Source organism: Ruditapes philippinarum, unplaced genomic scaffold (assembly GCF_026571515.1).
Source record: "Ruditapes philippinarum isolate M1 unplaced genomic scaffold, ASM2657151v2 ctg1786_1_1_1_1, whole genome shotgun sequence".
NCBI classification, from domain to species: domain Eukaryota; kingdom Metazoa; phylum Mollusca; class Bivalvia; order Venerida; family Veneridae; genus Ruditapes; species Ruditapes philippinarum.
In genome coordinates, this window is record NW_026858083.1 from 128,405 (window position 1) to 239,172 (window position 110,768).

At 33.9% G+C, this 110,768-nt stretch overlaps 1 protein-coding gene across 1 annotated transcript; it reads right to left on the reverse strand.

The window, feature by feature from the left end:
- Window positions 1-14,538: 14,538 nt before the first annotated feature.
- On the reverse strand, window positions 14,539-92,192 carry LOC132752025 (uncharacterized). The gene is made up of 6 exons (XM_060742284.1): window positions 92,002-92,192; window positions 68,534-69,517; window positions 55,051-55,147; window positions 51,508-51,627; window positions 23,556-23,669; window positions 14,539-14,702 (listed from the first exon to the last, which is right to left on the reverse strand). The coding sequence occupies exons 1-6, from the start codon at window positions 92,063-92,065 to the stop codon at window positions 14,621-14,623; spliced, it is 1,461 nt and encodes a 486-aa protein (XP_060598267.1). The 5' UTR covers window positions 92,066-92,192; the 3' UTR covers window positions 14,539-14,620.
- Between the last annotated feature and the right edge of the window lie 18,576 nt (window positions 92,193-110,768).

Here is a 110,768-nt window from a genome sequence, read left to right on the forward strand (position 1 = left end):
GATTAGTTATGCAGTATCCATATAGCAAAATATTTGTTTCCTCGCTACTAAAGTCTCTGCTACTACTGGCCGGAATTCAATGAAACTTTATGGGATACTAAGAGGAGATGTGCATATAGTCGCCTTGTTCCAGTCAGATACTTATAACTCAGATTTATGGCCCTTGATTAGTTATGTAGTATGCATACATCTCATTGGCATTTCCAGATTTTGCTATTTAACACAAAGTTATGGCTCTGTTATTGCCCTGAATATTTATCAAGTTCAAAGAATATTACTGTTTATGCCATGATTAATATATAAATAAAGCCTTATGTCTTCAGTTGTTGTGTTAATAATAACCAGTACTCGGCAGGGGATATAAATTCAACGAATTTGCTTGTTTTAATAGGTCTGTCTTGTCACACTAGTTTTGTCAAAGCATAAATAAATGACAATAGAAAGAAAGTATCAAAATTCAGAAAAAAAAATTTACCTTCAATGTCAAGGTCATTGATGTGTGAAGGTCAAGGTCTGTCTGTTGATTTAAAGGGCTGTCCTGAGATAATATTATGTTCAAGTTATATATAGCCACTTACAGCAAAACACAAGCAAAATTTAAACATTTAACCCTGAGATCAAGGTCATTTATGAATGGAGGTGTCAATGTTAGTGTGGTGTACTGAAAAGGTCTTGTCCCAAGGGTTGTTGTGGCCAAGTATGAAGACAAGACACAGAGAACTTAAAAAGTTAGGATAAAAGTTTGCGGATGGCCGACATGACTGTACTTTTTTAGCTAACCAGGGCCGAATGTTCAGGGTGAGCTATCAGTATCAAAGGGGGATACTCCGGTGTTCATCGTCATGCGTCAACAATCATCTCTGAAACTGATGGGCAGATTTACCTCAAAATTGATCCCCTTGTTTTGTGCTGTCATTTTTACTATTATTTGCTTCCAAATAATAATTTTACTTGTTCAGTGTGTGAAATATATCAAACCCTAGACGGATTTTGTTTTATTATTTTCAAGCAATGCAGCAAAAATCATGCTCTTCTTTTAATATTCCGATTACCGATGATCTAGGAGTTGTAATTCCATTTTTGTTAATCAAATTCAATATTAATTTAATGTTACTAGGCAAAAAAAAAACGGACTTTAAGAATTTCACAAACAGTATAAATAAAATTTATAACTAAATTAAAGACAAATCATGACTTTTGATCAACATGTAATACATTTACGTCTCTGATACAAGTATTTAGGAGAAAAAAAATATTTCATTAATTTAAACAATTATTTTAGCTTGATTGCGAAACAAGTTCTTGCACCTTATATTAATCACTTTCCTGGAACCAGTACTGGTGTCATATGAGGAGTCATAATCGTGACCCGAGTCAGGCTCGAATCCATGATTCTTGGCTTGAGAGGCAGATACCTTAACCACTAGATCACCACTCCCCTTAAATTGAAGTTTTGCAATAGATGTTTAATATATTTCATCTACATTAATTTGTTTAAAAAGTAAACGGTTCATTATTAAAAAGAAAAAGAAAAATGTCTTCAAAAAGTGTGGTCAACAAAATAATTCATCCTTTTATCCCGACAATGCATCCAATCATAGACATGGTGCAAACTTGCCGTTTTAAAATATTTTCAGGATAAACATTTGAACTAAATATGACACTGAAAAACATAAGTAATAACTTAAATCATGCCAACAACTTAGATATTAAAGTATATTTATATAAAGTAATCACATTTTGCAATTGGGATTAGAGAAATTATTAATCAACAATGAAAATGACCAACAGTTATCTGTATAATACATTGATCATATAAAATACCTGCATAGTTTGATTCTTGGTGCCGTATGTGTGGGTAGTCTATAATCCTCAAATTAGCAAGGAGCATCACCTGTGAATTCATGTTGTGCTCTGATGGGATAATAAAATTTCATAATTAGCTTTTAGATAATACCAATTGCATCTCTAATGACATGGATTTTCATCGATTTTTTGATTGCCAACTACATTAAATTTAGATTAAAATCCAAGCACTTGTATGATATATCTGAACAATGTTCGTGTGTATTAGAGAAACCTACAATCTTTTCAGCAATAAAATATAAATATTTTTATTAATTTTGCCCCTTTCAAATCATTCCGAGCTTTCTCATTGCATCTTAGCCCTTGAAATTAAACTTCTGCTTTTCTCATATTTGTCTTATAAATATCCAACTTATAAATTCTTGCAGGATATTTCTGTGAAATATTTGAAGGGTGCATTACCCCTAAAATGAATGTAATGATTATAATATCATATAAACATACCTCTTCAATCTCTGGTAATCTTTACTGACTCATCATATCCAATTCCTTGACCATGCTCATGTCTACAAATAGTAACCTTTTTTTAGCTCTGATGAAGTGTTAATAAAGCATCCCAGATTGTAAGTGCGCACAGCTTTTATAACCGCTTCTTAAAAATGATTTAACCCTCAGCTTGATAATACCTTAAAAGAATTAAAGTTTGATTTTTTCAATCCTCACTAAACCTAAATTGACCAATTACTTTTGTCAAAAAATCTTTTCAATCAAATTACAATTTGTTAGTGGTTTTATTTATTTATATTTTATCACAATTCAACACAAAAAATCATACATACCAGTATGCAGGCTGTCGATTTTTTTCCTGTCATCAACAAAAAATTACTAATTCGTTTCTGTCATCAAGTCACATCTCCAACTCCTTAAATGAACAAGAGGGCGATGATGGCCCTGAAGTTGCTCACCTGTATATAGGCCCCTGGAGCGGGGCCAGTTTAAACCTCAGGGCTTTTATTTGAACAAACTTGGTAGACACCCATTAGAAGATGTTTCATGCTAAACATCTAAGGTCTAGCTGGTCAAGTTTTTTCTACACATATAGTAAAAAACAATGACACACCTGAGGCAGGGCCAGGTTTGACCCCAGGGATTTTATTTGAACAATCTTTGTAGACTCTTACTTGAAAATGTTTCGGGCTTAATATCTAAACTCTAGCTATTCGGGTTTTTTCAAAGAAGATTTTTAAGTTTTTGCTATACACATATAAGGAAAATCAATGTCCCCCGGGGCGGGGCCAATTTTGACCCCAGGGCTTTTATTTAAACAAACTTGGTAGACACTCACTAGAAGATGCTTCGTGCTTAATATCTTAACACTAGCTATTTGAGTTTTTTCAAAAAAGATTTTTTGAAGTTTTTGTTATACACATAAGGAAAATGAATAACCCCTGGGGCGGGGCCAATTTTGACCCCAGGGCTTTTATTTGAACAAACTTGGTAGACACTCACTAGAAAATGTTTCATGCTTAGTATCTAAACTTTAGCTATTTGGTTTTTTTCAAAGAAGATTTTTTAAGTTTTTGCTATACACATATAAGGAAAATCAATGACCCCAGGGCTCTTATTTGAACAAACTTGGTAGACATCCATTAGAATATGTTTCATGCTAAATATCTTAGCTCTAGCTCTTTGGGTTCATTAAAAGAAGATTTTTTAAGTTTTTACAATATGCATATAGGGAAAATCAATGACCCCCTGGGGCGGGGCCAATTTTGACCCCAGGGCTTTTATTTGAACAAACTTGGTAGACACTCACTAGAAGATGTTTCATGCCAAATATCTAAGCTCTAGCTCTTTGGGTTTTATAGAAGAAGATATTTAAAATTGTTTTTTTTTGGTTGCAATTGCAACCAGCGTTCTGCATGGAATTAAATTCTTTGAACAATTTTCAAAGGTGACCACCAAAGAAACATTCCTGTGAAGTTTGGATGAAATTGGCTTGGTGGTTTATGAGGAGATGTCATTTAAAGTAAAAGTTTACGGACGTTCGACGGACAGACCCGGGACGAAAAGCGATCACAAAAGCTCACCCTGTCACTTTTCAAGGGATAATAAAATTTCATAATTAGCTTTTAGATAATACCAATTGCATCTCTAATGACATGGATTTTCATCGATTTTTTGATTGCCAACTACATTAAATTTAGGTTAAAATCCAAGCACTTGTATGATATATCTGAACAATGTTCGTGTGTATTAGAGAAACCTACAATCTTTTCAGCAATAAAATATAAATATTTTTATTAATTTTGCCCCTTTCAAATCATTCCGAGCTTTCTCATTGCATCTTAGCCCTTGAAATTAAACTTCTGCTTTTCTCATGTTTGTCTTACAAATATCCAACTTATAAATTCTTGCAGGATATTTCTGTGAAATATTTGAAGGGTGCATTACCCTCAAATGAATGTAATGATTATAATATCATATAAACTTACCTCTTCAATCTCATGTAATCTTTACTGACTCATCATATCCAATTCCTTGACCATGCTCATGTCTACAAATAGTAACCTTTTTTTAGCTCAGATGAAGTGTTAATAAAGCATCCCAGATTGTAAGTGCGCACAGCTTTTATAACCGCTTCTTAAAAGAACAAAAATGATTTAACCCTCAGCTTGATAATACCTTAAAAGAATTATAGTTTGATTTTTTCAATCCTCACTAAACCTAAATTGACCAATTACTTTTGTCGAAAAATCTTTTCAATCAAATTACAATTTTGTTAGTGGTTTTATTTATTTATATTTAATCACAATTCAACACAAAAAATCATACATACCAGTATGCAGGCTGTCGATTTTTTTCCTGTCATCAACAAAAAATTACTAATTCGTTTCTGTCATCAAGTCACATCTCCAACTCCTAAATGAACAAGAGGGCGATGATGGCCCTGAAGTTGCTCACCTGTATATAGGCCCCTGGAGCGGGGCCAGTTTAAACCTCAGGGCTTTTATTTGAACAAACTTGGTAGACACCCATTAGAAGATGTTTTCATGCTAAACATCTAAGGTCTAGCTGGTCAAGTTTTTTTCTACACATATAGTAAAAAACAATGACACACCTGAGGCAGGGCCAGTTTTGACCCCAGGATTTTATTTGAACAATCTTTGTAGACACTTACTTGAAAATGTGTTCAGGCTTAATATCTAAACTCTAGCTATTCGGGTTTTCAAAGAAGAGTTTTTAAGTTTTTGCTATACACATATAAGGAAAATCAATTGGTCCCCCGGGGCGGGCCAATTTTGACCCCAGGGCTTTTATTTAAACAAACTTGGTAGACACTCACTAGAAGATGCTTCGTGCTTAATATCTTAACACTAGCTATTTGAGTTTTTTTCAAAAAAGATTTTTGAAGTTTTTGTTTATACACATAAGGAAAATGAATAACCCCTGGGGCGGGGCCAATTTTGACCCCAGGGCTTTTATTTGAACAAACTTGGTAGACACTCACTAGAAAATGTTTCATGCTTAGTATCTAAACTTTAGCTATTTGGTTTTTTTTCAAAGAAGATTTTTTAAGTTTTTGCTATACACATATAAGGAAAATCAATGACCCCAGGGCTCTTATTTGAACAAACTTGGTAGACATCCATTAGAATATGTTTCATGCTAAATATCTTAGCTCTAGCTCTTTGGGTTCATTAAAAGAAGATTTTTTAAGTTTTTACAATATGCATATAGGGAAAATCAATGACCCCCTGGGGTGGGGCCAATTTTGACCCCAGGGCTTTTATTTGAACAAACTTGGTAGACACTCACTAGAAGATGTTTCATGCCAAATATCTAAGCTCTAGCTCTTTGGGTTTTATAGAAGAAGATATTTAAAATTGTTTTTTTTTTGTTGCCATTGCAACCAGAGTTCTGCATGGAATTAAATTCTTTGAACAATTTTCAAAGGTGACCACCAAAGAAACATTCCTGTGAAGTTTGGATGAAATTGGCTTGGTGGTTTATGAGGAGATGTCATTTAAAGTAAAAGTTTACGGACGTTCGACGGACAGACCCCGACGACAAAAGCGATCACAAAAGCTCACCCTGTCACTTTGTGACAGGTGAGCTAAAAAAGGTTTAAAAAATATATATATATCTTAAAAGAGAATAAATCTTTATTTCTTAAAAATGTCGATTCTACAAGTTTTGACATAGGTTAATAAAGGCAATCATGAAGTAATTAGAAATACTGTTTACCATAGACCAATTCATTTTAAATATTTTCATGAATCATTTTCTTGATTTAAACTACATGTAATACCTGAAGATTAAAGTGGACATATTTCTAACAAAACACCATATCCATCTCTCTTCAACAATGAAACAACTTCCAGTCTTACAAAATCTTGCCAGTACAAAGGGTGTAGAAAGCTGCCACAAACACGAAACCTTTTTGCGAGTGAATAAGTGCTGGTCCTCTCGAAAGGATCGTGACCAGTCTTGATCAACTTTGTGTCTGCCAATAAAAATGATAAATACAGAATCCCTAAAGAAAGCCCAGCACGACAAAATTGAAAATGTTGCAGGCTTGGTTTGATTGAGCCTGTTCATTGACGGTACTGGAAAGTGCAAGTTACCGTTCACGCCCTCTAGCACCGGCTTAAGCAGAATTCAACATTTAAACATGAAAAGGCCAGTGCATCGCGGCAGAATATATTATGACATAGGTTGGACAATTTGAAACCAGAATTGTAATAGAATTAATGACACATACAGTAATTTATTGGATGGAATAATTGTAATTAAAATATGCACGTTAGTAACATGGAAATACTTTTTTAAAACAAAAATTAGACAACAGATTTTAATTACAACACAATATATTTTATTTTATTATGTTTTGCACTAATAAAGGCATATAGTGACTACATACATTTGGAGTCACATATTCTGTAGGAATAATTCTGTAAAGTCTTTCACCCAAATCATTGTTGGCGATGGATGTAAAGAAACATAATATTTGAAGTGGATACATTAAAAAAAAAAAATTAAGGGAAGTTGCAGTTTAAAAAAAAAATATTTTTCATGAAAAATTCTTTAATCCAGAGGGAGATAATTACGGAAATAAGTTTTGCCAGAGTTTCAAAAACCTTGGTGCACATAAAGATATGTGGTTATGATAAAGGACATTATGATTTGAAATTTGAAGAAGGTTTCAGGGCTTTTAAAGAAAAAAATGTAATGTAAAAAATTATTTTAACTGTTTAAAATTACTTGCACAAAAATCTTGAACCTTGAAAATCAGGACACAGACCTGGGTGAGGAACAAGTTCTCAATATATATGTCATAAATGTGAAATATAAAAAATAAGTTCTTTTTATCTGATTTAATTTAATAACATATGATTTATGATGTTAACTAGTCTGGAAAAAAAACTGGATACTTACGTACATGAAGCTTGTAACAGTATTTAACTGCTGCAGCTGTTTATACTGTATAAAATCCTTTTTTGGCATGGACTGCATAATTCAGTTGTAATATTAACATAAATCATTTAAACTTTATATTATTTATTTATTTATTTGGTCTACAAACTAAAATTTTGTAAAAATATTTTATATAACAGGTTGTATAACTTTGAGGCGGTCCCTTCCTATAAAATTGCATGATCCGCTTTTGGACAATTCGGTGCAATTCATTTGAATAGCGCTATCAAAATAATTCCTCAAGTATTTTTTTAACGGTTGGTGTTGCAGGTAGTTAACATATTGGGCATCAAATATCTACCAGCTTTGATCCAATATCTTTCGAGTTTTTATTATAAATAAGGCAACAATTTCAAATATGCGTTGTCAACGGCGCTAATTTTCATGAGAAACGGAAACGCTTAGTTAAGCATCTGAGTGAATCTGATATGAATTACACAGATGTTCACATTTTTTTTCCACTGTCAAGTAGCTAACATCCTAATACACATGCCTGTTAGGTAAAAACATTTTTAAGCTCAAAACTGTGTGAAGAATATTTCGTTAAATTTCTGACTGATCCGTTATTGGCTATGATCCGCTATTGGCTAACTCACTGTACCTTCTAACTCTTCTTATGAGCCTAAGAACCTTCAAACTATTAGAGTGACCTTGACCTTGGAGCTAGGAACACAGGTCTTACACGCAACACGTCATCTTGATGTGGTAGACATTTGTGCCAAGTTATTTTAAAATCCTTCCATGCATGACAAAGTTTGATCCGGACACGAGTGTGTGTATCTATAATCTCTAATTGTGATAGCATGAACCTTCAGAATATAAGTGTGACTTTGACCTTTGAAAAAGTACAATCTGTTTTTGGACTCCGACATGACCAATAAGGTACGTCGGTTCTTAGGACCCGACACAACATTGTTCATGTGATAGACATTTGTGCCAAGTTATTTTAAAAAATCCTTCCATGTATTGACAAATTACAGTCCGACATGAATGTGGTATCTTCAAACTCTTCTCGAGAGAATGAGTACCTTCAAACTATAAGTGTGACCTTGACCTTGAAGGTCAGGACAGGGGCCTTGAACGCGAGTTGTCGACTTAATGTGGTTGACAAAGTGTCACGTTCTACCTTAAGTAAGACATTTATGCAGTTTATGTAAACTTGTTTCAAAGACAAATGTCAATTCTTTTAAGATATACTCCTCTTTGATTCTGTTTATTAATATTCCAATACAACGTCTCTGTCTGATCTCTTCTAAATTTAGTTAAAGATTAAACTATAATGCAACTTTTTTATTAACAAGAGGTGTCAGAGGACAGGGACGCTCAAAAGAATTGTCACAAGAAGAGTGTTTCATTAAGGATGATAATGATTACCTATTTGAATAGATAAAATTGTTCCTAAAAGGTAAAAAGGCTTGTTTGATGTTTTATCGAGTAAATCACTGCTTGATTATTATGAATACAAAATATTGTCACAAGGTACAAATCCTTCAGTAGTTATGGCCAGATACCAGTTTAGATGCAAAAACTTTACCATTAATAATGCAAAAATCAAATCAGAGTTATGGGACTTGTGCCAATCATATTAGATTATCACAGAAAACAAGTGTGTGAAGTTTCAATCCATTCCTTAAGTATTTATGGAGATACCAGCTTACACGCAAAAACTTAACAAAGAATTTTTAAGTTAATAAAGGGGCATAGATATGAAAAAAAGCAAATCAGAGTTATGAGACTTGTGCCAATCATGTTAGATAATCAAAGAGAACAAGTGTGTGAATTTTCAATCCATTCCCTTCAGTAGTTATGGAGATACTAGCTTACACATCAAAACTTAACCACAGGGATGCTCTGCATTCTACGAATAAACAACCACAGGGATGCTCTGCATTCTACGAATAAACAACCACAGGGATGCTCTGCATTCTACGAATAAACAACCACAGGGATGCTCTGCATTCTACGAATAAACAACCACAGGGATGCTCTGCATTCTACGAATAAACAAGCTATATCACTTATAAAAGTGAATCTTTTGAAAAGCTGCATCTACAGAAACTTGATCCTTTTATAGATAAGGATAGTGGTGACAAGACTCTATACTCGATGGACGTGTTTATGTGATATATACAGTTAATAGTGATTTACTAGCTGATAAGCCCTTACTGAAGTTCGGCAGGTCTCTGGGGTAAATGCGTAGAAAACTACTTGAGTGAATCACCTAAACACTGACTTATTCTTTTTTCAAATCTGCAAAAAAATGACTATTCAAGTTTAATTTTTTAAGATAAGCTGAATTAGAGATTATGAACAACTGGCGAAATAAAAATAAATAAATAAAATTAATCAATAAATAAAAGAAATGAAAAAATAGGGGGGAAAAACCTTTATTGGCATGAAATATTACCACACTGCACAAATATTTTTGTTTGATACTGCTTGAGAATTATTACATTTAATAAGGGGTCGAATGGGGTTTTAAACTTGAACTATCACTAAATGTGATTAATACCCCCACAAGACTGCTTCGGAAATGAGGATGTTACTAGTAACAGAATACCTTGTAAAAGAATTGAAATATAGAGTTATGGTTGTGGGCAATTAAAGATAGTTGTGGTTCTTGTATATTGCATTTCCTTTCAATGTGGTTGGCCAGTGATGAAGTTTTATTGAATTACTTCTGTAATAAGTCCAGAAAGACAAAGAAAAGGAACAAAGGGCAATAACTCTATAAATACTGAAGATGTAGTTTATAGTTCTTGTGCACTGCACTTCCTCTTTTTGTGCTTGACCATTTGTATAAGTTGTTTTGAATTTCAACCAGTATGTTTTAAGTTATGCTCCGGACAAGGAAAAGTATCAAAAGGGCAGTAACTCTGTATTTTGTCAAAATGGAGTTATGGCTCTTATTCACTGCACTTTCCTTTTAATGTCCTTGACAACTGTATGAAGTTGTATTGAATTCCAAACAGTAGTTTTCAAAGTTATGCTCTGGACAAGGAAAAGTAACAAAGCGGCAATAACTCTGTAATTTGTCAAAAGATGGAGTTATGGTTCTTGTGCACTGCCACTTCCTCTCAATGTGCTTGACCATTGTATAGCAAATTATATTTGAATTCCAATCATAAGTCTTCAAGTTATGCTCCGGACAAAAGAAGCAATGGAAAAGCTAAACAAAGCCGGCAGTAACTTTGTAATTAGTCAAGATGGAGTTATGGTTCTTGTGGCACTTCCTCTCAGATGTGCGGTGCACCATTGCCTGATGAAGTTAATAATGAATTCCAACAATTAGTCTTCAAGTTATACTCCGGACAAAAGAAATCCAATGGAAAAGTAACAAAGAGGCAATTACTCTGTAATTACTTTAGATTAGAGTTATGGTTCTTATGCCACATGCACTTCCCCCTTACTATGTTTGACAATTGTAGCGAAGTTCTTTGAATTCCATCCAGTAATTTCCAAGTTATGCCCCGGACAAGGAAAATAGCTAAAAAAAGTAACAAAGGCTCATAACTCTGTAATTAGCTCAAGATAGAGTTATGGTTCTTGCTGCACTGCCCACTTCCTCTCAATGTGCTTGACCATTGTATGTAGTAATATTGAATTCCAACCATTAGTCTTCAAGTTATGATTCGGACAAAAGAAAGCAATGGAAAAAGAAACAAAGGGCAATAACTCTGTAATTACTTTAGATAGAGTTTATGGTTCTTGTGCACCTGCACTTCCCCTTATTGTGCTTTGACAATTGTATGAAGTTGTTTTGAATTCCAACCAGTAGTTTTCAAGTTATGCCCATGGACAAGGCAAAAGTAACAAAGGGCAATAACTCTGTAATTAGTTCAAGATAGAGTTATGCGTTTTCTTGTGCACTGCACTTCCCTCTCAATGTGCTTGACCATTGTATGTAGTTATATTGAATTCCAACCATTAGTCTTCAAGTTATGGTCCGGACAAGGAAAATGCAACGGATGTCTGGACCGACCGACCGACCGACCAACCGACCACCGGGTGACTCCTATATACCCCCCCAAACTTCGCTTTTGGGGGTATAATAATCAGCTATTATTGGTAATTACACTAGAGACAGCCTCTGACAGTGGTGTCAAATTAACTCACTAATTTTCAGTGAGTCAAATGTTAAATTTGCTCATCTAATGCTATCCAATGAGTGCGTTTCACTGGCCATGTAGCTTTCGCAGAAGCGTCGGGTCAATGCTGAAATAAATATGTATCTGTCAGTTTTGATATAAAGACAGAGACTCAGAAAACCCGTCAAATTTAGTTTTTAGCTCGACTATTCGCAGAATAATCGAGCTAATGCAGTCACCCATTTGTCGGCGTCGGCGTCCCTGTGGTTAAGTTTTTGTATGTAAGCTGGTATCTCCATAACTACTGAAGGGAATGGATTGAAACTTCACACACTTGTTCTCTGTGATTATCTAAGATGATTGGCACAAGTCCCATAACTCTGATTTGCTTTTTTCATAATTATGCCCCTTTTTCGACTTAGAAATTCTTGGTTAAGTTTTTGTATGTAAGCTGGTATCTCCATAACTACTGAAGGGAATAGATTGAAACTTCACACACTTGTTCTCTGTGATTATCTAAGATGATTGGCATAAGTCCCATAACTCTGATTTGCTTTTTTACATAATTATGCCCCTTTTTCGACTTAGAAATTCTTGGTTAAGTTTTTGTATGTAAGCTGGTATCTCCATAACTACTGAAGGGAATGGATTGAAACTTCACACACTTGCTTCTCTGTGATTATCTAAGATGATTGGTACAAGTCCCATAACTCTGATTTGCTTTTTTTTCATAATTATGCACCCTTTTTCTACTTAAAAATTCTTGGTTAAGTTTTTGCTTGTAAGCTGGTATCTCCATAACTACTGAAGGGAATGGATTGAAACTTCACACACTTGTTCTCTGTGATTATCTAAGATGATTGGCATAAGTCCCATAACTCTGATTTGCTTTTTTACATAATTATGCCCCTTTTTCGACTTAGAAATTCTTGGTTAAGTTTTTGTATGTAAGCTGGTATCTCCATAACTACTGAAGGGAATGGATTGAAAACTTCACACACTTGTTCTCTGTGATTATCTAAGATGATTGGTACAAGTCCCATAACTCTGATTTGCTTTTTTTTCATAATTATGCCCCTTTTCTACTTTAAAAATTCTTGGTTAAGTTTTTGCGTGTAAGCTGGTATCTCCATAACTACTGATGGGAATGGATTGAAAACTTCACACACTTGCTCTCTGTGATTATCTAAGATGATTGGCACAAGTCCCATAACTCTGATTTGCCTTTTTACATAATTATGCCCCTTTTTCGACTTAGAAATTCTTGGTTAAGTTTTGCGTGTAAGCTGGTATCTCCATAACTACTGAAGGGAATGGATTGAAACTTCACACACTTGTTCTCTGTGATTATCTAAGATGATTGCGCACAAGTCCCATAACTCTGATTTGCTTTTTTACATAATAATGCCCCCTTTTCGACTTAGAAATTCTGGCGTTAAGTTTTTGCGTGTTAAAGCTGGTATCTTCATAACTACTGAACGGAATGGATTGAAAACTTCACACACTTGTTTTCTGTGATTATCTTAGATGATTAGCACAAGTCTCCAAACTCTTGATTTGCTTTTTTACATAATAATGCCCCTTTTTTTCGACTTAGAAATTCTGGGTTAAGTTTTTTGTGTGTAAGCTGTGTATCTCCATAACTACTGAAGGGAATGTATTGAAACTTGAAGGGTTTGTACCTTTTCGGACAATTTTATGTATTCATATAGGTAAGCATTATTATACTCAATGAAACACCCTTGTGACAAATTTTCGAATAGTCGAGCGTTACTGTCCTCCGACAGTTCTTGTTAATCATTTTGACAGCGTAATATATCTTCAATAATTAATTCAAATCAACAGGGAAAAGTGGCGTTTGATTTGAATAAGAGATCTTCAAAGTATGTATACATAAACTGCCTATATGTCTTTAATTAAATACTTTATAGAAGAATGAACGAAAAATCTGACCATACAAAAAAGGAGAAAAGGGTACAATAATAATTATAAAATGTTCCCCTTGTTCACTGCCGCAGCGTTTTGACCCCCCATCACATCTGCGAAAGCAATGGCCAGTGTGATATTAACATTTTTTTCAAGATGAAACAACCATTTTCATTGGATAAAATAAGTTGTGGCCTCAATATAATAACTGGTGGCCATGAGATAATAACTCTTGGCCACAAGATAGTAAGTCTTGGCCACGAGATAATAAGTCGTGGCCACAAGGTAATATAATATCTTGAGGCCGCAAGGTAATAAAGCTTGGCCACAACTGCAGATGTCACCTCTATGCCACTGTACAATCCATTAAAAAAAAAAACAAAGTTATTAGCCACTACTAGCAAAATTCAAGCAAAATTTTGACATTCAACCTTGAAGGTCAATGTCATTCTATGAATGAAGGTCAAGTTTAGTCTAGTCTTCTTAAAGAGTTTGTCCCAAGGGTTGTTTTGAGCCAAGTGTATGAAGACAATACACTAAGAACTTAAAAAGTTGCGGAGGGAAACAGCAATGGAAACGGTTCCATGACTGTAACAATACCTCTTTTTTCAAAAAGAAAGTTGAGTTAAACAATGTTATCCATACTGACCTCATCCTTTTAGGGGATAGGGCATCACTTTGCAATGTGTCATAATAGTGATCATATAGACATGTACGGCAGTATAGGGAGTGCCTATCAGTATTTTACAATGGTTCTGAAAAATAACCCCTATTGATGACCTGTTAACGTAAGAGTCATGTGGTTAGCAGCAGGGGCAGCAGACAGGCCTGTAAAACTCATTTTTATATACTACTGAAATTTGAAGTTGATACCCTAAGAAATGAAAAGGTTATAGAAAAAAAATATTTTACTACACCAAAATTCTAATCTGAAATCTGAACGCGGACGTTGTGATTGAATCCAAACAGATCTCCATATACATCGTATAGTCGAACTTAAAATTAAATAGCATTGAGAATTGTGATTAGTCATTCAATTTTTCAGGCTTTAAATTTATAATTATGTGAATGCTTTGTTGTGATTTTCTGGCACGAAGATAGAATTTCAATCTATATTTTTGTCACTTGCTTAAATATAGGGCACACAACTGTATTTTGAAAAGGTTGTAAACATTTATTAATGCATCTGAAGAAACAAATTATAGAAGAAGCAAATAATGTAAAAGTAAAAAGATACAATTAAATCACATTCGTTATGATATCACAGTCTTAGATGAACATTGTCATTATTTTTGATCACATTGTTCTAGCTTGACTACATCTCAATGATTCATCATTGTAAAAGCGGCTTCCTTACTTTCATTTTTGTTGGCGCTTGAAATCGGTGTCGATGAAGGAGAGTTTCTGAAAAAAATATGATATTTTGATTAGGACGATAAGCCAGTTTTGTTGCAGACAGAAATGATTTAACTTTTAAGTGACAATATGCTCATCTTCCTCTGTCATATAACAATATGCTCATCTTCCTCTGTCATATAAAATGTCCTAAAAAACTTCAACTAATTGTCTTTCGATATGAACAGTGGCAAGAACAAACAAGAGTATTTGTGACCCTAGTGAATGCTCTCACACATTCACATTGCTAAACTATTTGCAAAAGTAGAAATACAACTTTTGATACAGTATTGTGGCCCCTACAATTTCAAACACTGCAAAAGTAGATTTCTTTCCATGCAACGTAACTTGAAGAAGCACGTTGGTAAATAATACTATATATATTGGCAAAGAACGAAATATTTATTTGGAGTAATAGAAACTTCATTCAAGTGTAACCTTTAACATTTTATGGTTTATAAATGTCAAATATTCAATTTTCCAGAAAATGAGGATGTACTCTAACACGACCTGCAGTTATCCCTATTGAACATAGAAGAACCGAAAGTGTGTGTTATTATGCTATAAGGGCATTTTTCAAAAAATGTGCAAATTCTTGTCCCACAGCTATTTTCATAATTATTTTACATAATTTATTATAAATATGCATTTTTCTTTTACTGTGTATTCATCTAATATATCATTAATAATTTACACAGATTCTTCTGATATAACAGATAATGCCTGTCCGGATATATTGATTAAAAATATTTCTTGTATAGTAAAATTAAAGGTGTCACAATTTAAAAAAATAACATTGTACTGAAACTGTTAGCACTTAAATATATAAAAATAGAAGAACATTTATATTTTCTAAGTAATTCATAGACAAAACAAGATTTCTTTTAAATAAAAGACAACCCTTATTTGTATATTATCATATTTTTTTTTAAATTCCAAATTTGTCCCATATTTGATTTCCATCCTGTCACAACACAGAATTGTTTTTTCCATAAACAATTATTAGTCCCTCTAACTTCCTGATTTATGTGTACAGAAGTAGTCTCCCTTTTCAAAAACAAAATGGTGCATCAAGAACAGTCATTGTTGGCGCATAGATGCTTTTTCCATGAAAATAATTGCTGACGGACAAGGTGAGTACATCTTAAATCTTTCCTTCCTGTCACTGTCTTTTTGGAGGCATAACTAGTCATAAAACCTTTCTTCTATTTACCATGTTTTGGTACATGATGTGCATTTTAAAATTTTCCTCCACATGAACTTGAAAAGGGACCAGTTATTATTTTTATTGTTTTTAATCATTTATTTTCCATACTGTCCCATTTCCATTCTGTCACATTGAAATTTTGTGACAGGAAAGAATGTTTCTGTGACAGGAAAGAAAAATTGAAATAAAATTATGTTTATATATTGTTAAATAATGTTTTATTTTAAAATATATCTAAAGCCCAGTGATTTTGTAACAAAAACATAACATATTACCAGTAACACAAACCCAGAGCAACACCATTCGCCTGCTTTTTGAACTGACTACAATGTTTTTGTTTTATTAAATATATATGTAATTGCCCCCATTTATGATTAAAGTACTACATTATCTTAAAAAAAATTAACATAATAGATTCTTATTGATTAACCCAGAGTTGCTATGGTTTTTCCAATATTGTTATCGCTAACATTTTATTATGCCCTGATGGAGTATTTGGAGAATTATTGTTTTTTGTCCCATCCTGGGTCCTGTAGGTCTGTCTGTCTGTCTCAAAAGTTTCAACTTAGTTTATTTATTTTCTCCATTACTTGACATATTTATTTTCATATAATATGTTTTTTACAAAAAGAACTGCAAAAAAAAACCATTACATATCACCTTGACCCTCCAAATGAGCTTTTTTTGGATAGCATAAATTTGCAAAAAAAATCCTAAAAAAAAATAGCATTGTTAAATTTCTAAGACATGACCTCAGTAAAACTTCAGTACATATTGACCTTCACCTACTAAGGACCTTAACCTTTAAAGTAAAGAATGTTTCAAAAGGTCACCCAAAAACTTTAACATTGTTTTAATTCCCTTATTAGCTGACAGATTCTTTTCATATTCACACACATTATTCCTTGTTTTAGGTATAAAATGGCATTGGCTGCAGAGCATGCACATTGATACAGACAGAGAAGGGACGCTGATTCACAGAAAAGGGCATCTTCCCTTATACTCTGTTTGTCCAGAACTGGGAAACCCCATTGTAAGGCAGCATCTACATCGTACCATACAGCCTAGACTTCAATCTTTACAGACCACAGTTCATATCATGTGGACTAGTACAAGGAGTGATATGCTTGACAAGAACTGGGTACCGAATCATTTTGCACCCTCGATACCCATTGCTCCACCTGATTCTGATGATGCAGTAGAGCCCTCTATTCCAACCTGTTCAGACACGAACTCAAGCAAAACAGTTTTTTTACAGAAAATACTTTGTTATTGCTCAACACATTTGTTGCTGTTAGGTATCATGGAAAACCCTACCCTGGGCAAGTAATTGATGTGAGCGAAAGTGAAGTTTTTGTTTGGTGCCTCCATCAAGTGGGCAAAACAAAGAATGAGTTTTATTGGCCAAAGTTAGTTAAAGATGAATGCTGGTACAAGTTGGGAAATATTATTTTGTACTACAGTAGATGAGCCGCAGGTGAAAGCTTCCACGTCTGTATACAAACATCTCATTTTCAAAGAGTTATTAATAATAAAATGAACCTACATTTATTGGCTCTTTATGTGCTAGTATTATGACTATAGAAGATTGTCATTTATAGCAATGCCGGCAAAGTATTTGTTAATAAAAGTTGAATTACATTTTAAAATGTTATAATTAAATATTATAGCGCATTAAAGATCCTGTACATTGATTTTTGGATGGCAAATTTAGATTCAGTTAAATAGAATTGAGTAAAAGTTTGTGCATTTGGTAAACCTACTGTTTTGAAATGGATCCCTCTTTGCATTATAAACAAGTATACCAAGTTTTAAGTGGATATCATGATATTGTTTTGTGAAATGAACACAAACCACAGTTTTGAAAGTTAAATAAGAGCAATAATTTTAGTAAAGTATTTTAAGGTTACACACCTCTTCAAAATAGATTCATTTTTTGATAATGAGCTATTACTCCAATTAAGTTAAACAACTTTGTAGAAAGAATATTTTGGTTACCTGCCTTTTTGAAATGGATCCTCCTTTTGATATTGAACAAGAGTTTTAAGTTCAAAGTGAATACCTTTAAAAGGTTTTTAAGACAGTAAAACCAATTAAATACAAGGCAGTCTGAAGGACAGCTAAATTCTCTTCCACAGTGAACATGAATGTGTTTCTTCTTGACCTTTTACCAGCCATTACCTTGATGTTATGCCATGCATATCATAAGCACATAGTCTCATGATGGTGATTTTTTGTGCCATGTTATTTAAAATCTTCCATAAAGTAAAAAAAAAAAGTTATGGAGAGCATACAACCTTGACCTTGGGGTAGCAACCTGGATGTTGAACTCTGCAGATTGTGTCATGGTTGTGATCATTTGTGCCAAGTAATTTTACAACCCTTGAATTGTCTATAAGTTTATAGAGCGGACATGAAAAATAGATGCTTTTTACATTGGACCTTTGATTGTGACCCTGACCTTCAGGGTTGTGACTTGATTATTGTGCTCTGCCAATGGTGTCATAATGGTAATCATTTCTGCCAAGTTATCTTAAAAACATTGCAGCAGTTTAAATGTTATGTACAGACACAAAATGTAGACTTTTCTAAAATTTGACTTGTAAATGTGACCTTGGGTGTAGCAATTCAATTATTATTGCGCTCTGCACATCGTCTCAAAATGGTGATCACTCATGCCAAGTTATTTAAAAAAAACTTTTCAGCGGTTTTAAGGTTATGGAGCGGATACAATTGTACGTCTTTTAACACTTGACCTTTAAATGTGACCTTGACCTTGGGAAAGCAACCAAATTATTGCGCTCTGCACATTGTCTCATAATGGTAATCACTTGTGCCAAGCTATTAAAAAAAACAGAGGTTTAAAAGTTGTGGAGGGGGGATATGAAATGTAGACTTTTATAAATTTGACCTTTAAGTGTGACCTTGACCTTTTGGGTAGCAAGCCATTATTGCGCTCTGCATGTTGTCTTATAATTGGGATCAGTTGTGACAAGTTATGTTAAGTATATGGAGCGGATAACGAAATGTAGATTTGTTATTATGAAATGAAGACTTTTTAACATTTGACCTTTAAGTGTGACCTTGACCTTGGGGGTAGCAACCCAATCATTGCATAATGCACATCGTCTCAAGTTGTTTTAAAGAATTAAAGCAGTTAAAAAGTTATGGAGCGGACACGAAATGTAGATTTTTATTATGAAATGAAGACATTTTAACATTTGACCTTTAAGTGTGACCTTGACCTTGGGGGTAGCAACTTAATTTTTGCGCTCTCCATATCGTCTCTTTATGGTTGTTACTACTTGTGCCAGGTTATTTCAAGAAATTTTCAGTGGCTTAAAAGTTATGGTGCTGACACGAAAGTGTTACGGACAGACAGACTGACAGACAGAGGCTATTCCTATAATCCCCTTTCTGCTACGTGGAAGGGGATTAATAATTAAAGGCGTAGCTGAAATAATATTTTTTCCTTCAAAGTAGTTTGTAAAGCCAAGCTAATAAAATATGCAAGTTTAAAGAATGTTTTCTTACAGTCATGCCACCAAAATAATGTACAGTTTCTGACACACTTATTAAAGAGTGTGTTGCTATACACTATACTGTCACTAGCATGTCCATTGGGTTATATTTACAGCTGCAGAACTTTTCATTCTGCGTAAGAGTAATGCTTTGTTCATGTATGCCTTTTGAACAGACATTTAAAATGTCACAGTACTGTTAGAAGATGTATGAGGTGTAAGCCATCAATGCTAGAGTTTTGTTCAAGTTAATTGGTTTAATAAAAGTTGTTATTTCATTCTACAATAAAAAGAAATAAAAATGCTGTCAATCATTATTTCATCTTTCCTTCCTGTCACGTGACGTTCCTTCCTGTAACAGTACAGTCCTTCCTGTCACATGACAGTTTTATCTAGTTTTCTCAATACTTGTTCAATAATGGAAATAAAATTATTTATATAATTCTAGGTTATTTTATATTTTATTATGTAAATGAAAAATTCAGTTCGACAAATGAAGTAAGTGAACATAAAATTAAAAAATCAGGACAATATAATATACATTTATTGGAATTCTTATTTTAGAAGTTCCAAATTTATTTCTTTTAATGAAATTTAAAAAAAAACTACTCTGTATAATATATACTAATGAATAATAAATATACAAATAAAACAAGTAAAAAATAAACATTTTTTACCAAAATAGAGCACAAAAACTGTCTGTGACAGGAAGGAATTACACGTTTCACATCCCTGTATTTAAGTCACCGGTCCTATAAATGAACATATCTGGGAGGTCCCCCTAGTACTTTGAATTATCATTGAAAGTCAGTACATGATTTTAAACATGAAAAAGTAAAAGAAGAATGCCTGTGACAGTCTTATAAAAAATCAGTAAAAAATTGCACATTTTTTGAAAAATTCCCATAAATTACTGATGATGTTCTATATTTCTATATTTAGACATGTGACGTAATCATTATACATGTGACATAACCACAAATAAATGTGATGCGCTTAAAATAAGTACGGAAACAAATCAGGCACAAATGCACTATTCCATCAAAAGCATTCATAATTTTTTAGGGAAAATTTCAAATGATGTCAATAGAATCAAAATAATATATTGGTGATTTAATCGCTTGGTAAATCACTGTTTGCGGTTCAGATGCGCATCACTATATCACTTTGGGCTATGCCCTGTGATATAATTCCTCGCATCCAAACTCCAAACAGTGATTTTACTTGAGCAATAAAGTCACTTTGTGGGATGTATTATTTCTTAAATAAAAACAGTAAGCAATGAAAGTGTGTAAAAGGACGTACTTAAAGACCACTGTATATATGGCCCCATCTATAGTTATTTCTTATTTTAATATGAGGGACAATCCCATATAACATAGACTTTGCTGTTAAATATCATCTAATTCAAGTGTTAATATCATCTAATTCAAGTGAACGTAAAACAAGATATGTTTGTAAAACATGTATGCCCCCTATGGGAAGCCAATTAGTCATGTGATCAGGTTGCATGACTTCTGACCCAGTGAACAAAAAATTAATAAGGGTTTTCCACTGGTCATATAAAGTTTGAAGTTCCTAGGCCTAAGCATTGTTTAGTTATTGATTGGAAACCGTTTTAACTTACAAGGTCAATGTGACCTTGACCTTTGACCCCAAAATCAATAGGGGTCAACTATTGGTAATGACCAATCATCATATAAAGTTTGAAGTTCCTAGACCTAAGCGTTCTTTAGTTATTGATCGGAAACCGTTTTTACTTACAAGGTCAATGTGACCTTGACCTTTGACCCCAAAATCAATAGGGGTCATCTACTGGTCATGACCAATCATCATACCAAGTTTGAAGTTCCTTGGCCTTAGGGTCCTTAAGGTAGAGTGGAAACCGTTTTTAACTTCAAGTAAATGTGACCTTGACCTTTGACCCCTTGACTCCAAAATCAATAGGGGTCATCTACTGGTCATGACCAATCACCATACCAAGTTTGAAGTTCCTAGGCCTAAGCGTTCTTTAGTTATTGATCAGAAACCGTTTTTACCTACAAGGTCAATGTGACCTTGACCTTTGACCCCTTGACCTCAAAATCAATAGGGGTCATCAACTGGTCATGACCAATCACCATACAAAGTTTGAAGTTCCTAGGCCTAAGCGTTCTTAAGTTATTGATCGGAAACCGTTTTTATTTACAAGGTCAATGTGACCTTGACCCCTTGACCCCAAAATCAATAGGGGTCATTTACTGATCATGACCAATCATCATACAAAGTTTGAAGTTCCTAGGCCTAAGTGTTCTTTAGTTATTGATCGGAAACTGTTTTTACTTACAAGGTCAATGTGACCTTGACCTTTGACCCCTTGACCCCAAAATCAATAGGGGTCATCTACTGGTCATGACCAATCACCATACCAAGTTTGAAGTTCCTAGGCCTAAGGGTTCTTTAGTTATCACTCGGAAACCATTTGGTCTACAGACCGACGGACCAACGGACCGACAAATGCAAAGCAATATACCCCCTCTTCTTTGAAGTGGGGGCATAATAAGAAACATCAATATGACTGGTAATATTTCCAGTGCATTCTTACAAAATATTGAAATGAAATAAATTTAATTTCATAGCATGACATGACAACTTTTTTGAACAAATATGCTCCATGTGGGATAGACGACTGTTAACATGTTTTCAAACTACCTTGAAAATTCAAGTTGGCAATGAATATGGAGGGAAATATCCGCCAAAAGTATATGTATCTTAATAAGGACATGTTTATGATTTGCGTAAGAATTACGTTGATATGTGTGATAATTTTGTCGTTGATATGCACTATGATACGAGGAGTAACTATTGGACGTCTTATGGACTTAGGAAATGGAAGGTGCCGGGCTGGAATCAAGAATTCAACTAGAAATGTGTCGTCACGCCACAGATGCTGCATACAGCCAAAGCAGATGTTATAATATTTAGTTCCAAATTTGTTTGCACAAATTATTTTTCCATTTTAAGTTCAAAGCCCTTAAAACTATTCAATGTTAACACAAACCAGGCACTGAAACTATTCAGTGTTGACCTTTTGTAAACTGCATATTGCATATTTGTAGCGAAAATTATGGCTACATACACTTCCACAAAATTATGAGTGCAGAAACTGAAAATTCAAAATTTTTCCAAACTTGAACTGCTTATTCCTAAAATGTATCTACGTTGAATGTGTATAACCATTGGGAAGATAATGAAAAAACTAAAACTTTCTGATTTTTTTCAAAGTTCAAGAGGGATCAACTATCATCAAACCATGTCCAAATTGGAACTTGACCAGTGTTTTCTTATGACATGTCTATATTTTAAATTTGAGTTGAACATGTACAACTGATGGGATGATGATGAACGGAAACTGAAAATTTCCGTTTTTTTTCAAAGTAAAAGGGGCATTACTCTGTCAAAGATCATCAAACTATGACCAAATTCAAATTCGGTCATGCACATCGTCTCAGTATACAGACCTGACACGAAAACTCCTATATAAGTCTATATAAAACAATAAATCCCCGGGGCGGAGCCAATTTTGATCTTAGCTAGGAAGTCCGAACTTGTGTTCTGGACACCGTGTCAATATGAGTTATATTTCTGCTAAAAGTTTTAATTTCTTTCTATCAGTTCAAAAGATACAGTGTGGAAACAAAATTTTGATATTGATACAAAATGGCTAAGGGTGACCTTGGCCTGATAAAGGTCAAAACTGCACATGATGGTTTACATTTCTGCCAAGTAGTTTTAATTTCTTTCCACCGTTCAAAAGGTACAGACTTGACACGAAAACCTGTTTACAGACAGACGGACAGACAGACAGACAACCAGGTGCATAATAATATATGCCGAAATTCTTTCGGGCGTATTCAAAAGGATCCTTTGGAAGTAGTGAAAACAGCAAGATATATTAAAGTTGCAGACTTGGTTTGTTTGAGGGCAAGATCTGACGCTTCCTAGCACTGTCATTCAATCATTGAAATGATCATTTTCTATTTTTACTATTACAGAAAAAGAATTGCATTGTATAAAGAATATACACTATGTAAATCTAACCAAACAGAAATCTATTGGAATATGTATCAGATTATGAAAGCTCATCATGCTTACCCATAACTGTTATTGTTATTGTCAATGATAGATCTGTTGAAGACCTCTTCCTCTTCTGAACTTGAGTCTAGTTCAATGTCCTTCTTACCAAGTCTTGGAAACTTCTTACCAAATCTTTGAAATAGAAAAAAAATAAAGGAAATTTTTTTACAGTACGATGAACTTTATCCCATATAGTATGGTCACAATTGGTGCTGAATCTATGTGAAATTTTCATTACAGTAGAACAAATTGTGTTTTATACCAAAGATGATCGCATAATTATTATGTCTTTTATATCACAAAATTGTGGCATAATTTTTTTGTGTGTGGTGCTGGCTTAGAAATCCAAGATGGCGCCCAAAATGGCTGCACAATTTTTTATTGAAGAAATTTTATAAGTCACATGTAATTTTCTTATTATAATAGCAACATAATAAATGTCATCCCATAGCAAGGTAAGAGTTCTTATGTATGTGCATTTTGTGTAGGAAATGCAAGATTAATGTGCAAGTGGTAGAGGAGTTAGAGAAAAAGGAATACCATTCTTATCAAATTTATAGGATCATATATTAAAAGTTTAGGAACTATATTTAAACTAGAAATGTAGCGTCACGCCACAGATGCCCCGCATGCAGCCAAAATTTCATATGTTCTAATATTTAGTTCCAAATTTGTTTTGCACAAATTATTTTTTTTATTTCAAGTTAAAGCCCTTAAAACTATTTATATTAACACAAACCAACTATTCAGTGTTAACCTTTTGTAAATTGCATATTGCATATTTGTAGCGAAAATAATGGCTACATACATTTCCACAAAAGTATGAGTGCTGAAACTGAAAATTCAAAATTTTTCCAACATTCAAGAGAGATAACTTTCAAATTTTGAGTTGAATGTGTACAACCATTGGGAGATAATGAATAGAAACTTAACATTTCTGATATTTTTTCCAAAGTTCAAGAGGGATAACTCTGTCAGCTATCATCAAACCATGACCAAATTCGAAAATGACCAATGCATGCTTATGACATATCTATATCTTTAATTTTGAGTTGAATATGTACAACTGTTGGGGAGATAATGAATGGGAACTGACAATTTCCTTTTTTTCAAAGTTAAAGGGCATAAACTCTGCCAAAAATCATCGAACCATGACAAAATGCAAACGTTTGACCTGCCCATTTCTTTGACGTATCCATATGTCAAATTTGAGTTGAATTTTGTAATAACCTAGAGGAGATAATGAACGGAAACTGAAAATTTCATATTATTTTCAAAGTGAAAGGGACATAACTCTGCCAAAAATCATCGAACCATGACCAAATTCGAACTTGACCTGTATTTTCTCATGATATATCCATATATGAAATTTGAGTTGAATGTGTGCAACCGTTACTAAGATAGTGAACGGAAACTGATGATGACGGAATGACAGATTGACGGAACAGGGTAACACTATATGCTCCAGCCATTATATGGCGGGGGCATAAAAAATAAGCCATGCACAGGTGAGAAGTAAAATTTCTTAAAGCTTCGTCTATGTATTTCATTCTGACATCCTGACATAGGAACTTTTATCTAAAAATGATAAGCGTGTTTCTCATAAAAATACACGGTGAAGTTGCTGGCATATAAAGAACCGAATTCTTAATTAAGAGGTCGTGAATATGAGCGATATAGATAAATCCTTTCTCTGACCTTTTTATTTGAATAATAATAGAATTGTGCCGGAAATGTACCTTATACTTCACTTGATTACCTCCCTTTTTATAAATTCGCCATTTGCATTAAAATATATAGCAATTCATGTATAAATTTATCATGATATAAAGAGTAGGTATTTTAATCATTCTTACTTTCAAATCTGTATAACTTTAGAATATCCTTCAAAGTGTTTATATTTGAAAATTTGTTAATCTATTCACAGTAGTTCATAAGAAAATAACTTTAAGAAACAGACGCTTATAACATTTTGTTAGAATCAGTATCAAGAAAGGTTTTATTTTTATTAGCCAATCAAAATCATTGTTTTTATTCACTGCCGAGATGGTGCAATCACTAGTATAAGGGGGGGGGGACCTAAAATGAACAATTTTGTATTTCAGTGTGACCAGAAACACAATTCCAAATATTCAAATCTGTTTCACAGGCAGATAACCAGTTTGCACAGCATTATTCAATGATATATGACATACATTGAAGAAAATGATAGTTTGCATGCATTGCTCCTTGAAAAAATGACTGACAGCAATTTATATTTACCCCCCAACCAAGCCAAAATCACACCTAAAAATATACCAATATGGGCAATCTTCATGAAGGTACAGCATATTCCAGAAACCCGTCTGATTCCTTTAAAAATATCACTAACACGCAGTGCAACCTATGGCATTTTCAAAAATGACCAATAAAGTGTCTCTCATATGTTTAGATTTTTCATAAAATTTATCCGAAATTTCTTACTTGTTTGGCGCCAACTGTCAAGGCTTGATTTTTAATTTTTTCACCTCCATAATCGGAGAGTCACAAACACATACAAAGCTACCAAAATGCTTAGTTTCGGGCAAAACCCCAAAAATACTTCTCATTTCCTACACACAAACAAGAAAGAATTACAATGCCAGAGAAATATCAGAAGTTTCAAGTACCTTCAAAACACCATGTCTAAGTTATTAAAAAATTTGACCGGGGCCATAATTCGAATATGTCCCCTGCCCCCTAAATAGAGAGAGCGCAGCGCAAAAGAGTCAGCTTGGTTTTGTCCGTGAGGCAGATCATAGCAGTATTATATTTACTGGTACACAGAAATCTTAGATATCTGGTGCTGAAAATATCATGCTGTTTCTGTGAAACCTCATGGACAAACGTTTGATTGAGGAAAGTTTGAGAAATAGGTATCTACGTTAGTCTGAAAACTTATGTCCCTGTATAGAAGTATATTATGTATAGGAGGAAACGACATAGTAAATACATTATAGTGTACATGAATCGCTTATATCTGGCACTATAAGGACGCTTTACTTATTCTGTCAAATCTCTGAGTAAATGTTTAGTATTTTTGGGAAAAAGATATTTGAAATATGTTTGGTTATGTCCTTGTAAGAGTCAGATCGTAGCATTTTCTTGTACACAGAAATCTCAGACATCTGGTACTGAAGTGTTGTATTGTTACAGTAACACCACTCAGGCCAACGGTTGATGTTAAAACTTATATATATATAGTTACTAGTACACAGAAATCTCTGGTACTAAGGATGCTATATGTATAAGACAAATGTTCAATGAAGAACTATTTTTTATGAATGTTTGAAGTAATGTATTTTAGGAAAGAAATGTAGGATAAAAGTTTGTTGAAATGTAAAAACATGTAGGAGAATGAAGGATAGGTTTAGCTTTGAATTGATATTTGAATGAAAAGTAGCTTTCAACTGGTATTTGGTTGAGAATTGTTTTTAAGAAAATAGATTGTTTCTTGGATAATATACGAGGGGTGATCCAGAAATAACCGGACTAACTCTCTAAAATATTTATTCTTTATGATTTTTGCATGAAGTCTGTACGGTACCAAATGTAATATAGATTAAACTGATTCTGTTGGATTGTGTTTGTTTGGATTTTTACGGCACGTCAACACATAACTGGCCATATCGTGCCAAATGCTATAATAGGCTTAAAATGTTATGTTAAACTTTGTAAATGACAATAAAAATGAGCCAATTAGATCCTAGAATACAAGTTTATCTCTTTCAAATAGTTAATGATGTTTTTTGATGGAATTGTATTAAAGAGTTCTTTGAGTGAATTTACACAATAAAATCTATTACAGGCCTGTGAAAAATCATGACATTCAAGAAGAAAATGCTACAAGCTACACATTAAGGGGCATTGTCATTCGTGAGGAGATAAGAGTGGGTAATTTTAGTGTGTCCAATTCGGCATCGAAGAAGAACTGTTTGATCATGGCGGTTAATTCTGTTGGAAATAAAAATATTATTTACAGATGTATTCCGTTCTTTTATGCGTAGTCATGGAAACACACTAGCGCAAGAGTGGGGAAAGTAATTTTCATTCATAAATTGCTATTTTAAAGCTGGTTTTGAACATAATTCGGATTTTGCATTTTCTAGACCCCAAGCCACATAGTAATGATGAGTCATGGTTCATGGTTATGGTTATTTGATCCGGAGACGGAGGAACAATCCTGTCAATGGAAATCGCCGGACTCACCAAATCCAAGGAAAGCTAAAGTGTGTAAAACAATAGGCAAACAAATGTACATATTTTTTGCAAATCATCGGGGGATGATTTTGCAACACGGTATCCCGCTCGGACAGACAATTACAGAAAGGTAGGTTTGTAGACATATAAATGATTATAAGACTGGTATCTTAATATGTTCAACGAATGGTTATGACGACATCAGAAGTGTGTGGATGTAAACTGTGATTACATAGAAAATTAACTGTCAGAATAACTTTGGGTGACTTCAACGTCAACGTTTGTGGGATGACTGTCCCGCACACACGGAACAGTGTTTGTATGTATTAGTGTTGTTTTTTGCCATAATGCATTGAAATTTTTAGGAGTCATGCATTGAAACTTATGTCAGATATTTTTTCGGGATTTTCTCTTTGTGTCTTTGTTAACCCAAGTTATGCGCCCAGTCCAGTTATTTCTAGATCATCCCTCGTATTTTTGAATGATTCGTTTCATATGAAGAATTGTTATACAAGAAATTTAAAATTGAGAAGCAGACTCACATTAGACTATTCTCTGTAATTGGTAGTGCAGCTTTCATTATGTGGAGACCTCTTTTCTCAAAGTATGCCAAAATCACTCATATTTTCCCCAAGAAAAAGGCTGAGGCCCCTTCCCCAACAAGAACCCGTTTAACCGTGTGATGCTCCCCTCGAAGGTTTTGGACACAGGAAAGTATAAAAAAATGAACAAAGGACAAAAACTCCAAAATAAGGCAAGGCAGAGTTATGGGGTTTTTGCACTGCACTTCTATTCAATGAGATCTATCTATCTATAAAGTTTCGTAGTAATGTTCCGGGTAAAATTTAAAGTGTAAAAATGAACAAAGGGCAATAACTCCAAAATTAGACAAGGTTGTGTTTAGGTTCTTTAGCATTGCAGTTCTATCCAATGAGATCTATCTACGTACAAAGTTTCATGTTGTTATCTCTAATAGTTTTGTCCCAGACAAAAGTCAAAAAGTAAAAATAAACAAAGGGCAATAACTTCATAATAAGGCAAGGCAGAGTTATGGTTCTTTAGCACTGCACTTCTACCCAATGAGACCTACAAAGTTTTATGTTGATATTTCTTATAATTTCAGAGTAATGTCCCGGACAAAGTTCAAAGTGTCAAAATGAACAAAGGGCAATAACTCCAAAATTAGGCAAGACAGAGTTATGGTTCTTTAACAATGCACTTTTACTCAATGAGATCTATCTACCTACAAAGTTTCATGTTGATATCTCTTATAGTTTTAGAGTTATGTCCCGGACAAAGTTCAAAGTGTAAAAATAAACAAAGGGCAATAATTCAAAAATTAGGCAAGGCAGAGTTACGGTTCATGTGCACTGCACATCTACTCAATGAGATCTATCTACCTACAAAGTTTCATGTTGATACCTCTTGTTGTTTCAAAGTTATGTCCCGGACAAGGAAAGCCGACGGATGTACAGACAGACGGACAAAGCGGAGACTACATACTCACCCTTTGGGGAGCATAAAATGGTGTTTTGGCCCTGATAGGTTCCCCACTTTTCTGAAACAATATGGGCCAAGATGGCCCTAGATCGCTCACCTGACCCATCAAACTCATCCGAACAGTTACCTAGACAAGCATTCTGACCAAGTTTCATGACAGGTGAGTCAAAAATGTGACCACTAGAGTCTTAACAAGGATAATCCATATTTGAGCAGTGTGACCTAGTTTTTGACCCAAGGTTACCCATATTTGAACTTGACCTAGAAATCATCAAAACAAACTTTTAGACCAATTTCCAAGATACTTGGATAAAAACAGTAGCCTCTAGAGTGTTAACAAGATTTTTCTATTTTTAGCTCCTGTGACCTAGTTTTTCATCAGAGATGACCAATGTTCGAACTCCTCCGAGCAATTACCTAGACAAGCATACTGGAGCCAAAAATGTTACCAATAGAGTGTTAAAAAGGTATTTCCATATTTGGGCGGCGTGACTTAGTTTTTTATTAGAGATGACCCATGTTCGAACTTGACCTAGAAATCATCAAAACAAATTTTCAGACCAATTTACAGGATATTTGGATCAAAACAGTCACCACTAGAGTGTTAACAAGATTTTTCTATTTTTAGCTCCTGTGACCTAGTTTTTCATCCAAGAAGACCAATGTTCAAACTAATCCAAGCAATTACCTAGACAAGCATCCTGACCAAGTTTGATGACAATTGAGTCAAAAATGTGACCACTAGAGTGTTAACAAGGTTTTTCTATTTTTAGCTTCTGTGACCTAGTTTTTCATTTGAGATGACCCATGTTCAAACTCATCCAAGCTATCACTTAGAGAAGCATCCTGACAAAGTTTGATGATGATTGAGACAAAAATGTGACCTCTAGAGTGTTAACAAGGTTTTTCTATATTTAGCTCTGGTGACCTAGTTTTTCATCCTAGATGACCCATGTTCAAACTCATCCGAGCTATCAACTAGATAAGCATCCTGACAAAGTTTGATGATGATTGAGGCAAAAATGTGACCGCTAGAATGTTAACAACGTTTTTCTATTTTTAGCTCCTGTGACCTAGTTGTTTTTCATTCAAGATGACCAATGTTCAAACTCATTCGAGCTTTCACCTAGACAAGCATCCTGACAAAGTTTGATGATGATTGAGGCAAAAATGTGACTGCTAGAGTGTTAACAAGGTTTTTCTATTTTTAGCTCCGGTGACCTAGTTTTTCATCTGAGATGACCCATGTTCGAACTCATCCGAGCTATGATCTAGAGAAGCATCCTGACAAAGGTTAATGATGATTGAGACAAAAATGTGACCGCTAGATTGTTAACGAACAAGTGTGGACGGATGACAGACGACGGACGACGACTGACATTTAACGATCCTAAAAGCTCACCCTGAGCTAGCTCAGGTGAGCTAAAAAACAAACCTATGTACATGTATTAAAATTAAGTAGTTGGAGCTACTGTTAAATTGACACCAAGGTCGGACATGCTAATTGAACTTTAGTGACATTGTTGCCAAACAATGTGTCATAGGATATATATATTTATTACATTGTATTGGCAAATGTTTATTTTCCTATACTTAACCTATACTTCCAATAAACTATTCTAGATTCTTTTACGTCATAACCCACCTTAGTTCACAGATGAGATGTTAGCAAAGCGTGACCATAAATCCTCAGTGCGCCTTTACATATCAAGCTGAACGGACGTGGTCTTGTTCAGTATTGATTTTTGTGTCGCCTCTACGGAGTTATGGCCCTTTAATAATTTTTAATTTTAAAGTTTGTCCGGACTTCTTCTCTTATACCACTAAAGCAATTTCAATGAAACTTTACAGGATTGATCTGTAGCTCAAGTCCTTGCGCACATTGCAAGGGTTTTTCGGTTGAATGATTTTTGGCCGAGTTATGGCCCTTTGATAAAAAAGGTGTATTTTTCTGTGTGTTGCCAGATACACAAAAAATTGTCCGGACTACTCCTCATAAACTACTGGTGCAATTTCATCTAAACTTTACAGGAATGATCAGTACCAAGGGTAGTTGTGCATATTATCTAATATCAGCATTTTCGGGTTCAATGATTTTTGTCAGAGTTATGGCCCTTTAATAATTTTTATTTTTAAAGTTTGTCCGGACTACTCCTCTTATACCACCAAAGCAATTTCAATGAAACTTTACAGGATTGATCTGTAGCTCAAGTCCTTGCGCATATTGCACGGGTTTTCCGGTTGAATGATTTTTGACCGAGTTATGGCCCTTTGATAAAAAGGTGTTTTTTCTGTGTGTTGCCAGATACGCAAAAGCTTGTCCGGACTACTCCTCATAAACTATTTGGTGCAATTTTATCTAAACTTTACAGGAATGATCAGTACCAAGGGTAGTTGTGCATATGCCCTATGCTGTCCGGGTTCAAATTTGTCCACAGTATTTGGGCCCCTTTAATAATGTGATTACTATTCTTGTTTGTATAGCGTACTATCCTGTTATACTTCTCAAAAAATTTCATTTATTGGGTTGACGTGTAATCCATTCAGTAATTGCAATTGGTTCGAATTATTTCTCCCAATTATGTTTAAAAAATTTTCTATCATATGTTGCGAAAATTGTCACTATTTATTGACATTGTGCTTTTTATCGTGATCAGTGTCGTTTATGTCCTACTTTGTCGGTAATTTGTCATGATTGGCAATCAGACGAGACATTATTACTGAATTTTTTGTATTAGCAGTAAATTGACAGCTTGTGCACATTTATTGTGTACGTAGTACGCAATTTATACATTCTTTGCGTAAATTGGTGACGTAGATACAATTTTATCACATGTTTTGTAATATGGCGGATGCAATGCTGCAACAGCAAATTTTTCAGGAAGAAGCTCCTTTGGCGGCTAGTAAGACGAATAAGGAACATGAAACCTCCTCAAAGAGGGCAAAGAGGTTATTGGTAAAGCTTCTGATTCTGGTAAGCCTAGAGGGAAACAGCCCGCTAACCCGTCAAAGACTCCCCAGATAAAGGTAACCACAGCGACTACCAGTAATGCCGAGTCATTTAATGCAGAGGCACTGTCCATTTTGAGACAAATGAATACCAACATTAATAAAACGAATAAAACAGTGGAAGAATTAACTGGTAGAGTTGATGCCTTGTATAATGAATATGATGAAGGTGACTGTGACTTGTCGCAGGTAAATGAAGATGAGGATTTTGATACTCAAGATTGGGAGCATGATGACCAGTATGTTCATGATCAAAGGTCTTTGTCGGTAGATGACGATGATGTTTTTAGTCAGTTTGCAAAGCAAAGAAATTTCAGAAGACTGATTGTGTTGATCCTGAGGTGTCGGAGAAATTGGCTGCTGTTGTCAATAGCACTTTTAGAGAGGGCATGTCGGATGAACATTATAGTCAAATATCTAAGAACATTTTACGCCCAAGTAATTGTGAAGCCCTCAAGAAAAAAAGAGTTAATTCCGGTGTTTGGTCAGTTTTGAAGCCAACCACGCAGACAGAGGACTCTAAGATGCGAGGTATTCAGAATAGTTTAGTAAAAGCTACCTGTAATATTGTAAAAATCATGGATAAGGGCAGCCAGATGTTTGACAATGAAATGTTAATTTGGGGCACGGACGCAATTGGTCTTTTAGGTCAAGCGAATCGTTGGATAAATATACGTAGAAAAGACTTACACAAGAGGGATATGGATCCCAGATTACACCATCTTTGTTCACCTATGGTGCCATTCACAGATCACTTTTATGGTGAATTTATGATCAAGGATATCAGAGATATCCAGTAGCTCAATAAAATCAGTAGAAATATTGTCAGAGGTGGTGGTAATGCACGTTTCAGAGGGCGTAGTAGAGGACGTAAATTTCAACCTTACATGTACAGCTCCTTTTGGGCGTACAAGGCCTGGTACTGGTACTGGTAGATCCCGACAAGGGATAAGAGAACAAAATAGTCGACTACTTTCCAGGCAGGTAGGTTAGCACTTTTTGAAAATAAATGGAGAAATCTTACTTCAGATGAAAGAATTTTAGACATTGCTTTGCATTGTCATATAGAATTAACTAAAAGACCTGAAAAACAAATTGTTTGGCCAATGCAGTTTTTTACTGCATATGAGAGAAAGATTACTGATGTTGAAATTGAAAAACTGCTTGATATGAATGTAGTTGAACAAGTTGAGTTTAATGAGAATGATGAGCAGTTTATCTCTCCAATTTTCACAGTCCCAAAAAAGGATGGAGAATATCGCATGATCTTAAATCTTAAGGAGTTCAATGAAACATATGTGGTTAATCATCATTTTAAGATGGACTCCTTTGAAACAGCATTAAAGCTGGTAAAACCCAACTGTTTCATGGCTTCTATTGATTTAAGACATGGATATTACTCTGTTCCAATTGCTTCAGAACATAGAAAATATCTGAGGTTTAGATGGAGGGGCAAGATTTACCAGTATACTTGTTTAGCCAATGGTCTGGCCTCGGCTCCCCGTTTGTTTACAAAATTCATGAAAGTAATAATTAATATGCAAAATTGAGACGATTAGGTTATAAGAACTCTGGTTACATTGATGATAGTTTTTTGCTCGGTGATACTATGTCTGAATGTTCAGATAATGTTAAAGACACTGTGAGTGTTATGGAGGATCTAGGTTTTATCATACATCAGCAAAAGTCAGTATTTGTTCCTACACAAAACATTGTGTTCCTAGGAAATCACATTGATTCTGTAAGAATGATAGTATAGTTAACAGATGAAAGAAAACATGTCATTATTTTTGAGTGTTCAAGGTTAATTGGCACGACAATCACTTGTATAAGGAAAATGGCCCGAGTGATAGGTCTCTTAGTTGCATCGTTTTCTGCAGTTGAATATGGTCCATTACATTACCGTACCCTAGAGAGAGCAAAAACCTCGGCCCTATTAGAAAGTCGAGGAAACTTCGGTGCCAAAATGTTTTTGTCAGATTCAGTAAAATCTGAGTTAAACTGGTGGATCAGAAATTTGCCAACTTCAATCAGAAATATTTCCCATGGCAAACCAAAGCTTTTTATAGAAACACATGCGAGTCTTGAAGGTTGGGCTGGTATTTGTCAGAATAGAGAAATTGGGGGTCGTTGGTCAGAAGAGGAATCAAGCTATCATATTAATTATTTAGAGCTTTTAGCAATATTTCATGCTTTGAGAGCCTTTTCTAAAGATCTGTTAGCCACTCACATCCAGATTAGAACTGATAATACATGCGCAATGTCTTATATTAACAACATGGGTGGCTTAAAGTCAATTATTTCTGACCAGTTGGCTCGTGAAATTTGGTTTTGGGCTATTAAGAAAGATATTTGGCTGTCAGCAACCCATGTCCCGGGTAAACAACATTTAGCAGATCATGGTTCTAGATTTTTCAATGATAATGTGGAATGGATGCTTAAAAAATGATTGCTAAGACTATCATGAGTCTGTGGGAGACTCCTTCTCTGGCAAGTAGATTGAATAAACAGTTGGATAAATTTGTCTCATGGAAATTGGACCCAGATGCAGAATTTGTTAATGCCTTTGACATGAATTGGTCAGACATTTATTTTTATGCTTTTCCACCTTTCAGCTTAATTCCTCGTGTGTTGATGAAGTTGAGTGAGGATGCAGAGGATAATTTATGTGTGTACAAAACTTTGACTGAGTATCTCAGTAGAACAAAGGACTTACGAGGTAATCAGGAATGTTTATTTTTAAGTTACATAACACAATAAGCTGATGGATTCGCACTGTTATGTCTAGTTCTGGTATTGACTGCAGTAAATATAAGGCACATAGTGTTCGTTCGGCCTCCACTTACATAACAAATGTTAACAATGTACCAATTAGTGATATTCTTAAAGTTGCAGGCTGGACAAATGCAGTAACGTTTGCTCAGTTTTACAATAAGGATGCTGGTGGCAATACTTTCTACTACTGAGACATTGTAATATATGTAGACATGTGATAGACTGTGTGGGACATTCATGATATTTTGTTATTCAAACTGGATATATATAATTATATATATATGATAAGTGTCAATAAAATGACTTTTTTCATTTATTTTTATTCTGGTCATTCTATCTATACATGATATTTCAATGTTCAGCTTGGGTGACAAGTTTCTTTCCCAAAAATTTTGGCTTTGAAGTCTCATCTGTGAACTAAGGTGTGTTATGACGTAAAAGAATTCCCCCAAATAAACGAAACTTACCTTGGTTAAGTTGATGTTTGGTTGGGATTCTTTGTAGTCATAAAACACCAAAGTGATCAGATTCCCACCCAATGCTAAGACCAGGGAAGTACCCTACCTGATAAATTTTTTATCTTAAACATGTCCGTTTTACCACTATGTTCATATTTATCAAAGAATTCAGAAGATAGGAATTTGTACATATATGGAAAGAAAAATTTTTGTGAAAGAATTTTCCGGCTTTGAATACTGAGGATTTATGGTCACGCTTTGCGCACATCTCATCTGATCACTTTGGTGTTTTATGACTACAAAGAATCCCAACCAAACATCAACTTAACCAAGGTAAGTTTTGTTTATTTGGGGGAATTATATCATTTTTTAATACACACATATAGCTGACCCGCGACAAATGTATACAGCCATGGTTACATGATTGCCCTATTATGTGACTTTCTTTGACCAGGAATTATGTGAGTTTTAAAAGGGCTATCATTCAGTCAAATCAATTGCTAGAGTGATGGATCTTTTACATAATTATATCTAAATCAAAAATTGTTTCATGTAAATAATTCAGTAGTTCTGTAGATTTGTTTTGCATGCAAAGCATAATTATTTCGACCAGAAATTTATTTTTCAAATTGAAATGATTTCAGTCAGTCATGTTATACAGCAGTTCATATGTATAGGTTTTGAATATTGGAACATAACACAATTATGATAATGATAAAGGAAATTAATTTTATGAAGTATTATATTAATCGGCAGTAGTTGTGGTACATCTAGAATAGGGCTGTCATTGATGGAAAATTTTGTATTGATATATCGAGAGGCAAATATCGACGATACATCGATATATCAACTGACATTAGATACAATGAAAAACATTTGTATATGTGTTATAAATTGGGATCATGGTGTTATGCATGCTTGTATTACACATAACAAATACTACAAACTAGCAGAAAGTTTGTTTTTTCTGTTATTCTTGTCACTGACAGTTGAAAACGGAGTTTAAAATTCAAGTTAATCAAGAAAACTAGAAAAAAATGACTTCTCTTATAAGCCAAAATAGAGGTATATTAACTAACATAAATAAAAAAAATTGTTTAGCTTGTATCGATATGTGAAAGTGTGTATCGATATTGTATCGGATGATGAATATCGACGATATATCGATATCGCAATAGTCAATGACAGCCCTAATCTAGAACAGAATAGAAAATTGGAAACTCTAAAGAAATCCCAAAATTGCAAAAAGAATTAACTGCAGTTGCCTAACTATAATTGGTATGAGTTATGCAGTAAAGTACCAGTATAATCAATACATTAATTAATATTATAAAAACAGATTAAAATAACTCATTTTCCTGTTTTCTGAACATAAAGTCAATGTACATGTATTTATTTCTTAATGCTTATACTGATTTACTGTAAGTTTCAAATGATCATTCAATTCTTATCCGTAACAGTCCACTCTGGCTTTTTCGTCAATATTCCAAGTTCAACTAAGAGTTATGGGTCGAATGGTCTGAATAGTTATGGGTCGAATGGTCAAGTGGCCAAATTCTTACTGAACATATAAATGCATAAATCCCTGACCTGTCTAATTTTAGTGGATACAATAAGAATTTTACCAACAAAGGAGTTGGAGGAAGCTGAATAAAGCGAAACATGTTTTGATACTTAAATTTGTGTTGGTTCTTGATCCAATTGTCCTACCAACAAAAGAGCACAGTCATGTCAATGTTTGTGGTTAAATCTATTGTTATTCAAACTAGAACTGCCACTGTCATGGCGTGAGTACCCCCGCCTACAACTTTGTCAGAATCAACAGTGGCCATTTAGAGCAACCTCCCTGCCAAATCTAAGGTTACTAAGCCAGTGCATTGCTAAGTTATGTATTCTACATGCTTAAAATGTGAAAATGTCAATATCAATACACTGCGGACAGGCATTCTTAAGCATTTGAGCAGACAAGCTTATTATAGTAAAATCCCTGTGACCTTGACTTTTGACATAGTCACCTTAAAATCAAAAGGGGTCATCTACTAGTCATAAATAACCTCAATACTAAATATGAAGACTGTTGACCAAAGCATTCTTAAGCAATTGAGCGGACAAGCTTTTTTTAGTCAAGGCCCCTGTGACCTTGACCTTTGACCCAGTGACTTCAAAATCAATAGGGGTCCCCTAATGGTCATGATCAACCTCCATGCCAAATATGAAGACAGTGAGTCAAAAGTTTCTTAAGTTATTGGGCAGACAAAATTTTTGAAGTCAAAGTCCCTGTGACCTTGACCTTTGACCTCAAAATTTAAAAGGGGTCATCTACTAACCATGACTAAACTACATGCCGAATATGAAGACTTCTGGTCAAAGGAATCTTAAGTAACTGGGCGGACAAGTTTTTTTTAGTCAAGGCCCTTGTGACCTTTATTTTAACTCAGTGACCTCAAAATCAAAATGGGTCATCTATTAATCATGGCTAACCTCCATACCAAATATGAAGACTGTGGGTCAAAGGAATCTTCTTAAGTTACTTCGCGGACAAGCTTTTTGAAGTCAAGGCCCCTGTGACCTTGACCTTTGACCTGGTGACCTCGAAATCTAATGGGATCCTCTACTAATCATAACCAATCTAAATTCTAAATATCAAGACTGCTGGTCAAAGGAATCTTAAGTTATTGGGCGAACAATCTGTATGAAGTCAAGGCCCCTGTGACCTTTGACCCAGTAACCTTAAAATCAATAGGGATCATCTACTATTCATGACCAATCTAAGTACCAAATATGAAAACTGTGGGTCAAAGGAATCTTCAGTTATTTGGCGGACAAGCTTTTTGAAGTCAAGGCCCCTGTGACCTTGACCTTTGACCTGGTGACCTCAAAATCAAAAGGGTCATCTACTTATCATGACCAATCTAAATACCAAATATCAAGACTGTGGGTCAAAGGAATCTTAAGTTATTGGGCGAACAAGGAAAAACTGATGGACGGCCGGACAAACGGCCGAACGGACAAGCTGATTCCAGTATACCCCCCTAACAACTTCGTTGTGCGGGGGTATAATAATTGGTCAGAGTTATCTAACAATTAGGCAAAGAAAGCTGAATTTCGAAACATATTTCTTTTTATGAATCGGAAAATCATGTAATGTGTTAAAAGGTATTCAAAAGAAGTACTTACAGAATTTCTATTTTTCTTTCAAACAAATCAAACCACAATAATTGCCAGTTTTTTTATTTTATTTTAGAAAAAGACATTTTTCGGTATACGCAGGTAATTTTGTAAAGGAGCTCCATGCTTGTTTTGTAAAACATTTTAGGAAAACTTTATTGCATAAGTGTAAATCAGGTAACTGTATTTGATTAAATATGTATTTTAGACATTTCGTCACACTTATAAAATTCTGACTACTTTACTATATTTAAGATGTCTTGTCTTAATTAATTAATTCATTCTTGCTTGCATGCGCATGTGTGTATACGAAGTTTTGCGCGTAGGTATACACCACGCTTTTATCAATGAACTGTTGTTTTTTTATAAGGTACAGAAATGTTTTTCTGTAATGAAAATTAACGATTTGAAACTTTAAAAACCTTAAAACAATTTTGCAAACAATATTTTAACAATAAGTTATCTGAATGTACTAATACTGCAGAATGAAGAATTAGTTTCTATAGCGGTTTTATCCGGAAGTGGATGTTGTTCAGGAAAGCGATGTACCTGTCACGATTGTCAAGATGTAGCTATAACTTGGTATATATTGCAAGCAATGTATACAAATAAGGAATACTTTGATGAATACTTCAATACACTCAATGTAATAAAGTGCACTGACAGATGAGGGGAGATAACAAAATAGCTTTAATTGACATATATAGTTGCATTTACTTCTCTTTAATTAAAAAAATAGGTAATGAAACATGAAATATTTCTAGTGTTTTATAATGTATTTAAGTCAGCTGAATGTATTTTATAATGTATTTTATAGAAACGTCATCAGACTGAAGGGAACTTGTGGTCAGCTCCGTCTACTCTATCGTGGACCTGGACTCAACCAGAGCACGACCTGGGGCACAGAAGCTCCAATAAGGTCTTCATGCGATGACACGCTCCAGGCCGTGCCAGGTACACTAGCAACCCTTGACTTCCCAGTGGCGGGAGTCAGGAGTACCCCCGACATCATAATGAGCCCTTTGCAAAGGTGGCAGAGGTCACAGTTCCCACCATCTTATATAATTGTATTAGCAAAAAGCTGTATTTAAATATTGGTAAATATCATGCAAAATACCTGAATCAAGAATGATGTTAAACAATGAACAGTATACGGGGAGCAAGAGAGAACATGTAGATTTTTAGTATTTGTTACTAATGAAGTCAAAGCTTGAAACTCAGCCTAACCATTTCTTGATTTTGTTATAACTCTTGTATTTCTAAAGTAGTGATTGGACGATTGAAACACAAGTAGTCAAAAGTACAAGTTTTATAATTTAGGAAATATGCCTTACTGTTATGACCAGGAGATGAATTTCCTTCTTTACAGTATTCATAAAACTCGGCAATGTCTGGCATTTTTTTGTTTTTTGACTGTTTATTACTGTTTTAATACCTCAAATAATCTTTTGGTTTAGTAGAGGATACTGCATGCAATTTACGCTCATTATTGAAACAATGTTATTTAAGTATGTATTTATACAGTCGACTCCATTTATAACGAACTCGCTTATAACAAATTATCATTTATAGGGAACTCAATCTGAAATCCCCAAGCGATTATTTCTTTATTTCATATTAAATCACGTCGCTTAATAAGTACTCCCTTAAAACGAATTTTCAGCTATAGCGAACCGTTTGTTCAAGTCCCAAATGGCGAAAAACACATAATCTCCTAAAACAAACTGTAATAATTGAAATATCGCAATGCGCTTGATAAAAGGTCAGTAAATAAATACTGCTATCCCATAATAATTCAATCGAGTGATTGCAAAAGTAAGTTATGACTTACAGGAAATAAAGATTTTTGTAGAAATGTTCTCTCATATAGACATATAGGCAAAATGAAAAGTGTTCAATAGAATTTCTTTAAACTTGGCATGTTGTTAGAATATGATAACAGAAACATTTTAAGCGAAAAAAATATTGGGGTCACCTTTCTCGTTTTTGAGTTATCTGCCCCTGAATCAGAATTTTCTACTTATTTGAGGTCATTTCAAGAGCAGATAACTTAAACATACTTAAATGAAATCTTGTTTTTACTTCTGGATTTATTGTTGAGGACAGTACATAATAACATGCAATTCCTAATATTGTTTCTGTTATTTTTTTTCAATAAAATAAAGGTACTTTAAATTCTTAAAAATCCGCCATTTTTTATTTAAAAATGCACAGGTTAAAAGAAGAAGTGGAAAAAAAAACTATCCACTCTAAATTCGTTCTTGAAATTTTGCATATCGACTAAAACGAAGGTAAGCTTTATGAAAATAAGAAAAAACAAGAAACATGGCAATGCCATGAAACCAGGTTTTCAATTATCACCATTGTACATAAATATGTTGTAGTTGAAATACAAATACAAGTAACAAACAATATACCTATGTACAATTTAAATCATGAATAATGAATTTTCTATTTTTAGTAACTGTAACCTTGACCCTAGGGGCCAAAAAGCCATCCCAAGTGAGGTCTTTATGAAAACTTGCTAAACACCAAATTTCATAAAAATAGCTTATTACAAACTAGTTATTGACTGGAAACCTATTTTCCATTTTTAGTAACAGTGACCTGACTGGAGACAGATTTTCTATTTTTAACAACAATGACCTTGACCGTGACTCTACAGGACCCAAAAGCAGGCAGATGAGCTGGCAGGCATGCAATAACCTAGTGAGTTTTATGACTAAATAAAGTTTGTTGTAATTAATAGGATATATTACACTGATAATATAATTTTATGGAAAAAACAAAAGGCCATAATTAGGTAAAAACTTATCTAATCACAAAACCCTGACAATATGCATCAGGACACTTGATGACAAAGCTTCTGTGAAAGTTTGAACAAAATCCTTTGAGAAATGTAGGAGGAGTTGCGCACAGAAGAAATTGTTCACTATATATTCTATATAAGGAAAAAAGCAAAAGGCCAAAATTAGGTCAAATATTATCCAATCACAAAACCCCAACAACATGTGCCAGGGCACTTGATGACAAAGCTTCTGTGAAAGTTTGAACAAAATCTGTTGAGAAATGTAGGAGGAGTTGCACTCAGAAGAAATTGTTCACTATATATTCTATATAAAGAAAAAAAACAAAGGGCCATAATTAGGTCAAATATTATCCAATCACAAAACCCCGACAATATGTTTGTTTGTTTGTTTGTTTGGGTTTTTATGTCACATCGACACAATGTAGGTCATATCGCGACGTTCCAGCTTTACTGGTGGAGGAAGACCTCAGGTGCCCTTCCGTGCATTATTTCAGGCACGAACGGGCACCTGAGTAGAACCACCGACGTTCCGTAAGCTAGCTGGATAGCTTCCTCACATGAAAGAATCCAAAGTCCCTGTCAGGATTCGAACCCACAGCGGTGAGGGGCAAGTGGTTTGAAGTCAACGACCTTAACCACTCTGCCACGGGCGCCCCCCCCGACAATATGCGCCAGGGCACTTGATAACAAAGCTTCTGTGAAAGTTTGGTCAAAATCCGTTGAGAAATGTAGGAGGAGTTGCGCACAGAAGAAATTGTTTACGCCTGCCCGCCCGCCGACATACCTCAATCTAATAACAAGTTCTGGTTAAAAATGTATTGTTTCCCTTCATTGTAAATTATCTGCCCTTGAATTTAACAAAAAAGTCCAATTCAAGGGCAGATAACTCGAAAATGAGAACGGTGACCCTTATTTTTTTCCGTTTAAAATGTTTCTGTTATCATATTCTAACAACATGATTGTCAAGTTTAAAGAAATTCTATTGAACAGTTTTTTTGCCTATATGTCTATATGAAAACTCCCAAAAACGTCCTTAAATAATTTTGTAACATTACAGTGTTAAAATGGCAACAACATCAAAAACTGGAATCTCGCATGTAACTTTTATAGACAGTGAATGTGGCCATAAGCTCATTTTTTCTAAACAAATACATGTATAAATTATGCATATAAACTGTGAAACTTTCGTCTACAATAAATCAAATACATGTAATAATATATTGTTCAATAAAGTGCCCACCATAAATATTAACGCTGCCGTAAAATACCGATTACACCAGTGACCGATGACGATGGGATCGCGGGTTGGGGGGTTCGGTGGGATCTGTCGTTGCAGATTCTGCTGTTTAGTATAAAAATGTTGTTATTGTTGCATATTTCTAATAACTTATGACCAATTTTATTAATCTTGTTACATTTTGACGTATGATTACGTGGGATTTCTAAACTATCTAAATAATTTATCTCATTAAAGTAATAAATGGTTTCACTGTCAAAATTGAGATTATCGGACAAAAAATCGTCAAATTTTACAAATTCTGGTAAATAATAGACATATGAGCATTTGCATCGCCAGTTATCATAAGGTAATCATAATGACCTAGCTTGGCTGATATATCATTTTCTAATTCAAAAATTTCATCATCAGTGAAAAATCAAGATTGCTCTGGTGGGATGTACAAAGCACCCAATAAAAATCATTGCTTTTAAAACAATTCTCATATGCAGAAAATATATTCACGTTCAGAATCAACAATATGAATTTTATCAAATATAGTATTATGAATGAAAAAGCCGGATCTTCGAAAGCATGAAAAATGTAGTTTGGTACATCACAAAATCTCAGATAGACACAAAATGGAAAATTGTTCAATAAATTTTACAAACTCTGGATATTTCAGGCCACAAACATTTAAACAGCCAATTTTTTAAGTTAGTGTTCATAACAGGATTATCATCGGGAATGGTGAATTCATTGTTTCTAATAAAATTAGGACACTCATCATCTCTAGCCTCTTTTAATAATATTTAGTTCCAAATTTGTTTGCACAAACCATTTTAATTAAGTTCAAGGCCATTAAACTATTCAATATTAACACAAACCACTTTTATACAAAGTTCAAGGCCATGAAACTATTCAGTGTTAACCTTTTGCAAATTGCATATTGCATATTTGTAGCGGAGGTAATGATTAGAAATTGTGAATTTTTAAATCTGTTCCAAGTTCAAGGGGGATAACTGATCATTACCAAATTGGAACTTGACTTGTATTTTCTGGTAAAATACCAGCACATGCAATGTCAACATCAGTCTCAAATACATTCCTACAAAAGCAAAAACTGAAAAATTCTTATCTCTTTCAAAGTTCAAGAAGGATAACTAAAAAATTATCAGACCATAACCAAATTCGAACTTGACTTGTATTTTCTGGTTAAATATCTGCACATGCTATTTCAACCTTATACATACATTTCTACAAAAGTTAGTGTGGAAACTGAAAATTTCAATTTTTTTCCAATGTTCAAGAGGGATAACTTTGTCCAAAAACATCAGACCATGACCAAATTCAAACTTGATCTGCTTATTCCTATGATGTATCTATACGTCACATTTGAGTTGAACAACTGTTGGAAAAATAATGAATGGAAACTGATTTTTTTTTAAAATTCAAGAGAGATAACTCTGTCAAAAATAATCAAACCATGACCAAATTCAAACTTGAACTGCAAATTCATATGACATATCCATATAACAAATTTGAGTTGAATGTGTACAACTGTTGGAGAGACAATGAATGGAAACTGAAAATTTCTTCTTTTTTTTTTCAAAAATCAATGTTCAAACTAGACCTGCGTAATTGTTTGCCATATCCATATGTCAAATTTGAAATGAATGTATACAACTGTTGGGGAGATAATGAATGGAAACTGAAAATTTCTTATGTGTATCAAAGTTCAAGAGGGATAACTCTCTTAAAAATCATTAAACCATGACCAAATTCAAACTTGACCTCTGCATTCCTATAACATATCCATATGGTAAATTTTGAGTTGAATGTGTACAACTGTTGGGAAGAAAAAGAACGGAAACTGAAAATTTCTTCAAGGGACATAACCCAAATTTCATCAAACCATGACCAAATTCAAACTTGTCCTGTATTTTCTTATGATATATCCATATGTCAAATATGAAGTGAATGTGTGCATCTGTTGCTAAGATAATAAATTTAATTATTTATGAAATTGTTGATATTGATTAAATTAGTTTTTATAGTATTGCTTTTTGTCCCAGACAGAATGCGCATAATAAATGCTACTTCTATTTCTTAGAAAATATCGTTATGTAAAAAGATCATTCTGTACAGTAAAAAATGTAATTGTCAGTCTAGATTAGTTTTATTTCAAACCCACCCCCAATTTAAGAGGATGCATTCTAAAAGACTCCAATGGACATGTCTCAATTGGTTGTCTTTTGACAATCAAGCTTTTAACTTAATATGTCTATTCAGCAAATTTCTTGTTTAAGAATTCTGTTTTGTTTTGAACTTTACCCATTACCTCAATGTCATGGTGTTCCAAAATGTATGTATATGTTAGGTAATTGGATGTTCTTATGTTCTTAGAAAAGTAGGAGATCTAAAAATAACGATAAATGTATGCACCAGTACAGTGTTTTTTTTTGGCAAATATTCGGCGATATTCGGCCCCTTTCCCCACCTCTCGGAATATATATTTTTCCCCATGAAATTGCGAAAATTCCCCACCGTCAAAAAATATACCCAAACAAGAAACAGAAGTAAAATATGCCAATTTATTTTGATTCACATAGCAAATTCATGAACTCAATCATTATTATCAGGGATGTTTACTTTACGCTTGCTTTGCGACATAGGTCGTTCGTTTTACCGCGGCTGTAAGACAATACGGTAGCGCGACAATCGGTTATTGAGTTTGTTATTTACCGTTGGCTTTAATGAAATAATACATGCAAATATTTATAATTAAACACTCGCCTACTTAGTAAGTATAAAATAAACAGAATATTATAAAATGAAATAAAAATACGCTATCAAAAAGAGATTACAGTAACAAGATGAAAATCCTCAAGTTACCGAACTGCCGATGTGTCGAATTGTCGCTGTATCTTTATGGCTTTTACGACTATAGCATTTACTGCAAAAATGTCACACAACAGTCGATGTTATCGAAAGATAATAAATAAAAAATGCTCCTCGAAGAACAAACGTATTGATGTTCTTTTTAAACAGCACGCACTTTCTGTGCTAGGTTCAAAGGAAAAATATCAAAAACCAGACCAATGCAAGTCAGCCGAGGTACGCTCGATATTTTTTTCTCAGCGTATTTTATTTAGTAATAATACATGATATAAATATTTCCAATCAATTCACTAAATAACTTGTCTGCCAGTGCAAAGTAATGATAAATTATGATTATAGAAACTGCGATTATGTATCAGGGTTCGTACAGACATCCTGTATCAAAATTCAAGGACTTTTTAAGCACTTTTTAAGCATCTTTTTCCATTTTTCAAGCACAATTTTAGTGTCTATATCCTACACAATGTTTAACCAACACTAATTTATAAGTCATTTTTTGTTGATAACACATTTTCTGGCTACAGTACTCTTTAACAGTTTCTATAGAATAACAAGAAAGATACTTAACTGCCACCCTCTGTTTTATGGCCCCCTGTCAAAACCCTAACTTCAATATATCACGCTCCCCCCCCCCCCCCCTTACAAAAAAAAATCTAAGGGAAATTTTTTTTCAACTGTGCTTATAAGCAGAAAAAGTGTGTAAGAACAGGTCGAGGGTTTAGCGCAAGACTGTAGTAACTGTATATTTGTAAATTTTACAAGAGAGGCAAAAAACATTCTGTTTTAAATGATGTTCTATCATTTCTTAAGATTTCTTAGAATATGAAAAGAAAGTGTAGAAGAAAGCAAATGAATTAACAAAACAATGTTAATCTTTTTTCCTTTCTTAGATATTTGGACTGTGCTGAGTTACTACACTCTTGCGCTCAAATGGTAATATTTTGAAAATTATTCTGAGTGCAAGACAGTAGTAACTAGACTTACTACAGTATAACATGCACAAAATGAGGGCATCTATTTACAATATTAATTGCAACACTGTAGTAACTCAATTAATAATAATTATGCCCCCATTTCGAAGAAAAGGGGGTATATTGCTTTGCACTTGTCGGTCCGTCGGTCCGTCGGTCCGTAGACCAAATGGTTTCCGAGTGATAACTAAAGAACCCTTAGGCCTAGGAACTTCAAACTTGGTATGGTGATTGGTCATGTCCAGTAGATGACCCCTATTGATTTTGGGGTCAAGGGGTCAAAGGTCAAGGTCACATTGACCTTGTAGGCAAAAACGGTTTCCGATCAATAACTAAAGAACCTTAAGGCCTAGGAACTTCAAACTTGGTATGGTGATTGTTCATGATCAGTAGATGACCCCTATTGATTTTGGGGTCAAGGGGTCAAAGGTCAAGGTCACATTGACCTTGTAAGGAAAAACAGTTTCCGATCAATAACTAAAGAACCTTAAGGCCTAGGAACTTCAAACTTGGTATGGTGATTGGTTATGATCAGTAGATGACCCCTATTGATTTTGGGGTCAAGGGGTCAAAGGTCAAGGTCACATTGACCTTGTAGGCAAAAACGGTTTCCGATCAATAACTAAAGAACCTTAAGGCCTAGGAACTTCAAACTTGGTATGGTGATTGTTCATGATCAGTAGATGACCCCTATTGATTTTGGGGTCAAGGGGTCAAAGGTCAAGGTCACATTGACCTTGTAAGGAAAAACAGTTTCCGATCAATAACTAAAGAACCTTAAGGCCTAGGAACTTCAAACTTGGTATGGTGATTGGTTATGATCAGTAGATGACCCCTATTGATTTTGGGGTCAAGGGTCAAAGGTCAAGGTCACATTGACCTTGTAAGGAAAAATGGTTTCCGATCAATAACTAAAGAACTTTAAGGCCTAGGAACTTCAAACTTGGTATGGTGATTGGTCATGATCAGTAGATGACCCCTATTGATTTTGGGGTCAAGGGGTCAAAGGTCAAGGTCACATTGACCTTGTAAGCAAAAACGGTTTCCGATCAATAACTAAAGAACTTTTAGGCCTAGGAACTTCAAACTTGGTATGGTGATTGGTTATGACCAGCAGATGACCCCTATTGATTTTGGGGTTAAGGGGTCAAAGGTCAAGGTCACATTGACCTCTTGGGTAAAAACGGTTTCCGATCAATAACAAAAGAACCCTTAGGCCTAGGGACTTCAAACTGATATGATGATTGGTCATGATCAGTAGATGACCCCTATTGATTTTGGGTTCAAGGGGTCAAAGGTCAAGGTCACATTGACCTCATAGGTAAAAACGGTTTCCGATCAATAACTAAAGAACCCTTAGGCCTAGGAACTTCAAACTTGGTATGGTGATTGGTCATGACCAGCAGATGACCCCTATTGATATTGGGGTCAAGGGGTCAAAGGGCAAGGTCACATTGACCTTGTAGGTAAAAATGCTTTCCAATCAATAACTTAAGAACCCTTAGGTCTAGGAACTTCAAACTTGGTATGGTGATTGGTCATGACCAGCAGATGACCTTTTGATTTTGGGGTCAAGGGGTCAAAGGTCAAGGTCACATTGACCTTGTAGGTAAAAAACGGTTTCCGATCAATTAACTAAAAACTTAGGCCTAGGAACTTCAAACTTTGTATGATGATTAGTCGTGACCAGCAGATGACCCCTATTGAGTTTTGGGTCAAGGGGTCAAAGGTCAAGGTCACATTGACCTTGTAAGTAAAAACGGTTTCTGATCAATAACTTAAGAACGCTTAGGCCTAGGAACTTCAAACTTGGCATGGTGATTTGTCATGACCAGCAGATTACCCGATCAAGGGGTCAAAGTCAAGGTCACATTGACATTGTAAGTAAAACGGTTTCTGATCAATAACTAAAGAACGCTTCGGCCTAGGAACTTCAAACTTGGCATGGTGATTGGTCATGAGCAGCTGATGCCCCTCATTGATTTTGGGGTCAAAGGTCAAGGTCACATTGACCTTGTATGTTAAAACGGTTTCCGATCAATAACTAAAGAACCCTTAGGCCTAGGAACTTCAAACTTGGTATGGTGATTGGTCATGACCAGCAGATGACCTATTGATTTTGGGGTCAAGTGGGCAAACGTCAAGGTCACATTGACCTTGAAGGTAAAAACGGTTTCTGATCAATTAACTAAAAACGCTTAGGCCTAGGAACTTCAAACTTTGTATGATGATTGGTCGTGACCAGTAGATGACCCCTATTGAGTTTTGGGTCAAGGGGTCAAAGGTTAAGGTCATGACCAGTAGATACTTGATAATCCTTTTTAATTGTTTGATCACTGGGTCAGAAGTCATGCATAATAACCTTATCACATGACTAATTGGCTGCTGATAGGGGGCATACATGTTTTACAAACATATCTTGTTGAAATAAGATAAATGATAGTGTTAAAGTAACCTTTAATCTTTAACATCATTGTAACAAAGGGGCGAGGGTTCAGGGAGATGGTTCTTCATTATTAATATTAATTGTGATGTCAATAGAACATTATTCTGTGCAGCAGTCACAAGTATGATTATACTGACATTCATGGTACTTTCTTATTTTATGTATTGAAGCTATGTAGGACATAATTAACAAAAATCCAATTTTTTTCTGAAACAAGAAATACTGACTTTAGTCATTTTGCCTATGTACCTCTGATACTGCATCACTAACAAAAGTTAAATTTTTAATACAAACTTGAAATTCTCTTAGTTCATCTATTTTTTTAATTAAGACACTTAGTTTCAAAGTGAAGGTTGTAGGTTCAAATCTTAATGAAACAATATGTTTTTATGGGGTTTTTTATGTTGCTTTTTATTATATTTTGTGAAACTACTATTAAGTTTTTGCGTAGGCCAAATCAAACATTGTACAACTGTACAAATTGAAATTATGAAACTTTAGAAATATACATCTATATATCAAAGTTATGATTTTTTTTAAAAGAAAAGACATAAGAAATCAAAGAAATGATTCATTCATTAATACTGCATATAAAAGAAACCTTTCAAAAAGTTTTTGAAAAATTCGAACTTGCAACTTTGCGAAAACACTTGACCATTGGAATGTTAATATAAAATGAAGTATCGACAACTTTCGTTTCATTAAAAACAATAATAAAATCATAAGAAATTACAAAAGTCAAGAAAAAGCTTCCAAAAATTAATGAGTCAATATTGCCAAACAATACTTGCCAAAAGTAAAGCATTGATAACTGGCTAATACAGTAAACAATACAGAGGTGGTGCATTTTTTACTGTAGATAAAAATGTTGTTTTTTTTCCTTATTTAGAACAACATACTTCCACTTCTGATATAAATGAAGGGTTTACTTATACATGTATAACTGTTAAACCCATGAAACATCTAAGATTTCAACTGAAAACTCCATATTCATTTGCAGTTTTGAAATACACAGACAAAAAATGTTGCTAAAATATAGAATGATATATAGATATACATGTGTAGTGTCATCCTCCTTTGAAATGTGATCATTGATGATATCATAATGTATTGCCTTGTGAGTTACTACAGCCTTACATGAAAATGTAAGGGCAAATAATATTATTTTCAGTGCAAGACTGTAGTAACTACACAGTTACTACAGTCTTGCATTGAAATGAAAGAAAAATTTCATTTCTTTTTAAGTGCAAAACTGTAGTAAGTCCAGTTACAACAGTTTTGCAGTAAAATATCTTTATCTTTTGAGTTACTACAGTAAAGTATTTATAAAAAAATTATGAAATGAAGTAAAATAAAAACAAAAAAATTTACCACATGATGTAAAATACCAAATAATACAGGAAATTCAAAAAAAGTCATTTTCAGAAAAAATGGTAGTTACTACAGTCTTGCGCTTAACCCTCGAGGTAATCGTTAATCCGCTCTTTTGTTATATTACCTGTCAATCAGTCAGGCATCATATTGTTGCAAAAAATCTCAACTTATACTGTGACATGCAAACATTGCTGAATTAAGTTAATCACACACAATCATAAAGCCTACACTTTTTACTGATACAGAAAAATGGTGTTTGATTAACTAAGGGGCAAAACTAATGCTGGAAGCTTTCACTACAATTGTAATGGCTAACTGTTTCCATTTGTGATTTATGTTTTTCTTTCATAGGTTTTCTGTTTCTTTTAAATATAAATACTATAACATGACAATATAATATATATCTACATTATTAAATTTTTTAACATAAATAATGCCAATAGTCATTGAATGGTAAGTAAAAATCATTAGCATTATACATAATTGCAGTGGGTGGGGTAATGCGGTGATCTCGCGATGATCGTTACATATCAAAATCTGGTAACTTGATTTTAACCGACACTAGTCAGTCATTCAATCATTTTCAAGCACATTTGTAGCCAATTTAAGCACTTTTTAAGCACTTTTCAAGTTAGTAATCAAATTCAAGGACTTTTAAGCACTTTTTATCATTTTTAAGCACTTTTTAAGAAAAGGACAGAAATTTAAGCACTTTTTAAGACTGTACTAACCCTGTGTATGCAAAATTTCATAACAAATCTGTGTGAATAATGGCTAATGATATGCTGGTGGAGTTAACATTTGTTGTTATTGAAAAAAAATCTGAAAAATATAAGAAACAAAAAAATATCAATAGCATTACTTCAATTTTGAAAACACAGTAAGCGAAGAAAGTGTTCAACTAATTTATTTTATAGGATTGTTAAAAAATCATGTATTTTTAGTCTTTTTATTGAATATTAATAAACTGAAAATTCCCCTTTTTTGGCGTTTACGCGCTATTTTTCTCCACCCAATGGGCACTGACCCCCTTCCCCCAAAACTGAAAAAAAAAAACATTGCAATATTAGCATTTCTTTTTATTTAATATGCTGGATGATATTTCAGGGTTAAAAATTTACTTACATGCTGACGATGTATTGGTTACTACCATTCTTTTTCGGCATTTTCTTAGTTAGTTCAATCTGCATGTGAGATGTTTTCAAACTGTCTGTGTCACCATTTATAAACGCCAATCTACGAGCCCTTATAACACAACCAAGTAGAATTAGTAAAAAGTGAAAAAACTTTAAACGACAGAAAGTTACTCACAACACAACATACTTAGAAGTTGATGTATATACGGATTCTAAATTATTAATTTGTACCCTGAAATTGTTTTGGTAATATTTTTTCTTAGTTTTTATCTGTTCATCAAGTGTCAAATATCTTTATAACTAAATACAGTAATTGGCTGCCTGAATTTAAAGACCACATGGTTATCTTTGCATTACGACATTGGTCTTTGAAGAAGAAAAAACTAAAACAAGATATGTTTGTAAAACATGTATGCCCCCTATGGGCAGCCAATTAGTCATGTGATCAGGTTATTATGCATGACTTCTGACCAAGTGAACAAAAATTTAATAAGGGTTATCTACTGGTCATGACTTAAGTCACAAGGTAATAATTATTGTGACCCCATCGGTTGTGTACAGCAATTAAAGTTATTACAAATCTTACCAAATAAAATATGCATAAATTTTATGAATCATGTAGGCCTCATTAATGACAGCCAAGATGTTATATTACATAAGACCTTCAAATGTGTATACCAAAAGCATTTTTAGTTTAATATAAAAATATTAACCAAGGCAACTTGACTTGTTGAGTTATTGGTCAGAAACCATCTTAAAGTACAAGGTCAATTTGACACTGACCCCTTGACCCCAAAATCAATAGGGGTCATCTACTGGTCATGATGAATCATAATATAAAGTTTAAAGTTTTAGGCCTAAGTGTTCTTTATTTATTGAGCAGAAACCGTTTTTACTTACAGGGTCAATGTGACCTTGACCTTTGACCCCAAAATCAATCGGGGTCATCTTCTGGTCATGACCAATCACCAAAACAAGTTTGAAATTCCTAGGCCTAAGCGTCCTTTAGGTAAAGAGTGGAAACAATTTTCAACTTCAAGTAAATGTGACCTTGACCTTTGACCCCAAAATCAATAGGGGTCATCTGCTGGTCATGACCAGTCACCATTCCAAGTTTGAAGTTCCTAGGCCTAAGCGATCTTAAGTTATTGATCAGAAACAGTTTTTACCTACAAGGTCAATGTGACCTTGACCTTTGACCCCAAAATCAATACAGGTCATCTACTGGTCATTACCAATCACCAAAACAAGATTGAAGTTCCAAGGCCTAAGCGTTCTCTAATTATTGATCGGAAACCGTTTTTACCTACAAGGTCAATGTGACCTTGACCTTTGACCCCTTGACCCCAAAATCAATAGGGGTCATCTACTGGTCATGACCAATCACCATACCAAGTTTGAAGTTCTTAGGCCTAAGGGTTCTTTAGTTATCACGCGGAAACGATTTTCACCTACAAGGTCAATGTGACCTTGACCTTTGACCCCTTGACCCAAAAATCAATAGGGGTCATCTACTGGTCATGACCAATCACCATACCAAGTTTAAAGTTCCTAGGCCTAAGGGTTCTTTAGTTATCACTCGGAAACTGTTTTACCTACAACGTCAATGTGACCTTGACCTTTGATCCCTTGACCCCAAAATCAATAGGGATCATCTTCTGGTCATGACCAATCACCAAAACAAGTTTGAAGTTCCTAGGCCTAAGGGTTCTTTATTTATTGATCGGAAACTGTTTTCACCTACAAGGTCAATGTGACCTTGACCTTTGACCCCTTGACCCCAAAATCGATAGGGATCATCTACTGGTCATGACCAATCACCATACCAAGTTTGAAGTCCCTAGGCCTAAGGGTTCTTTAGTTATCACTTGGAAACCATTTATTTTGGTCTACAGACCGACAGACAGACAGACAAATGCAAAGCAATATACCCCCTCTTCTTCGAAGTGGGGGCATAATAAATCAAATGTAGTGTATAAAACAGGTTGTGCAATTTATAAACAAGAGGGCCAAGATGGCCCTAGATCGCTCACCTGACCCATGGAACTCATCCTATCCTACTCCATAGCAATTACCTAACAAGCATCCTGTCTATGCAAGTTTAATGACAGTTGAGTCAAAAATGTAACCTGTAGAGTATTAACAAGGTTTTGCCATATTTGAGCAGTGTGCCCAAATGACCAATATTCAAACTTGAATTAGAAATCATCAAAACAAATTTTCAGACCAATTTCCAGGATATTTGGATCACTATCTAGAGTGTTAACAAGATGTTTCTATTTTTAGCTCCTGTGAACTAGTTTTTCATCTGAGATGACCCATGTTCAAACTCATCCCATAAACACTTTCAGAACTAGCAGAGACAGGCTATTCAGTAGTATTTCGAGTAAAGATAACAGGTTGTGTATCTCACTGTATAAATCGTCTGTAAAATGGTCTGACATATGGTAGGTTTAACAGTTAATTTAAATACTTTGGATTCAAAAAATGTGTTGAAGTTTATACTGTGATGAAGCTAAGATCCAATTCTTTCTATTGGTGTAATACATTTTAAAATCGGACATTTAATAACAACAAACTAGTGGTTTAAAAACGGCTTATTGTGTATTGTTTTAGCATAAGCGGTATCGATTTTACTTTAAGATAAGGGAAGCAACTCGATATACCTCGGTTATTTACGTAGATCATATTGAAAGTGTTTATGGGTGTATTACCTAGACAAGCATCCTGACCAAGTTTGAGTGTTCACAAGGTTTTTCCATACTAGGGTGGTGAGACCTAGTTTTTGACCCCAGGTAACCCATCTTCGAACTTGACCTAGAAATCATCAAACTTTCAGACCAATTTCTAGGATATTTGGATCAAAACAGTAGCCACTAGAATGTTAACAAGATTTTTCTATTTTTAGCTCATGTGACATAGTTTTTCATCCAAGATGACCCATGTTCAAACTTATTAGAGCAATTACCTAGACAAGCATCCTGATCACATTTGATGACAATTGAGTACAAAATGCGACAACTAGAATGTTAACAAGGTTTTTCCATATGGGAGGGGTGGGGGGGTTGACCTAGTTTTTGGCCCCAGGTGACCCATATTCAAACTTGACCTAGAAATTATCAAAACAAACTTTCATACAAATTTCCAGGATATTTGGATCAAAACAGTAGCCACTAGAATGTCAACAAATTTTTTCTTTTTTTTAGCTCCTGTTACTTAGTTTTTCATCTGAGACGACCCATGTTTAAACTCATTCGAGCAATTACCTAGACAAGTGTCCTGACAAAGTTTGATGATGATTGAGGCAAAAATGTGACCGCTAGAGTGTTAACGAACAAATGTGGATGGACGACGGACATTCAAAAAGCCTAAAAGCTCACCCTGAGCAAGGTCAGGTGAGCTAGAAAAATAACATTTTGAAAAGAAAAAGTAAATGATAAAAATAAGAAACAAGGTTTTATTGAACACAATTCTTAATAAAAAGAAAACAATAAATGTTGCAGTAATTGTGCTATATATTAATAATATATACCTGTAATATAGCAGGGCCTTATACAACACACAACACAGAATAAAAATGAACAAGGAAAAGCCAGCCCCTACAAGTACTCCAACCAACAAAGTTTTATCTGAAAAATATAAGTACATATAATTGTTCATTATGATTGGAATACAATCACATACAGTATACATTGTATTAAGAGACCACCCAAGGGACTGCCAAAAAGTGGTCTCTTAATAAAGTGGTCTCTCAATAGAATTCTGGAAAATTCAAGACTTTTTATATTACAAGTCATAGATATAATAACATATTTTTATAAAAACAAAAACTGTACAATATTATATATTTATTACAGTTTCATAATTACATTGATGCCTTTCGTTTAAAAAAGTCATCAATATGTGTTTGTTTTTTTAAGTAGAAATTTGTGTACAAATGTGATCTACGCTCAAAATACTATTAACAGGTCATTTTGACCTTGAAACAAAGCATATTGTCATATATTATTAATATGTTCATACATATCTCCTGCTGAACATACTTTCAAATCATCAGCCAGACCTCTAGATAATTTTTCATTCAATGAGTTGTAAACTTCTTGATTTTTTCAGCAATTTAGTTTTCACACTACCCCGATTTCAAAACATTAAAGTTTTAGAGATCTTACATTATTTTTTTTTTTTGGTCGAAGAGTCATATTTAATGGGGTACAACATGTATTTTATAAAGCATCAGATGAGCACCTACACCATCAGCAATGAAAGGCTCGGTTTTGTAATGTTTAGTCCACTACGTTTCGCGATTTTATTTCGACCACAAACGATGGCATTTGCTATTTACTCAGACTCAATTCCATGCACGATTTCCTCATTCAATTTATCCGGTATTATTTGTTGTCTGTCATTTTTTCGCTCGTTCCGACGTCATTTTCGATTTGATTTTCTGGAAGGGAGGTCACTCTGAGCACATGACAAAACTGTGCCAATGCGGTGTTGTGATACGTTATTGCTCTGACAAAATATGTCACAATAAATATTACTATCGGAAAACTGTTTCTTTCTTTCCGATTTTGAAACGACTGCAATTGTTATTCAATTCGTTTTTAAACGACAATTATTTGTGACAGTCTAATTGACGGCCGTTTAATAAATACTTTAAGACCAATGACCATGAAAAATATTTGTTTGTTCAAACTTACAAAGTACTCGCTAATTATACAGGTGAGAATGTCCGTAGGGACGATTGTTTGTCACGGCCGTTTAATAGATACTTTAACACTGAATTTTGTACATTTGGGCCGACATTTAGTGGCCGCTGGCCGCGATATAAAATCGTCGTTTAATGGAATTAACTTATATAGTAAAAATCATCGGGAGGGTTTTTATGCGGCCGCTTAATAAAAAAGTCGCTCAATAAAGGTGGACGCAAGTACGATGCCGACTGTACTAATCTTTCTAACAAAGAAGTTAAACTTAGATATATATCCTTTCCACAACCGACACTCTTTCTTGGACAGACCCCGTAACGTTTAAAAACAGGCACATGCTTTTAAACCCTTAAAGCGGGGTCTTGTTTCTTAAAAGATTTATTTTATTCACCATCTTTTGAAAAATGCTTTCAAATATCATTAATCAATACAGACATCTTAAGCGTGACGTAAGAACTGCTGCCCTGACAAAAGATCAAAGGTATGGTATGTCAATATACAATTTGCCTTAGCACCTGTTGACACTTTGTTTTTTGCTTGGATAATATATTGAGAAGGGTAAATGTTTTTAGCGACTATTGTAAGTTTATAGTCTTCATCAACAAAGCTAATTGGGAAATATGATTTTCTTTTATATATCGGGGGCTGATTAAAAAACTGAACATTATTATCAAATATCCCTGGTAACATTGAAATAAGATTCATTTGTTTCTTTGAACATTATGTCATCGTTTCTTTACCAATCAGTTCTTAAAATTGAGCCTGTATCAACGCTAACAGAACTCTCAAAAAAGGTCTAAATAATGTCATTTTTTTAGTGAATTGATTGTTTTGGAATTTTGCAACCGTTTTTGGTCTTATATTTTATGGTACGTGAACAAGTAACTTAAAAGATTCAATACCTTATTTGAATTTGATGTTTTTTTAAGTGTGGACCCCCTTTTTTCTCAAATGACCCCCTTTTGAAAAGTTTATGGGCCCGTAGGGCCCACTGGGAATTTGTTCTAGATTGAACACTGCCTCTTGAGTTATGTCCCTAGAAAAAGTTCAAAGTGCAATAATTCCAAAATTAGGCAAGGCAGAGTTACTGTTCTTTGCACTGCACTTCATATCAATGCGATCTATCAACCTACAAAGTTTCTTGTTGGTACCTCTTATGGTTTCCCAGTTATGTCCCAGACAAAGTTCAAAATGTAAAACTGAACAATTGGGAATAACTCCAAAATTTTGCAAGGCGGAGTTCAAGTTCTTGTGCACTGCAAATCTACTCATTGAGATCTATCTAGCTACAAAGTTTCATGTTGATATCTCTTATAGTTTTACAGCTATTGTCCTGGACAAGATTTTTCTAAAAGGGCAGATAATTCAAAAACGAGGATAAATAGAATTATGGTTCTTTTGCACCTGCACTTTTACTCAATGATATCTATCTACCTACAATGTTTCATGTTGATATCTCTTATAACCTAAGAGCTATGTTCCTGACATAGTGCAAAGTGTTAAAATGAACAAAGGGCAATAACTCCAAAATTAGGCAAAAAGAGTTATGGTTCTTGTGCACTGCACATCTACCCATTGAGATCTATTTACCTACAAGTTTCATGTTGATATCTCTTATAGTTTTAGATTTTTCTAAAAGGGGAGATAATTCAAAAACGGGGCAAATAGAGTTATGGTTCTTGTGCATTGCAATCCACCTCAATGCCCTCTACCACTTAGTGAAGTTTAAACAAATTATCTCCAAGGGTTTTCAAGTTATGCTCCGGATAAGACATCAGACTGACAGACGGACATACTTACGAAATGGTACTTATGTGACTTTTCCTTTAATCTTTTTAGCCATTTTTAGTCACACAAGGCTTAAAAAAGACACACAGAATGAATAGGATCAAAGAGAATTTACTGTTACCTATTGTTCTCCAAGTCACACAAGTACCTCTGGGTTTGTACGGACAGAAGGACAAGGTGGCAACTTTATGCTCTACCTTCGGGGAGCATAAAAATCGCCAAAATTTACTTAAATGAGTGCCTGTTTTCAAAGTTCCCCTAAATTTTTTCAAAAGTGTATTGGCTGATCTTGTAAAATATTAAATACTTTTACCATCTATAGTCTGTCCCATCAAATTTGAATATTCCATTTTTAGCTCACCTGTCACAAAGTGACAGGGTGAGCTTTTGTGATCGCTTTTCGTCCGGCGTCCGTCCGTCCGTAAACTTTTACTTTAAATGACATCTCCTCATAAACCACTTAGCCAATTTCATCCAAACTTCACAGGAATGTTCCTTTGGTGGTCACCTTTAAAAATTGTTCAAAGAATTTAATTCCATGCAGAACTCTGGTTGCCATGGCAACCGAAAGAAAAAACTTTAAATATCTTCTTTTCAAAAACCATAAGAGCTAGAGCTTAGATATTTGGCATGAAACATCTTCTAGTGAGTGTCTACCAAGTTTGTTCAAATAAAAGCCCTGGGGTCAAAATTGGCCCCGCCCCGGGGGGTCATTGATTTTCCCTATATGCATATAGTAAAAACTTAAAATCTTCTTTTAAAGAACCAAAAGAGTTAGAGCTAAGATATTTAGCATGAAACATGTTCTAATAAGTGTCTACCAAGTTTGTTCAAATAAAAGCCCTGGGGTTAAAATTGGCCCCGCCCCGGGGGATAGGGGGGGTCATTGATTTTCCCTATATGCATATAGTAAAAACTTAAAAAATCTTCTTTTAAAGAACTCAAAGAGCTATGGCTAAGATATTCAGCATCAAACATTTTCTAATAGGTGTCTACCAAGTTTGTTCAAATAAAAGCCCTGGGGTCAAAATTGGCACAGCCCCGGGGGTCATTGATTTTCCTTATATGTGTATAGCAAAATCTTAAAAAATCTTCTTTGAAAAAACCCAAATAGCTAGAGTTAAGATATTAAGCATGAAACATCTTTTAGTGAGCGTCTACAAAGTTTGTTCAAATAAAAGACCTGGGGTCAAAATTGGCCCCGCCCGGGGGGGTCATTGATTTTCTTTATATGTGTATAGCAAAAACTTAAAATCTTCTTTGAAAAAACCCAAATAGCTAGAGTTTAGATATTAAGCATGAAACATCTTCTAGTAAGTGTCTACAAAGTTTGTTCAAATAAAAGACCTGGGGTTAAAATTGGCCCCGCCCGGGGGGGTCATTGATTTTCTTTATATGTGTATAGCAAAAACTTAAAATCTTCTTTGAAAAAACCCAAATAGCTAGAGTTTAGATATTAAGCATGAAACATCTTCTAGTAAGTGTCTACAAAGTTTGTTCAAATAAAAGCCCTGGGGTCAAAACTGGCCCCGCCCCAGGGGTGTCATTGTTTTTAACTAAATGTGTATAGTAAAAACTTTAAAAAAATCTTCTTTTAAAAAGCCCAATGAGCTAGAGCTTAGATGTTTAGCATGAAACATCTTCTTATGGGTGTCTACCAAGTGTGTGCAAATAAAAGCCTTTGGGTTAAAATTGGCCCTGCAACGTTGGGGGGTGGGGGTTGGTTGGGCCTATATACAGGTGAGCGACCTCAGGGCCATCATGGCCCTCTTGTTTATTAAATATAATAGTAAAATCATTTAAATTAATGTCATGCTAACCCTGACGTCAATATCTCTAGGCATGTTTTTCATTTTTTCCATAAAGTCAGTAATATGGTCATAATGTTAAAATTATATTTTTCCCCGTTGACTTACGTTGTAGCCTGACATGACGTCCATTTCAAAATGGCAGCGCCCATACAGACGTCATTTAGGGTTCGTCTCACAATTAGCGTGAAATGTATTCGGTAATTATAAAAATTTGATTATTCTTATTTACTTGCTGATCAATAGCTAAATGTTATCATTAGAATGAAAAATGAGAACAAAGTTGGTGTCAAAAAGGCAATTTTAATAGCAAACTATTATTTAAAATAATCAATTTAAAATCATTTGAAGTGAAATATCAGTAACCGCTTTTTAAATTATAACACACAAAGATTTATATAATTATATAATTACCATGATATACTGTCGTATTTTATACTATTTTAAGAGAAAAAGAGCAATGAAGTGATTTGATTAGAGAGCTTTTTATTCAAGCGCGTATCTTGATACCGCAACGTGTCGTAGGGGAACACTTGCTAGAAGACTATAAAAATGTTTAATTTAAATAATTTATTAATTGACCAGGTCCGATGGGATACAAAAATATGTTACCCTTCTTATTTCGGGTGCGATGTTCGTGCGCTAAAACTTTTCGCAGGTTTTAAGTTTCACAACAGAAACCTGACGTTAGAAATCGCCAACGTATACTATATAATAATTATTATCATCATGCAACTATGACAAAGAATATATAGAAAGGGGAACTAATTCAATATATGTTCATGTATTGGTTTGCACAGTGTCTACTTTAACTAGCTCTTTTGCTAATGAGTGAACACAGACTCGTGCACTGCAGATCTATGCGTGCGAGGAAAAATGTAAATTATAAGAATATAAACATGCTTTCTAGTTTGAACGTAGGCCTAAGCATTTTAAGCTCGTAAAACAGATTTAACTTTCCGTCTCACAATTTTACAAAATGTCCAGAAATACCGGGACTGATTTGATATAATATAATTAAGAATAAGTTTGAATTGGAGTGTTCATTAAGGGACAGAAAGTTTTTTTTTTATTTGTTTTTTTGTTTTTTGTTTTTTTTTGTAGGCTCAAAGTGTTACATACAATGTTAACATGAAGATGAGATCGAGTCAAAGAGAAACACAGATTGATGTCCTCAATTATTTTAGCCTTCCTAAAATTTGAAAATATTCAGTGAAAAAAAAACAATATTAGAACCAGCTATAATATTTTTCGCAGGAGAAAAATACCGCACATGGTATATTTTGTAGCTAAAAGAGTAGGATTTACAGAAGTCTTGAGTAACGAGATAATATGTAGGGAAATCATTTCTGAGAAATATATATTATATAATAGTTTAATAACATAAAATTAAAACGAAGGTTATGTGTGAATTAATGGAAGAAGTATTGTAACGTTACTGTCATAGATTCATGTCATTCTATGTGTGTTTAAAATTATTCAAATGTTATCAAAAGTTTTATTGTTAATATATGAAATGAAGGTGTAATTTTAAGAATTACTGCAAAATCTGGGTATACAGAACTCATTTTAAATGCCATCAAGACAAATTTATCTAAAATTATCATATGCCTTACCGCCCTCTGTCAATGCCGCAACTGGAATTATCCATAAATAGCGCGAAGCATTTTTGTTACGTCATATATTTCGTAAATTGTTGTTGACGTAATGTTTTTTTCGTCAGGAATCCATTTTCAAGACTTATGAACATTGTGATGTTGACAACTAAAATTGATGGGCCGTTCTTGAATTATGGATTTGGATCATACTGAATTATGATGTGTTTCATTTACATATTTCATTTGCTAACCCAGATAACTGCACAAATGGAACAATGTTTAAATAATGAGACGGATTAACAGTTTATAAAAAAATCTGGATCATCATAAGTGTGGGAGTCATGCCATTCAGGAGTTTCAAAGCAAAATTGGAACTGGATAGAAATTGGCAATGAAGGAATCTTCAGAATGCGAATTTGTCGTGACGTTTATAAAGATCTATTTCGAAATTCATAGGGATTCTATTCAGCTTAAAAGTAAGTGCAATTTCTAGATCTACTCCATGTGACTCGATGTTCTTGTTGCTAATTATTTATTCTTTAAAGTTTTCCATAATGCATTGCAACGCAACTGTTACATCTTATAGATCCAGCTTTGTAAAATAATCATGAAACGACCCCGAGAACATAATGTACATTTTGGAAACATGACATGTGTTCATCTTCAAATGAAGAGTACTTCGGCAATGGCTACGGAAAATAAACAACAGAGACTTGCCATAGAGAAATAAAAATTTGTTTTTACAAGAAAAGTAGACTTTTTAGAGAGAAATCCTGAAAAATCTCGAGGGTGACTTTTTTTTTATAGTTTACAAAAAGGCTTTAATTTTTATTCAACGTCGTTTTGTTCATTCATACCAGGCAAAAGTTCATTTCCATTTTTAATGGGACAGACTATAGTTTGGATTTTATTGCTCTTTAAATTATCAGGTACCATATTTGCTATTAGATTTATGGCAAGCTCAGCGCAAACAAGTTGACAAAAAACTTCTGACCACTAAGCATAATACTTCAAAGTATAAGCAAGATACAGTGAAACCACATTTTTAAATTTTGATTTAAGCTTTGACCTCTTGTGACCTTGACCTTCATTTTCCGCAAGACAACTCAAATTGACATGGAAAACATTTTTGCTAAGTTACCATATATCAGGTTATTTTCGCGTAGTGCAAATTTCATGGTTTTGGCAGTGATCTAAATTTAGCGAATTTGTTGTGCATGTTTCTTTTTTTTTGCGTTTTTCTGCTAGCAAATAATAAAATAAAGAGATTTATTGTTTTCACAGATAAAATTTTGTTTTCAATTTTACTATTGATGTATTGCTTGCAAGTATGTATTCGGTATTTCACACTTATTATTATTGTTATAATATTGTTATTGTTAACACATTATTTTTAAGCTGCCTATGTTTGCAAGGTGAGAATTATCTTATTATATCGAAAACTTGGTTATGTATTTTTAAAAGAAATATTAAAAAACTAGAAAATTAATGTGTCCATAGGACATGGGTGCCCCCACCGCGCCACTGTTCTGTCAATCTTATGACTCTAGGTCAAATATTTTTTGAAAACTAAAAATCTTTTTACTAAGTAAAGGGCAAGAACTTTACAAATACTGAATAAATCCCCAAGCAAACCCTAAGTTGAAAATTGCAAATTTATACTACTGTAAGTCAAGGGCAATAACTCTAACAAAACTGAAAAAAATCCACATGAAAAGTCCCAGGTTCATAGCTTCACAGTGATGTGATCATTATTCCTGTAATTTAGTGATGTTGATCATTATTCCTGTAAAGTTGGTTGATTCTAACTCAAGCACTCAAGCACTCAAGGAACAAATAACAACATAATGAAACAGTCAAGGGAAATAACTCTACAAATACTGGATAAATCCACAAGCAAAACCCCAGGAGCAAAACTTAATATGCTGAGCAACCTTCCCATAAGGTTTAATGACTCTATGTCAAATCCTTTTTGAGTTACATGAGACACAAGTTGAAAATTGCAAACATTTTCTAAGTCAAGGGCAATAACTCTAAAAATACTAAATAAATCCAGACGAAAATACCCAGGTGCACAACTACACATGCTGATCAATATTCCTGTAAAGTTTCATGACTCTATTTCAAATCCTTTTTTAGTTACATGCGACACAAGTTGTAAATTGCAAAATTTTACTAAGTCAAGGGCAATAACTCTAAAAATACTACAAATATCCAGACGAAAATACCCAGGTGCACAACTTCACATGCTGATCAACATTCATGTAAAGTATCATGACTCTAGGTCAAATACTTTTTGAGTTACATGCGACACAAGTTGAAAATTGCAAAATTTTACTAAGTCAAGGGCAATTACTCTAAAAATACTACAAATATCCAGACGAAAATACCCAGGTGCACAACTACACATACTGATCAACATTCCTTTAAAGTTTTATGACTCTATGTCAAATCCTTTTTGAGTAACATGCGACACATGTTGAAAATTGCAAAATTTTACTAAGTCAAGGGCAATAACTCTAAAAATACTAAAAATATCCAGACGAAAATACCCAGGTGCACAACTTCACATGCTGATCAACATTCCTGTAAAGTTTCATGACTCTAGGTCAATACTTTTTGAGTTACGTGCTACACAAAAGAGAATGGACGGACGGACGGACAAGGGTAAATCTAAATGCCCGCCACTAATGTGGGGGCACAAAAAACACTAACAAACAAGAGCTGTCACACAAGTGGCACATCCCCCAAAAAAATTTCTTAAGCATGCAGGTATGATGAAAAGAAAAGAGAATGAAAGTAACTAATTGCTTTATATTGTTCTTGTGAAATGAAGTGCTATTTATACCTTGGGACAAAGGTCTTGGATGCAACACAACATCTTGATATTGTAGACATTTATGCCAAGTAATTTTAAAATCCTTCAATGCATGACAATGTTATAGTTTGGAAACTAATGTGTACCTTCAAACTCTTCTTATGAGCATAAGTACCTTCAAACTATTAGAGTGACCTTGACCTTGGAAGTCTTACACACAACACATCATCTTGATGTGGTAGACATTTGTGCCAAGTTATTTTAAAATCCTTCGATGTATGACAAAGTTATTGTCCGGACACAAAATTAATTAGTGTACCTATAATCTCTAACTGTGATAGCGTGAACCTTCAGAATATAAGTGTGACCTTGACCTTTGAAAAGGGACGTGGTTCTTGGACGCGACACATCATTGTCATGTAATAGACATTAATGTGCATAGTTATTTCTAAATACCTCAATGCATGACAAAGTTACAGTCTGTACATGATTGTTGTGTATGTAGGGACGGACAGACGGACAAGAGCCTTAGCCATGACACATTGTCTTGATGTGGTAAGTTATTTTAAAATCCTTCCGTGCATGACAAAGTTACAGTCCGGACATGAATGTGTATCTTCAAATTCTTTTCGAGTTCAAACTACAGTGCACTACAAATACAACGAGATCGTTGGGACTTCGGATGATTCCTCGTTATAACCGGGTCTTGTTATAACCGGGACAGAACAAATTGAGAAATCCCACACCGTCGAACATCATTTATTTCTACTTAAGCTTTCGCATGCATCCTTTTTAAAGAGTATATAATGGGAGGTAACTCTTTGCAATCAGAAGTTTTTGTTTTATTTAAATATGCATGTTTATAAATATATCTAGCTTTCATAGAATTTTAAACAAAACATGAAAACACAACCTACATCTAACCGCTTGGGGTTTTTATGCCCCCGCCATGTAATGGCCGGGGCATATAGTGTTACCCTGTTCCGTCCTTCCGTCATTCTGTCATTCCGTCATCATCAGTTTCCGTTCATTATCTTAGTAACGGTTGCACACATTCAACTCAAATTTGACATATGGATATGTCATGAGAAAATACAGGTCAAGTTCGAATTTGGTCATAGTTCGATGATTTTTGGCAGAGTTATGCCCCTTTTACTTTGAAAATAATATGAAATTTTCAGTTTCCTTTCATTATCTCCCCAACGGTACAACACATTCAACTCAAATTTGACATATGGATATGTCGTGAGAAAATACAGGTCAAGTTCGAATTTGGTCATGGTTCGATGATTTTTGGCAGAGTTATGCCCCTTTCACTTTGAAAATAATATGAAATTTTCAGTTTCCGATCATTATCTTCCCAATGGTACAACACATTCAACTCAAACTTGACATATGGATATGTCACAGGAATGCCCAGGTCAAGTTCAAAGTTGGTCATGGTTCAATGATTTTTGGCAGAGTTATATCCCTTTTACTTTGAAAATAATATGACATTTTCAGTTTCTGTTTATTATCTCCCCAACAGTACAACACATTCAACTCAAATTTGACATATGGATATGTTTTTTGGAATGCCCAGGCCAAGTTGGAATTTGGTCATGGTTCAATGATTTTTGGCAGAGTAATGCCCCTTTCACTTTGAAAATAATATGAAATTTTCAGTTTCTGTTTATTATCTCCCCAACGGTACAACACATTCAACACAAATTTGACATATGGATATGTCAAAGGAATGGGCAGGTCAAGTTGGAATTTGGTCATGGTTCGATGATTTTTTGGCAGAGTTATGTCCCATTCACTTTGAAAATAATATAGATACATCTTAGGAATAAGCAGTTTAAGTTTGAATTTGGTCGTGGTTCAATGATTTTGGACAAACTTATCTTTCTTGAATGTTGGAAAAATTTTGAACTTTCAGTTTCAGCACTGAAATGTTACATGTAACCATTATTTTGGCTACAAATATGAAATATGCTATTTTCAAAAGGTTTAGACTGAATAATTTCAGTGCCTTGAACATTGTATGAAAATGGTTTGTGTTAACATTGAAAAGTTTTAAGGGCTTTGAACTTAAAATGAAAAAAATAATTTGTGCAAACAAATTTGGAACTAAATATTATAACATCTGAAATTTTGGCTGCATGCGGGGGCATCCGTGGCATGATGACACATTTCTAGTTTTATGAAAATATACATTTTAAAATTCGTTTTCAAAAGTCACGCAGTGCATTTCTCACGAACACCGAATAACACCGCAAGAAATTAGCCGCTTCCTTTGTGCTAATCACCCAATGAAATTGTTTTGTTATGACATTTCGTCATCTTAAGGACAATTTAGCCCGGAGCGCTGACAAAACAAGGCTGACACATTTGATCGCTAATTGCTCGACCCATTATCTCATCCCGCGTCAATAATTTTTTCCCTAATTGACCCTTAGTATTGGTCATCATTGTTTTTTTCAAGGTGACAAACTGATGCAGACGAAATGCAAATGAAGTGACCTGAAATGAAGTTAAAATTCTGAAAAATACGCATGGGACGGCGAAATTATGTACGTTGTAACCAATATCTCGCTAAAACAATCTCGTTATAAACGATAAAAAATGAAAGGAAAAAAGAAGGAAAAAGGCTGGGACACAGTAGAATGTATGTTGTAAGCAGGACCTCGTTAAAACCGATCTCATTATATGTGGAGTAGACTGTATAAGTGTGACCTTGACCTTGAAGGTAGGGACAGGGGTCTTGAATGCGACATGTCAACTTAATGTGGTTGGCATTTATGCTTAGCTATTTTGAAATTCTTCAATGCAAGACAAAGTTACAGTCCAGACACCAATGTGTGTATCTATAAACTCTTGTGACAAAGTGATCTTCAAAATGGTAGTGTGACCTTGACCTTTGAGGTAGGTACATGGTTCTTAGACGTGACACATTGTCTTGATGTGGTAGACATTTATGCCATGTTATAGTAAAATCCTTTGATGCACGACAAAGTTACAGCCTGGGCAGGATTGTGTGTGCCTATTAACTCTAATTGTTACAAAGTGAACTTCAAAATGGTAGTGTGACCTTGACCTTTGAAGTAGGTACGTGATTCTTGGACGTGACACATTGTCTTGATATGGTAGACATTGATGCAATGTAATAGTAAAATCCTTTGATACATGACAAAGTTACAGCCTGGACACAATTGTGTAACTCTTATTTGATAAAGTGAACTTCAAAATGTAAGTATGACCTTGACCTTTGAGGTAGGGTAGTGGTTCTTGGATTTGACACATCGTCTTGATGTGTTTAACATTTGTGCCAAGCTATTTCAAAAACAAAGTAACATTCTGGACACAAATGAAGTGGGGACTCATAGACAGACGGACGACAGACGGTACAATTCTAAACAAACATGAATATTGAAATTTGGTATTTGATAAATTGATTTATATGTATCATGTGAAATAAAAATAAATTTAAACTGTAATCTAAAGCAGAAAAGAAAGTTCAAGAAATTCGCGAAAATTTAGCAAATCTATTTTTTGCGATATTTATTGCACAAAATAAAGTGAAAATTAAATACTCACTAAAAAAACCTGATATACAGTATATTAAAATCCATCTTTGCATATAGAAGTTATATTCTTGCAAATGAATGTTTTATTTTGTTATTTGACCATTAATGCTTATATGTGACCTTAACCTTCATCACAGACAGCTGAATTTTTGATGTGACACTCCACCTCACTAAGGAGGACATTTGTCCTGAGTTACATTAAAATACTTCCATGCATGTGGAAGTTACGCTCTAGACACAGGTTTTCTGCTGACTCCTAAGAGTGACCTTGACCTTTGAGTGGCAGACCTGGGTTTTGTGTGCGACACACCTCCCCATTATGGTGATAATTTGTACCAAATTATTTTGTAATCCTTCAAAGAATGAGCAAGATATAGACCGGACAATTCCAGACGCACGGACAGATGGAGGTGCCAACATTTGGGGTTTATGTGCTTTTTCTTGGATCTTTATGTGGCACTTCCCACATAAACCAGTAAAATTACCACATAAACAAGTTGGTTTATAGGATTTCCTCCTTTTTTAAAACTAAGATTATGAATGGAATGAAGCTCAAAGACCATTGGATGTTTGTTCGGACTGAAGCTATACACCAAAAGTGGCTACTAAGTCGAGCTCACCAAAAGCGGGCTTGACAAAAACTGAAATAATAAGCTGTTGATATGGTTCCTACTTCTGTAAACAAGCAATCAGCAGAAACATATTAATTAGCAATGAAACATTACCTGACAGACCAGATGTTGATTCGTCTACAATATGAGCTCTTATTACATTTGGAGATTTAACATAATTCTGACTTGACACATTACCCGCTGGGACAATGCCTGTCATGTTGACATTCCTCAATCTTAATAAAGCACTTGGTTTAGTTATGTTACCAGCATCATCTGTTCTATTCACATTTTTTAACTTACTTAGTCCTCTTGAATGTAGAGTTTTGCTAGGAATGTTAACATTATTTACATTATTGGAATGGTTTTCACTTATCTTATATAGCTTTGGAGTTATTGCTTTCAAGTCCGATAATATATTTTTCATCCTTTTCTGTATTGATTTCAACTTATTTCTTTGTTTAATTTCATTCTTCCTATTTCTTGATTTAATTTGTTTCACTTTTTGTTTTTGTTTCATAGAGTTTTTATCTATATCTTTCATCAAACTTGGGCTATCCATCATTCGATCCTGGCTTTTCAATTTCTTCCCATGATGACTTTTTAATACCCAATTATGACTTTTGAATTTCTGTCCATGGAGTATGTTATACAAGCTACCCTGAGATTTCAATTTTTTTCCATAATGTGTTGCTAACATCTTGATAATGTTTTCCAACTTTCCTCCATGTTTTTTTCTAGTCCTACCAATGTGACTTTTTAACTTCCTTCCATAATGGGTTCTGTATTTCCAACCACGCCTTTTCAGCTTCCTTCTAAACTCTTTTTGTTTTAAAATAGGTCTCTTCACTTTCATTATCACAACTTTCATTTGCTTCAGGGATTTATACTTTGTATTTTTGCTTGATTTTTTCTTTTTTGCTTTTGAATTTATAGGTGAAGATGCACTTGAAATTGTCAACTTTCCGCTTGCAATATTTTTTGAAGTATCTCGTTTTTGTTTAGGTTTAGCTGCAGAGTTTTGTAAGGGATATTCCACGAGATAGGAAGTGTGTGTTCCAGCAACATTTTTGTCTTTATTTTTTTCACTCTCAACACCTGCAAAAATTACTTAATACATTAAGAAAACAAATATAGCTAAAATAAAGCCTCGAAAAGAAAAGGCCAATATTATTCTTATAACAACACTACCACTACCCCTACCCCCAGTGGTTGGAGCACAAGAACCACGTCCAATTTTTCTAATGCTGACATCTTGATTTTTTAACAATACAAGTATTAGCAAATACAAGTATTAAGAATTTCCTATCTATATTTTACATCCAAGTATTAGCAAATACAAGTATTAAGAATTTCCTATCTATTTTTTATATCCTAAGGTTTGCTTAACAAGCAAAACCACAGATGCACAACACGCTAACCAACAGTCCTGTAAAGTTTCAGGACTCCAGGTCAAATACTTTTTGAGTTACGCATGACACCGTTGAATCCACACACAAAACCCCTTGTGCACAGTTTTACTTGCTGAACAACATTATTGTAAAGTTTTTTTTATTCTAGCCCAAGCATTTGTAGAGGTAAACAATCATGTCACAACATTCTGAAATGGTTTTTACTATGTTAAGGGCAAACACTCTGAAAATTCTGAACATATATGTATGTATAAGCAAACCCCCAGGTGTACAACTACACAGGCACAGATGGACTGACAATTTTGGGAAAATCTAAATGCCCTCTTCTAGAGTGGGGACATTACTTGAAATGAATTATTTTGATAATTTCTGAGAAAATCAACCTGAACAAAAAGATTTACCAAGTGAAATATAAATAAAACTAGAACTGTGCTCAAAGGACACGGATGCCCCCACTTACAACATATATATGGTATATAGTGAAAAAATCAACAAAGGGCCATAATTCTGTTAAATTTGGTCGCAGCAAAAATTCCTTCCTTTACTACCATCTCCACATTAAGGTTGTTCATCCCTGGAAGTTTAAGCAAAATCTGCCATCTGGTTTAAGAGGAGTTGCGTTCACAAAATTTCTACATAGTATATAGTGAAAAAATCAACAAACGGCCATAATTCTGTTAAATTTGATCGAAGCAAAAATTTCTTCCTTTACTACTAATACCATCTACACATTAAGGTTGTTCAACCCTGGAAGTTTAAGCAAAATCTGCCATCCAGTTTAAGAGGAGTTGCGTTCACAAAATTTCTATATGGTATATAGTGAAAAAATCAACAAAGGGCCATTATAATTCTGTTAAATTTGGTCGCAGCAAACATTCCTTCCTTTACTACCATCTACACATTAAGGTTGTTCATTATCTGGAAGTTTAAGTAAAACTATTTTTATGAGAACAATAGACCAAACCCCATAATGTAGCTCTGGTTTGTATGGACGGACAGACGGACGGACGGACAAGTGCAACGCTATATGCCTGCCACATTGTGGTGGCATAAAAAGGTGCACTTTTGCTTACAGAAATTTAGGATCATCTACACTTTTAAAATGACTTTCTTTTATGACAATAAACATGTATACAAAGTTTGAAATGAAAGCATTTTATAGTTACTGAAAAAATGAACCTTTAACGAAAAGATTAACCAATTCTGACGCCTAGTAGCCAACCCCGACTAGAGAATCCTTACATTCACTCCACCCTTTTTCTTTGAGAGTGATGCTCCCTTATAAGTTTTGAACAGAAAGAAATAGTTTCTTGTTGATATCTCTTGTAGTTTCAGACTTATGTCCCAGACAAAGTGCAGTGTAAAGATAAACAAGAGCACCGCTAGGGGGAGCATTATATGGCCGAAAGTGTTTTTGTTTTTTTAGTAAGGATGAAGCATTTGTAAGACATGGGAATTAAATAAAGTGTTACCTCCTCAAATAGCTATCCTCCTATGAAGTTTGAATATTGTAGGCCAAATGGAACTTAAGTTGTGCTTCAATTTTAAGGTAATAGTGACCTTGACCTTTGATCTTGTGACCCAGAAATCTATTGGGGCCTTCAACCCAATATGGACAATCATCCTATGAAGTTTGAACACTGTGGGCAATATGGAACTTAAGTTATGCTCCGGAAAATGTTTTCAGTTTTAAAGTAATAGTGACCTTGACCTTTGACCTTGTGACCCCACATCAATAGGGTCTTCTACTCAATATGGACAATCATTTTATGAAGTTTGAACACTGTGGTCCAAATTCAACTTAAGTTATGCTCCGGAAACTGTTTTCAGTTTTAAGGTGATAGTGACCTTTACCTTTGACTTTGTGACCCCCAAAATCAATAGGGGTCTTCTACCCAATATGGACAATTAACCTATGAAGTTTGAATATTATGGGCCAAATTGAACTTAAGTTATGCTCTGGAAACTGTTTTCAGTTTTAAAGTAATAATGACCTTGACTTTTGACCTTGTGACCCCAAAATCAATAGGGCTTTTCTACTCAATATGGACAATCATCCTATGAAGTTTGAACACTGTGGGTCAAATGGATCTTAAGATATGCTCTGGAAACTGTTTTCAGCTTTAAGGTTATTGTGACCTTGACCTTTGACCTTGTGACCCCAAAGTCAATAAGGGTCTTCTACCCAATATGGACAATTATCCTATGAAATTTGAACACTGTGGGCCAAATGGAACTTAAGTTATGCTCCAGAAACTGTTTTCAGTTTTAAGATAATATTGACCTTGACCTTAAACCTTCTGATCCAAAAATCAATAGGGGTCTCCTACCCAATATGGACAATCATCCTATGAAGTTTGATCCTATGAAGTTTGATCACTGTGGGCTTAATGGAACTTGAGTTTTGCTCCAGAATCTGTTCTCAGTTTTAAGGTTATTGTGACCTTGACCTTTGACCTTGTGACCCCCAAAATTAATAGAGGTCTTCTATTTAAAATGGACAATCATCCTATGAAGTTTGAACACTGTGGGCCAGATGGAACTTAAGTTATGCTCCTGAAACTGTTTTCAGTTTTAAGATAATAGTGACCTTGACCTTTGACCTTGTGGTCCCCAAAATCTATTGGGGTATTTTACCCAATATGGACAATCATCCTATGAAGTTTGAACACTATGGGCCAAATGGAACTTAGGTTATGCTCCAGAAACTGTTTTCAGTTTTAAAGTAATAGTGACCTTGACCTTTGACCTTGTTAACCCCAATTTCAGTAGGGTCTTCTACTCAATATGGACAATCATTTTATGAAGTTTGAACACTGTGGTCCAAATTGAACTTAAGTTATGCTCTGGAAACTGTTTTCAGTTTTAAGGTCATAGTGACCTTGACCTTTGACCTTGTGACCCCAAAATCAATAGGGGTCTCCTATCCAATATGGACAATCATCCTGTGAAGTTTGAACACTGTGGGCCAAATGGAACTTAAGTTATGCTCTGTAAACTGTTTTCAGTTTTAAGGTAATAGTGACCTTGACCTTTGACCTTGTGACCCCAAAATCAATAGGGGTCTTCTAACCAATATGGACAATTATTCTATGAAGTTTGAATATTGTGGGCCAAATGGAACTTAAGTAATGCTCCGGAAACCAAATTGCTAATGGACGGATGAACGGAGGGACAGACGCCAGGGGGTATAACATAATATGCCTGAAATTTTTTTGGGAACATAAAAAGGGGAATTATTCCAAAATTAGTCAAGGAAGGGTTACTTTTCTTATGCACTGCAATTTTTGTCCTAAACAAAGTTCATGTGTTAAAATGAAAAAGGGCCATTACTCCCAAATAAGACAAGGCAGAGTTCCTGTTCTTTAGCACTGCAATTCTACTCAATGAGATTTATCTACCTACTAAGTTTCTTGTTGAAATGATTCCTCTTGTAGGTTCAGAGATTATTCCAAGACAAAATTCAAAGTGTAACATTTTTAGAGATGTTTGTGAAACACTTAATACCCCTCACCTACCCAGTATGATGGGTCTAAGCTAAAAAGTTTTTGAACTTTTGCACAAAGCTTGGTTGACATAACAATATTCATCCAACCTAAATTTTTAATTGTATTCATTATTTCGGTTAATCAGATGACATCTGTAGTTGCAGACTGACGCTTGTCTTAATTCAAACCTAAACCTATAAGTTGCAGATCAAGAAAGTGAGAAGTGCGCAACACATCCTCTTTATACCCAAGGCAAAATCTTGACACTGCATCATCTTAGATGACCTTGACCTCTGATCCAGTGACCTGGTTCATGTGCATGACATGAAGTCTCATGATGAACATTTGTGCATAAAATACTCAATTCATGTTATTTGAATATTCCTACAAAAAGTAGTTAGGGCATGAACAAGTTTGGATGCACGCAAACACTGAGCAGCCCTTTTGACAACTATGTCGAGCTCAGAGCAAGCAGGTTTGACAAAACTGCTCTGACCACTAAGCATAAGCAAGATACAGTGCTGACAAACAAATTATATATTTTTATTTAAATTTTGACCTCTTGTAACCTTGACCTTCATTCTGTCCAAAACAACTGATCTCACAAAGGAGAACATTAAAATTTTGTTCTAAGTTATATTAAAATCCAACCATGTATATAGAAGTTATACTCACAATTTAGTCTGTGTTGTCAGATTTATTGCCCTTGACTAAGTGAAAATTTGCAAATTTTAATTTGTGTCGTGCTTAACTCAAAAAGTATTTAACCTAGAGTCAAGAAACTTAAAAGGAATGTTGGTCAGCATGTGTAGTTGTGCACCTTGGGTTTTGCTAGTGGATTGATCCAGTATTTCTAGAGTTATTGCCCTTGACTTAGTAAAAACTGTTCTATTATGTTGTGTTGTTCCTTGAGTGCTTGAGTTAGAATTAACCAACTTTATAGGAATTATATAAATGATCAACATCTGTGAAGCTTTGACCTGGGGTTTTGCATGTGGATTTTTGTTTCCGTTTTGTTAAGAGTTATTGCCCTTGAATTAGTATAAATTTGCAATTTTCAATTTGTTCATGCATAGCTCAAAAAATATTTGACCTGTACAGTACGCTCAGCGCGGCTTTTGCAAAACCCGCGTGACCCCGCGGATGAGGTTTACCGCGGACGAAAATTTGCTCAGATATTGTCCGCGTGACCCGGCGGACAGAAAATTTTCACCACCGCGGACATAAATCGGCGGCTGAAACCGTTTCCCCCGCGGAACGCAGTGGTAAATTGCGGAGGAATGCGGCGGTCAAACACCGGTCAACGCGGTGGAGACCTTAAATTTTAAAAATTAATTACTGTATTTTAACATCAGTATACCTACGTACTGTAACATGGACTGTACATATAACTATATGTAAAATTTGTTTGTTTCTTTTCTGTTTTGTTGTAATAAAAGTACATGTACAAATGCAGTGTATTTCTTGTTATTCTTCTTGTTATTGTGTTGGGTAATGTATAATATGTATTCGACATCAAGATAAATCATTGTCGTCGCAACTTCATGGTAGTGAGAAACTTGAAGTCAAATAATGAAAAATTCGGCATATGACATTTATGAAAAAGATACTACAACAATTTATATGCCAGCTTTTGTTTATTTTCATTTTTGTTTTATTAGTTTGTTTGTTTGTTCTTTTTTATTTTTTTATAGATTTTTTTTTTGCAGAATTTTGTTAAACTTGACGTTATACTTTTTTGTTATTTTATTATGAACAGTATGCATGTATATACATGTATATAAGGCAAACAAGCACTTGGCAGTTATTTTCTAAGAACTTCCATCGACCGATTGTCAAGTTAAAAATATTTCATTTTATTTTTATCTTAAGATATTATTGTTCATAGGAATAAAAGTATTTGTTGACAACATGTAGTTTTAAGTACATACAATTGAATATCAAAAACAACAACAAAACTGAGGTGCAGCTGAAATTATTTTTATTTCAAATTCCGTTCAAATAATTTAACGTATAATAACATTTAAGGAGACGATTGTGGTCAATTTTCAAGTTATTGTGTAAAAAAGATGACGTTAAAAAATAATAAAACGTCAATTATTTTTGGAGGTTAATTTATACTGACCAACTGACCATGGCGTTCACCCGCGGAAAATGGGTGACTGATTTTATCGATGAATGAAGAACAGTCGTCAGAATTTTGTCCGCGGTGGAAACAAGTGAACACTGGGGATCGCGGAGAATTAGGCTTCTCATCGCGGACGAACCCCCGCGTTTGTCCGCAATAAAAAAAAATCGTCCGCGGTGGTATCGCGGAAAAAGGAAAACCCGCGGTGAGCGTACTGTAGGTCTGAAAGTTTACAAGAATGTTGGTCAGCCATGTATTTATGCACCTTGGGGTTTGCTTGTGTATTTATTCAGTATTTGTAAAGTTCTTGCCCTTGATTAAGTAAAAGATTTTTAGTTTTTAACTTGTGGCACATGTAACCCAAAAAATATTTGAACCAAGAGTCATAAGATTGACAAAACAGTGGAGTGTGGGGGCACCCGTGTCCTATGGACACATTTCTAGTTTTCATAATTACATATATGTTTAATATGCAAAAATTTCTCCAATTTCATAGGGATGAAAACAAAGTAAAAAGGTTAAAGAAATCACTTTTTATCAAAGTTAATACACATCTCTATTTAAATGAATGAACAGACACAGGTCTATGTCATTTTATATGATCTCAAAGTATTTAGACGAACATATTTATATATACTGGCATGCGAGCAGTTCCCGTACCGAAGCAGTACCCGTATTTTTCATTTAAACGCTTGATTTTTACTTGCATTCTTTAAAAATTTATATCAAATCAAGCAGATGTATGAACGTGACAAAATCTAAGTGTCAGTTTGGCAAAATGTTTCAAAAGTTTTTATTTGAAATAACCTTCACCTGTGTGTTGTCAAAACATGACCTTGTAAACATTGGGGGATTCGTCCTTGCATGCATGTGCTATGAGGCATATTAAAGGGTTTTCCACCTGTGTACAGATAAATGGGTAATGCGATGAAAACCTGTTTAGTTATCAGAATTTTGATCTATATTACTAATTAAATAATTTTATGGCTTTAATGCGTAAGATATCATGCATGCAAGCACACCATTGCATGCGAATGTGTTGGGGTAACGGTACCGGGTAATAGATACCACTATTTAGTCTACGCTCTATTTCCTGAATTACACCTATTTACCTCTGGGAAAAATGGTTGTTTTAACAATTAAAAATGTAAAATAGGTATGATATAACAAAATTGTATAACTAAAATGGGTTGTATTTTATGTACAGGAACTACTTCTCTTCATACAAAATAAATTAGGGATGGCAACGAGTAATCGGTTAACCGAGTACTCGATCGAACGTCCGAATATCGGTTAACAAAATTGATATTCGATTACTCAGAAAAAATGTATAATTTCTATTTTATTTGCTATTTAGACAGTTTGGTGTATCCAATTAGTTAAAAAATTCGGAGATGTGCATATACCTTCAAAAATACCTGTTAAATGCAATCACAACTTCCTTGCAGAGGTGCGAAAATGATACCATAAATTTAATGAGGCAATCAACAGTTTGACACGCGCACATGTGTCGCTTACGTCATCCGGCCTCTTATGATATTTAGTAACCTTTAATTGTGTAACACAATGCAGTTTGTACCCGAATCTTGTTTTAAGGTAACATTTTTGAAAACAACAAAGGGCCGTATTGCTATTATGATATAATAATTAAGGTAGTATTTAGTCCCGGTTAAACTTTTGTTGCCGCCGATCAGTCTATTTTATTACAAGAAGAAAAAGATGTTTCAACTGCTAAACATGTTTTAAACTTGATATTGCATTAATTAAAATGTTCTAAAGTATAATGTCGTTGATTTAATTTTAATTAATTTGTCTCCTTTGCAGTCCTATCTATAGTTACGAATTCTATGAATGTAAATAGAAAACGAAAGTAGCATACGGACGGTGTTGATATTGTGTGATAAACTTTGAAGATCATTGGAAATCGTCCAAGTAACCGAGTACTCGATCGGAAAAATGACCGAGTACTCGAGTATTAATTTTGGTATTCGTTGCCATCCCTAAAAATAATGGATAATTTCGGTACCCCATATGAGGCCTCATAACTTAAAGGGTTATTATATGTTAAAGACATAATGGAATTTCCATAATTTGTGTGACAAGCCAAATATTGGTGTGTAGCCATCAATTTTTTGATGAGTGAGCGTAATAAAAACTAATTTTTAATTAACTACGATTTTTGTACGGGTACTGCTCGCAATGCCAGTATACAATTACATCATTATGAATTGATTTTATTATAACACAGAGTCTGGCTGATTAACTCAAATGACCTTGAACATTAAAAAAGCATTAAAGTTAGTAAAATAGGGGTGTGCTTAGGGGTAATGAATACCCTCTGAGGATTCTGTTTTAGAAATATGCATGCATTATAATATTACACTGCATAAAGCTTTACACTTATTCTCACGCGAATTGTGAAATTGATGTCGCTGCACACTCTGATCATGATCGATTCAGAAAAACTTGCTATTTGATAGCTACAGACTTCCCGAAATACGTCGGTCCGACGGACATGTCCGATAAATTTTGATCAGGTCCGACAATTTTTATTCCGGATCGGTCCGACTGTCCGGCTTTTATCCAAGCCGCATGTATACAAAATGGCGTCGCTAAAGGTGCCAAACCTGGGAAAAACCGAAAATCTACGTCAGAAGAGTGCACAGAACAGCAATAAAAGGATGAAAAGAATAGACCCGAGACGAAATTTAATGAAAAATGGAAGCATGAATCATTGGTGTATGACAGGGAGGAGATGAAAATGCGCTGTACGGATTGTGCCGATTTTTACGGCGAAAAAATAAAAAACAAAAAGTGTCTTAGAAATACAAACACAAGTTTTTCTTTGATTTTGATCAATTTTATTTGGTCTGACAGATTTTGTTTCGGTCCGACAGATTTTCATGGTTTGTCAGACCGAATGTCTGACAGTTTTTTTCAACTTTCGGGAAGTCTGTAGCTAACGTGCAAAAAGTATATAATATTATAGACTTCATTGATAACACATTCGATACCAAAATTTTATGAGGGAAGCTATTGGAAATGTAATGTTCGAGACTGTCGCCATTTTGGATTATTCGTGTTTGAGCTAGTGTAACACCAAAAACCTATACAATTTCGGCAAAAAATTAATTTGTGCAGGAGTATGTATGTCTTCTTATCTGTTTTCGAAGCTTTACCCACTTGAAAAGACTGATCTTTGTCATATGTAGACTGTTTTAGAACTGTCGCCAAAATTTACTGGCAAAATTTACTCGTAATGTACGCGACTTGTAAATAAAGTGCCGCACATAACTGAAAATAACTTAGTAATCTAAGTCGTTGATATGTTTATTTACAATTAAATACTTATGCTACTATAGCCAGACTTATCTTTCTTATGATAAATTCTAAGAATTAACCAAGATTCTATTACTTTGACAGCCTGTGCCAGATGATGACTTAAGCATGTAATGTTCGCTACTTAAAAATTAGTACGTTCTATGCACTATTTCCCAATTAAGGAATTTTTAATAAATGATTTACATTTGGAGGGATATATAATAACCAAATCTGAAAGAATTGTGCCCACGAATCTTTTAATATATCTATATACACATACCGGTATGTCTGTAATGTACGCGACTGTAATGTTCAATACAATGAAAATGTAACATGGCTTTAGTATACTTAATTTTCAATTAGCCAGGACTTAAACTAGTCATTTTTGTGTAGATGCAGCATAAATGTATACATCCTTTGTATTTTTACAGTTATAATCAAATTTTCTTGATTTTGTATAAGTAAGGCTTTAGAATCTAGTAACTGAATATCAGATTCTAGTAACTACAAAAACAAAGATATAATACGTTTAATATTTATTTTCTTCTAAAGTGCAAGGTTTTCTTACTGAAATTGTTTAGATATAGATTATTAGAGATATGCCTTTCATAATAGGTATTGTAATGTTCACTACATTTTGTATCGGACATTACTGAATTATTCAGATGGCAATCTATACATTTGTTAATGTTTTCAGCGATTTTGCTTTTGTTTTGAGAAAATATTCCATAATTATATATTGTTTAAATAAAGTAAATAGGTGTTTGTAATTTAAATGCGTAAATATATATGAGGCAATATTGTTGATTATCATCTAAATCAGTTTCAAATCCCAATAACGTTTCACCGCGTGAGTAAAAAAAACTACTATTATAAACAAACATATAATAACTGAAAATATTATCAGATACTATTAACATAGTTGCTGACATGTTTAAAATATATCATCTACAATATTATACACATGATATCGTCTACAACATATAACAATGATGTATCAAACATTACAATATTAGTATCGAACATTACACGCAGATCTTGAAAATTTTCTTCATCTCTACAGTCATGTATGGTGAAATCTGTATTAGAAATAAGTAGCAATTGCACTTAACAAGTGTAGAAGAGGAAAAGACAATGTTGGCTCTTTGTAATTGAAATATTTTAAACTACGTAGGAAGCACATAATAATTAACAATTAAAATACATTTTATCTCAGTATTGGCTAGTAAGATGCCCTTTTTGAAATGTTCTGTAGCCTTAATAATATCAAAGGCATGAATTGTAATATATGTATTGTTATTCTGTACGCTGCATATATGCCCACGATCTCAGTAAACATGTTTTATGACATTGATATTAATATAAGGACAGGTATATAACTTCTTTTGTATGCCGGATACATAGTTATACTCGTAATTTAATTCATTTGTACAATATTATTTACCCATGCTATTAACTCAAGCTTAAATGAACACACTTGATAATATTAAGTTTAAACTTAAAAAAATGATTGTATAATAAAATGATAATAATAATAGCTATTACTATTACCCACAACGAATATTTTTACTGGATTATGTAATGTCCGAGACAATTGATGTTCTGTCAAAAAGACTCTACCACAAAATGTCAGTCATGTATTTTGTTTGCAAAGTTTTTTTTTCGTCACGTTATCCGAGATTATTGAAGTAAGGTTTGAACAAAACATAAGAACAAATAAATGGAATCATACAATTGAAATCAATCATCAAAAATTCCGCATTTTAAATAAACATACTTTTGTAGAATTGCGTTTTATTGCGATAACTTTGCAAGCTCAAGAAAAAAATATTTCAAGCGTTTCATAGTGAAATATTTTGTTATTTTATAAATGTAATGAATACATGGCAAAAATAAAGTTCTCTGAAGTGGATATGTTTAATATTTCTTATGAAATTCGGAATGTTTTAATTAATAAACTGGTAGTAGCGTACATTACAATAGGATAAATTTTACAACTAGGGTTGCTGCTTTCAGAGAGTAGTACTCGCAAAGTATTTGGTTGATGTTCAAAAAATTTCACAATTGTCTCATTTAAGGGTTCTACTTTTTGAAATCTTCGAAATTAGGCCCTATTAAGAAGATCGATTTTTTCGACTTTTGATCTGTCAATTTCACAATTCTTATGAGAATCAGTGTTTAATTGATATCAATTTTTAGACTTTAGTGAAAATAATGCAATCATTTGTCTCTTGATCTGAAAACTAAGTAGAAAACCAAATCCCCCTTGAAAGATGCATATTAACCCTTGTTGTAATTTTGTGACCCCATCTGATAAAAAATCCTGGATCCACACCTGTGGGGAGTACCATATTTGTTATTCAAAATTGCTTCAGAGTGTTTTTAACTTAACTACTGGCTGCAACAGATTCTTCACATGCAAGCAGTCCAGACTTTGTTCAGCTGGCATGTCCATGCTGACTGATCATGGTCTGTATTGTTGGTTGTCTAGTCAGTGAATATTTTTTAATTTTCCTCATAAATGATGAATGGTTTAGTCCAGACTAAAGGTTGGACAAGTTCATTTCAGATATATATAGCTTGGTTAGGGTTAAATAAAACAAGAACCGGTTGAACCAGGTGATGCTCCCCTCAAAGGTTTTGGACACAGGAAAGTATAAAAAAATGAACAAAGGGCAAAAACTCCAAAATTAGGCAAGGCAGAGTTATGGTTTTTTGCACTGCACTTCTATTCAATGAGATCTATCTATCTATAAAGTTTCGTGATGATATCTCTTATAGTTTCAGAGTTATGTCCCGGGTAAAATTCAAAGTGTAAAAATGAACAAAGGGCAATAACTCCAAAATTAGACAAGGCTGTGTTTAGGTTCTTTAGCATTGCAGTTCTATCCAATAAAATCTATCTACCTACAAAGTTTCATGTTGATATCTCCAACAGTTTCAACAATCCTCCTTTGAAGTTTCAATATTGTGGTCCAAATGGAACTTAAGTTATGCCCCAGAAACTGTTTTCAATTCTAAGGTAATAGTGACCTTGACCTTTGACCTTGTGACCCCAAAATCATTAGGGGTCTTCTACCCAATATGGACAATCAAACTATGAAGTTTAAACACAGTAGGCCAAATGATACTTAAGTTATGTTCCGAAAACTGTTTTCAGTTTTAAGGTAATAGTGACCTTGACCTTGTGACCCCAAAATCAATAGGGGTCTTCTACCCAATATGGACAATCATCCTATGAAGTTTGAATATTGTGGGCTAAATGGAACTTAAGTTATGCTCAAGAAACTGTTTTCAATTTCTAAGTAATAGTGACCTTGACCTTTGACCTTGTGACCCCAAAATCAATAGGGGTCTTCTACCCAATATGGACAATCATCCTATGAAGTTTGAACACTGTGGGCCAAATAGAACTTAAGTTATGCTCCGGAAACTGTTTTTAGTTTTAAGTTAATAGTGGCCTTGACCTTTGACCTTGTGACCCCAAAATCAATATGGGTCTTCTACCCAATATGGACAATCATCCTATGAAGTTTGAACACTGTGGGCCAAATGGAACTTAAGTTATGCTTCGGAAACTGTTTTCAGTTCTAAGGTAATAGTGACCTTGACTTTTGACCTTGTGACCCCAAAATCAATAGAGGTCTTCTATTTAAAATGAACAATCATCCTATGAAGTTTGAATGTTGTGGGCCAAATAGAACTTTAGTTATGTTCCGGAAACCAAATTGCTAACGAACGGACGCCAGTCCGGCCGAAATGTGATAAAGGGCCATTTCTTTTGTTATTTTCTATTGTTTAATAGAGGGCCAATGGCCCCTTACTCTAATGTTACGGAATGAACTCTATTGTTCTCTTTTGTTCTGTTTACAGTTAGATTGCCCTCTATCCCTTTTCAGTAGTGCGGACAGACGAACGGCGGACGGATGGACGCCAGGGGGTATAACATAATATGTCCGAAATTCTTTCGGGCATATAAAAAGTAAAAATAAACAAAGGGCAATAACTTCAAAACAAGAGCCGGTTGAACTGGGTGATGCTCCCCTAACAGGTTTTGGACACAGGAAGGTATACCTCTTGTAGTGACAAGGTAGCAACCAAAATGTTGTGCGCAACACGTCGTCATTTCTGTGAAATAGTTTTAAGATCAGACTTCAAAAAACAAAGTTATAGGCCAGACAAGATTTTGCTGCAAGGTCATGCTGTGACCTTGACCTTCAAGGTAGCGACCCAAATGTTGAGTGCAACACGTCTTCTCAATATGGTGATCATTTCTGTGAAATAGTTTTAAAATCAGACTTCAAAAAACAAAGTTATAGGCCAGACAAGATTTTGCTGCAAGGTCATTCAAGGTAGTGACCCAAAATGTTGCGCGTGACACATCGTCTCAATATGGTGATCATTTCTGTGAAATAGTTGTAAAATCTGACTTCAAAAAACGAAGTTATGGGCCGCACACGAATTCGGGACGTACGTACCGACTGACGGACGGACAACCCGGCGACTATATGCTCCCCCGAAATTTTTCGGGAAGCATAATAAGGCAAGGCAGAGTAAATATGGTTTTTGTATTTTCTGATCGCAAGATCAGTAAATACAAAGCTAACATCGACGGTCTAACACAAAATTTCCTTACAGACCTAACAACGCAAAGTAGTTCTCACTCAAAACTGCTTAAAAACCAGCAATTTAAAAGAAAGAATAATTTTTAATGTAGGCATTTAACGAATTACAGTGCATTAAAAATTAGATTAGTCAATAGAAATATGAGGTTACAATCACAAAATTCGCGGACGAATATCTTTTTTACCCAATGAAAAATAATCGGCTATTTCTGTAAAGCTTTATCAATGAAAATGCTATTTTTAGCGATGTCAATTACCGGAAACTCCAGAGCGTAGTACACAAATAAATCTGACTGTCGAGTAGTGGAATATATACATGTCAGACTATTTTGGCGAGAAGATTTTCGCTAAATTATTTTCATCAGTGTTAAACAACAGGTTTATCGTGAACAAAATACCTCGAAATTAATAAGGATTACAAACGCGAAATGGAAATTCTCAATTTAGAATTACAATCTAAACGCAGTGGCTGCGTAAGATGAATTATAGTATATAAAAATAAACATATACAGGAAAATAAATACCGATTATATATAGTCAATATGATTTAGATTGCAAAGATCAGAAAATACCACAGAGCTTGCAGCCCTTTGATTTAGCACCGCACTTCTACTCAATGAGATCTATCTACCTACAAAGTTTCATGTTGATATCTCTGATACTTTTAGAGATATGTCCCGGACAAAGTTCAAAGTGTAAAAATAAACAAAGGGCAATAATTCCAAAATAAGGCACGGCAGATATACGGTTATTGTGCACTGCAAACCTACTCAATGAGATCTATCTATCTACCTACAAAGTTTCATGTTGATACCTCTGATCATTTAGAGTTATGTCCCAGATAAAGTTCAAAGTGTAAAAATAAACAAAGGGCAATAGTTCAAAAATTAGGCAAGGCAAAGTTAAAGTTCTTGAGATCTATCTACCTACAAAGTTTCATGTTGTTTCAAAGTTATGTCACCGGACAAGAAAAGCGGACAGGTGGACGGACCGACGGACAGACAAAGCGGCGACTATATGCTCACCCTTCAGGGAGCATATCAACATAATAGATTCCCCTATTTTGTTAAAATACTGAAACTTTTCATAATTGAAATGGGATTATAATAGTCCAACCTAGACTAAAACATAGACTTAATCTGTTGTTTTTTTCTTCCCTAACTCCTCACAACTGAGAATTTCTATAAAAAAAACAAGAAATCAATTTAGTGAGGCCTAAGGGAACTTTGATGATTGTCATAAATACTTACTCCGGAATTAAGAATACTTTGGTTTTTTTCCCAGCTAATCCAGGGGGGTACAAATTTTTACAATTACAGCATCGAAAAAAAGCGCAACAGATTCACAAATCTTTTGTGACGGGTAGTGCACTGTGAAGCTATAACGGTAAAACTTTGTTTGTACCGGGGATATAGCTCGGAAAAACCCACATTTGCCAAGTTCCAGATAACAATTCTATTGCCCCAATATAAAAACACTTATACCCAGTTTGAATGTTGGATGAAATTTTTGACTGATTTGTCAAACAGGGTCTATTTAAGTTTTTTAAATGAACCTTTCTGCTATATAACAGTAAACTTTGATTGGATTATAGAAAAAAAAGGCCCTGTTAAAATTTAGTCTTACCCAATTTGTGATAGAGTTATGGGCCCCTTTTAGGCAAATTCTATATGGAGAAAAGCTTTTGTGTCAAAGACTTTTCAAAGATTTCATTGAATAAACTCTCAAGCTATGTTTTTGTTACTTCATGTTTAAAGTTAAGGCCATTCTTATAAGGTCCTTGCTTCAATGGCTTGTTTGATGATTTTAACAATATGTTCTAGGTTCCTTCCACTTTGCCCATTCCCTTCTCTGTTTTTCCTCATCATACTTTTGTCTGTCTGAGGTTATCCCCCCCCCCCTCCAATTTTTTCCCCTCTCTCCTCCCCCTTCTTTTATCCAATCCATATAAAACTTTAGCAGTTTCCCATTGTCTAGTATTTTAGTGTTAGACTGTCTTTGACTAGCAGCTATTGTCATTGAACCATGCATTTCTTTGTTTTTTTTCCCCAACTTCATTTTTCTTCTTTCTTTTATCAAGTTTATAGATGGAACCTTTTTTAAAGGCCCAATATCTGTATGATCTTTACAAAAATCTTTCAGAAATGCCTTCATTTTTTATTTCTCAAAAGCTTTTTGTGATGGACTCGCCCTCAGGCGCGTTCATAGCTATGTCATCTACACATGGGATTTTGATGGCTACAATCAAATAGTGGCTTCAACCAATAGCATCTTAACAAATAGTACAAGACTTAATCATATAAAGCACACACATAATGTCGGAATATGTTGAAAGCGTGAATGATCCAGTTTAATTACAAAAAATGTCAGTTATCTGAATGATAAAATAAACAAATGAAGATCATATATACACGACAAAGCATCTAATAATTGCACTATTTTCTCCCAAACAAAGTACAGTCAAACACGGTTTTTATGAATGAAAGCCATGAGCAAAAAATTACAACAACAAATCATACATATATAGAGCAAAAATGCCAGTGAAAACATTAGGAAATGATATTTAATTGGAAAATATGTGCCTAAATATCTGTTTTGTCAGACATAAATAATTTTTCAAAATAACAATTCCTATACCTAGAAGCACTATTTTCATCAATGAGATTTTAGTATAGTAATTTCTGACGTAATTTTTCGATCACTGCGGATGATCACGTGACCAGAATCGTACAATGGGCTCATAAAATGGCGGCCTAAACGCTCGGTAAAAGCAGTGAAATTGAGGTAAGCATACAGTTAACGTTAAATTTATATGTAAAACTAGGCCGCACGGAACCCCTGTATAAAAACCACGTACTGTTCTGCTATTGGTTACTTTGAAGCTCTCTCTGTTTAGGCCTGAATGTCGAAAAAGTTGTTTTGGGTGATGAGTTCAATGGCCGAACGGGTACTAAAATACGCTGTTTTCAGTAAAAAAAAAACGTATTTTGAGCAAAATTAGCAATGACATCTTGTGCACAATTGGAAGTTTGCGCATCAAGAATAATTTCCATCCTTTGTAAGTTTCATAACGAAGTTGTGCATCTTTTTAAAAACGAGTACAATGGCCGAACCAAATTTAATGAGTACAATGGCTGAACGATTTTATTGCCTATCCTATTCCGTCAAATTTTTCATTGAATTACATGTATGCTTGTTTCTCGCTTCCTGTCTTTGAAATCATACAAATATGATATTTGAAAGTGAAAAGTAGGAAGAAGTATTAAATTAAATGAATTAAGTTTGCTTGCTATAAATTCTCATCTTAATAGTATTTTGCTTTGATAACACACATGTACATCAACGTAAAAGTATTTAAAATACAAAAATAAAATACAAACATGTACATTATATAGAATTTATTTTACCAGCAAAATATATGTTTCAATTACATACATAAAATTGTCAATTATTTTGGAAATAAAGTAAGATTTTGTTTTTGTTTTTTGTTGTTTTTTTTTGTATTTCAGACGCAGAAAAAGTGGTTCCTTTAAATGAAAAGCATGTTTACGTATATCTATCGAATATATACATGTAATGTTATATTAGATTTTAAAATTGTGCTTATATTATCGTTAAATACTTCATCACACCATATTAAGTAATTCAATATCTTTACAGGAATTGGAAATTTCTTATGTGTTTATTAGTCGGCATTATGGCAAATATATGGGACGATCAGCTTCATGTCGTCACGAGCAGGTTCACAAGGGAAGGCACATTGTGGGACATTGTTTTCGGCAAATTGCAAAAACATAGGTCTGTAAATTACATATCATACAAGAAGTGCATACTGTCTGATATTTCTACAAACGGCTTGTGTGGCAAAGATGGAAAGAACACAAAGATGGAAAGAACACAAAGAAATGGTTACAAAATGAAAAAGTATTAAGAAAAACGAAATAAGGTAATCCTTGAGCAATATATTGCCCAGTGATTTTTCTCACTTTATTGGGAAGAGGCCTTAGCCTCTTGATTTTGGGAAAAATTATCGCTAAAATTGCTGATTTGGGAAGTAAAAAAGCTGGTTTGAGTTCAGATTTTTGGGAAAACTGCATGATTTTAAAGAAAATTTCAATTGGGAAGAGGCCTTTTTTCGGAGTCTGTTATATAAGTAGGAAAATCACTGATTGCCCTATTATTTACAGCGGCATACAATGTACCCTGTGTGTTGAAAAATGAAAGCATTACATATGTTCCTAAAAGGATTTAGTTGAAGTACAAAATTTCTTATGAGATCACATAATTTTTTATTATGAAACCTGGTTATAATAGCTGCAACACTGTTAAACATAACATGGAAGCCATATTTACATCAATAATCTGATAGTACATGTATTTCTAAAATTCTAATGTCAGTCAATGCGAAAGTCAAAAAAAATTTCCAGCCACAAGGACAGTGAGTGGGATCTTAGATTTATTTCCGGTCCTGATGATTTTTTCCCGGCCCGGACTCTGAAAGGTATTTTTTTGTAGGGGTGGGGGAGGGATATTGCCATAATTATAAACAAAAATATTTAGAAAATATGAATTATCAGACTCAACTATTAGATACTATGAAAAAAATATACAAAAACATATTAAATAAAACTTTAGTTTAATTCACAAGAAAACGATACATCTTTCAAAGGTTGGAGAAAAAATATGTTTTGGTAAGGAAATTATCCAAGACAAGATGGTGGCTTACATTACTTAGCAAAAACTGGTTGTATCTTGTGGTGATTTTGGTTATCTGGGTCTGTGAATACAAGCAAAAATGAAAAAAAAAGATTGATCTTAGAAGTTTTGCATATTTCAGAAGGCCAAAAATTGTTTCAAACTGGCTGAAATTTTATTCTGACATGAGGACTGACTGTATCGAAATTTATCTCGGCCCTCCTGATTTTTAGTTGGCTAGACTTTCGCACAGACTGTAATGTGTTTCAGTTGTTTCAGAGCAAACAACCATGGCGGATCAATCCCATTTCAGGCAGTCAGTTCGCGACAAAATCTGATTAAGCAACACAAGTTATTCACTCAATAAACTTTATTGACGTTTCTGCACGTGACAAAAATATCATGATATGGCCAAAACAAAGTCTGATGACCTAATAAGAGGCACTTTTGTGACAATGACTAGAACAAACAAAGTTTCACTGAGTTTGCTTTGATATTATACACTTTGATCAGTGATTACTCAAACCCTGACTATATATGTAGGCTCTTCCACATAGTACATTTGTGTTTCTTTTTGCCGGAATGGGAAGAAAGGTGATCAATCAGCATTGCCCTAGTTCGAAAAGCTTTGGGCAGATGCTGCAAGTTAGAGTGGGTTAGCATGGAATAACTTGTGTTGCTCAAGTTCAGATTTTGTCGCAAACAAACTGCCACATTCTTCGCACTGACTTTTGCTCCGCCATGGTTGTTTGATCTGAAACAACTGAAAGAAATTAGAATTTAAAAATACTTAACTATCAGTTTATTAAAGTAAATATAGCTCCCATATGTTGTGTTTAACGTTTTTGGAGCTATATTTACCGGGTTTCATAATATTTGTCCTCATAAATTTTGTACTTTAATTGTACCTATTTAGGAACATAATAATGCGTTAATTTCTCAACACAAAGGGTACATTAATTTGTATGTCGCTGCTTATAGCAGATAATTGGGCAATATATTGCTCCAGGTTTGTCAAATTTCTTTTTCTTAATAGCTTTTCTTTATTTACATGCAGTGATTTTTCTCACTTAATTGGGAAGAGGCCCTAGCCACTTGATTTTGGGAAAAATCATCGCAAAAATTACTGATTTGGGAAGTGAAAAAGCTGGTTTAAGTTGAGATTTTTGGGACGACAGGAAGCTGATCGTCTTCCATACGATTTGCCATAATGCCGGCAAATAAACACATAAGAAATTTCCAATTCCTTAATAAAACAACAACAACAAAAACAAAAAAAACAGACTTTATATCCAAAATAATTGACAATTTTATTTATGTAATTGAAACATATATTTTGCTGGTGAAATAAGTTCTATATAATGTACATGTTTGTATTTTATATTTGTATTTTAAATACTTTTACGCTGATGTACATGTGTGTTATCAAAGCAAAATACTATTAAGATGAGAATTTATAGCAAGCAAACTTAATTCATTTAATTTAATACTTCTTCCTACTTTTCACTTTCAAATATCATATTTAATAAAAAGAATAAGGAAAGTGAAACACACGAAACAAAGTGGGTCAGGTTTCTATAATTTTATTAAAATATCATATTTGTATGATTTCAAAGACAGGAAGCGAGAAACAAGCATAATTCAATGAAAAATTTGACGAAATAGAACAGGCAATAAAATCATTCGGCCATTGTACTCATTGAATTTGGTTCGGCCATTGTACTTGTTTTTAAAAAGATGCACAACTTCGTTATGCAACTTTAAAAAGGATGGAAATTATTATTGACGGGCAAACTTCCAATTATGCACAAGATGTCATTGCAGCATGATTGCTAATTTTGCTCAAAATGCGTTTTTTTTGCTGAAAACAACTTTTTTTAGTATGTGTTCGGCCAACTTTTTCGACATTCAGGCCGCAACAGAGAGAGCTACAAAGTACATCCTCTTGATGTGGTAGACATTTGTGCCAAGCAGTGATTGACAAAGTTACAGTCCAGACACAAATGAAGAGGGGATACACAGAGACAGAGTGTGCGAGGGGGTGTGTGTGTGGGGGGGTGGCATAAAAATAGTGCGTACTGTGTAGAAGCGTGTACTGTGGTAAATTAAATCATGCAACCGAGTCATTCCCCTTTACTTCCGGTTACATAAATGTAAACAATAGGTTGGCTACATAACATAAATTGTTAACAAAATGAACTAAAAGTGGGCAAATTGTATCCTGGCTGCAAGACGAAACAGTCATAGTAAATGATCCTGAGATTGGGTTTCAAAGACAGTCTATCACTGGTGGCACATTTCTTTAACAGGTATAAACCATTTTTCAGCTAACGAAACAATGAGGTGACCGATCATACACTCCTTTTCACTAATAAATGGGACCAATATAAAGTATTTAAAACACTAAAATTGAGTATTGTTTATTAAATATTCATTATTTTTAACCGTTTAAAAGCATTTCAAAAAACATTATTAGCGAATGAAAAGCATCGGCACAGGTCTGTTGTTTTTTTTTCAGCATCACAAATTCTGCCATACACTTCTATTATTAAACACAATCTGTACAAGTTGTTAATCAAGATATTCAACTAAGTTCAGTTAGTAGACATGTATCAAATTAAACACTTGAATAGAGAAATAAAATTGAATTGACCATTTATTCAGAAACATTTTGTCCAAAGGGTTCAAATGAAAAAGTGCTTTATAAATTATAAAATCTTGCATCTAATTTACAAACTCATCAATATCTTTTTCAATACATATTGGCATAAAAAAGGCTTGTCATTTACTGTATCTAGAAATATTTATTAATTTATCTTAAACTATACAAAAACATTATTTATGTCAATGATATAATTATTTAATTACCTCCCGTTATTCATGCATTTTTTTATATTTACAATTATATAGTGCATTAATTCATAATGTATCCATTTGGTTTAAAATTTATTTTGAACATAATGCCATAACTTAAATAGATAATAGATAGATAATTTTTATTTTATTTTAAAACTAATGACAGTGATGTTTCTAAATTATTATCTCCCTTTTTACAATTTTAAAATGTGATTAAAGCAATTTTTTTTTGAAATTCTAAACTTTCACATAAGTAACTGTTATTTTCATACTTGTTGAATTTATTTATTAGCCTAGTTTCTCTATGAAAATGTATGTATACTTTGATCCAGTTTTTTAATAAATGTATTGTAATCATTTTCGAAAATTTTATATGCTATTTAAAGTAATTATGTCTATATAATTATACAATTGCACATGTTTTATTGTATAAAACAGTAATAGGCATCTTATTATCCCCCGCCAATGGAATAGGGAGGGGGATCTTGTTTTGGCACTGCCTTCCAAATTCCGTCCAAATTTGGTTTCCGCACTAGTTCTCGGTAACTACTGGCTGGAATTCGACAAAACTATATGGGAATCATCAAAATCAAGAGGAGATGGCTGATGCGCAAATCTTCGGCTTGTTCCAGTCAGACCCTTTAACTCAGAGTTATGGCCCTTGATTAGTTATGCAGTATGCTTTTTGGGATGTTGATCATAGCCCATCTATGATAACATTAAGTAATGATGGAACAAAGTCCTCTGTTACCTTCAAGCATAACTTAGTTTAGTAACAAAATCATACATGCAGTTGGAAGTGTTTATAGGTCTTGTAAAATTAATCATGTCCTAAATATTACAAATAATTATAATTTATTTTGTCAACGAAAACCCTACGGTAAACCTGCTTTAATACCTCACCAAGCCTTCCTCACTCAGAGTCAGTCCTTTAGGCTTTAATTTTCAAATAGAATTAAAATTTATTTTAAAAACAATCATATTCAATATTATTGTATGTCTTGTACAGTAAAACCTTTGTGGAATTTGTCTCGAATTATACAAATGTTTTACTTACTAGAGACGCAATGTACGTAGATCAATGTTGCTGCAGATAGAAGAAATGGGCACCAATAATTCATCTCAACATTTGCGTTGTTTACTTCGCCATTATTTACATCACGCGCCAGCGAGTGAATCTTAAAATTGATGACGCAGCTGATGACGTCAGGAGTTTTAAAAGGATAGTTTTACTTTGCTAGACCTGCCTATACACGGTGATAAGGCGTCTACCACAATTTTTCCGCGCAACGTCAAAATATCATATATACTTCTGCCCGAGACATAGTACATCTATAGTTTGCAAGGAGAGGAGAGTGATTTTGATGGCAATGTAACGATTCGTCACAGTAACTCAGGGGCGTAGCTAGGGCTTGAAAAATTATACGCAAATCGAGGCACAAAGTACCGAGAGGGGGAGCGTGCGGAGGGGGTGTCCCCCTCCCGCTGGTAGGGGTACGGGGGTCTCCCCCGGAAAATTTTGAAAAATTAGATGTTAAATCGTGGGCTCTGGCATGTCTCGAAGCACCTTTTGCACGTAAAGCATGAAGCATTTTCAAGCCATTTTTCCCCATAAATTGATAAACATATAGCTGCTTGTTTTACTTTCTAACTTATTTCATTATAACTTCGAACAGATTTATAAAGAAAAAAGGCAGTGTACGCCTTGTAATTTTCTTATAAACATACACAAAAATGTTTCCATGTGAAGTTTAATTAAGGATGCAGGTCATGAAAATGTTCTATGTATGAATGCACGTTCAATTGTAAAACGCATTTAACCAGATAACAAGTGTTTTTAGCATTTCTCATCAAATCAGTTTGATAAGAACAGCTTTTCTCTTAAGCCTTCAAGTCTTATTATCCAAGTGTATGTATTATTTCCAAATGCACAAGAAAAATTGTACTTTGAGAACACTTCTATTCTATCGTAAGAAAGTAGGGAAATTACCAGATACAACGGGATATTAAATGGTCTAATGATAACTCCATAGGTCTCCTCAGGCGGTGATGCGAAAGTAACAGACTTACTCATAGATATATTTTGTTGCCCACAAAAAAATATGGCCGACTCTTGTGATGGATTTCATGTGTTCTTTTGAGTGTGTGTGTCCATCAACGACTTTTCTTGCGTTGCTCCAGTCAATCAACGGACGAGCAACAACCACATTTTCAGCTGCATTATATATAGGCAAAAAATACCCAATCAAATAAAGGGATGTACGTACCTTAAGTAGATGGGTGTTTATTCGAGTTCTCCGAGAGGTGCAACCCAACCTGTATGTGGCTCGAACCGCTCGGTAAGGACAACATTTTTTTAGAATCTGGCATTCTTAGTCGGCTTCTGATATTAATACTTCCGAAATCCAGGAATCGTGCTCCCTGGGAGCTTCTAGCGGTTCACGAGGGGAGAAGAAGTAGGGGGAGACAAAGAGGGGGAGGTGGGCGGAGAAGAAGACAGAGAAGGAGACGCGACATTGGCGTCTGATTTGCTGATCACAGGAGGGTCACATGCTAGGTCTTGTGAATTCTGTTTTGTTTCTGCCATCAACTTGAATGGCGTCCCGTTTTAGGACCATAATAAGGGTCGCTTGTCCTGGAATTTGGCGGATGTTTCTTTTCATTTTGACAACTAATTACACACCAAAAATTAAATTTTGCCCCGAGTTGATGATTTTTGAAATATTGATCTAGAACTAAAAAAAATAAAGTTGTTTTAAAATAGAGCTATTCCAAAGGAAAGGATTGGTCTAAATCTTTGAAAAAAGTCTTAATAATCTTTATTTCCAACGATAAGTTATTATGAGCGTAGTTTGTAGATAAGATAATGCTGTGCTTTTCATTTGTCTCTGTGCAATAAGTTTGTAAATGCTCTTAAATTCCTATTGTACATATATTACAATAATTAGTAGAAACGTCATACGATAGAGGGATGCAATCATAATTACACTTAGTAGTAAACAGTATGACGCAACGAAATATTTTGTAGATAGAAATGGAGATCTAGATCTATTGCTGAGTAACCATTCGTCACAAATCGATTCGCCACAGAGTATTAACGTTTCGCCACATGTTAAAAATACAAACTTTTTCACACATATTCTCAAACTTTTTATGAAACCTCTTTTCTATTTTATATTTCATTCGTAAACTACATAAATTAATGTTGAAAATTATACTAAAACATCTTTTATTGAATAAAAACCCATGAAAACAAACATATTTTATCCAAGGGGTCGTACAAAGGATAAATAATAAAGATTGAAAATATATTTGTGAAAAAGATTCTACAATAAACCACGGACTTAAATTGATAAATCCGTGAATAAACTAACCTTCCACTTGTGTGAAACTTTCAGTTTAATCGACAATTTCTCAATTTCTGTACTGTAACATTTCAACGACGGGTGTACGCACTATCCAGAATCAAAATCGCATTCAACGAGAACTACTGACAAGAAAGGGAAGACTTGTGTCAACTTCAAGTCATTTGGAATATTAAAACTAGAAGTATGGGGATCTTCTTTGCAAAAGAAATTAAATTCAAATCTATTCTGTTTGCTTTACATGACTCGTTTTTGCTCAAAATACCGGTTGAAAAAGTGTTCGCGGTATCAGAATTTTGAGGATGCGCGCGCATGGTATGAACACCTGAATAAAGACTATCAAAATTACATAACATGCTCATTGTCAATAAACCATAGCTGGGTAGCTCTATACGAAGGTTTATCTTGAGGTCAAAAAGTCGTTAGAAAGGTGGCTGCCACTCTGTCAAATAGGGACTCTCTCAGTTTTTACATTTTTATCTGGTATTTCTTTTACAAGTACCATTAATGCCTTAAAATGTAACATACGTTACAGTTTTCAACTTTGAAATTGTGTTTCAGAGAAATAAGTTCCAGAATGATTAAAACATGTGCAATTAGTCATTTCTGCGTGTATATACACTTTAATTATTAATAAAAAATATTTGACTGTTAAAACCTCATTGAAATAATGAATGATCAAATGTCACCAAATGCATATAAATAAATAGTGACAAACCTATTTAAAACAATCAGAAGCATTTATAAGAGACATTCTATAATTGAATCGATGCATTCTTAATAATACAGCATATAATATAATTATAATCAAAAATAGAATTGTGGAGTCTCTTAAATATCATTCTGTTTTCGGAAATTTTCATTTTTTATTCAAATCCTTTCAACAGCATTTTAAAAAGAAACATACGCTACCATAATGGCATTGTTTAAGAGCTAATCCATTCAAGGAAGACTCCAAACAAGAAAGAAAATTAACATGTGAGTAACTCTGGTGGAAAGTTGAACAATTTGAAAAAAAGCTGCTAAATACAACATTTGTGTATGCATTCGACCTCTCATATATTACATATGTATATATGATATTTATCCTTTGAAGGAAAACATAAAATAATCATTTCCAAAATTGACTCTTTTTGCTTTTTACGAATATTTAACTTCGAAGAAATTAACTGAAAATTAGCAAGGTACCCAACTTCCTTGAATTTTCCTGGGTTAGAAAGTATCTTTAGATAGAGAATTTACAGATATTTGATATATTTTACAGACATTTGTTATTTATATGCAGCCAATATGTTACAATATTAATTAGATCTGAAATCTACGTTACCGTGGAAATACAGTGTCAATATCGAAATAAATGCAAGCCTGTTATTTTATAGTTTCTTGTTGAATATATTTCTGGCAAACTTGCATAATACCCTAATAAATTACACAATGACAGCATCAAACTTTTAATATTTTCCATCCTCAAATGCTTCATTTTAATGAGAATGAGCGAACACAGTGTAAAGAAGTTAACATAAAACCTGGAAAATTATACTAAATACAGCTTTTATTGAATAAAAACACATTTAAACAAACATAATTAATTTCCAAAATTACAAAACACATTGAAAATTAGTTAACATTTGTTAATAATATAACCTGGAAAATTATAGTATATACAGCCCTTTTGTAAATAAAAACACAAAAATTACAAAACATATTGTAAATCAATTGACATTTGTTAATAATATAACTTGGATACAGTTTTTTTTTAATAAAAACACACGAAAACGAACATATTTCATTACCAAAATTACAAAACACATCAAAGACAAAGTGACTTAGTCCAACGCTCTACCTACTGAGCTAACCGTATGACTCTTAAGTATCTGACGCTGACCGAAAGAAGGTCACGGTCATGTATCCTTTTAATCAGCCAATCAGTGGCCGCTTTCGCGTTCACGAAAATGGAGCACTTCAAAAACCAGACTCGTGTAATGCGAAAGACATTACACTTGAACAAAAATGACGATGCACTGTGGCATTTTTTAGATAAGTGACCTGGATTTAACGCATTGATACCGGAATTGGTAGAATCTAATGTTTCGCAGAAATCATATTCTAAATGGCTACTTTAAATTTTTTCTGAGGCAAATTCAATTCACGGATGACATAAATAATTCTCTGTAAGGTTTGCTAAAATAACCTATTCAGAAAATCCAATTCGGCTAAAAGTCGAAAATGAGTTACTGTCGACAGAGTCTTTCAAATAGAATGGTCTGGAGTCGGACCAATTTTACGAAAAAAGTTGTCTCGGCTGAGTCTATTTGAAAGACCCTGCTGGCGGTAAGATTTACATTTAACATAAGAAGATAGGAAACTTCAGTCAGATTGGTATGGGAACAGGCCGGGCGATTCAAGCACGGTGCAGGAAAGTGTCAACTGGTTTACATATTATTTGTTTGGGTCGTATGACCACACAAATAATGGTAGCGGAATTTCAGACCCTGATACTCTTATTTGCAAAATCCGAAAGTAGTCCATTCCTCGAAGCGGTTCCCTTTATAAGTACACTAACGCCGAAAAATTCAAGGGAGATCACTGCGTAAAGATTGTCAAATGACAGGCGCATTAATTTTCAAGCCTTCTCGGGGAATAAAAAATAGTTCCCGATTTGTCGAAGATTTCTAATATTGTGTTATTCTTTACAGAAATTCATGCTTATATTAAGCTCCATGATTATTGCTCCGCGCCCACAGGCGCGGAGCTATTTGTGTTGACTTTTTTGTCCATGGATCCGATTTTTATCAATTAATCACTTCGATTAACAGCAAAAAATAAATTCGGAATCAGGAACTCCTTCCGATTTCTATTATGTAATGTCATATGTTCGTTTTCCATTCGGTGATTTGCAACATATCATATTAATGAATAAGAACTGGAATAAATTTCACGCCTCAACCGCTGGGAAAGCAGTATAATAGACACAACAAAAAATAAATTCGGTGATTTATTTCATAAATATGTATCTTCTACAGAAAATTACTTTTTATTGTGTAGTACACAGTGGGTTATGTATATATTTTAGTGCTAAACATGAATTCGAAAGCTATAAATAGTTATATGACTTTAATCTTGTGAAAGTCCGAAGAACTAATAAATAACAAACTGAAGAATTTTGCAGGAAATGAAATGCAAATATATTCAACAATAAATTGCACTCTTTATCAATTGATCAGGCCATTTTTTCACGAATTGCTATATCATAGTATTATCATTTTGAAATTGCCTTCTCGTAGGTTCTTTCCGGTATATAGCTCCTCTCTTTTTACGGCCCTGATTGCCTTTCTGACATTTTTTATCGTGAATATTTAAATCGACCCTGATTTCTCGAAATTTTTTATTCTATTTTGTTTGAAGGCAATCGGTTTTAAGGTGGTTTGAGTGGAATGTTGATTTGCCAAATACTGACAGAAATTTCGTCTGCAGTTTGAACATGAGGTGTTACGGGTTTAAAGGAATGTAAACACAGAGGATTTCGAATCATATCAACAAAATAGTAGATTAATATCCCAATAAATAAATTAACAATAGCTCTTTATAATCACCAATATCAAGTAGCTTTTATATCTTTGACTCTAACGAACATGATGTTAGTGAATTTCCTCATACCTGTCTTAAATTCAGGTAATAGTCTTCCATTTTAAAATGTTCACCATATCACGTGTATAACACAAAATTTCTGAATTTGGTCTTTTTGAAATTCATCCCATTTTTTTTCATTCCAGTGTGTGTTATACTTTCAGTACTTATCTGGGACTTGAAATATATCTTTAAAAATGCGTGTTATATTACTATATTAGTCCCTTTTGTTACTATTTGTATATTTGTTACTACTATAATAATAATAAAAGGTCTGCGAGCTCTGTGGTATTTTCTGATCTTTCAATCTAAATCGTTCTGTATACATTTGTATATGTATGTATTTTCCTGTATAAATTTATTTCTATACAGTATATGTCATCTTACAGAAGGGCAACGAGATGCAGCGACTGCGTTTAGATTTTTTACTATAACAGTTCGAGTTTGATACATACGGAATCTTGCATCACTAAAGTTACATCAAAATAACATTTATGTTCTTTTTTTATGACCTTGCATATCGTGGCGTGGCTACTTCTTAAAAAAAGAAAGAAAAAGTTTCTGTAGTTGCATCGACTGGGATTTGAACCCCAGACCTCTCAAATTCTAAACGAGCGCGTTACCCCTGCACCACGGTAAAGTTATAAGATGAAAGCCTGAATAAAATCAAATAATTCTAAATTTGGAATTTCCATTTCGGGGTTTGTAATCCTTATTAATTTTGAGGTATTTTGTTCACGATTGAACTGTTGTTTAACACTGATGTAAAATATTTAGCGAAAGTCTTCTCGCCAAAACAGTCCGACATGTATATATTCCACTACTCGACAGTCAGATTTATTTGTGTAGTATTCGGTAATCGACATCGCTAAAAATAGCATTTTCATTGATAAAAATGATATTCATCCGCGTAGTTTGTGATTGTGCATTTATTGACAATTCTATAAGCCAACGCTACTTTTAAACTTTGAATGCGTTGTAATTTGTTGGATACTTGTTACAAAATAAAAAATATTTCTTTCTTTTACATCGCTGGTTTTAAGCTGTTTTGAGAACTACTTGTTGTTAGGTTTCTCGTGTCAGAGATTGAATGTCAGCATTGAATTTCCTGATCTGCGATCAGAAAATACAAAAACAGACTATGTTCATTTGACTACTGTTTGGTATGTACCAAAGAAAATACATTTAATATTCTAATCTCTAGCAAACCTACTAAAGTTCATGATGAACAACGTCTTTTGTCCTCCCATTCAGCCATTTATCTATGATATACAATTCTGGTAAAATCCAATTAACCATTGAAAACTTTATAAGTATATCTAGTCATCAGATGTCTACTAGTTCATCGTCATTTGCTGCATTTCTTGCTTGCTTTGCATCAATTTTTTTCTTGTAAAATCATGATATACCATTTGCCGTGAAACATACAAAGGACATTTTAATAGTTAAGTCCATGGAAGTTTTTTTTTTGTGCTCATTTACATATCGATTTTTGCGACGGACGCGCCCTCAGGCGCGTTCAGAGCTAAGTCATCTACATGGGATTTCGTCTGCTACACTCGCGCAAAGTGTCCTCAACCGATTAACAGCCCAAGAAAAAGTACATGAATTTGATCCTTTAAAACTCACATACTATGTCGGGATATCTTAAAATCTTCCATAATTAGCCTTTTCAATTTCAAATTAAGTTATCCAAGTTAAAATATGGACGTATATGATTGATAAAAACGTTGTAGTCCCGTAGTATTATTGCGCAATTATGCAAATTACTGCCGAAACGATTTACCGCTGTCGAAAAAGTAGGACAGCAAATTATACTATAATAAAGGTGTAAGCTCTGAGTTCCAAGAAATTATTAGTAGGAAATAAATATTTCTACATTATACAAACATTATTATTACAAATCAAAAGTTTTTTGGACTCTAGAATAACTCGCGCATTAATAAAAGAAGAACTATTTTCGTGACTCATACCGCGGGTTTTAGCTGAATATTCAGCAGTTATTAATAAATTAGATACATTTTCTAGGTCACGATATGAGTTAACCTTCGCTATTCTAAATATAGATTCTGCTTTAGCTGTGCTGATTTTCGGACAGTAGGGAGTACACATTATACATGTCATAAACCAGCGGATACTTACTTTGTTCACATGCAATACTTTTAGATATTCTATACAATTGTAAGAAGCAAACAAGTTGAAAATGTAATTTAATGTGAAAATGAAAAGGACAACTAAACACTATAGTGCTTTTAAAAAAATTGTGACATTTAGATTAAAATAAAAACGATGTGCTCTGGCCCTTGCAAATAAAAAAAAATCTAAAAAATACGGTGACTATTAATTGCTGATGATTTTAACCAAAAATATTTTTAATGAGACGTACATATCCAAAAGAAATAAAAATCCAAATGACTTATATTTTATTGTCTATATGCCCACTATGTTAAAACACGAAGCAATTCTAAATAACATTATCACATGTATAATCACGGATTTATCCGTGGTATAATGTAAATATGCTTGAAGTCTATTTGCATGGTTTTATTTTAGAAATATGTCGTTGAAAGTTTTTTTTCCATTTACATATCATTTCTTGGAATAAATCGATAATGACACTGATTTACAAGTTTGACCAGGGTTTTAGGCATATATTTCATTCTGCTTGAAAGTAGAAAATCTGGATTATATCAGATTGGGACACAAAATATATTGCTCCTTGTATGGAACAAATTTTCTCTGTTATATATTTTGTGTTTTATTTTTTTTTCTAAAAAAACCCAAAATGTCTCCCCAGTTGCATGTCCGTCGCATTCAGTGCTGCAGCACTTTGATTATATTTCTTACCATGATTAGTTGTTGATATTTGTAGAAAAAGAGTCGCATTATAGACGGAAAACAAATGTACATGCTTTGATATTTTTATCATCTTATATTACTGACTACATTAGTGACACAAACAGAACAATGTTGCACTACTGTCATGCAAGTCTTGTAACTCTTAAATGGAATTACTTTCCTGACCAGGTAGGCATCAGTGAAAGCATATTTTTTTAATTTAATATCTGGCCCCTCTCTCATGGATAGTACATACGATAAGTATAATTATGCAAAAAAAATGATTTACAAAACATCCGGAATAATGTACAATAGTTCTGAATTTAAATAGAACATGACCTGTGCTGTAAGGTATCTATAATGAGCGCATTTTTTTGCGCGCGGAGCTTCTCAATTTACATCAGTGTTAAACAGCTGGTTTACCGTGAACAAAATATCTCGAAATTAATAAGGATTACAAACACTGATTTAGAATAATGTGGTTTTCTTCAATCTGTTACCTTGTCGAGGGGTTTATAACACTTGCAATAGCATTGCTGGCACAATACAAAAACAAATTGGTTTATAATCTCACAACTTTCATCTTTCTGAGATTCTGAGACCCAAATTCAATTCAGCGCTTTCTGTGCTTGATTAATGCCTTTTTCACAAGTTATAAATCAGACAATACTGCAAAAATAAGATATTCTATGTGATAAGCATTACATGAACTAAAATTAAGGATAGCACTTTGCATAAGTCATGCCCAAGTAACTCAAAAATCTTTCAATGATTTTATTATACATAGACTTCCCAATTATATTAACACAATAATTGACATGTTAGTCATCATGCTCCTTTCGGAGAAGTTTTTTAACATCTACTCTAGTAACATCTTCCCGAGTCAAATCTAAGGCTTTGTAGAAATAAGGTCTACCATCACCAGAACAACTATTAACCTTTTTTAGATAGAAGTTAGAACAAAAAAGTTTCATGTATGATTTGGACCATAAAGTGTGTATACTCTCCCAGTATATTTATCAGACTACACAACTGGCTGGTAATGGTTTATACAATTTTGTCTGAAATTAAACGAATATATATTATGCATCTTTGTTTTTGAGCAACATGTTCTAGATTATTTTTGTAAAAAAAAACGTTTTGGCATTATTTTCAAAATGCTAACATAAAACTGACCTTTGTAATTTGAATGTACAAACAACGACGTTCATGGCATTACAAGGTCTCCGGTCAAAAGTACCATTAAGCTCTATAGTTAAATTGGGTAGCATAAAAAATACTATAATACATGTAAACATGTTATATGGTAGATGTATCTAAATGATTGTCTTTTACAAGCTTGTTCTTTAACAGAGATATACAGTTATATTTGGTAGCTTAAAATGACAGAAAAAAAGGTATTTACCTATCAACATGAAAAATATTCCAATTTACAGTCAACCTTTATCGAAATCGACAACAAAAGAGAAAAAGGTTAACTCATTGGCTAATCGTGAAACATCATCATCTGAATGATGGATTCAAATATAATTTATTATTTTCTTTTAGACACTTTTGGTTCTAAATTCTATTTCTTGAAAGGAGTAACATTTCCACTGTGCCGTGCCAGTAAAGAAGAGAGAAAATTATTACACATTATTTTACACATATTATTGTCGTACATAACGTTATACAATGTATCTAATAGCAAAAGCGTGATGTATATGATATTATATTCCTAAATTTCTAATTACAATTTTGTTATCAGATTTAATCAATTTAAAAAGAAAAAACTTCAACATATTCGGTCTATTCCAAAAGTAACTTGGTATACACTTTTTTCCTTAAATCATTGTAAAGACAGCATCCAATAACAAAATGAAATTCATCCTAAGTTTCATTTCCTTTTATTTATTGCAATTCTTACTGGACGTACACATCTATCTGACTCAATTTGTAACCTGTGTAATGAAACACGCAATCAAGATAATGTTCGGAAAAATTAAATTATTGACAAACATTCAAAACATGGTTTTTGAAAGATGCAATGTTTCTTTAAAAGAATGCCCTGCTTGAATCATCTTGTCTGCCATGACAGTTCCAATAAATTGATCTGTTAATCTTTATTTAACTGAAGATAAAAAGCTTAACATCACCAACAATTTGCTCTAACCAAGTCTCATGAAAACCAAGAGAACATGATAAGTTTTTAACCATTAAACACCAGTTCACCTTACGCTCATCTCTTACAAAGTTTAATTTTAACATGTTATAGATCAAATATTAATAAATATACTTATTGTCGCGTGCTCTAAATATCTTTACCAAATGTTTAACAATGTTCATATGATGATTAACTTGTAAAGAGGTTCTACCCAGTTCTCCATAAACGAAAACGTTTTGAATTCTTTTACAGAACTGCAAGTTAACTCTTTCTATTGATATATCATTTGTTAAACCTAATATTTCACTTCTAATGTTTAATTTTGGCATAACTTTTTTATCAAATAAATTGAGTTTATGTCGAGGTGGTATGTAAATAAGTTTATATAAGTGTTTGTTTAACTTGAAACTGATTTCTGAGCATGACCCGACTGTGCTTAATGACCAACCACAAGTGAACACTACACCTACCTATGAGAATTTGTTAACTATGTCAAGTATTTCACCAGCTATAATAAAAACAAAGATCACTTGGTAAACGTCCACCTTTCCTTAAAATCATTACCTTTGTTTTTGATATGTCCATGTGTTACAATAATCATTTGAAAATTCAAACTATGCTGTAAATCTTTGGGAGAACTTCGAAAGAACAATATCATCTGCATACAAGAGAAGGAAAATTTAAAACATATATATCTATATCTATGCCATTTGAACCTCTATGAATAAATGTATCTTCTAAGTCAATTATAAATAAAGAGAAGAGCAAGGGAAATCGGCATTTCTCAGTTACTTGGCGAAAAAAGTTAAAAAAAAATGTATTAAATGGCTTTTAACAACAAAGCAAAATGTGCCTTTATAGCTTTAAAATGATATGGAAGAGATGGGGGTTTTTTAATTCCTTTTGCGACCACGTCGGACTTGAAAAACATTGTAAAAATGTGAAAATATATTTATTATCAAGACAAAATATCAACTTTATTTTTCTTGAAATAGTTCATATAAAAAACTAAAGAGATTATGAAATTGAAGTTAATTATCATTGAGAAAAAAGTGATAATGCATGTTCATGAACATGTGTTTAGTACGGTGTCCTTATCGTGCCATTTAGAATGTCGTCCGTCGCGTCTAAGGGTAGACACACGACAATGCGAAGCGACATCGCGACAATGCGAAGCGACGCTCGACAACGCGAAGCGATATGCGACAATGCGAAGCGAAGTGTCAAACGATATGTCGCACTGTCGCCTAGAAATGTCGCGGTAAAAAAGGGTGACATTTAAGAAATGTCGCTTCGCGTTGTCGAGTGTCGCTTCGCATTGTCGAGCGTCGCTTCGCGTTGTCGCGATGTCACTTCGCGTTGTCGCGATGTCACTTCGCGTTGTCGCATTGTCACTTCGCATTGTCGAGTGTCGAGGTTGGTAGAAGTGCATACCATGACACTCGACAATGGGAAACGACAACGCGACAATGCGATACGACGCTCGACAATGCGAAGTGACACTCGACAATGCGAAGCGACATTTGGAACAATGCGAAGTGACACTCGACATCGCGAAGCGACATTTTTAAAATGTCGAGTAAATGTCGCGTTATTTTTATGATTTTTACACCGCGACGCTCAACATTGCGAAGCGACACGCGACAATGCGAAGCGACACTCGACAACGCGAAGCGATACTCGACAACGCGAAGCGACACTCGACAATGCGAAGCGACATTTGGAATAATATCGTATCGCATTGTCGTGCGTCTACCGGTGCTTGGTCAGAATTTACTAACTCACCGACAAACGGTGCGACAAACATATAAATTTACCTCATTTTCTACATACAAATTACAAAGAATTACATCGACAAAGAAATATAAACAATTTTCAACACCTTCAAAACATCATGTCTGTATTATTTATAAATTTCACGGGGCCAAAATACGAAGATGTCCCCTGTCCCCATATACGTTTGGTATACGTATTTTCAATGAACGTTTGAAATCATATAATGTAACAAGTAAAATGGTTTCCTGCGGTGAACATTTTAATGATATAAAGATATTTCATTTAACTATTTTCAACATTATTTAGGTGGGGGTAAATAAACGTTTGTATCAGGAATATAGTTGACAATAATCGATCAATATAGAAGAAGGTCTTTGGAAACTGGTGACCGTTGAAGACCGGAGAAGGTCGAACATAAAACAATTATTTCTTTTAAGAAAATGATTATAGGCCGACTAATTTATGAATAATTACGAGCAATAAATAAATAATTAAAGTAAACACACACGTTTACACAGAAAATATCTCTATCTCTATATACTACGAATATTTTAATTTTGTAGATTTTCAGTATAAACAATTTATTGTTTGTAAAATTTGAGATAGATATTAAAGAAACATTGATAATTTTCAAACACATCATTCAAGTTTTTCCACCTTAAACGGTTAAATAATTATAGAAAATTAGAAATATCACGTAATACTTTTTTGTTCTCAATTAGGTATGATTCGGACAAATTCCCTACAGGTAAAGCCGTAACGTACCGGCAAACGGTATTTAGCTGGGTTTTCGAAAAGGTCAATTAACTAATCATATACGGTACAATGTATACAGATCACATGCTCCTCCATGTACCGAAAACAGGTCACGTGCTCCTCCATGCCTCAAAAGTTAAACGCGTACCAATACCCTGCGGTCTCCGGACCGCAGGGAATAAACGTATCAGTGATAGAGATCATCTATTCTAATCAGCCGTCATGCTTGAGCGATCGTCTTAGCAGGTATAAATACGGCGATTAGAGCCAAATTACTCAGTCTGCAGAGGAATTCACCGGGACCAGGTCATTCTATGTAACATAAGCCTTGCTTCATACATACAGGTATATCTAAGTGAAGCCTAGCTTCATAGGTATTAAAGAACAATTGGCCAAAGTAAATATTTCCAACTGAAGCCTCGCTTCATTAGTCGCCGGTAGAAACCGGCGACTATATTTGTAACAGTTTAAAATTATATCTATGGTAGGAGAAGGCCTTAAAATCTGAATATAAAAGCAAATCAATTACTGAACAATTAAGGACCACAATTATTTTTTATAATCTTAAAAATTCAAACATAAAGTAACGTTGCTAAATGAAAAGAAATATACAAATATTGACATCTTAAAAAGCAACATTACAATTTTCATAAAATGAATTAATAATGTATCCCTATGGACCAGTCATTGAATTTAGGGAACTTTTTACTTTTTTCTAAGTGTCAATCGTTGCTATTTTATGATTGATAAATCATGAATAATATTTGAAATGACACATTTAAATTATTTGGTTGTTTATATCTTATGAGACCTATTATATTTTATTATTTTATCTAATTATAAACATATTCTCCCTGGGCCTTTATAAGAATCACGTGGCTACACGTTGTATGTTAGTGTTATTCCCTGCGGTCTGGAGACCGCAGGGTATTGGTACGCGTTTAACTTTTGAGGCATGGAGGAGCACGTGACCTGTTTTCGGTACATGGAGGAGCATGTGATCTGTAAACCGTACATGACTGGTTAATTGACCTTTTCGAAAACCTGGCTAAATACCGTTTGCCGGCACGTTACGGATAATCCTCTAGGGAATAAGTCAGAATTACACCTAATTAAGAACAAAAAACTATTACGTGATATTTTTAATTTTCTATAATTATAATACCGTTTAAGGTGGAAAAACTTGAATGATGTGTTTGAAAATTATCAATGTTTCTTTAATATGTATCTCAAAATGTTACAAACAATAAATTGTTTATACTGAAAATCTACAAAATTAAAATATTCGTAGTGGCATCTGCCATAATAAATAGAGATGTTTTCTGCGAAAACTTGTGTGTTTGCTTTTGTTCTTTTTGCTTTTTTTTTGCTCGGAATTATTCATAAAATGGTAGGCCTATTTAATCATTTTCTTAAAAAGAAATAATTGTTTTATGTTCGACCTTCTCCGGTCATTAACGGTCACCAGTTTCCAAAGACCTTCTTCTATATTGATCGATTATTGTCAACTATATTCCTGATACAAACGTTTATTTATCCACCCACCCAAACAATGTTGAAGATAGTTAAATGAAATATCTTTATATCATCAAAAATGTTCTCCGCAGGAAACCATTTTGTATTAATAGTAACAGATTGCTGATAAGACATACAAGTAACTTGTGAATAGTCAAACTCCCCACACAGGTTACGTCACGCTTTGCTACTGTACTGATCAGGGGAAGTAACCGCTGCGGGTAGTTTGGTGAATAGTTGGCAAAAGGTATTGCGTCTGATAAGATGCAAATGTATCGATAATTACAAAGTTATCTTTCATTAATCAGTTTCATATTTTATATCATTAGGAAGGTCTGTATACTCATAATTTACACATTAAAGAATAAGTTTTCAAAACCATTTCTTTTTTTCTTGGTAAAGGGTTAAACTTGGCCCTTTCTGTCAACGTTCAATAGTTTAGCACAAAATAGATTTATGCTAAAGAGGCACATTTATTGAAATAAATAGTGGTAATCGTCGTCTTCGTTATATTCCGTCATTTTTCGTCACGCAGGTTACCAAAACGGTATGACGGTAGGGATCCGGAATCGTATTAGATACATAAAGAAAACTAATAAAATATCTTTTTGTTGATATTTTATCCAACTGAAAGGCGTTAACTATATCGTATGTAACGACAGGAATATTGATTTCAACTAAATTATATATTTTTCGATAGCGCAGAAGAATATTTTTTTATGCAGATACAATTAAGTTTTACGGTAGAATTGCATTGTTTCATGCAATCATTAAAACATAAATATATTTTCAAATATTCGATGACCGTTAATTATTTGGTATAACGGTAAATGTATAAGGTAGAATTACAAGTAGAATTACAAGAATATCACTCGCCTTACAAAATTAATCAAAATTATGAAATAAAAAAATGCTGGAAATGAAACACGATTTATCAACTTATGTTTCATATAGTTTAAAGTTAAAAGAAATAATAAAAAAATACTTTTATGAAAACTGCAAAAGGGATTTTCAAAGATTCGAACTTGGCCTACTAGGTCACAACTTCGTCATACTTACTACCACTAGGCCATCGACCAATATTAATTGATTTAATATCGAGATCTATACTATCAATAAAATCTTTAGCATTAATCATAATAAGTTACGTAAACTAACGAGACAACTCCCGAAAATTAATGAGTCTCAGGTCAATATTGCCAGACAATACTTGCTTAGTTAATAATCATAGCAGTTCCTTGACAATATTGCTAAGCAAGTTTGCTTCATATATGTTGTTTTATTGTGAATAAACAGTTACTCAACATAGTGTTCCTCTTTTCTTTATACTTGAACCATTAATTAAGCTGATATTTTCTTATATTTATGATAAAACAATCATTTTTCTATCCGGCGACTTGATGCTTTAGCATCAAAACCTCTACTTGTTGATATAGTGTCGTTATATTAAAGTTTGTGAAATTGCATTTGACTCTGGGTACTTATAGACCTCCAAATTTTCTGAAAGCCTCGCTATGTAACGTATAAGTATTAAAAATCCAGACAATATAAATATTTTATATATTCTAGCTGGAACTTTGTTATAAATCCCTACCAGCAGCTTATCTTCCTATCTAATAGAAGCCTCGCTTCATAGATAGGGAGGTAGTTGCTGGACTATAGGAAATCATCAGGTTGTGGCTAGATACTCGTCTTTATACTGAATTGGTTAAATTAGTGTTTTATATTTATATTTTTGCGTAAAATAGAACACTATTTTACAAATTTATGCAAAAAGCAACAATAGTCCATTAAATTTGTGCATACGTCTGAAACATTCGTCATTTTCTTAATGTTCTTGTTTGATGAAAAAATAAATTTTGAGTTACAAAATAAAGATAGTTTAATATTGGAAAGTAAACAAAATAACATTTAGAAAATTTAACTGAAACATGGAAAAAAACAAGTGTAACACCATTACCGCGATTTAAACGATGACATACTGTTTTCAAAATGGCCGACTGGCCCATTAAAACTGATTTTGACTTAATATATTGTTGTTTTCTTGTGTCATGCAGCAGAAAATACCTATAAGTTACAGCTTATGATAATTTTTGAACCATAAGTTACATTTGATATTTTATTTCATGTTTCAAATCGTTAAGTACCGTGAACTAAGAGGAGCACAGTGTACATGTAATAAATCAGCGGATACTTACTTTGTTTACATGCAATACTTTAAGAAGTATCATACAATTGTAAGAAGCAAACAAGTTGAAAAAAGAATTGAGTGTGAAATTGAAAGGGACAACTAAACACTGTAGTGCTTAAATGACATTTAAATTAAAATTAAAACGATGTGCTCTGGCCTCTACATCTTTACCTTGTAAATGAAAAAGAAAATCTAAAAAAATCACCATTAATTGCTGATGGTTTTGACCAAAAATATTTTGAATGAGACATATCAAGAGAAAAAAATACAAAAATAAAAAAAATAAAATACTAATGACTTATATTTTATTGTCTATATGCCAACTATGATATAACACGAAGCAATTCTAATTAACATTATCGCATGTATTATGCTTGAAGTTTATTTGCATGGTTTTATTTTAGAAATATTTCGTTGACAGTTTTTTTCTTTTTACAAATAAATCGATAAGGACACTGATTTACAAGTTTGACCAGAGTTTTGAGGCATAAATTTCATTCTGTATTTAAAAATTTGGACGTGTTCTGCTTGAAAGTAGAAAATCTGAATGATTTCAAATTGGGACACCTAAACAAATCTCGAACTTGTCTCTGTTATATCTTTTGTGTTTATTTTTTCTGAAAAGCCTTACATGTCCGCCGCAATCAGTGCATTCATCACTTTGATTTTGTAAAGGGATCAACATCTACTACATCCCCTACATGTGATGTCCATACAATATTCTTTAAACACATAACAAACACAACTATAATACAAACATGCATAAAAAGGTTACAGACATGACGAGAAATGTAGATAAAAAGCACATGGATGGAATAAAGCACACTTTAGTGATGAAATATAGATGAAATATTAATCACACAGTTTATGCTAAAGTTTAGTATACTCGTAGTAACCTTACATGTACCTGGTCAAGTAAGTGTCCAGTTGTTTAGCGTCATGCTTTTATTTTTGTTTAGGTCGTCAGACCAAACAAATAATGGTAGCGAAATTTCAGACCCTGATGTGCTTATTTGCAAAAAACGAAAGTAGTCCAAACTCCTCGAAGCGGTTACTTCCCTTTATATGTACACTAACGCCGAACAATTAAGGGGAGATCACTGCGTCAAATGACAGGCGCATTAATTTTCAAGTTATCTCGGGGATGAAAAAATAGTTCCCGATTGGTCGAAGATTTCTAATATTGTGTTATTCTTTATAGATATACATGCTTATATTAAGCTCCATGATTATTTACATCAGTGTTAAACAACAGGTTTACCATGAACAAAATATATCGAAATTAATAAGCGTTACAAACCCTAATATAGAATAATGTGGTTTTCTTCAGACCGTTACCTTATTACTTCTCCGTGGTCGAGGGGGTTTACACGCTCGCTGAGGAAGCGAGAGGTCAGGAGTTCAAATCCCAGTTAAGGCAATTCATGTTTTTTGTTGTTGTTTTTTTTCTTTCTTTTTTTAATTGTTTAAGCCAAATAAAAATTGAATTGAATATCAGTGTTGCAATTAGTCTTATAGCCAATTTACTACAGTTATAACTGGTGGCACTTTACAAAAACAAATTGGCTTATGATCTCACAACCTTCATCTTTCTGACATTCTGAGACCCAAAT

Bases quoted from the DNA above. Each gene is read 5' to 3' on its own strand.
- LOC132752025 (XM_060742284.1), bottom strand. From the start codon at position 92,065: ATGAATTATTGGTGCCCATTTCTTCTATCTGCAGCAACATTGATCTAC. The intron at 55,148-68,533 runs GTAATGTTTCAT...TATATTTTTCAG, and splicing joins ATCAACATCTGGTCTGTCAG to ATAAAACTTTGTTGGTTGGA. The intron at 14,703-23,555 runs GTAAGCATGATG...TATTTTTTTCAG, and splicing joins AATAACAATAACAGTTATGG to AAACTCTCCTTCATCGACAC.